Raw genomic sequence first — 144,179 nt, 5'->3', positions numbered from 1 at the left:
TCCTCCGGAGGAGGTGGTGGCAAGACCCAGACCGAGCGTCAAACATGATCCACTACTGCCAAATTATCCCCAACAAAGGATTGACCTAAACTCACCCCCTATTCATGTACATATATTAATATTGAATTCAACAAAGACAACACCACTGTACCCACCATTAAATATTTGAATGTCCACATCTTCGAATACATGTTTTTCTTGGTGTTATTCATTCACTTTTTGCTTCCAAGATCTCTGACCCACAACCCAAAATCCAAAATCTCTAAAATTGATTTTTGTTGCTACTTTTATGATTGTTTGTATAATTTTGATAAGTATCTAAAGGTGAAGGTTAGGTGGGGAACAAGAAGATGTTCTACTAACTGTCTATGATCATGGAGCATGACATGTATTCTTGCTTCATGAGGGTTTGAATCTGATTTGACAAAATAAACACTAAAATATATATATATATATATATATATTTATCCTCCAAGAAGAACAAATCATCTCTCACAGATTAGTTATTTTAACTGAGAATATTGGTCGCCTAGTTGATGAATGCTTCGTCCGGTTGACAGGAACTGTGGAAAAATACTCCATATCCTCCGATACATATCGTTCTTCTCTGTGTGTCTCTTTTGTATTTCTTCTTTCCTCTTCTCTCTCTATTTCCTCTTCTATTTTCTTTGACTTGGGAACAGGGTTGTCTCTATCAAATATTCTCTCTCCTCTCCTTCGTTGCACCAATTCTTAGACCCAATTCTTAGACCCAATTCTTACACCTGGGTCATTTCTCTTTGTTAACCTACAACAACTAGGGATGGGCGCGGATCTGTTGCGGCCACGAAACCCCCAATCCGCCATCCGTCCGCCAAATTGGCGAATTGGAGAAAATCAATCCGCATCCATCTGCCAATTTGGCGGATGCGGATGCGGATGCGGATTGGCGAATTGATGGATGGATACGAATCGGTTTGGCGGTTGAAAATTTTATGAATTTTCAACATAATTCAATTGTACACTTCCTAAAAAAAATAACATTTTCAACATAATTCAATTGAACACTTCCTAAAAAAAATAACATTTTCAACATAATTCAATTGTGCACTTCCTAAAAACACAACAAGGGCAATGCAATATTCATTCACAACAACCTAGGTAATTCAAATTACTTGTTCCATGACTCTTAGACCCTGCCATATATTCTTTCTTACAATACTTGCACATAGCCCTATCTTTCCCATCAATGCCCTTAATCTTTTCAAAATGATCCCAAGCCTTTGATGTTGTTCTCTCACTACTACTAGTTTTGGCCAGGGGTGGTCTAGGAGGGGAAGCATTAGGTTGCGTAGAGGGGTCAATAGAAGATGATTCGGGCTCAACATTAGGACTTACAAAAAATGTTGATTCGCTTGGAGGATCCATGACTAAAAGATCATCAAATATATCACCAAAAACCAATAAGAAATCATTCAAAATATGTTTTGCAAATGCACAGAAACTAGAAACATTCTCAATATCCTATACATTGATTTCATAGTTAATGTATTTACCATTTTATTTTTCTTTCTTAATGCAGATTGACTATGACTTTGTACATGATCCAGTGAGTACAAAACAATGAATGAGAAAGAAAAAAAAATGGAATGCTACAGGCAGGGCTATTCCTGTACCTGAAGTGTTAGTAAAATATAACTTAGTAACAACTTTAAGCCTCCCAGCCTTGCAGTAGAAAGCAATTTATTGGAAAATTTATTGTAGCTATTACAAAAGGTCAAATTGACCTTTCTAGCTAATATGATTAAGTTTTTTATGAATACTTGAAAAGACATTCTTTCACTTGACCACAAAACATGTTATCACAAAACATGTTTTTTATGAACTCTGTAGATTACCTAATAGATTACCCAATTTGACCTTTCTAGCTAATATGATTAAGTTTTTTATGAATACTAGAAAAAGGCATTCTTTCACTTGACCACAAAACATGTTACCAATTTCAGTAGTTTGCAACAAGCACAGGGTCAACTCAAACATAGTTCTGCAACCTAAGAAATAAGAGGAAAGAACAAAAGGATGCCCTTGAATACTAAAAACAATATAAAAATAAATGTTCCGACATTGCAATTGCAGAGAGTCAAAGACTACTAAAGGCAACAAATAAATTCCCAGAAAAGTCTAAAAACAGAGTGGTAAGCTTTCACCAAGGAAATTAAGGCTTAACTGTACATACACACATAATCCTTAAGCTTTCTAGGCCTAGCAAATTATCAATTCTAGAAGTATATAGCTATTTCAACATCAATAAGCTAGAGCAAGTTTTAGCCAGTAATTTTTTCTTTTGAAATCAATACAATAAAGAAAACAACAAAGAAACAGAGTTCCTAAATAGAGATGCATGAATAATTAGGTAATCTACAAACTAACCTGGCAAGAAAGGTCAAATGGAGACAATATAACCTCTGCAACTTTCCGAATCGGCTGTGTTGTAATCTAGAAAATCCAAATTTAAGAACCGTCATAAGAACAGTCAGAAGGGGAAAGGTGAAAAAATCAAAAACCCAGAACATGGGGAGAAGAAGAGAAAAAGAGAAGAGGAGAAGAGAAGAAGAGGAAAGAAGAAGAAGAAGAAGAAGAGAGAAAGAGAGAGAGAAAGAGAGAGAGAGAGAGAGAGAGAGACCTCAGTGTAGATCACCGTTTAGTATAGATCAATCGGCGTTTAGTATAGATCGATCGCCGTTCGGTGTAGATCGTCGGACGATGGGTAGGGTAGAGATAGAGAGAGAAGAGAGAGACGGAGTCTGTGTGTTGTGTTTTGTTTTGCAGCAATGATTCATATCACTAATTTTGGTGCTCTAATAGAGCACTAATGACATGGCAATGAACAATAAAAATAAAATAAAAACAAACCAAGACCAAAACATCACATCATTGTGAGTGGAGCCCACTACCAACTCATTAGAGCTACCTTTAGAGCTTAAAAATTAGAGCTCCAAAGCATTTTTCTTTGTTTTGTGTCTGTCTGTTGAAGAAATTAGGGCAAAATGAAGCATATCAGAAAGAAAAGGGGCTGCTGCTGAGGCGTAAAACAAAAATAAATAAAATAATGTGGCATGGTCGGGTCGGGCCAGCTGGGTAAAGTGGCGGGTGATCCGCCACCCAACCCGAACCCAAAAAAAAATACAAATACCTGGCATGCACCTGTCCGCCACTTACTACGTATCCATTATTGGTTGAATCGGGTAGGGCGGTTCTGGAGGAACGGTGGATCCGCTGCACAGCCCTAACAACAACCAAGGTCGTCTCTATCAAATATTTTCTCTCATCTTCTCTGTTGCACCAATTCGTAGATCTGGGGCATTTCTCTTATTCTTTGTTAACCTACAACAACCAGCGATGTAGCACTTACTCATTATTATAGCTATGATAATTTTTTAACCAATTATATTTGTCCACGCATTTATTTTTTTATTTAAATTCCCATAACTAAGGTATGATTTAAAAAGTTCAAAAATGTTAGAGATTTTAAAAATTCTACTAAAATTTTTATTAAATATCTTACATGAGTGTGAGACCTACATGGCGTATAGCGACCCCGGTCTTTTCCCATTTGAATATTGTATCCGGACTTACGTTCCGTAGATTCCGTCAATGTATAATTGTTGTTGTCATTCATTATTTTCTTATTTTGAGTCTTGGGTTGTGTTGGGAAGATTTGGAGCAGGTTGGTTGAGCTTAGGAACCAAGTCTAGTTGCCCAGATTTTGGCTTGTCCGCTCGAGCGGGGGTTTGGACGCTCGAGCGGGGAATACACCCATCCAGTATGTCCTGTGTAGTGTTGGCCGCTCGAGCGGGGGATTGGACGCTCGAGCGGGAAGTCGTGAGTGACGCTCGAGCGGGAAGTTGGGAGCTCGAGCGGAGACCTGTCTGCAAAAACTTCTGGGAGAGTGCATTCGCCGCTCGAGCGGGAGTCTGGCCGCTCGAGCGGGAGTCTGTGAGTGGCGCTTGAGCGGGGGTTTACACGCTCGAGCGGGGCGACTGGTATAAAAATCCGAGATCCGACTTTCAGGATCATTTTTCATCTCCTTTTTGATTTTAAAACCCTAGAACCGTCTTCTCCCTCTCCCTACACACCTTCTCTCTTAGGTTTGATCTACTTAGAGTGTATTTCTACCCTAGATCCTTCATTAAAAAGATAGAGTGAGTCGAGGGCTTCCATTTAATCTGAACATTTGGCGATTTGGAACACTTTGGTATTTGGGCACTCATCTCTGTCTTCACCATTTGGGTTGTTTTCTTTGAGGTAGGGATTTCCTACTCCATTTTATAAGTTTTGATCTAAGTTTTGGTATTTTGATATGTTGGGGATACTTTGGTAATTTTGGAAAAAAAACCCTAGTTGTATTATTAAATTAATTTGTATAATTAATTCATGGAATTGGGAAAAGATGGTTAAATTCATGGAATCGGGGAATTCATTGATTAAATGGCATAGTTGGATAATTTGGATCATTTGTCTATTGAATTGTTGACATAATTATTTTCAGTTTAGAAATAACTGTTTTGGGCTATCGGTGGAGGATAGTCGTGATTGTTGTAGACATTGCATGTGAATTAGGAATAACTGAAACTAATCACATTGGTTAAGTCATTAATTTTGACTATGACATTGATACAGAAAATACGTGTATTGATTGAGCATTGCATTTGCATACATTGTTTTGTGTGTGGGAGGAGATAGGGGATGTACTCCACGGTTTAGGGGAAGATAGGGGATGGACCTCTAAACCGGATTTTGTTTGGGAGGAGATAGGGGATGGACTCCATTAGCATCACTTTTATGTGTGCTTATTTATATAGAAGTGTTTTATTGATACAGCACTAAAATGTGTATCAATCTGGAAGTATGAAGTGTTTGATTTGAGCTTGAGTCTCATTTGTTTGTTGATATTGGAAGGATGTGAATATGATATATATATATGATTCACTGTTGTAAGTTTGGCCAGGTTCTGAGCCATGTTGATAAAATTGGAAAGTAAAACATATCTTTGGCAATAATGTCATGAGACGGTAAAATGAAGTAATTGATTATTTTGGTTAACCATCTGTTGAATGCTATTGCTTTATTCATTGCTTATATGTGGTTTAGTATATTTCTACTGGGCTGTGGCTCACCCTTTATGGGAACATCATTTTCAGATTCAGGTGATAAACTACCTCCAAGGACTTAGCTTGGGAGGGTTTGGCTTCTGGATTGAAGAAGTCTACCTTTAGTTAATAGTTTTTATTTATTAGTACATGTAAACATTCAAGCCTAGGGCTTTTCTTGTATTGAGATTAGAACTCATATTTTTGAATCCAAGTGTTGGCTTGGAAAGATGTAAGCCTGTAGGGCATTTTATTCGATGTTACATGTAATGCTTTATTTAGTAATACTCTGATGAATGAATTAATAAATTGTCTTCTTTAAATAATGCATGTCAATGATATATAATGGGTTAATTTTGAAGGCGTTACATGGCATGGGTCCTACACCCATATAAGACATTTGATAGAAATTTTGGTGGAACTTTTGAGGTCTTTAGCATTACTCTAAAAAGTTATCTATTTTAGTATGTTACTTTAATTTTTAACTATTTTAATAAATTAAAATATTTATATTTGGGAAGAGGAATGCATTTGTTTTATAATCGAATGTGATGTTTGTAAGAAAAAAAGTAAAATGATTTTAGATTTAATGTGATATTCTGTCTTATTAATTATTTTAATTTATTTTGTCTTTTTGTAAATTTTAACCAAAAAAAGATAATTTTTGACTTCCCAAACACCCCTAAGTCTGAAATTAATGAGGAAATAGGCCCGTGTATGGAGATGGTTGAGACTAATTTAGCCCATTAAAGCATAAAATAAATTAAAAAGTTAATAAGATAAAATGTCACATTTAAATTATAATTATTTTAGTTTTTCTCTCACAAAATTAGAAAAAACTAAAAATTTATTCCCAACGAAACTTTTTTAAACAAACTAAAATAGCCACAAACTAAAAAGTCAAGTTAAAAAAAGTTTATTCCAAATGAAGTTATAGTAGTCTAGCGGCAAATTCACATTGTGACTTACCTTGTTATTATTGTTATTGATTGGTTAAACTTGTAAGACTCAATATATATTTTTTTTTGTTAGAATTGTAGGAGACAACTTGACACTTGTCAAGTGATAAGTAGTGTGGAGTAATGCTTTACGACCACCAAATAATCACTCCATATCACATGGCCATATCACCATTCAATGAGCATTATTAATTTGCAGTAGAAATAATAATTTTTTTTTTTTTTTGGATTAGTGAGAGATAAGGATTGGCTACTTATGTATTTGCGGCTTTTTAATTGTGACAAGTGATTGATGATTAGAAAATAAATGAGGGAGAGAGTTTACTAAGATATTTTAATAGAGTGCCACATTATTCGATCTAGGAAGTGAGTCTAATTTTTTAGTCTGAATAGCAATGCTTATATATATATATATATATAATAGTGTAATGTCTATTTTATGCATGGCTAATACATTTATATTATTAGCATTTTTTTATATTGTCATAAAATAAAATAAAAAATTATTGTGTAGCACATGAGGACAAAAGAAATTTAAAATAGTGTGAAATATTGACTAATAATAAATTGTTGACAAATCAAAGTATTAAATTATTTCAAAATTAAATATGGATCAATCTGGATAATAATGTAATAATAGTTCATTATGATTTATTTCATTATGACTTGAAAATGTTATAATGTGCATTATAGCGATTCCAGTTTTCCCTTTCTGTATTTGTTGTATTCCGGACTTTGGTTCTGTGGAGTTGGTGGTTGTATACCTTGTTGTCATCCTTTAATTCCATATGTTTGAGTTTTAGGATGTGTTGGGCTTGTTTTGAACAGGTAGGTTGAGTTTTGGTCTCAAGTGTAGTTGCCCAGGTTTTTGGTGTTACGCTCGAGCGGGTCATTCTGCGCTCGAGCGGAGTTTGGTTTTTGGTTGTCCGCTCGAGTGGGCCTTCTTGCGCTCGAACGGGGTTTACACACTCCCAGTATTTCGTGCCCCTGCAAAACTTCTGCAGGTGTGTTTTTCACGCTCGAGCGGGTTTCCTACACTCGAGCGGGTATATTGGCGCTCAAGTGGGTAGTGCTTTGTTTGTGAAAGTTCTGGGAGGGGGAATCTACGCTCGAGCGGACTGGTTTTCGCGCTCGAGCAGATGTATTTTATTCTTGTGTCTTGGCGCTCAAGCGGGCCTTCTTGCGCTGGAGCGTGTCCAGATTTTTGTGCTTGACGCTCGAGCATTCTATTCTCCGCTCGAGCGGGTCATGCGTATATCAGTTGGCAGCTGGGCATTTTTGAATCATTGTTCACTTTTCACTCTCTCTCTTACTTTCCCAAAATCCGATTTTGAGAGCTCCTCTCTCTAGAATCTCCTTTCTCTCTAGGGTTTGATCTAGCTAGAGTGTTCCACTCCCTTGTGGTCTTTGCAAAAAGTGTGTTGATCGTCAAGGGCTACGTTTTGATCCGAAAAGTTTGGAGTTTGGAGCACTATGAGTTTGGTCTTCTTCTCCGTTCGAGCTCTAACTTCGAGGTAGGGATATCCTACTCCATCTTATGAGCTTTGTCTTTAAATTTTGGTATTTCGATATGTTGGGGGTTGTTGGGTAATTTTGAGAAAGTTTGGGGTCTTTGTGTAATTTTTCAAAAGAGGGGTTTCCAAATTTAAAAACCCATATGTATGTAATGGGTTGGAAAATGGACTTATATGTTGGATCATTGATGGAAATAGAGCCTTAGGGTTGATATTGGGAATACGGGGAAAAGCCCTAATTGTTATGATAAATTAGTTTGTATAATTAATTTTGGGAAATGAGAAATTAAATAGGAATTATTCAAATTGGAAAGGTATGGAATAAAAGGGTGTAGTCGGATTAATTCATCGCTCACCTAGACGAAATGTTGATATTTTATCCATTTGATGCATTTATTTTCTGTTTAGAAATATCTGCTTCGGGCTATCGGTGGAGGATAGTCTTGATTGTTGTAGACAATGCATGATGATTAGGCAAACTAAAACTAATCAATTGAAAGTTTCATCGAATATGACGGTGGAATAATACATTAACCTTATGTATCGATTGATTATGTATATGATCTGTGTTTATATACATTGTGTTGTGTGGGAGGAGATAGGGGATGTACTCCACGATTTAGGGGAAGATAGGGGATGGACCTCTAAACGAGAAGTTGTTTGACATTGATACAACACTACAATGTGTATCATTTGTGAAGTATGGAAGTGTTTTGTTATATTGATACAGCACTACAATATGTATCTTTGTGAGGTATGGAAGTGTTTTGTTATATTGATACAGCACCAAAATGTGTATCCATCATGAATTTCGAAAGTATTTTAGTGATGAGTTATAATCTCGTTAAATGATTTGGCCAGGTTCTGAGCCTTGTTTTCAAACTTAAAGTTGAATAAGGAATGGAAACTGAAATGTGTCATGGACATGATTGTCGTGAAACTGTAATACGACATAAGTTGGAATATAAGTGTGGACCATCTATTGAATGCTATTATTTTAGTCATTATTTATAGTTTGTTTAGTGTATTTCTACTGGACTGTGGCTCACCCTATATGGGACATCATTTTCAGGTACAGGTAGCATGCCACCTCCAATGACATAGCTTGGGAGGCTAGAGGCAGACAGACTGTTTTTGTTGTTTTGCTTTCTTTTAATGTATTACATGTATATCAAGCCAAGGGCTTTCTTTGTATAGAGTTAGCACTCTCTTTTTGTAACCAAGTGTTGACTTGGAAAGTTGTAAACTCATAGGGCATTTACTTTTGTTGTCAACATGTAACACATTTTGTAATGATTACTCTGATGGGATATGTTTGTGCTTTATTCTCTTTTGTCTAAGCATGCCATCGTTGGTTGATTTATGGGTTTATTTTGAGGGCGTTACATGCATCGAGCATATAATAGTTTTAAGTGCCAAATTTATCGATTCCCCAAAGTAAAAAAAGTAGTTGCGAGAAGTTTTTTTTAAAAAAAGCACTAAATTATTCTCAATTATCAAGAACCAAGTAAATACATTTTAGTGATAAAATTTTAAAAATGTCGTTAAAAAATATATTTTTAGGGATAAAATAATTTAGTTCTTATAATATTTAAACAAACAAAAAAATAGTAATTCATTACTAAATGTATAACAACAATAACATATTTTGCAATAAAAATGTTTGGTCCTTAAAAATTATTTTTGTCCATAAATAAACTCTTGTTATAGTGATATGTGAAAAATGAATTTTTGTCTAAAATTATTTAGTCCCTACAAGTAATTTTTCCCTTAAACTTTTGTCTGTGTGCATCGCAAAATAATCCTATAATTTAATAGATTATTTTAAAATTTCCATTAAAAAATAATATTAATCTTAAATCTATTTCAAAAAATAATTGTTTTCATTCTCTTCTAATAATAATATAAATTATAGATTGTAATCAAAATTATTAGCCATGCTAGATTTAATATTTGTGTTTTGCTTGAAAAGAAAATGAATCGGAATGGAAGTATATTACCATTTAGCCAATGTGCTATTGTTGCAACTTGTAACTACTGCCACATTAGTATCCTGTTCAATTTGGTTAGAATATAGATGCATTACATTTGTTTCGGAAATATCTTGAAGTGTGATGAAATGTTGATTACCAAAATCTAAATAAAATTAATAAAATTATTACTAAAAACTTTAATAAAATTATTTTTAATTATTTACATATTATCAAAATATATTTTTGGGAACATAATAAATTGGTGTTAAGCACCGTTAAGGTGCTAGAAAATTTTTGTTAATATTTGTTTTAATGGAAAACCAAAATATTTTTATTAATATTTATACTTAATGCATAGCACGAGTTTAAGAAGATTTTGCTTTAAAATAAAATGTATTTTTAATAATAAAGTTATTAGCCGTGCATAGAACTGTTAAGGTTTAAAGTTTGTGTTTTGCTTGAAAAGAAAATGCATGGGAATTTCTAAATAAAAATATTAATAAAAACATTTTGGTTTTCCATTGAAGCAAAATATTAATAAAAATATTACCATGTAGCGAATGTTTTATTGTTGTAACTTGCGCCACATCAGTAACTTGTTCTATTCCATCTATGAATACAGATTTGATTCATTCTTAAAAATTTCAAAATAATAATTCAGTTAAAACAAATATAATGAGGACATAATTGTGAGAAAGATGTAAAGAAAAATCAATCATAAAAAATAATGATATACCAATAATGTACTAATAAGTTATAGATCTTAAAAGTCTGACATCATAAAAAAAAATGATATAAATCTAACTTAATAAGAGAGTTCTAAATCTAACATCATAAAAAAAAGAAGTTGCATAGCCTCTCAAGATCAAAGAATAGTAGAAGACTGAAACATGGGTAGTGATTTACCTATCAAAGATTAAAGAAGAGTTTAACACTCTGTTTGGATGAAGGAGTTTGATGAGAAAAGAAAAAAATTTGTGAGAATTGAAAATCCTTCACTTGTTTGGATGGTTAAGTAATTTGAGAAATTGTGAGAGATGGATTCTCACCAAACTTGTGTTTTGTTTCTCATCAAAAGTTGTGATATTTGCTGAGAAAATAATTAGGTTTAATGAATATAGCGATCCCGGGTTTACCCTTGTTATACCGTGATCCGGACATGTGTCCGTGGATGTTGGTAGTTGTCTATCATCTTGTTTGCATCCTTTTTACTTTGTATTTGAGTTATAGGATGTGTTGGGCGGGTTGGTTTCAGGTTGGTTGAGTTTAGAAACCAAAACTAGTTGCCCAGATTTTTGGCCTGTCCGCTCGAGCGGAGGTGTTGGCGCTCGAGCGGGGAATACATCCATCCAGTATCTTGTTGTGCAGTGTTGTGAGCTCGAGCGTAGGGATTGGGAGCTCGAGCGGAGGCCTGGTTCTGCAAAAGTGCTGAGCGAGTGCATTCTGCGCTCGAGCGGGAGGTTGGCCGCTCGAGCGGGAGTCTGTGAGTGGCCGCTCGAGCGGGGTGTTTTACGCTCGAGCGGAGACCTGGGTTAAAGTCCCGAAATTGTGACTTTTCAAATCACTTTTTCACTTTCTCTTCTCTCTCTTACTTTTCCAAAAACACCATTATTGAGTCTTTCTCTCTAGATACTACCTTCTCTCTAGGTTTTGATCTAGTAGGAGTGATTGGCTCACCTTTGGCCTTTACAAAAAGGTTGTTGATCGTCGAGGGCTACATTTTAATCTGAAAATCACGGGTTTTGGAGCACGTTGGGTTTTGTTGTCTTCTCCTTTGGGACTCCGAATTTGAGGTAGGGATAACCTACTCCTCTCTATGGGTTTTGTCTTTAAATTTTGGTATTTTGAGATGTTGGGGTTGGTTTGGTAATTTTGTGAAAGTTTGGGGCTTTTGTGTAATTTTACAAAGGTTGGGGTTTTATTCATAATAAACCTAGATGCATGTTTGGCATGGAAAAATGGAATGATTGTTGAATCATTGATGAAAATGGGACCTAAGGGTTGAAATGGTAATTATGGAAAATGGCCTAATTACATTGTTTAATTAATTGGGATAATTAATTGGTGAGAAATGAGGAAATGAAATGTTGATTGAATATTCATTTGTGCATTTATTTTCTGTTTTAGAAATAACTGCTTTGGGCTATCGGTGGAGGATAGTCGGGATTGTTGTAGACAATGCATGATGATTAAGTAAACGGGAACTAATCAATGGAATGTGTCATGGAACTTGACAGTTGATAGAATACATTAATTGTTTGTATTGTGTGATTGTATATAGAACCAATGTGTTTATATACGTTATGTGTAGAGGAGGAGATAGGGGATGTACTCCGCGGTTTAGGGGAAGATAGGGGATGTACCTCTAAACCGGATAGGTATTGGGAGGAGATAGGGGATGAACTCCGTAGACAGAGCTCATATGCTTGTCTAGAGAAGTGAAGATAGAGCTCATATGCTTATCTTTGTGAAGTGTGGATATAGCTTGTATGCTTATCTGTGGATATTGTTGATATACATATCTGTTGTAGAGTGTGGATACAGCTTGTATGCTTATCTGTGGATATTGTTGTTACACATATCTGATGAGAATGTGAGATATAGTTTTTATACATATCTGTGGAAATGATGATAGAGCGAGCATGCTTATCTGTTGAAAAGGGAAAATGAAAAGTAATTGGGACTTGTAAGTCGTTGACATAAATATGCAATTTATGTGATTGTATCAGTATTGACCAACTATCAATTGCTAATGTTTTAGTCATTGTCCATGGTTGGTTTAGTGTATTTCTACTGGGCTGTGGCTCACCCTATATGGGAATATCATTTTCAGGTACAGGAAGCATGCCACCTCCAAGGACATAGCTGGGAGGCTAGTGGCGGGCATAGTTTTGTCGTTTTACTTTTGATGTATTACATGTAATTTCAAGCCAAGGGCTTAATGTGTAAACGAGTTAGAACTCTTTGTTGTAACCAAGTGTTAACTTGGAAAGCTGTAAGCCCGTAGGGCATTTTGTTATAAGGTTAACATGTAATACTTATGTCTTGGAATTCTAATGAATGAAAGGAATGTGGTTAGTTTATATGTAAATGCTTGTCTTATCTGATGGGTTTAATGTTATTATTTTGAGGGCGTTACAACTTGGTATCAGAGCGTACCGGGTTCGAATACTTTGGGTACGTGGGAAGTGATTAGGATCACAATGGGTTTGTCTCGCTTGATAGAGACGTAGATGTAGTACCATATGCTATGTGTTTATTTGATAACATGCTTATGTGACTATGTGGGTATGGGATTTAATTTCTGGGATATTGATTGGATCCTTGAGTTTCTGGGAGTCTTGTTGGAAAAGCACTTGATCAATGCTGTTTCTAACCGGAACTCTAGTAACGCCTCGGGACTATTATTATCCGGAAATGAAATTCGTAAGTGCTTATGTGTTTATGTGCTTATGTGGAGTGAATTACAGTTGTCCAGGCATTAGGACGTGAGTGTTTAGTTTCGGCACATTTATGAATGTGCTAACGTTCTGTGTTACCTTTATTAGGATGTCAGGACGAGGAAGAGGTGCTAGGCGTGGTAGACCTGCGAGGCAGGAAGTACCGTTACAGGGTGAGATTCCGGCAGTGCAGGAGGGAGTTGGGCAGGCCAATGTGGCCGAGCCAGTAGGTCAGCAGGCTATGGGTGCCTTGGCCAGAGAGATAGCAGGAGCTTTGGGTATTCTTAGAGCTGGGAATCAGGCAGCTGAGACAGGACCTTCCTTCTTGAAGAGGGAGTTCTTCCGGTGTAATCCGGACGAGTTTATCGGGGATCCTAAAGAGCCGCTTAAGGCAGATGAATGGCTCGAACAGACAACGAAGACGTTTGAGATGCTTGGCATCGAGGACGGAGCACTGAAAGTGACCTTGGCATCCTTTCAACTGAAGGGAGATGCGGGTCAATGGTGGAAGTACGAGAAAGCTCGTGTTGGTGGTACTTGGGAGGCGTTTGTGAATGCTTTTCAGGAGAGGTTTTTATCTGCAGTAGCTAGGGAGAAGCTGAGGGATCAGTTTAGCCGGCTTAATCAGCAGGGCTTGTCAGTGGCCGAGTTTGAGGCTACTTTTACCAGTCTGTCCAGGTTTGCACCTGAACTGGTGGCGTCTGAGGAACGCCGTTGCTATGAGTTTGAGCGGAAGTTGAGGCGGGGCCTCAAGTTGAGAATTGGTGGGTCTTATATTCGAAAGTATAGACACCTAGTGGACGCTGCAGCTCATATGGAGCTTATGATGCAGGAGGAGGATGAGGGTCAGAGAGGCTCCAAGAGGAGCCAGGATAGTCAGAGTGATGGCAGGAGACAGAAGGGTTATAACCCTCAGCAGTCTCAGGGTGCAGTCTCTAGATCGACCTTTCCAGTGCCGAGTGTAGGCTCGGGGAGAGGCAGTCAGGGGGAATTCACTTGTTACAAGTGTGGCCAGTTGGGTCACAAGGTTTCGGTTTGCCCGCAGAAGGGTGGGGGTCAGAAAGCTACTTCTTCTTCAGCTAGACCGCAGAGTCAGAGTTTGGGCAGGGGGCAACTCTTGACTTGTTATCAGTGTGGACAACCTGGGCACATGAAGAGGTTTTGCCCACAGTTGAGTGCCACTTCGGGAGCGTCTGGTTCTAGGCAGACGCAGGGTTTTCAGCCAGCTCAGTCTGTGCAGGCCTCGAGGGCCAATCCGGGAGTTTCGTCATCCCAGTCTGTGCAGCAGTCTTTTGCTCCGAGGGGTGAGCAGGTAGACCAGGGGCCTACGGGGCGCGTGTATGCTGTTACCGCGTAGGATTTAGTACCGGCTCCATCAGTAGTGAGAGGTACTTTTCTATTTTGCAACTCGGTTGCTAATGTGTTGATAGACACGGGTGCATCTCATTCTTTTGTATCTGCTGCATTTGCATCTGTTTTGGAATTGGAGTTAGCACAGTTAGCATCTCCTATTTGTGTGGTATCGCCTTTGGGCGGTGAGTTGATCCTGAAACAGGGTGTTAGAGGATGTGATATAGAGGTCGCCGACTATAGGCTTCCTTTTCCGTTTGTTGTCATGCCCATGAAGGGTTTTGATGTTATTTTGGGTATGGACTGGTTATCGTCATACCGGGCTGTTATTGATTGCTACCGCCAGAGGGTCACGTTATGTACCTTGAGCGGGGAGTGGTTCCATTTCTTGGGAGACCGGGTTGGTAGTGTTTTGCCACCGGGGTTTGATTCGCGAGGGCGAAGTGAGCTTAGTAGTCTACTTGCTAGCTGTGAGAGTGGTGAGAGTGGTGAGACCCAGGTTGTGTTACCGAGGGTGGTTTGTGAGTATTCGGATGTCTTTCCCGAAGATCTTGTTAGTTTGCCACCTCACCGAGAGATAGAGTTCTCTATTGATTTAGTGCCTGGTACGGCGCCGATTTCTATGGCACCTTACCGTTTTGCTCCAGCAGAGTTGGTTGAGTTGAAAGTTCAGCTCCAGGAATTGCTAGATAAGGGCTTTGTTCGCCCTAGTGTTTCACCGTGGGGAGCACCGGCACTCTTTGTTAAAAAGAAAGATGGTGCCTTGAGATTGTGTATTGACTACAGGAAGTTGAATCGGGCTATGGTTAAAAATAAGTACCCTATGCCCCGTATAGATGATTTGTTTGACCAGTTGAAGGGTTCCCGTTGTTTCTCTAAGATAGACTTGAGATCGGGTTACCATCAGTTGAGGGTCAGGGAGGAAGATTTTCCTAAGACGGCATTCCGTACGCGGTATGGCCATTATGAGTTTTTGGTGATGCCATTCGGACTTACCAATGCACCGGCAGTCTTTATGGACTTGATGAACCGGATTTTCCGGGAGTTCTTAGACCGATTTGTGGTCGTCTTCGTGGACGACATTCTTATCTATTCGCCTTCTGAGGAAGAGCACGAGGAACACTTGAGAGTGGTGCTTGAATTGCTTAGAGCCCATAGGCTGTATGCCAAGTTTGGGAAGTGTGAGTTCTGGCTGAGGGAAGTCAAATTCTTAGGCCACGTGGTATCCGGAAAAGGGGTGTCTGTTGATACATCCAAGGTTGAGGCAGTGCAAGATTGGGCACAGCCTAAGAGTGTGTTTGAGATCCGCAGTTTTCTGGGATTAGCTGGGTATTACCGTCGGTTTGTGAAAGATTTCTCCAGGTTAGCGTCACCGTTGACTAGACTGACTCGGAAGGGAGTCAAGTTTGTGTGGAGTGAGACTTGTGAAAAGTCGTTCCAAGAGTTGAAAGTTAGATTAACCACCGCTCCGGTATTGATTATTCCGGCGAGAGGGTTGGGTTATGCGGTTTATTGTGATGCCTCACGAGAGGGTTTGGGTTGTGTGTTGATGCAAGAGGGGAAAGTGGTAGCTTATGGCTCACGTCAGTTGAAAATACACGAGAAGAATTACCCCACACACGACCTAGAGTTAGCAGCTGTGATCTTTGCCTTGAAAATCTGGAGGCACTACCTTTATGGTGAGAGGTTCGAGGTATTCTCGGATCACAAGAGTTTGAAGTATCTGTTTACACAGAGAGACTTGAATCTGAGGCAGAGGAGATGGATGGAGTTCATCGAGGATTATGATTTTGAGTTGCATTATCATCCGGGAAAGGCCAATGTTGTGGCCGATGCCCTTAGTAGGAAAACCATTAGTGATGTAGCTTGTATAGCCATCCGGGAATGGGAGATGTTGGGAGCACTTGGCGAGTTTGATTTGCTACTGGGCGAATCTGTTGAGGCTGCGGCCTTGTTTTCCGTTGTTGCGCAACCTACACTTGTGATTAGAGTGTTAGAGGCACAGAGAGGTGACCTTGAGGTAGAATCCATCCGAGAGAAGATCTCCAGTGGGAAAGTTGAGAAGGGTTTGACAGTGTATCCCGACCTGAGTGTGAGATACCGAGACCGTTTGTTTGTACCGGAGTCTTGCCGAGAGGAAGTACTCCGAGAGTTTCATCATTCGCGCCTTGCGGTGCATCCGGGAGGCACTAAGATGTATCAGGATTTGAGCCGCCAGTTTTGGTGGCGGGGTATGAAAAGAGATGTGGCTGTTTTCGTATCGAAGTGCCTTACTTGCCAGCAAGTGAAGGCCGAGCATCAGAGGCCAGCGGGTTTGTTGCAACCCTTGCCTATTGCCGAGTGGAAGTGGGAGCATATCACTATGGACTTCGTTGTAGGTCTTCCGAGGACTCAGCGAGGTAGTGATGCCATTTGGGTGGTTGTAGACCGGTTGACTAAGTCGGCGCACTTTATTCCTATGCGCGTGAGAGATTCGGTAGATCACCTAGCCGATTTGTATATTCGGGACGTAGTGAGATTGCACGGGGTCCCAGTGACGATCGTCTCAGATAGAGATCCTCGTTTTACTGCTAGGTTGTGGCAGAGTTTGCAGAGTGCACTGGGCACTGAGCTGACCTTTAGTACGGCTTATCATCCTCAGACTGACGGGCAGTCCGAGCGTACTATTCAGATCCTCGAGGATATGCTTCGGGGTTGTGTCCTGGACTTTAGTGGGACGTGGGAGAGGCACTTGCCATTGGTAGAGTTTGCCTACAACAACAGTTTTCAGTCTAGCATCGGTATGGCACCGTTTGAGGCCTTGTATGGCCGACCGTGTAGGTCTCCAGTTTGTTGGGCCGAGGTGGGTGATGCACCTTTGTTGGGTCCGGAGTTGGTTAGGGAAACGACGGAGAAAGTTGAGCTTATCCGTAGGAGGCTTGTTACAGCCCAGAGTCGACAAAAGAGTTATGCCGACCGTAGGAGGAGGCCTTTGGCGTTTGAGGTAGGTGATCATGTCTTTCTGAAGATATCACCTAGACGAGGCCTGATGAGGTTTGGGAAGAGTGGGAAGTTATCCCCTCGGTTTATAGGTCCTTTTGAGATCCTTGAGAGGATAGGTGAGGTTGCTTATCGATTAGCCTTACCGCCGCAGTTGTCCGGAGTGCATGACGTGTTTCATGTGAGTATGCTTCGGAAGTATGAGCCAGATCCATCACATGTGCTGGATTGGACCGATTTAGAGGTAGATGAGGATGCCTCGTATGAGGAGAGACCGGTTCGGGTCTTGGATAGGCGGGATCAGGTCCTGCGTGGCAAGACCATTCCTTTGGTGAAAGTCTTGTGGAAACATCACGGAGTGGAGGAAGCCACTTGGGAACGTGAGTTGGAAGTCCGTGAGAAATATCCGGACTTGTTTGTTGATGTGTGATCTTGTATTTAAATTTTACGTTTTGTTGAACTTAAGAGCTTTTATATATGTCTTAAGTTGTGAAACATTGAAAATGTTTGGTTTATTGAAAGTATGTTTTGGAACTTGCCTCATATGGAAATTGAAAGTAACATTATATCTGTTGAATATATTGTTGGAATTGGAAGGATAGTGCATAATGTTGATGCATGTTGAAAGTACATATGTTGTTTACATATTGTGATATGTCTCTTGTTTAAGGGATGGGATGACCGGTAATGGGTCGAATTGTTGACTGTTCAAATGTAACACTGTTTAAAATGGAGGAAAGCTTGTTTTGCAACTTGTGCTTAATTTCGGGGGCGAAATTTTTTAAGGGGGGGAGGTTATAGCGATCCCGGGTTTACCCTTGTTATACCGTGATCCGGACATGTGTCCGTGGATGTTGGTAGTTGTCTATCATCTTGTTTGCATCCTTTTTACTTTGTATTTGAGTTATAGGATGTGTTGGGCGGGTTGGTTTCAGGTTGGTTGAGTTTAGAAACCAAAACTAGTTGCCCAGATTTTTGGCCTGTCCGCTCGAGCGGAGGTGTTGGCGCTCGAGCGGGGAATACATCCATCCAGTATCTTGTTGTGCAGTGTTGTGAGCTCGAGCGTAGGGATTGGGAGCTCGAGCGGAGGCCTGGTTCTGCAAAAGTGCTGAGCGAGTGCATTCTGCGCTCGAGCGGGAGGTTGGCCGCTCGAGCGGGAGTCTGTGAGTGGCCGCTCGAGCGGGGTGTTTTACGCTCGAGCGGAGACCTGGGTTAAAGTCCCGAAATTGTGACTTTTCAAATCACTTTTTCACTTTCTCTTCTCTCTCTTACTTTTCCAAAAACACCATTATTGAGTCTTTCTCTCTAGATACTACCTTCTCTCTAGGTTTTGATCTAGTAGGAGTGATTGGCTCAACTTTGGCCTTTACAAAAAGGTTGTTGATCGTCGAGGGCTACATTTTAATCTGAAAATCACGGGTTTTGGAGCACGTTGGGTTTTGTTGTCTTCTCCTTTGGGACTCCGAATTTGAGGTAGGGATAACCTACTCCTCTCTATGGGTTTTGTCTTTAAATTTTGGTATTTTGAGATGTTGGGGTTGGTTTGGTAATTTTGTGAAAGTTTGGGGCTTTTGTGTAATTTTACAAAGGTTGGGGTTTTATTCATAATAAACCTAGATGCATGTTTGGCATGGAAAAATGGAATGATTGTTGAATCATTGATGAAAATGGGACCTAAGGGTTGAAATGGTAATTATGGAAAATGGCCTAATTACATTGTTTAATTAATTGGGATAATTAATTGGTGAGAAATGAGGAAATGAAATGTTGATTGAATATTCATTTGTGCATTTATTTTCTGTTTTAGAAATAACTGCTTTGGGCTATCGGTGGAGGATAGTCGGGATTGTTGTAGACAATGCATGATGATTAAGTAAACGGGAACTAATCAATGGAATGTGTCATGGAACTTGACAGTTGATAGAATACATTAATTGTTTGTATTGTGTGATTGTATATAGAACCAATGTGTTTATATACGTTATTTGTAGAGGAGGAGATAGGGGATGTACTCCGCGGTTTAGGGGAAGATAGGGGATGTACCTCTAAACCGGATAGGTATTGGGAGGAGATAGGGGATGAACTCCGTAGACAGAGCTCATATGCTTGTCTAGAGAAGTGAAGATAGAGCTCATATGCTTATCTTTGTGAAGTGTGGATATAGCTTGTATGCTTATCTGTGGATATTGTTGATATACATATCTGTTGTAGAGTGTGGATACAGCTTGTATGCTTATCTGTGGATATTGTTGTTACACATATCTGATGAGAATGTGAGATATAGTTTTTATACATATCTGTGGAAATGATGATAGAGCGAGCATGCTTATCTGTTGAAAAGGGAAAATGAAAAGTAATTGGGACTTGTAAGTCGTTGACATAAATATGCAATTTATGTGATTGTATCAGTATTGACCAACTATCAATTGCTAATGTTTTAGTCATTGTCCATGGTTGGTTTAGTGTATTTCTACTGGGCTGTGGCTCACCCTATATGGGAATATCATTTTCAGGTACAGGAAGCATGCCACCTCCAAGGACATAGCTGGGAGGCTAGTGGCGGGCATAGTTTTGTCGTTTTACTTTTGATGTATTACATGTAATTTCAAGCCAAGGGCTTAATGTGTAAACGAGTTAGAACTCTTTGTTGTAACCAAGTGTTAACTTGGAAAGCTGTAAGCCCGTAGGGCATTTTGTTATAAGGTTAACATGTAATACTTATGTCTTGGAATTCTAATGAATGAAAGGAATGTGGTTAGTTTATATGTAAATGCTTGTCTTATCTGATGGGTTTAATGTTATTATTTTGAGGGCGTTACAATGAACCTTGTTTAAAATACCAAATCTACCCTTACGAAAAAACATAATTTATTAATATGAAAGGTTATTTTGGTAAGATGAATTAAAACACTTTCTTTTCCTTTTACTTATTTACTCTATTCAAATAAGATAGGTGAGAAATCACATTCACTTCTCTTTTATTTATCCAAATGGTGAGAAATATAACATTTCTTTTCTTTTCTCACTTAGGTGAGAAGTGAGAAAAGAAATCACAATAATTTTTTTTCTTACCTCCTCTCATGATCCAAACAGAGTGTAAAGGAAAAAGAATAATAAAAGACTACATTATATAATTACCATGACAAAAACCGTCAGTATTGATTTACTTCCCATAGAATTATTATTATAAGAATAGAAGACAGAGGAAAAACGTATGGGCATTGATAGTAATGGAAAATCTTTTGAATTAAGTTTTTGTCATTTGTATAATTATTGATTCTATTGTGGGGGTGATTGTAATTCCATAACTATTTCTATATTATTAGAAATCATTAAAACACTTTAAATATTATTTTAATTTAGGAAAAATTACTTATAAATCTCATTTTGATAAATGTTGCTCTATTTAGTCCTGAGTATTTTTTCTTAAACCACTTAGTCCTTTTTATTTTTGATATAATATATATTTTTGATATATTATATATGGAGTTTATATTTTTACTCATATTGTGATTTCATTTTAATTTTGTCATGGTGTGCATATATTCTCTCTCTATCTCTCATTTCTTTAATATCATCTAAACCCTTCTATCTCACACTCACACTCTCTCTCTTGTTGGCTCTTTTAACACTGTTCTCTGAATGCATCACCACACCATAACCCTCAAATCCCCAATCAAATGCAATGGATTGTCCCCAAACCCAATCACTATCCAAAACCCTAGACTAATTCATGCCATTTTCTGTAATGCCCTCAAAATAATACATAAACCCAACATCCAACAATTCTATATTCATGATAGATAGATTACTTTTCCAAACATACATCAGAGTTAATGTTACAAAAGAGAATTTCATATAAGTAACAATTGTTTACAACTATAATAAAATGCCCTACGGGCTTACATCTTCCCAAGTTGTTACTTGGTTACACAAAAGAAGAATTTTAACTCTTATACAGGTAAAGCCCTCGGCTTGCATTTACATGTTATCAATAAAACAAATAGCAAAGTAGAGTCTTCAACTCCGACAACTTCCTAAGCAAAGGTCTTGAACTTGGCACATCTCCTGTACCTGAAAATAGTGTTCTAAGTAGGGTGAGCCAAAGCCCAGCAGAAATATACTAAACCCAATATGAGAAATAACTAAAACATTATCATTCGACAAATGATTGACACGTGTTGACCAATTCACACCCTTCTCATCGCCCGACAACAATTACATCCATGCTACCCTCCACTTCCCTTATTTATCCAATTCAATTCCTCGACATGGTTCATTATCCAACCAAACAATTTAGGTGAGACTATAGCTCGACTCATTAATACTTCCGCTATCCACGATTCAAAATGGGACTACACTCATATAATTAATACCCCAATTGACAACTTTATTCATGCACTTCAATTCATAAAGTTTCGGGACTTTCACCCCGGACATTCTCGCCAGTTTAATTACCTATGGAATCCATCCCTCATCTTCCCCCAAACAAGGGTACATATATAATGTATTTAAGCATGTAATCACATATGGAGTATATTCCCCATCTCCTTCCAAACAACAATACATAAACAATGTGTTAAAGTATATGAACACATATGGAGTACATCCCCCATCTCCTCCCAAACAACAATACATAAACAATGTGTTAGAGTATATGAACACATATGGAGTACATCCCCCATCTCCTCCCAAACAACAATACATCCCAAACAATGTGTTAAAGTATATGAACACATATAGAGTACACCCCCCATCTCCTCCCAAACAACAATACATAAACAATGTGTTAAAGTATATGAACACATATGTGTGTGGAGTACATCCCCTATCTCGTCTCACACACTAGAGTACATCCCCTATCTCCTCCTAAAAAAAGAATACATATATAATGTATTTAAACATTTCATCACATACAATGTTTAATCAATACACATATTTGCTGTATTATTTCACCCATCATATTCAATGACATAACACGTTCGATTAGTTTCAGTTTTCCCTAATCCACATACAGTGTCTACAACAATCAAGACTATCCTCCACCGATAGTCCAAAGCAATTATCTCTACACAGATAATAAATTTATCAACAAATAAAATATCCCATTTTCATAGGTGAGAGATTAAATTATCCAACTACACCATTTACTCCCACAAATTCCCAATTTCATTATCCTCAACTAAATTTCACATTTTTCCAAATTAATTTTTCAAATTAATTATCCAACATAATTAGGGCATTTTTTCCTTATTCACAAGATTGCCCCAAAAGCTCATATTTCATTAATAATTCATGAACAACCCCCAAATTTCAAGTCTCAAACACATATTTGACTTAAACATGAAAAACCCCTCTTTTATAAATTGCAAAACCAACCCTAACTTTTTCCAAAATTACCCAACAATACCATCTATCCAAAATGCACAATATTTATGTCAAAACCCATGAGAAAGAGTAGGATATCCCTACCTCGAAGTGAAGAGACCAAATGGAGAAGATGATGAAAATCCAAAGTACTCTGAATCCACAACTCTTCAGATTAAAAGGGAGCCCTCAACACCCTCTATCTTTCTTACAAAGAGACTAGGCTAGAAACTTACTAGAAGTAGATCAAACCTTAGATAGAAGGTATACAGAGAGAGAGGATGTAGCCGTCCTAGGGTTTAATGAAAAGAGATCAAGAAAAAGTGAAGAGAAAGAGGCTGCTGCGAACTGATAAATACGTGGCTCGCTCGAGCGATGGAGTGGTCGCTCGAGCGACTAGACACGAAGAATCCTCACTCAAACGTAGAAAGCCTCGCTCAAGCCAACAATTCAAACCTTCAGGTCTGCAACCAGAAGCACGCTAGAGCGAAGAAGAGCTCGTTCGAACGAAGGAACCCAAAACATACACCTTGCTTGCTCGAGCGAAGGAAAGCTCGCTCGAGCCAAGAATGGAAACTCTCAGGTACAAACCTATACGTAGACGTACGCTCGAGCAAAGGAACCCTGGCACGAGCCACCAGACACAACACCCAACTCTCGCTCGAGTAAAGGACCAAAAACAAAGAGCTCGCTCGAGCGACAAAAGGCTCGCTCAAGCGAAGAACCACAATTCTGGGCAGCAACCATTTGCTCCCAATCACACCCAACCTGTAACAAACCTGCCCAAAACATCCTATAACTCAATTACAAAGTATTGAAGGACGGAAACAAGATATATACAACATCCAACACTACGGAACCTAAGTCCGGAATACAATAATGAATGGAGGGAAAATCGGGATCACTATATTTTCCATACTGTGTCATCCAAGAAGTCTTCTTAGATTTTCAACCGCAAAGGAATTGAAGTCTCGGTTCCCAACATCATCAGCGTAATTAACATTTACATCATCAACATCAACAATATCAACTACATCATCAACACCATCAACATCAGCAACATCAACCACATCAGCAACATTAGTGACATCATCAACATCAGCAACATCAGCTACATCATAAACATCAGAACCCATACGATGTTACCAGCCACTGACCCAACTACATTGCAAATTAGAACATAAAAACCACAACACATACCTCTATTTCTCATTGTCATGCTTCGACTTCTCTGAATTTAACATGACCACTCTACGGTTCTAACGTTGAGTGATGCCTTGGTTGCAATCTGGGGTAACGATTTCGCTATTCAATGTGAATGTCGACGGTACTGGCGGATTAGCGACATTAATACGCCAATCTCTTGGCCGACGATGGATCACAGTTCAAGAACCCTCAGTGTCCACACTGAAACGCCTTCGCAACTGTGCCAAAAGGGGGCTTTAAGCTTTTTTAGGGTTTTGGTGGGTGATATGCGATGTTATTTATGGGATGAATATCACACAATCAACATCGCCCCTTTCAAGATTGACGATGATCCAATCCGTAACATTTGTATGGAAATCCAAAAGTTTCTATCCTACATCGTCCATTTTGTTTGAGATAGGGAGAAAAATGAAAAAATGCAATAGTATGCTTTGGGTATTTTGGTAACTCCAACATCACGTAAAAACCACAAATACCCCTTCCCAAATACAGCCCATTTCCAAACTACACGGTGTCCAACGTAATTAACATTCACATAGGACTTTTCGAGCTATAAAAAAAAGGTTAGGACTAAATGGTGTAACATATCATAATTTGAGATTTGCTGGTGTTTTACCCTTTAATTTAACTAAATAAGATTTTAGTCTAATTGTAAAATGATACATGTATTCTAAAAATTATAAAATTCAGAAAAATTGAGAGAAATTGATTGTCACTTCAAGCCTAAACATGCCACAATATATTTGATTATATTATACTAACATTCAACTCGTGCTGTACATGGCTACATGTATATGATAATGATATATATAAATATTTTATAAATTTTTAGATTATAAGTTTATGTTTATTTTTGAATTTTGAGATATATGATAAAGATATTTATTAACATTGCATAAATTTTTAGAGCATAAAATTTAGAGCCCTGTCTATTTTAATCCAATGACTAGCCTAGGTGCAACTTGGGTTGGCCCAACTTAAGTAATTTAAATTTGTAAAATTTTAGAACCTTAAGTAATTTAAGATCGTAAAATTTTAAACCTCAAAGGCCCAACAACGTATTTGCTTATATTATACTTGTGTAATGCTTGTCCTATACACAACTAATACAAATTAGCATTTTTTTTTATAGAAAAATTAGTGAAACATCTCTATCCAACTTTTAGTAGTAGGAAAGATCCAATATTTTTTTTTTGCTTATTAGTTAAAGTCCCTCAATAATATTTAGAGACATTTTCAGTTTGTCACAAAGAAATTTCAAATTTCTCTATGCAAGCTAAAATTTCTCTGTCTGTGCCGAAATTTCTCTGTGAAAATATTAAGGGATCCCAACTACTATGAAAATATTACATATCTTTTATCTTATAAAATCATAACATTAGTGACCTTAAACTAAAAACCCATTCTTTTATATTGTCATAAAATACAATAAAAAATCATTGTGTAGCACATAAGAACAAAAAAAATTTAAGATGACAATGTAATAATGTAACGCCCTCAAAATTAACCCATTATATATCATTGACATGCATTAATTAAAGAAGACAATTTATTAATTCATTCATCAGAGTATTACCAAATAAAGTATTACATGTATCATCGAATAAAATGCCCTACAGGCTTACATCTTTCCAAGCCAACACTTGGTAACTCAATACAAGAAAAAGCCCAAGGCTTGAATGTTTACATGTACTAATAATTAAAGACAATTAACTAAAAGTAGTCTTCTTCAACCCAGAAGCCAAACCCTCCCAAACTAAGTCCTTGGAGGTAGTTTATCACCTGAACCTGAAAATGATGTTCCCATAAAGGGTGAGCCACAGCCCAGTAGAAATATACTAAACCACATATAAGCAATGAATAAAGCAATAGCATTCAACAGATGGTTAACCAAGATAATCAATTACTTCATTTTACAGTCTCATGACACTATTGTCTAAGATACGTTTTACTTTCCAATTTTATCAACATGGCTCAGAACCTGGCCAAACTTACAACAGTGAATCACATATATAATATTCACATCCTTCCAATATCAACAAACAAATGAGACTCAAGCTCAAATCAAACACTTCATACTTCCAGATTGATACACATTTTAGTGTTGTATCAATAAAACACTTCTATATAAATAAGCACACATAAAAGTGATGCTAATGGAGTCCATCCCCTATCTCCTCCCAAACAAAATCCGGTTTAGAGGTCCATCCCCTATCTTCCCCTAAACCGTGGAGTACATCCCCTATCTCCTCCCACACACAAAACAATGTATGCAAATGCAATGCTCAATCAATACACGTATTTTCTGTATCAATTCCATAGTCAAAATTAATGACTTAACCAATATGATTAGTTTCAGTTATTCCTAATCCACATGCAATGTCTACAACAATCACGACTATCCTCCACCGATAGCCCAAAACAGTTATTTCTAAACTGAAAATAACTATATCAACAATTCAATAGACAAATGATACCAATTACCCAGTTACGCCATTTAATCAATGAATTCCCCAATTCCATGAATTTAACCCTCTTTTCCCAATTCCTTGAATTACTTATACAAATTAATTCAATAATACAACTAGGGTTTTTCCCAAAATTTACCAAAGTATCCCCAACATGTTAAAATACCAAAACTTAGAACAAAACCTATAAAATGGAGTAGGAAATCCCTACCTCAAAGAAAACAACACAAATGGTGCAGAAAGAGATGAGTGCCCAAATACCAAAGTGCTCCAAATCGCCAAATGCTCAGATTAAATGGAAGCCCTTGCCTCACTCTATCTTTTTAATGAAGGATCTAGGGTAGAAACACTCCCTAAATGGATCAAATCTAAGAGAGAAGGTGAGTAGGGAGAGAGAGAAGTCGGACCTAGGGTTTGGAATAAAAAAGAAGATGAAAAGGACTGATCAAAACCCGCTGCTGTAAATAAATACTGGACAGGCTCGCTCGAGCGAAGACTTGGTCGCTCGAGCGACCAGACACAGAGAAACTACGCTCGAGCCAAGGAAGCCTTGCTCGAGCCAACAACCCAAAAGCTCGCTCGAGCGAAAGAAAGCTCGATCGAGCGAAGAACTCAAACCCTCAGGTCTGTAAATAGACACACGCTCGAGCGAAAGATGAACTAACTCGCTCGAGCGAAGAAAAGCTCGCTCGAGCCAAGAGTGCAAAGCTACAGGTCCATACAGGATGCCAACTCTCACTCGAGCGACCCAAACCCCAGCTCGAGCGAAGAACCAAAACGACATCTCGCTCGAGCGACCAACGCCTCGCTCGAGCGAAACACCAAAAACCTGGACAGCAACACTTGGTTTCTAAACCCAACCAACCTGAAACAAACCTGCCCAACACATCCTATAATTCCAAAAGAGAAAATAAAGGACAACAACACCAATTATACAATGACAGAATCTACGGAACCTAAGTCCGGATACAATAATCAAACGGGAAAAGACCGGGGTCGCTATAAATAATAAATTGTTAACAAATTAAAGTATTAAAATTATTTCAAAATTAAATGTGGATCAATCTGGATAATAAGTGTTATAATGTGTATCGAACATATAATATATATTGTAACGCCCTAGAAAAGGAACCTCCCTGATACTATTCACTCGGGCATTCCCGACATATAACACACAAGAAGGATAGAGACAACAACAGTAATAATACAACATTCTCAATATTCCTTCCATGTTGAACTATTTCCAAAACTTACAACACTGTTTCTTTTACATCCACTGGTAAAATAAAATCGTTCAAGGAGTAAGAAATAATACAACAAGATAGTTCACCGGCTTACATTTGATCAAACCTTGACCTTTACTACACCAAAAGCAAATCAACACATCACAACAATGACAACCTTAGGCTTAAATACAACATAATCCCAAAAGAAAAGCATTCATGCTCCAAAAATGAGTTCTTCATTTCAAAAACATCAATTAGTAGGTGCATTCGTCTTCATTCCCTGAAAATGGTTAGCTTTGGGATGAGCAAAAACTCAGTAGGTAATGAATTTAACAAGTTATATAATTAATTAAAAAACACATGATCATGCAATACAAACATTTGGTTAACTACAATACGTATGTATGTAAATGTATTTATGTATGGGTGTGAATTAGGTAATACATGAAGTTTGAATTAACATTTCCAGGTTGTACATGAGCGGTAAATATACTATGACATCCCAAGTAAGAGCCACAATTCAAAGTACATGCATAGATATAGATTTTTATATAGAAAATGGTCCCACATTTACCAACTCCAGAAACGGTGGGGCGATGGGCACCCAAAAACCTTTTGACCTTCCACATTTGCCAGCTCCATAAACGTTGGGGATGTGGACACTCAAAATCATATTTTTCCACATTTGCTGCCTCCAGAAATGTGTCACGCCCCACTTTTTATTCCTCGAAGCCATTACCAAATTCATTAACTTAATTCAATTTCAGAGATAACATGCGGAAATAAACTCATACATTCAATCCATCGGAATGAATATAAATACTCTCATTCGTATGCAAAGTAAATGTTACATGAACATACTCAATAAATTGCCCTTGGGCTTACAACCTTTAAATAAACAAATGAAGGGGTGTAACCCTTTTACACATATGGTGTTCCGCCAACAACAAAGAGGCCCCGTGGCCAACAAATAAGATGATCCAAATCGTGCAGCTCAACATGCTTAATACCTGAAAAGATTCAACAACGTGGGATGAACATATAGTCCAGTAGGGAACTCAACATGATCCTCAACAATAACAACTTACAGATAGCTATGATCATGAACACTCATTCTCGTACTAGAATAGTAATATGACAGTTTATACAAAATATATATATATAAACTTTCCTTGAAAACAACCGTTTCATTCAACACTATAAGCGATTCATCTCTCCTTATTCCTTTCATTAATCCCCATTCCCATTCTTTCATAGCATTAACAATTACTTAGGAAAATAATCTCACTAAGCCCGATACTCTCTTCCACTTCTTATACATACTCAGATGTACCTTTTCAAACATGTTTATCTGTAAAACATTTGTTCTCTTCCACACTTTCCAAAAGACAAAAAAAAAATGACATTTTGGTTCGTTTCCATTTCTATCATAATTATACATGCATATCTTTGTAAAAATGTAAATTTACAACCCACTAACATGTATACAATCAACCAATGGAGTAACTCGGTCCTCCGAACTGTAACCAATCAAATCTATGATATTTTCAGTTACAACGAAACAACAACAATCCCATTTCGCTCTACTAGCTATGTGCGTAGTAAGCCAACAATACACCCCATTCAACATCATTAACAACAAGCCAGTTTACCAGGCGCTAGCTGGAGGGGTATGGCACCTTCGATTATTAGCGCAGTTAGTTCTCCAGGCGCTAGCTAGAAGGTAACGGTACCTTTGATTATGAGCGCGGCATATAACGCCAACAACAACCATGCAACAAGGCATATCCAACATGTATAATGCATATACATAACCAACAAGAATCTAACAACGAGTTAAAGTAGATAAACACATAGGTGTAATGCATACACAACAATTCAACACAACCATGTCATCCTCCACCGATGACCAAGGACAAAACCTCTAGATGCATATATATAGTACATCTATTAACAGACTCAAATATCATGAGATCATCAACTTATCACTAATACTAACATAGTAGTATAAGATACAACAATCCAACATTCATACTCATTTCAAAGTACCTTTCCCATTTCACAAAACCAACTCTCTTTATTTTTCAAAACCGGTTTTATTCCTTTTGTTTTTCGCAAAATCAAATCCAAGGACAATAAAGCCAAAGCTCATTTTAATCTACTACATTCATCTCCAAGCCATTCCAATTTAATTATACAAATTAAATCATAATCACTAAAAAAGGATTTCCCTCCCCTTCTCCCAATATTGATAAAAAGGTTCAATCATCTACAATAAACAACAATGGCTTCATTCAAAACCCAAAATACCCAAGTATTTACCCAATGATCAAAACCCCTCTATTGAGTTATTAAACCGAATAAATATTAGGGTTTCCTCTCCTTACAACAACAACATGCTAATTAACACCCAATTAGCCCCAAAACACATCTAATGATAATAGATCTAAATCCAACAACTAACCCAAAGTTAAACCTCATGAATTTATATAAAAATCCAACATAAAATGGTTTTCATGCAATACAAAAATTACCACATGTCTATCTATAGACGTAGTATTGAAAAAGAACAAGGAGAATCCCTACCTCAAAGGAGAACTCAAAAGGAGATGATGACCCGAAATCAAAGTGCTCCAAATCCACAATTTCTTGGATCACAACGAAGCCCTCGACGATCAACACACTTCTTACAAAGGCCCAAGGTGAGGAAAACACTCTAGCTAGATCAATCCTAAGAGAGAAGTTAGGTTTTAGAGTGAGGTGCTTTCCAATGGAGGTTTTGAAAAAGTATGAGAGAGAAAGGAAATCAAAAAGTGATCAAAAAAGTGATTTCACGGACTGATATAAAAACAGGTCCGCTCGAGCGTACAACACCCCGCTCGAGCGTCAGACACAGGTTCACGCTCGAGCGTCCAAAGATCCGCTCGAGCGCCGGATGCACTCTCCCAGAATTTTCTGCAGACGACCAAAATGCTAAGAGAAGGAAATTCACGCTCGAGCGTCCAAACTTCCGCTCGAGCGGAAAGGCAGCAACAAAATCCCGCTCGAGCGTCAAACCGCCGCTCGAGCGGAGAGACCAAAACCTGGGCAAAATTTTAAAGCTTTAAAACACAACCAACAAATTCCCAACTTGCCCAACACAACCCAAAACTCTAAAACAAAGAGTAAGGGATAGAAATGAGGATAAGACAACAACGAATCTACGGAACTGAGTCCAGATTACAGTTAAACAACAACGGGGAATACCGGGATCGCTATAAATGGCAGGATCGTGGACACCCAAAAATATTTTCCCACATTCATTCAGCGATATGCGCAGACAAGGCAATTGGGCACCTTGACTCCCTGCGCGGGTACCAATTACATTACACAACTCAAAACCAATCTGACTCACTACCCGGACTCATAGACTATTTACCCTCTTTCAACTTTTCCATCATTCACACAAGTGTAGTATCATAGGAGAAATTTATAATGTATATGATGCATGAATTTATAAATATTTCATTTTTCCTAAAATGATTTACATTCACCACCATTCACTACTTCACATATCAATAATAAAGGATTTTTCATTAAACAATCATCATCATCTCAAGTTTATGTAGAGAAAAGTTTCAATTCCCACATTTCAACCTTAAAGTTAAGTAAATACATTCAATTTTATGTTTTTGAAACCAATTGAGCAAAACTCCTCTTTGTTGAACAAGTTTCAAAACTAGGGATTATGAAAAATTTGGGGTTTCCTCCATTTTATGAATTAAGGACTACTGGTCCTCATCAACAATGAAAATCATCAATAAAAACATAATTCCATTGAAAAATCATGAATTATTAACCATATCCTTCCAAATCATTAATCAACAAACACAATTATACACACACACACACACACACACACACACACATATATATATATAAGGATGAATATCTAATGAAATTACCATATGTGGGTCTCAAATCAAAGATATAACAAGTTAAAGACACCCCTACCTCAAGATTGAAAGTTGAAGATTGACGAAGTTGCGAAATAATCGGTAGAACTTTTGATTCAAGCTTTCCTTTCAACCTTCTTGAAGGGTCTTAGGTAAATCTAAGGTAGAAATTAGAGAAATCAAGTGTTTGGAGCTCTACGGTTTCGAGTATATGGATGGAGAGGAAGAGAAGAGGAAGTAAGAATAAATATTTTGGGCAAAAAAATGACTTTAAAGTGTCTGATACCGACCAATTCGCTCGAGCAGTTAAAGCTTGGCTCAAGCGGTGAAAAGAAGCTCCTAGAATCTTTGAAATTCGCACAGATCGCTCGAGCGATGAAAAGTTCACTTGAGCTAACCTACTTCCATTTACTCAAAATTTAAACAGGTATAACTCTCGTTCGAACTCCGTTTTAGGTCGTACTTGTGTCTAAATCGAAGCCCCGGAAACAGCTTTCCAATGGTTTTAGTCTCACATTCAAATTCAAATTTAAAGTGTGGAAAGATAAAAGGGCAAAAGAGTGAAGACTACTCAAGGGACAATTATCCGAATCAATATTTTTGGTTCAATTTTACTTTACCATTATGATACCACCTCAATCAATATTCTAAAATGAACCAAAGACGCTCCAAATACAATAATAATAGTGTCACAAGCAATCTCATAAGTTTAAGAAGTACTAACTGTTACACATATTTTTAGACCAGAAAGAAAATCTTTATTGCAAAAATCGATAAAAGATCGAATCAATCTGATACAACGGTATCACAAGATTTCAAAAAGAGACAAACAATTTCTATAGAATGAAAGATCCAAGCCCCCATAGAGGAAAAGAAAAGCCCCTCACAAGGGAGGCAAACAAACCTCCACACAAGAAAAATTATTACATCACCAAATTAAAAATTAAGAAAACTAAACAAAAAAACTAGATCCAAATTGCCACCGAACTCATCCAAAACTCCATTGCTTTGCTGCCTTCAACTTGGAATCTGAAAACCTACTTCCACTGGTTAAGATAGTACATTGAGGTTGAGATGATCGTCTAGTGTAAAACAAACGCGTTGTCTAGTGTCAGTCTTCGACTGGTAAGATCTGAAATCAAATCTTAAAGTTTTGGACTCGATGGTGGAGAAAGTAAGACAATGACGACCAGACTAGAGAAGTAAACATTAAATTTAGGTTAAGAGAATGATCGAAGAGAGGAAGAGGGAGAAAGAGAGAAGAGGGAGATCGAAGAGGTGGAGAACCACTACCGTCTCCCTCTTCCCCTTGCACAAACATATAGTAGTTTAAAGTACTAAATTTGTTGGTTTTCAAAAATAAAAAAGTAGTCACAATAAATTTTTTTTAAACATCAAATTATTCACAAAAAATAGTCTCTCACACCTCTCATTTGTTGCACCAATTCTTGAACCTGTGGAATGATATTTGTTAACCTGCATCAACCAACGACGTAGCACGTACTGTGAGAATTTTTTAACCAATTATAATTGTCCACATATCTACTATTTATTTAAATTCCCACAAACTAACTCTGAGATTGATGAGAAAAAGTAGTCTAGCAGCATATTCACATTGTGATTGACTTTGTTATTGATTGGTTAAAATTATAAAACTTAATTTTTTTTTTTAAGATTATAAGAGATAATTTAACATTTATCAAGTGATAAATGGTGTGGAATAATATTTCAAAACCATCAAATAATCATTCAATATCATGTGGCTGCATTACCATATTCAAATAACATTATTAATTTACAGTAAGAATTATAATTTTTTTTTTGAATTAATAAGAGGCAAATATTGACTATTTAATGTTTTTGCGGCTTTTTAACCAACATTAGATTGTTTAAATTCAAATACAATAACATTTATCTTATTTTTTTTAGATCGGTGAAAGTCAGTTGTTAGCAAGGGTGGATATTGGCCCGCCAGCCTGTCCGGTTCAGTCCTAATTTTTTTAGGACTCGAGAAGGTTGTTTTAGCCTATAAGGCTAGGCTGAGCCAATATTTTCAGTCCAAAATATTAATGGATTCGGTTTGGGATTTATACTTTTAGCCCATCCCGGCTCGGCCCACTACTAAATTATTTATTTATTTATAATATATTAAAATATATATTTTTTTGGAACTAGACTTTATCTTTGTTAATTTTATTGAAACCCACATTTGTAGTGATGTATGATTGAATTTATTTAAGAAATTTTTGATTGATACAAAAAATACTTCAATTTATAATGATGTTAATATATTTATTTAAGAAATATAATGTTTTAAATTTTTTTAACATATAGTCCCATGAGTGGGTTTAGAATTTATAATTATTTTTTGGACTGGACTTCGGCAAATATAGTGGCCCGATGTTAGAGCTAGATCATGCTTGAACAGACACAAAATATTATATTATGTAGTATCAACCCGACCCAAATCCGACCCCGATCTGATATTTATCTACCCCTAATTATCAGTTGTTAAATTAATATTTATGAGAGTTAATAATAATTTTATCTTTGATTGTCTTAAACTACTATATTATACATTTTTTAAAAATATAAATATGAAACATGATAAATGGACCCTCCACCTGTAGTCCCATTTATTGTTTTTGCTTGTGGAGGAGTTCTTCTTTCCCTCGTGGTTAAGGCCTGTTTGGGAACATGTTATTTTAGTAATTTTTTAGTTTTTTAGTTAAAATATAAGGTAAAAAAATTAGTATGTTTAGGATAATTTTTTGATTTTTTGCGAAAAGGTGGGCAAAAAGTAGAGAGAAAATGAAATTTTTGACTTTTTGGTATAGGTGGTTGGCTTTTTGATTTTTTTGATGACTTTTTGACTAAAATTACCACTTGCCAAATAAGGCCTAATGATCAATATATGTAATATTTTTTACAATAACAAGGAGTTGCAGCTGCTTAGGGTACAATGGCTTTTTTTTTGTTTTTTGGGACCATTTTCCCCTTGTATGTTCTTGAATTTGTTTTGCAAGGACTTTTGTTTTTGCTTTAGAGCATTAGCAGTGGACGCACTAAGGTGTGTGTTAGTGTTAGTACCTAATTTTTGGAGAGCCAAAAATATTGTTTTGTCTCACAATGGAATTGTTAAGGAATGTATTAGTGTTGTGTGTTAGTGTCATTTGTCAAACTCATTGTTAACTGTAGAGAGCATTTTAGAGAGCGAGAGAGAAAGAGATGTGCCTTGGGTAAAGCAGCAAGACGACCCTCGGGTTGACCCCTTGGTTGAGCCTCAGGTTGACCAACCGGTCGACCGGTCAAGGATAATTTTATTTATTTATTTATTTTTGGGCTTAAAATTTTTGATTAAATTAAATTATTTATTTATTTTATTTATTATATATATATATATATACATATACACACTTTACCACACTGCTTAACATATTCATTACACCATCATTCACTCTCTAAAATTAACAAACTCTTAACACACCTTAACACATATTTTTAAGCCTCATTTTTTATACTTTTTGTCATATAATACATATTTTAACATATATTTTTAAGTATTCCATTGTGATGCTCTTGTTTGGACTATTCGGTAAACATATCACAATTTTCTTCTTTTTTTTTCTCTCTCTCTCTCTCTCTCTCTCTCTCTTGTTTTGTCTGCAAGTTGCAAGTTTGTTTCGTCCAGCATTTCCGCCGTTTTCCTATGAGAAATAAGCATGAGAGTAGGACTATCGTACCTGTTGCCACACTCGCCCTTTTCAGCAACTACTAGTTTCTCTTCTCATGCCTTTTCCACTCACCCTTTTTTTTTTTCTTTTTTTTTTTGACGGGGAGAATAATATACAAGAACTACAAAAAAGAGTTATCAAGTTGTTTTACATTTTTTTTTACAAACAAACCTATATTTAATTTGGACGAAAAAACTTTCTAATGGAAGATATATTATTTATTTTTAGCAAAAGAAATTTTTTTTTGGCTAAAATTTACAACAACAAAAAAAAATATTGGCGAAAATAATCATTAAGATAAAATGTTGTATCAAAATTATAATTATTTTACTTTTTCTCTCACAAATATCACATTCAACTATAAAAAAAAATATAACTCCCTTTCCAAATACAAATATTATATCTTATTAAAATAGTTAAAAACTAAAATAACTTATTAAATATAATCAACTTCTCAAACGAAGCCATTATTTGTCCCATTTTATTTCACTTTTTATATGTAATTTAAAATAATCTAAATATCATTATTTAAGAAAAATAAAAACAAATATATTTTAAGTCACTTTCACTAAAGTTGAAAGGTTAGTTGACAAATGATTTCTACAACTTTCACAAACGATTAACAGAGCATTACAGTGAAATGGGGCCCACACTAAGGTCTGATTGGTTGTTTTACCGCAAAGGCATTCACAAAAAAGAAGAAAATAAAAAGAGTTATAAGTGATAAGATAAAAATAAAAAATAAAAAGAATTGTAAAAACATGAAAAAGCTTGTCACTTTAATTGTATGTTTGTTGGTTAATTTTTTTTGGAAACTTACCTTGTATTGCAATTTTCGCTATAAAAATAAAAATAAAAAACATTTGACTATTCTGGTTAAAAAATGTAACAACCCTCACTCTACCCTAGTCATGCTTGCATATATTACATGATCTTGTCTTGATATGTTGCATCTTTGCAAACCTTGATTCATCTTGCTTAAGTGTTTCTCGCATGTTTTGTACCTTGCTTGGTGTGAGTTTAGCCGAGGTCATCTTTAGTCTAGAACTTCCTTGGAACCACTTTGTTTGACCTCCACCTTCGCCCTGACATATTGGCCGAGATGTCATTATCTAGGCCGAGGTGTTCATCACCAAGGCCGAGATGTGTATTATCTAGGCCGAGATGTTACCTTTGCACCTAAGTGATCTTGTCCGGGAGTGGTGTGACCTAGACCAAGGTGTGGCACAGCTTAGTCAAGTGTTGCCCTTCCTAGCCGAGATCATTGTTCCCCTACTTGTCGATGCCTTGTTCTTAGCCGAGATCATTACCCGCCGGAGTGCCCATGCCATCTTGCTTGTTGAACACACTTTGTCATAGTCTTGTCTTTTCACTCAGCCACCTTTTTGAGGAGAACCAACCTGGTAGTGCCACGTGTCCCAGCTGAGTGTTAAGTCAGCCAGCAGACCTAGAAATGTATCATTTGCTATATGTCTTTGTTTGTGAGGAGAGAGAAGCTCTAGAAGAAGAAGAAGAAGTTTTAGAGTGAGAGAGTGGGCTTTTGAGCTTGATTCCTAAAGACCAAACCCTTAGATTCGCGTATTGAGGTTAGATTCTTAATTTACTTTTGATGTTCCTTATGTTTATCTAGCTGCATTGCACGATCGAACCTGTTTTGCATGTTATGCATTGGTTTAAAGTTGGTTTTAGAAAGAGAAGATGGTGTTCATGTGTTTTTTAAGAAAAAGTCTTGTTTGATCCGAAAGTTTTCCTTAAGATTCATGTTTTGTGTTTATTCTCGCAAGATCCTTGAATATGGGTACCCTGGTCCATGTTTTTGAATTCATAGCATGAAATCTCAGATTTTGTAATAGCAAATTAGGATCTTGCATTCATCTTCCTCATGTTCATGTTCTTCATGTTCGTCATGTTCTTCAAGAGAGGGAAACCCAGATTTTCCCGACTTCATTTCTTTGAATGTGGCCATCGAGGCCACACCTCGGCAAGGAGGTGTGGGACCTCGACCTAGACCTGGTAGTTGCCCAGCACGTTTTCCCGAGATAAGGAACTGTGTTTTGTTTTGATTTGACTTAGTTTTTGAAGAATGCCGAGGTCATTTGCATGCATGCAAGACTTGTTTTGAGTAGTGCATTCAATAGAATTTGCCACGTGTTTGTAGGACTTGGACTTGCCTTGACCCCGACGTTTGAAGAACTAGGTGAGTGGTATTTTTAATAAAGTTATGTTATTAAGTTTTGATAAAGTCTTGCCTTGCTTGTTTTGGAAAAGTATTTTGTGAAGCATGAATGATGATCCCTATTTTGTATATCAAGTATTAGCCTTGTTTTGAATGACAATCTTGAAAAGTCCGTACGTGCTAGGGGACTATAAGCATTTGTAGCACAATCTTGAAAAGTCCGTACGTGCTAGGGGACTATAAGCATTTGTAGCACAACCTTTGTTAATGTCACCCCTTGGAACTTGAAAGCCTTGAAAGACTTAAATTATTGAGACTTGAAAGATTGTTAGATAAACTTGATTTGCCCTTGGATTTTGTACAAGATGTGATGTGCCTTGATTTGATAAAGATTTCAAATATCATTTATGCAAACCCCTTTATTATTTATACCATTCACTGAGTATCCAAGCTCACCCCTCCCTATATATATGTAGGTGACGAGCAGGACGGCGGTGACGCCTAGATGTACTTGCTACTTGTTTTGGATTATGCACTTTTGCCGCACCTTGAAGATTATGCTTCTTAGTTGTATTTTATTGTATTTTGTATTTGATAGCTGAGAAGCCTTTTGGTCAAGATGTATTTTTTGTACTTCATTTTGTTGTATTAAAGCTATGTACGAATGTATGCCATTCCATTTAACTTATGCACAGCTCTTATGGACTAATTAAATTTGTATATATTGCTTCCGCACATGTTAGCCCCATATGTAATACTCTGATTGTGTGTGAATTTAGAAAGTTAGCCTTCGGTAAATCTCGGATTACTGGCCATCATGGCACCATTCTACTAGGGGCGGAATGGGGTCGTGACAAAAAATTAGACTCACTTTTAGATTGAATTATGTGACACTCTATTAAAATATCTAAGTCAACTCTCTCCCTTATTTATTCTCTAATCATCAACCACTTATCACAAATAAAAAGCCACAAATACATTAAGTAGTCAATCCTTGTCTCTCACTAATCCAAAAAAATTGTGATTTCTACCGTAAATTAATAATGCTCATTGAATAGTAATATGGCCACGTGATATGGAGTGATTTTTTGGTGGTCGTAAAGATTACTCCTCACCATTTATCACTTGACAAGTGTCAAATTGTCTCCTACAATTCTAATAAAAAAAATGTTGAATCTCACAATTTTGACCAATCAATAACAATAATAACAAGGTGAGTCACAATGTGAATTTGCACTAGACTACTATGACTTCATTTAGAATGAATTTTTTAGTTTGACTTTTTGGTTTTTTTTTTTTTTTTTTGGTTTTTTTTTTCTTTTAGCTATTTTAGTTTGTTTAAAAAGGTTTCATTTGGAATAAATTTTTTGTCACGCCCTCAAAATTAATCTATTATACATCATTGACATGCATTATTTAAAGAAGACATTTTATTAATTCATTCATCAGAGTATTACTAAATAATCAAATAAAATGCCCTACAGGCTTACATCTTTCCAAGCCAACACTTGGTTACAAACATTCGAGTTCTAACTCAATACAAGAAAAGCCCTAAGCTTGAGTTTTTACATGTGCTAACAAATAAAAGCAAATAACAGAAAAATAGTCTTCTTCAATCCAGAAGCCAAACCCTCCCAAGCTAATTCCTTGGAGGTAGTTTATCACCTGAACCTGAAAATGATGTTCCCATAAAGGGTGAGCCACAGCCCAGTAGAAATATACTAAACCACATATAAGCAATGAATAAAGCAATAGCATTCAACAGATGGTTAACCAAGATAATCAATTACTTTATTTTACAGTCTCATGACACTATTGTCTAAGATACATTTTACTTTCCAATTTTATCAACATGGCCCAGAACCTGGCCAAACTTACAACTGTGAATCACATATATCATATTCACATCCTTCCAATATCAACTAACAAATGAGACTCAAGCTCAAATCAAACACTTCATACTTCCAGATTGATACACATTTTAGTGCTGTATCAATAAAACACTTCTATATAAATAAGCACACATAAAAGTGATGCTAATGGAGTCCATCCCCTATCTCCTCCCAAACAAAATCCGGTTTAGAGGTCCATCCCCTATCTTCCCCTAAACCGTGGAGTACATCCCCTATCTCCTCCCACACACAAACAATGTATGCAAATGCAATGCTCAATCAATACACGTATTTTCTGTATCAATGCCACAGTCAAAATTAATGACTTAACCCATGTGATTAGTTCCAGTTATTCCTAATCCACATGCAATGTCTACAACAATCATGACTATCCTCCACCGATAGTCCAAAACAGTTATTTCTAAACTGAAAATAACTATGTCCACAATTCAATAGACAAATTATTCAAATTATCCAATTATGCCATTTAATCAATGAATTCCCCAATTCCATGAATTTAACCATCTTTTCCCAATTCCATGAATTACTTATACAAATCAATTCAACTAAGGTTTTTCCCAAAATTTACCAAAGTATTCCCAACATATTAAAATACCAAAACTTAGAACATAACCTATAAAATGGAGTAGGAAATCCCTACCTCAAAGAAAACAACCGAAAAAGGTGAAGAAAGAGATGAGTGCCCAAAATACCAAAGTGCTCCAAATCGTCAAATGCTCAGATTAAATGGTAGCCCTTGCCTCACTCTATCTTTTTAATGAAGGATCTAGGGTAGAAACACACCCTAAGTGGATCAAATCTAAGAAAGAAGGTGAGTAGGGAGAGAGAGAGGTCGAACCTGGGGTTTTGAATCAAAAGAATATGAAAAAGACTGATCAAATCCCGCTGCTGTGTATATAAACTGGACAGGCTCGCTCGAGCGAAGACTTGGTCGCTCGAGCGACCAGACACAGAGAAACTACGCTCGAGCCAAGGAAGCCTTGCTTGAGCCAACAACTCAAATGCTCGCTCGAGCGAAAGAAAGCTCGGTCGAGCGAAGAACTCAAACCCTCAGGTCTGAACCCAGACACACGCTCGAGCGAAGGAACTATAGCTCGAGCGAAGGATGAACTAACTCGCTCGAGCGAAGAAAAGCTCGCTCGAGCCAAGAATACACAGCTACAGGTCCAAATCAAACACTACCTCTCGCTCGAGCGAACAACTCCTCGCTCGAGCGAAGAACCAAAAACCCGGACAGCAACACTTGGTTTCTAAACCCAACCAACCTGAAACAAACCTGCCCAACACATCCTATAATTCCAAAAGAGAAAATAAGGAATAACAACAACAACCATTATACAATGACAGAATCTACGGAACAGCCCGGATACAATAATTAAATGGGAAAAGACCGGGGTCGCTATAACCTCCCCCCCTTCAAAGAATTTCGTCCCCGAAATTAGGCACAAACTTGAAAACAGGTTTTTTTTTTTTTTAAATACCCAAAGATAGTATATAACAATAATAAACAACTTGACCCAATACTGGTCACTTCATCTTTTATCAAGAGGTATCCCATAATGTATATAAAACAACATATATTTCAACCTGCACCACTATTATGCATTATTCCCTTCAATGTTAACAATTTCCATATCATATTCAATTGCATGATATATATAACACATCCAACAATGTAACCAACATATACAATGTTACACTAATCTTCTATAATGAAACAAGTTTCAAGATACAACCAATTACCAAAACATACTCAATGTTTTACAACTTAAGACATATGTAAAGCTCTTAAGTTCAACAATATAACAGAATCTAGTTATAAGATTACAAATCAACAAACATGTCCGGATATTTTTCGCGGACTTCCAATTCACGTTCCCAAGTGGCTTCCTCCACTCCGTGGTGTTTCCACAAAACTTTGACCAAAGGGATGGTCTTGCCTCGCAAGACTTGATCCCGCCTATCCAATACCCGAACCGGTCTCTCCTCATACGAAATATCCACATCAACCACTAAATCGGTCCAATCCAACACATGTGATGGATCCGGCTCATACTTCCGAAGCATACTCACATGAAACACGTCATGTACTCCAGACAACTGCGGCGGCAAAGCTAAACGATAAGCAGCCTCGCCAATCCTCTCAAGGATCTCAAACGGACCAATGAATCGAGGGGACAACTTCCCACTCTTCCCAAACCTCATCAAACCCCGTCTAGGTGATATCTTCAGAAAGACATGATCACCCACCTCAAACACCAAAGGTCTCCTCCTACGGTCGGCATACGATTTCTGACGACTCTGTGCTGTAACAAGCCTCTTACGGATAAGCTCAACTTTCTCCGTAGTTTCCCTCACCAACTCTGGACCCAACAGAGGTGCATCACCCACCTCGGCCCAACACACAGGAGATCTACACGGTCGGCCATACAAGGCCTCAAATGGTGCCATACCGATACTAGACTGGAAACTGTTGTTGTAGGCAAACTCCACCAACGGCAAGTGCCTCTCCCACGACCCACTAAAGTCTAGAACACAACCCCGAAGCATATCCTCAAGTATCTGAATAGTACGCTCGGACTGTCCGTCAGTCTGAGGATGATAAGCCGTGCTAAAGGTCAAATTAGTGCCTAAGGCACTCTGCAAACTCTGCCACAACCTAGCAGTAAAACGAGGATCTCTATCTGAGACGATCGTCACTGGGACCCCGTGCAATCTCACTATGTCCCGAATATACAAGTCGGCAAGATGATCTACCGAATCTCTCATGCGCATAGAAATAAAGTGCGCCGACTTAGTCAACCGGTCTACAACCACCCAAATAGCATCACTACCCCGCTGAGTCCTCGGAAGACCTACAACGAAGTCCATAGTGACATGCTCCCACTTCCACTCGGCAATAGGCAAGGGTTGCAACAAACCCGCTGGCCTCTGATGTTCGGCCTTCACTTGCTGACAAGTAAGACACTTAGATACGAAAGCTGCCACATCTCTCTTCATACCCCGCCACCAGAACTGACGACCCAAATCCCGATACATCTTAGTGCCTCCCGGATGCACCGCAAGGCGTGAATGATGAAACTCTCGGAGTACCTCCTCTCGGCAAGACTCCGGCACAAACGGACGGTCTCGGTATCTCACACTCAGGTCGGAATACACCGTCAAACCTTTCTCAACCTTTCCACTGGAAATCTTCTCACGGAGAGATTCTACCTCAAGGTCACCTCTCTGAGCCTCTAACACTCGAGTCACAAGTGTAGGTTGTGCAACAACAGAAAACAAGGCCGCAGCCTCAACGGATTCGCCCATAAGTAAATCAAACTCCCCAAGTGCACCCAACATCTCCCACTCTCGGATGGCTATGCTAGCTATGTCACCAACAGGTTTCCTGCTAAGGGCATCGGCCACCACATTGGCCTTTCCCGGATGATAATGCAACTCAAAGTCATAATCCTCTATGAACTCCATCCACCTCCTCTGCCTCAAGTTTAAGTCTTTCTGTGTAAATAAATACTTCAAACTCTTATGATCCGAGAACACCTCGAATTTCTCACCATAAAGATAATGCCTCCAAATCTTCAAGGCAAATATCACAGCTGCTAACTCTAGATCATGTGTAGGGTAATTCTGCTCGTGAATTTTCAACTGACGAGAGCCATAGGCAACTACTTTCCCTTCTTGCATTAACACACAACCCAGACCCTCTCGTGAGGCGTCACAATAGACTGCATAACCCAACCCTCTCTCTGGAATAATCAATACTGGAGCGGTAGTCAGTCTAACTTTCAACTCCTGAAACGACTTTTCACAAGTCTCACTCTATACAAATTTGACTCCCTTCCGAGTCAGTTTAGTCAACGGTGATGCTAACCTGGAGAAATCTTTCACAAACCGACGGTAATACCCAGCTAACCCCAGAAAACTGCGGATCTCAAATACACTCTTAGGCTGTGCCCAATCCTGCACTGCCTCTACCTTGGATGTATCAACAGACACTCCTTCACCGGATACCACATGGCCTAAGAATTTGACTTCTTTCAGCCAGAACTCACACTTCCCAAACTTGGCATACAGCCTATGGGCTCTAAGTAACTCAAGCACCACCCTCAAGTGTGCCTCGTGCTCCTCCTCAGAAGGCGAATAGATAAGGATGTCGTCCACAAAAACGACTACAAACCGATCCAAGAATTCCCGGAAGATCCGGTTCATCAAATCCATAAAAACTGCCGGTGCATTGGTGAGCCCGAATGGCATCACCAAAAACTCATAATGGCCATACCGCGTACGGAATGCCGTCTTCGGAATATCCTCTTCCCTGACCCTCAACTGGTGGTAACCCGATCTCAAGTCTATCTTAGAGAAACAACGGGAACCCTTCAACTGGTCAAACAAATCATCGATACGAGGCATAGGGTACTTATTCTTAACCGTAGCCCGATTCAATTTCCGATAATCTATACAAAGTCTCAAAGCACCACCTTTCTTTTTAACAAAGAGGGCCGGTGCTCCCCACGGTGAAACACTAGGACGTATAAAGCCCTTAACTAACAACTCCTGGAGTTGGATCTTCAACTCAACTAACTCGGCTGGGGCAAAACGATAAGGTGCCATGGAAATCGGCGCCGTGCCGGGCACTAGGTCAATAGAGAACTCAATCTCCCGATGCGGTGGCAAACCAACAAGATCCTCGGGAAAGACATCCGAGTACTCACAAACCACCCTTGGCAACACAATCTGAGTCTCATTATCCTCACTAATCAAAAGGTTAGCTAGTAGCCCACTAAGCTCACTCCTTCCTCGCCGAACATACCCCGGTGGCAACACATCACCAACCCGGTCCCCCAGAAAATGGAAATACTCTCCGCTCACGGTACAACAAGTGACCCTCTGGCGGTAGCAATCAATCACTGCCCGGTATGATGATAACCAGTCCATACCCAAAATAACATCAAAACCCCTCATAGGCATAACTACAAAGGAAAATGGGATTCTATGATAATCAACCTCTATATCACAACCCCTAACGCCTTGTTTCAAAATCAATTCACCCCCAAGAGGTGATACTACACATATAGGAGATGCTAACTGTGCTAATTCCAACTCCAAAACAGATGCAAATGCAGCAGACACAAAGGAATGAGATGCACCCGTATCAATCAAAACATTAGCAACCGAGTTGCAAAACAAGAAGGTACCTCTCACAACTGATGGTGCTGGCACAAGATCCTGTGCGGTAACAGCATACACGCGCCCAGACGACCTCTGATCAACCTGCTCAACCCTAGGAGCATAAGATTGCTGCACCGACTGAGACGATGAAGCCCCCTGATTGGCCTTTGAGGCCTGACCCGACTGAGCTGGCTGCTGACCCTGAATCGGCCTCAAACCAGATGCACCAGATGTGCCACCCAACTGCGGGCAATACCTCTTCATATGCCCTGGCTGACCACACTGATAACACGAGAGTGGCTGACCTCTACCCTGATTCTGGCTCTGAGATCGAGCCGAAGAAGATGCTGCTCTCTGAACTCCTCCCCTCTGAGGACAAACTGGAGACTTGTGGCCCAGCTGGCCACACTTGAAACAGGTAATGTCTCCCTGGCTGCCTTTCCCCGAACTAACACTCGGTACAGGAAAAGTCGATCGAGAAAAGCTACCCTGAGACTGCTGGGGATTAAAACCCTTCTGTCTCCTACCATCATTCTGACCATCCTGACTCCTCTTGGAGCCCTTCTGCCCTTCCTCCTCCTCCTGCATCATGATCTCCATATGGGCTGCAGCATCAACCATACGCCCATAATCTCGAATCATAGTTCCCCCAACTCTCAGCTTGAGGCCACGCCTCAACTTCTTCTCAAACTCAATACAACGGCGTTCCTCAGACGCCACCAACTCAGGTGCAAACCTGGACAAACTAGTAAATGCAGCCTCAAATTCGGCCACTGAAGAACTCGCCTGCTTAAGCTGACAAAACTGGTCTCACAGCTTCTCCCTGACTGCCGGAGATAAAAACTTCTCCTGGAATGCATTCACAAAAGCCTCCCATGTACCTCCTATACGCCCCTTAGTAAATTTCCACCACTGACCCGCATCCCCCTTCAACTGGAAAGATGCCAAGGTCACTTTCAACCCCTCGTCTTCGATGCCAAGCATCTCAAACGTCTTCGTTGTCTGTTCGAGCCATTCATCTGCCTTAAGTGGCTCTTTAGGATCACCCACAAATTCATCCGGATTGGACCGGAAGAACTCCCTCTTCAGAAAGGAAGGTCCTGCATCCGCAATACCAGCCTGAGCTTGATTCTCAGCTCTAAGAATGCCTACTGACTCCCTGAATGCCCCTGCTATCTCTCGGGCGAGAGCGCCCATAGCCTGCTGGCCTACTGGCTCGGCCACATTGACTTGGCCAATTCCCTCCTGAACTGCCGGAATCTCTTCTGGCACAGGCAACTCCTGTCTACCCGGCCTACCACGCCTACCGCGTCCTCGTCCTCGTCCTGACATCCTAATAAAGGAAACAAAGACATTAGCACATTAATAAATGTGCCGAAGCTAAACACTCGTGTCCTAATTCAATGGACAACAATAATTCATTCCACGTAAGCACATAATCACATAAGCACCTACGAATTTCATTCCCGGATAATGATAGTCCCAATGCGTTACTATAGTTCCGGTTGGAAGCAGCAGTGATCAAGTGCCTTTCCAACAAGACTACAAGAAACTCAAGGGTCCAATCAACATCCTAGAAACTACATTCCATACCCACATAATCACATAAACATGTTATCACATAAGCATATAACATTACACTAAGTCTCTATCAAACGAGACGAACCCAATGTGATACTAATCACTTCCACGTACCCAAAGTATTCAAACCCGGTACGCTCTGATACCAAGTTGTCACGCCCTCAAAATTAATCTATTATACATCATTGACATGCATTATTTAAAGAAGACATTTTATTAATTCATTCATCAGAGTATTACTAAATAATCAAATAAAATGCCCTACAGGCTTACATCTTTCCAAGCCAACACTTGGTTACAAACATTCGAGTTCTAACTCAATACAAGAAAAGCCCTAAGCTTGAGTTTTTACATGTGCTAACAAATAAAAGCAAATAACAGAAAAATAGTCTTCTTCAATCCAGAAGCCAAACCCTCCCAAGCTAATTCCTTGGAGGTAGTTTATCACCTGAACCTGAAAATGATGTTCCCATAAAGGGTGAGCCACAGCCCAGTAGAAATATACTAAACCACATATAAGCAATGAATAAAGCAATAGCATTCAACAGATGGTTAACCAAGATAATCAATTACTTTATTTTACAGTCTCATGACACTATTGTCTAAGATACATTTTACTTTCCAATTTTATCAACATGGCCCAGAACCTGGCCAAACTTACAACTGTGAATCACATATATCATATTCACATCCTTCCAATATCAACTAACAAATGAGACTCAAGCTCAAATCAAACACTTCATACTTCCAGATTGATACACATTTTAGTGCTGTATCAATAAAACACTTCTATATAAATAAGCACACATAAAAGTGATGCTAATGGAGTCCATCCCCTATCTCCTCCCAAACAAAATCCGGTTTAGAGGTCCATCCCCTATCTTCCCCTAAACCGTGGAGTACATCCCCTATCTCCTCCCACACACAAACAATGTATGCAAATGCAATGCTCAATCAATACACGTATTTTCTGTATCAATGCCACAGTCAAAATTAATGACTTAACCCATGTGATTAGTTCCAGTTATTCCTAATCCACATGCAATGTCTACAACAATCATGACTATCCTCCACCGATAGTCCAAAACAGTTATTTCTAAACTGAAAATAACTATGTCCACAATTCAATAGACAAATTATTCAAATTATCCAATTATGCCATTTAATCAATGAATTCCCCAATTCCATGAATTTAACCATCTTTTCCCAATTCCATGAATTACTTATACAAATCAATTCAACTAAGGTTTTTCCCAAAATTTACCAAAGTATTCCCAACATATTAAAATACCAAAACTTAGAACATAACCTATAAAATGGAGTAGGAAATCCCTACCTCAAAGAAAACAACCCAAAAAGGTGAAGAAAGAGATGAGTGCCCAAAATACCAAAGTGCTCCAAATCGTCAAATGCTCAGATTAAATGGTAGCCCTTGCCTCACTCTATCTTTTTAATGAAGGATCTAGGGTAGAAACACACCCTAAGTGGATCAAATCTAAGAAAGAAGGTGAGTAGGGAGAGAGAGAGGTCGAACCTGGGGTTTTGAATCAAAAGAATATGAAAAAGACTGATCAAATCCCGCTGCTGTGTATATAAACTGGACAGGCTCGCTCGAGCGAAGACTTGGTCGCTCGAGCGACCAGACACAGAGAAACTACGCTCGAGCCAAGGAAGCCTTGCTCGAGCCAACAACTCAAATGCTCGCTCGAGCGAAAGAAAGCTCGGTCGAGCGAAGAACTCAAACCCTCAGGTCTGAACCCAGACACACGCTCGAGCGAAGGATGAACTAACTCGCTCGAGCGAAGAAAAGCTCGCTCGAGCCAAGAATACACAGCTACAGGTCCAAATCAAACACTACCTCTCGCTCGAGCGAACAACTCCTCGCTCGAGCGAAGAACCAAAAACCCGGACAGCAACACTTGGTTTCTAAACCCAACCAACCTGAAACAAACCTGCCCAACACATCCTATAATTCCAAAAGAGAAAATAAGGAATAACAACAACAACCATTATACAATGACAGAATCTACGGAACAGCCCGGATACAATAATTAAATGGGAAAAGACCGGGGTCGCTATATTTTTAGTTTTTTAAAATTTTGTAAGAGAAAAACTGAAATAATTATGATTTGAATGTGATATTTTATTTTTTAAACTTTTTAATTTATTTTGTATTTTAATAAGTTAAATTAGTTCCAACAATTTTTCCAAACGGGCCTATTTGTTCATCAATCTCAGACTTAGCACTCGTTTGGTATAAGGTTACGGAGCTAAAATAGTTATAAAAAGATAAAATAAATTAAAAAATTAATAAGATAAAATGTCATATTCAAATTATAATTATTTTATTTTTTCTCTAATAAAAGTTTAAAAAGTTAAAATATCCATCTTAAACGAGACTTTTTACCCTCAACTAAAATAACTAAAAATCAAAAAAATAAAAAACGAACTCACATCCGGATGGAACTCTTAACCGTGGGAATTTAAATAAAAAGTGAAGGCTAGACAAATATCATTGGTTAAAAAATTATCATGAGTATGTGCTACGTCTGATTGTTGCAGGTTAACAAAGAGAAATGCCCCAGGTCTAAAAATTGGTGCAAAAAAGGAGATGAGAGAGAATTTGATAAAAACGGTCTTGACCCCAATTTGAAGAAAACAGAAGAGAAAATACAAAAAGAGAAAAGGAGAGAAGAAAGACAAAAGAGACACACAGAGGAGAACAATATGTATAGATGGATATGAAGGATTCTTCCACAAGTCCTGTCAACTGAAAGAAGCATTCATCAATTTGCTGAGGGATATTCTTAGGTAAATGTGATAGACGATTTGTTCTTCTTGGAGGATGAATATTTTTAAATATATATATATATATATATATATATATTAGTGTTTATTTTGTCAAATCAGATTCAAGCACTCATGAAGCTTGAATACATGTCTTGCTCCATGATCATAGACACCTAGTAGAACATCTTCTTCTTGTTCCTCACCTAACCTGCACCTTTGAATACATATCAAAATTAAAGAAACAACCATAAAAGCAGCAACAAAAATCAATTTCAGAGATTTTGAATTTTGGGTTATGGGTCAGAGATCTTTGAAGCAGAAAACAAATAAAAAACATAAAAAAAACATGCAAATGAAAAAAATCAAAAAACATGTATTCAAAGATGTAAACATTCAAATATTCAATGGTGGGTACAATGGTGTTGCCTTTGTTGAATTCAATATTAAAATCAAACCCACTTTCTCTCTCTCTCCAATAAGTTGACAGATCAAACCCATTCCTCTCTCTATCTCTCCATTTCTCTCTCTCTCTCTCTCTCTCTAAGCTTTATCTGATCTCTCACATTTTCTCTGGGCAATAATCGAATCCACCACCGCCTCCTCTAGCATGGCATTGTTGACCGACTTCTGTTCTCGGTGATGTACAGCACGTCGGCGTTGTCGCAGATGGTGTCGCGACTTAGATGACGTCGACCATTAGTTTAGAGAGAGGAGAGAGAAGAAGCAACCCAGGCTTCACTTCTTATTTTCTCTCTCTAACCCGATGGCTATAGAAGACACTCTCTCATTTTTCTTCCAATCAATGATGGTCTCACTCTCTGGAGCTCTCCATTTTGGACAGCATGAAGAAGCTATTTTCATGGTGATGAGGTCCCTCATCTACCTCGGATCTTTCTTCTTTTACTTCTTTTTCTTCTTTTTTTTTTTGTAAGATTTGAGCTCAGATCTGTTCCACCACTGGTTCAAACTGTCAGTTCCACTATGGCCTTGTCTTTGATTCTGAAATCGTTGAGTTTGATTTGTTTGTGTTTGATTTAAACAGATTAAAAAAAAAAGAAAAAAAAAGAGTTGTTTTGTTTATGTTTGTGTTTGATGTGTTTATGTTTGATTTAAACTGATAAAAAAAAAGTGTTGATCTGTTTGTGTTTGATAATACTCTTTTTCAATTTGTCTTCTTCTGATTTTTCATTCAAAGAGATTGCAACAGATAATAATAATTTTGAAGAGTTTGTTGTTGTTGTTATTAATTTATTTTTTTTATTTTTGTTGATGATGATGAACGAGATTGCAACAGATAGGTTTTGATTTTTTGTGATGGTTGTCGTTGTTGAGTTTTTGTTGTTCTTGTTTGTTGATGATGAAAGAAATTGCAGCAGATAGGGAGAGAGAAGAAAGTTTTAACAAGATAGAAGAAAAAAAAATAACAAATAATCAAATTTGGTCACTATAATGTATAATTATAAAATCCCTATAAAATTGTTTGTATTTAGAATCAAAGTCTGTTTTATCGACCTTGCCAATATAAATATATGAGCATTAGATATACTAAAGAAGTCGAATAAGATAATTTAAATAATAATACTTCACTATAAATAGTAATTGAATAAAATAATACTATAATCAGATTATTAAAACACGAAATTCAACATCTACTATTAGGTAAATGTAAACTGTAACGCCCTCAAAATAATACATATAAAACCACATTCTTGACAAGCATAGACAAAAGAGAATAAAGCATATTTCCATTCATCAGAGTATCCATTACAAAAGTATTATATGTTGACAACAAAAGTAAATGCCCTACGGGTTACAACTTTCCAAGCCAACACTTGATTACAAGAAAAAAGAGTACTAACTCAAATACACTTTTAAGCCCTTGGCTTGAATTTACATGTAATACCAAAAGAGAACAACAAAAAGTTCTATCAGCCTCAAAGCCTCCCAAGCTACGTCCTTGGAGGTGGCATATCACCTGAACCTGAAAATGATGTCCCATATAGGGTGAGCCAATGCCCAGTAGAGATATACTAAACCAATTATGAGAAATAACTAAAACATTAGCATTCGATAGATGGTTAACACTCATAAACCTACTTACAACACTTTTCAATTCGACAATAGATACATTCATTTTTCAGTCCACTTTCTTTCACTTAAACAACTTTGATTCATAAACATGGCTTAGAACCTGGCCAAACAATTAAATGAGACTATAACTCATATTAAAACACTTCCATACTTCAATTACCAATGGAGTCCATCCCCTATCTCCTCCCACACAACATACATATACAATGTATTTAACCATTTATCATATACAATGATCAATCAATACACATATTCGATGTATTATTCCAACCGTCATATTCAATGACATATTCCAGATGATTAGTTTCAATTTTCCCTAATCAACATGCAGTGTCTACAACAATCAAGACTATCCTCCACCGATAGCCCAAAGCAGTTATATCTAAACAGATAATAAATTTATCGAACAGATAAATAATCAACAGTTTCATAAGTGGGTAATAAATTAATCCAACCACACCATTCTACCACAAGTCCATCCAATTGCATGATTCTCAACCCAATTTCATATTTCCATATTTCCCTAATTAATTATACAAATTAATTGCTTAATTTCAATTAGGGCTTTAATCTCCCTATTCTCAAATGTTGCCCCCAAGGCCAAACTTCACTCATAATTCATAAACAACCCCAATTTCAAGTCTCTAACACATATTTGACTCAAAACATTGAAAGCCCCTATTTTATAAATTACACAACAAACCCTAACTTTTCCCAAAATTACCCAACAACACCAACTAATCAAAATGACTAGAATTTATGTCAAAACCCATAAGAAGGAGTAGGATATCCCTACGTCAAATTTCGGAGCTCAAAGGAGAAGAAGGACAAAGCTCAAGATGCTCCAAACTCAAAGATTCTCGGATCAAAACGAAGCCCACACCGAGCTCTAACTTTTATACAAAGGAAATAGTGTAGGAGGACCCTAGATCAAGAGTTCTAGTAGAGAGAAGTGGTGGTTTAGAGAGAGAGGCATCCGTTCTAGGGTTTGAGAGAAATAAAAGAGATGAAAAAGTGAAGGAGAAACAAGCTGCTGCAACTGATATATTCAAGCCTCGCTGGAGCGAAGGAATGGTAGCTCGAGCGACCAGACACAAAGAAACCACGCTCGAACGTAAAAAGCCTCGCTCGAGCTAATAATTCGAAGCTTCAGGTCTGCAACCCAGAAGCACACTCAAGCGCAAGAATTCTCGCTCGAGCGAAGAAGTCCAAAACATACAGCTCGCTTGCTCGAGCAAAGGAATGCTCGCTCGAGCCAAGAAATTCAACCCTCAGGTCCAGAACCAGACGCAGACGCAAGCTCGAGCGCAAGACTTCTCGCTCGAACCACCAGAAACAACACTCAACTCTCACTCGAGCGAAGGATCTAAAACACAGAGCTCGCTCGAGCGACAAAAGTCTCGCTCGAGCGAAGACACAAAAATCTGGGCAACAACCATTTGTTCCCAATCACAACCAACCTGTTACAAACCTGCCCAACACACCCTAAAACTCAAATATATAGAATTGAAGGATGGAAACAAGATACATACAACAACCAACACCACAGAACCTAAGTCCAGAATACAACAACCAAAGTAGAGTAAACCGGGATCGCTATAGTTATTGTAGAAATAAGTAAGAAAACAGCCAAAATAATTATTTTTATCCTTATAAGGGGAACTCTCTAAAGGAAGCTTTTGAATTAATATCACGCCAAAAAAAAAAGTGTGATAAAATAAAAAATAAAATAAAAAGGTTTTTTTTTTATTTAATAATGTAACAAAACTTAAGAGGTAAGAATATAATGACTAAAATATTATAGTCAATATTGTAAAGCAAAAAAGACCAAAGTCAAACAAAATAAAAAAAAGGGTAAATTATGACGGTAGTCCCTATACTTAACTCTTTGTGTCATTTTAGTTTCTATATTTTCAATTGGTTTCATTTTGACCATAAATTTATGATTTTGTCTCAATTCGGTCTAATTAATTACAATTCTTAGCATTTTTTTATGAAAAATATGCACATAAGTGTCATGTGTCATATTTTTAAGGGTAAAAGTATAAGTTTAGTTAACTCAGTTAGTTAACCTCAACCAATTTAATGATAATTTTTCTTAAAAAACACTAACAATATTATTAATTGGACCAAAATTAAAACAAAATCTAAAATTAAGAGTTAAAATTGAGCCAATTGAAAGTGTAGAGACCAAAACGGCACAAGGGGTAAAATATAAGGACCATCAGTGCAATTTACCCAAATAAAAAATATAAGGATCAAATTGTCGAAATTCAAATTATAAGGACCAAATTGAAATTTGAGGAAACTAAGGGAGTGCTGGATTCAAGGGATTTGGGGGAACTATTCACTGTGCGGACATGGAGTCCATTCTACATGTTAGTTTGGCATTTGTTTTTTTTTAGTCCGCCGGACATGGAGTCTAGCTGGACTCTTTATCCCTCATATGGGGGACTATTGTATCCTAGGGGGGTTGAGACAATTTTCAGGGGACTATCACTGTTGGGATTAGGTGATGAAATGACCATTTTGACCTTTCTACTATTTAATTATGTATTATATTTAGTAAAATTCAATAAAATTTAAATGTCACAATTTAAAAATAAAATAATTTATTTAACTTTTTATTGATGTTTTATTTATTTAATTTTTAAAATATTTTTTTAATAGATATTTTATTGATGTTTTATTTTAAAATTTTGTTTATATATTATTTAATTTTATTATTAAATTATTATTATTTTTAAAAATAAATTTATTTAAAATTTTAATTAAAAAAATAAAATATATTTTTATTGATATTTTATTTATTTTATGTATTTAATTTTTAAAAAATAAATTTATTTAATTGTGTAAAAAATAAAATAAAATAAAATTTTATTTAATCTAGCTAAAAATAATTAAAATATTAAAGATATGTTTAATATTTCTATTACTTAGTAAACAATTGAAAAAGGATAAAATAGTCTTTTGTTCATTTATCCTATCCAGTCCGTCCAACCAAACATTGAATTTATTAAAAATAGTTTAATCCAAACGTCTAATCTCATAAGAAAACAAACACGGGCTACACATCCAATCCGACCAAATAGTCCGGGGAATTCACAATCCCAGGATTCCAATCCGATGGATTCTAATCCCTTCTTATCTAGTTTGTCCAATCAAACACATGATAATTGATGTAATTAGCCCTTATAATTATGTTAGGAAGGGATGCACCATGCAAGTTTTACTTACAAACTATTATAGTTATATAATGGACTATTATGATTATGATTGTATGAATATTAAAATATTACATCTTGTTACGGAGGAAAAAGTTATTTAACTATTTTGATTTTATTATCAATCATTATATTATAGTTTTGAAAGGACATATTGTCAAGACCCAAACTCGTTTCTGTAGGTTTAGCATCGTGATCGGCCAGAAATCTATAAATTATCGAAGGCCTCTTAAATAGAAATCAAATTATTAGGGGGCTAGCAGGAGCAAATAACAAATATATAACGTCCATTGAGCTGTGCAAACATATATGGGACAAAAAAAATTTAAACTTTATATACATATATTGTACATCACTCTTACGTTATCACATTTATAAAGATAAGACAAAAAGGGAACTTAACCCTATTTCTAAAATAAACAAAAACTTAAACTTTAATCACATAGCTATGACGACTTAACGTATCTGGAACCTCCACGGGAGGCACATAGGTTGGCTGACAAGACAGAGTCCAGGCAGAAGCCCTAGGCCTGGTCACGCGCCTGATCACCTATATATATAAATAATACAGTGAGCTGGAACCCAATGAATAACAACAAAGTAAAGGTTTTAATGAATGATGTCCCATAACAGATTCAGAAATCAAAATTCAGATCATTTCAGAAACAAATTCATATACATAATCATATTTGTAAACAGTCATATGTGGTACATCTATTAGCTAACAGATCAGATTGGTCATAAAGACCCATGTGCAGATGATATAAGCGGTTATGCATAACCAGCTCCATGAATGGAGCCCACGTGAAATCCTAGTACCAGATAATAGATATCACATAAACACATGATGCTAAAGATACCACGAATACATTCCAGAAAACTGGACAATCATTCATGATTCACAAAATAGCATTTCAGAAAACAGATCATATCATATTGTTCAAAAAAATACTTAAATTCAATCATAGCTTTAAAGAGTTGTTACTAACAGATAGTTCCAGACACAGATCAGACAAATTAGATAGATTAGACAAATCAGGCAGACGATAGCTTGTGACCTACACAAACACGTGACAGATACACATTGAAACACAATATCACTTCTTTGATCAAACTTAACTTCTCTTGTCCTTTTCTGTCTAAGTAATCTGAAGTTCTACTATGCTCATTCTTTCTTACTCCAATAAATCGGATTCTCATTTCACATATTCTTTCATTACTAAATCCCTCTTTTCCAAATAGACCGATTTCTTGGCGTCTTAATCAATTACTACTAAATCAATGATTTATTCTTTAACCAACTAATTTATGTTGATTGTTAGTTTATTAATCTTCATTAAGTCATAATTCTTGTTTAGAAATGTTTGTGAGGAGACAAGATGAAAATATAAACAAAATGTGATTTTTCAAAACATGCTGAAAATAGCCTAATCGCTCGAGCCACCAACGTGGTCAAATAACTAACATGGAAATGCTAATATTCATGAAAGGTTAGATAGAGCAGTTGCAACTGTGGAGTGGCGAGCTCTATTTCCTTGTGCCTAGGTATTCCATGAACACTTTGTTGGATCAGATCATTGCCCTGTGGTGTTAAATTGATGTGTACCTCTCAAGAGGGTGCCTCGACTCTTTAAATTCGAAACCATGTGGTCAACGAGTCCTGATTGTGTGGAGGTTATCAGCTCCAAATGGGCTGTCATTCAAGGTGGATCTCCTATGTTCCAATTAGTTAAGAAACTTCAGTGTTGTAGAGATGGGCTTAAAAGTAAAGAACATTTCGGAAACAATAGCTTAAACATTGCTCTTATAAAATCTAAGCTTTTGTCTCTTTAGTCCCAACCCTGGACAGAGGCTAATATGCAGGCACAAGACCAAATGAAATCTGATCTCGAGACAGCTCTTTCTAGGGAGGAAATGTTCATTCATCAAAGATCCCGTATCCGATGGCTAAATTATGGAGATAGGAATTCTCATTTTTTTTATGCCTCGATGATCCAACGTCGCCAACGAAACTAGATTCTTCGCTTACAAATAGAGGATGGGACTTGACTAAACTCGGAATTGGATATTAATCACCATCTTTTGGGTTTCTTCTCTTCTTTATTCACAAGTGTTGGAAATAGAAACTTCATGGAGGCCTTATCTGTTGTGGATCCTATGGTCTCTGATGTTATGAATAGGATCTTAATTCAACTGGTCGGTGATGAAAAGATCAAGGCAGCAGTATTCTAATTAGGGGCAGTGAAGGCTCCAGGGCCGGATGGCTTTCCAGGGTTTTTCTATCAAACTTATTGGGAAGAAGTGGAAGCAAAGGTTTGTGAAGCTGTGAAGAGTTTTTTTCTGGGAGGGTATCTGCTCAAAGAACTCAATCAAACCAATCTGATTTTGATTCCCAAGGTTTACGATCCTGTGTTGTTATCCCAATTTCGCCTAATCAGCTTATGTAATTTTAACCTGAAAATCATCACAGAGATCCTTGTCAATTGTCTGAAACCAATCCTGAAGAACTTTATCTCTCCAAACCAATCAGCTTTTGTTTCGGGGCGAATGATTCAAGACAATATTATTGTGGCCCATGAAGCCTTCCATGCTCTCAAATTAAAAAAATCAGGGGTTGTTGGTAATATGGCTATCAAACTTGACTTCAACAAGGCCTATGATCGGATAGAATGGGACTTTTTAGCTGCTATTCTGCAAAAGTTGGGGTATCACCCTAAATGGATTAATTGGGTTATGGAATGTGTTTCTACAGTGAGCTTCTCTATTTTTGCTAATGGTGAAAAAAAGAGCCTCTTTTATTCCTTCTCGAGGGCTTCGACAGGGTGATCTCCTCTCCCCATATCTTTTCATTTTAGTGGCGGATGTTCTATCAAAACTCTCAATCGGAGTCTCACTCAAAATCAAATCTCGGGGATGAAAATAACAAGGCACTGCCCAACTCTTTCGCATTTATTTTTTGCGGACGATGTGCTACTCTTTCTTAAGGCTGACACTCAGGAATGTAAAAATGTGTTGGAGATTCTGGACATTTATTGCAAGGCATCTGGTCAACAAGTAAATTTTGAAAAATCAAGTGTAATTCCCCACAAATGTTCAGCCACAAGTGAGCAGCTTAATCAGTGCCCTCTCGAGTCTCAAGAATACCCCTGCTAATGCAAAATATTTGGGTTTACCCTCAGTCTGGGGTCGGTCAAAAGCGGAAGCTTTTCAATTCATAATTGAAAAAGTTCTCTCCAAGTTACAAGGGTGGAAATCAAAATTGTTATCACAAGCGGGGAAAGAGACTTTCGCTTTTCCAAAATGCTTTTGTACACGGTTGAATGCCCATATTAGCAAATTTTGGTGGGGTGGGGATCCAGAAGGAAGAGGGATTCATTGGTTCAATTGGGGCTTTTTGGTGCTATCAAAATTTAAAGGAGGGTTAGGCTTCCGAGATTTCAAAGCTTTTAATTTGGCCCTTTTAGCTTGCCAAGGTTGGAGATTAGTGAAGTATCCGAACTCTTTTCGTGCTCGCATCTTGCAAGGCAACTACTTTCCTCATTCCTCCTTTTTGGAAGTGGTGAAAGGGCGTAGGGCTTCTTGGGCTTAGGCTAGTATTTTGCAGGGAAGGGATGTGCTTATGGAAGGGTTAAGATGGCAAATTCATAGCGGTGCAAATGTTAAGTTCTGGCAAGATAAATGGGTGCCAACTCTCCCTAAATTCAAGCTATCCACTCCACTACCTGGAGGATCTTTGATCTCGAAGGTAGAAGATGTAATTGACTCTACCAGTAAGAGATGGAAGGTTGATGTTCTTCGAACCCTGGTATCTGAATCTGAAATGGAAGCAATCAGGACAACTCCTCTACCGTTGGCACCTAAAGAAGATGCACTGATTTGGCATTTTGAATCAACAGGGGTATACTCAGTTAAATCTGGATATCATGTGGCTCTGTCAGAGACGCAAAACCAGTGGATTCAGAGACCCTCTACCTCTTTTAGCCCTCCGGATACTTTTTGGAAGTTGATTTGGTCTCTCAAAGTTCCTCCAAAAATCTGCCATTTCTGGTGGAGAGCCTGTAAAAATGTGTTGGCTTCCAGAGAAAACTTGTTTCGAAGACAGTGTGCCCCTTCTAATGTATGCCCGATATGTCAATGCAAAATTGAATAGGTGGAACATTTGCTTTTTGATTGTGAATGGGTTAGAGCCGTTTGGTTCGGGAGTGATTTGAACTTCAAAGTTGATTGTGGAGCTATTCAATCGATTGTGGTGGCAAACTTCAAGAATGAGGAGGATCGAGCTTCCTGCCTTGGTAAAGTAGTTTGGATTGGCTGGTTCATTTGGAAGGATCGAAACAATTATGTTTTCAACCATCACCCTGTGGAGCCCTCCTCGACTTTACATCGAGCTGGAGTGGCAATGGCAGAATTTGAGTATGCTATGATAAGCCCAGTTGTTTCATTTTCTCACGGGCCTTCTTTGATCCCAAATGAAGTGGGCACCTGGATGCCCCCTGATCAAGGCAAATTCAAAATCAATTGGGATGTGGATACTAAAAAAGGTTCCTCCCAAGCCTCTATTGTAGTGGTATTGAGGAATTCTTCGGGACGGATTCTGAATGGTTTAACCAAGAAAGAATATATCTCCTCTTCATTCCAAGGTGAAGTTCTAGCTTGCAGATGGGCCTGTCTCTGCGCTCAAGCTTGCGGTTTACCAGGGGCGATTATTGAAGGAGATAACAAATCAGTCATCCTCCTCAGTGTATCAGAGATTGTTTCTCCTTGAGAGTGTGGACTAATTATTGATGATATTAAGAGATTGGCTTCTCAAGAAGTGTTGCCTCTTCAATGGAGACCTCGATCTACAAATCGTGTAGCCCATTGGGTGGCACAAGCCTCACTGTATGGTTATCTCCCACAGGATTGGGTCCCAAACCCACCATCTGCCCTTGTTGCTTTGTTAGGTGCTGGTTAGTTTTTTCTTTGCTTTCAGGTGTTGTTTTGTTCTTTTCCTTGGCTGTTAATTCCCCTGTTCAAAAAAAAAAAAAAAAAAAACTTTCTCTAACTTCTCCCAATCTTGCTCTATTATTTTATTTGTGAGTAGGATTAATTAATAATTAATCACCCATCAATTTAATTAATCAATTCTTAATCTTAATCCATTATGATTACCGCATAACTTAATTAACTCAATTAACCCCAATTAAGTATTAATTTATCTTTCTAAATTTTATTAATTTAAATCAGATTTTTGATTAAACTCTTATAAGGCTTGTAACGCCCTCAAAATAATAACAATAAACCCACCAGATAAGACATGCATTTACATTTAAACTAACCACATTCCTTTCATTCATTAGAATTCCGTTACATAAGTATTACATGTTAACCTCATAACAAAATGCCCTACGGGCTTACAGCTTTCCAAGTTAACACTTGGTTACAACAAAGAGTTCTAACTCGTTTACACATTAAGCCCTTGGCTTGAAATTACATGTAATAAATCAAAGTAAAACGACAAAACTATGCCCGCCACAAGCCTCCCAGCTATGTCCTTGGAGGTGGCATGCTTCCTGCACCTGAAAATGATATTCCCATATAGGGTGAGCCACAGCCCAGTAGAAATACACTAAACCAACCATGAACAATGACTAAAACATTAGCAATTGATAGTTGGTCAACACTGATTCAATCACATAAATTACATATTTATGTCAACGACTTACAAGTCCCAATTACTTTTCATTTTCCCTTTTTCAACAGATAAGCATGCTAGCTCTATCATCATTTCCACAGATATGTATAAAAACTATATCTCACATCCAGATAAGCATAAAAGCTATATCCACATTCTCAACAGATATGTATATCAACAATATCCACAGATAAGCATACAAGCTGTATCCACACTCTACAACAGATATGTATATCAACAATATCCACAGATAAGCATACAAGCTGTATCCACACTTCACTTCACAAAGATAAGCATATGAGCTCTATCTTCACTTCTCTAGACAAGCATATGAGCTCTGTCTACGGAGTACATCCCCTATCTCCTCCAAATACCTATCCGGTTTAGAGGTCCATCCCCTATCTTCCCCTAAACCGCGGAGTACATCCCCTATCTCCTCCTCTACACATAACGTATATAAACACATTGGTTCTATATACAATCACACAATACAAACAATTAATGTATTCTAGCAACTGTCAAGTTCCATAACACATTCCATTGATTAGTTTCAGTTTGCCTAATCAACATACATTGTCTACAACAATCACGACTATCCTCCACCGATAGCCCCAAGCAGTTATTTCTAAAACAGAAAATAAATGCGCAAATGGATATTCAATCAACATTTCATTTCCTCATTTCTCACCAATTAATTATCCCAATTAATTAATCAATGTAATTAGGCCATTTTCCATAATTACCATTTCAACCCTTAGGTCCCATTTTCATCAATGATTCAACAATCATTCCATTTTCTATGCCAAACATGCATCTAGGTTTATTATGAATAAAACCCCAACTTTTGTAAAATTACACAAAAGCCCCAAACTTTCACAAATTTACCAAACCAAGCCCAACATCTCAAAATACCAAAATTTAAAGACAAAACCCATAGAGAGGAGTAGGTTATCCCTACCTCAAATTCGGAGTTCCAAAGGAGAAGACGACAAAACCCAACGTGCTCCAAAACCCGAGATTTTCAGATTAAAATGAAGCCCTCGACGATCAACAACCTTTTTGTAAAGGCCAAAGGTGAGTAAATCACTCCTACTAGATCAAAACCTAGAGAGAAGGTAGAGTCTAGAGTGAGAGGCTCAACAATGGTGGTTTTGGAAAAGTAAGAGAGAGAAGAGAAAGTGAAAAAGTGATTTGAAAAGTCACAATTTCGGAACTTTAACCCAGGTCTCCGCTCGAGCGTAAAACACCCCGCTCGAGCGGCCACTCACAGACTTCCGCTCGAGCGGCCAACCTCCCGCTCGAGCGCAGAATGCACTCGCCCAGCACTTTTGCAGAACCAGGCCTCCGCTCGAGCTCCCAACCCTACGCTCGAGCTCACAACACTGCACAACAAGATACTGGATGGATGTAATCTACGCTCGAGCGCCAACACCTCCGCTCGAGCGTACAGGCCAAAAATCTGGGCAACTAGTTTTGGTTTCTAAACTCAACCAACCTGTAACAAACCCGCTCAACACATCCTATAACTCAAATACAAAGTAAAAAGGATGCAAACAAGATAATAAACAACTACCAACATCCACGGACACATGTCCAGATCACGGTAAAACAAGGGTAAACCCGGGATCGCTATAAGGCTCTTCATATTAAATTGATTCAAAATAAAAATCCTTTATTAAACGAATTACTACGTGAATTCTAATTAATAATCAAGTCTAGCTCCATTCTTTTAGAATTAATCATAACTAATTACAAATTCCTCATAACTTAATTAGTCAAATTAACTTCAATTAAGGCCCAATCAATCATTTTTAAACTTATCAATCTAAATCAGAGTTTTAATCAAATTTCAAAAGGGGCTCCAAATATTAAATTAAACTCATTTACATCATCAATCTTGGTTTCGCAAATCACTAAAGTCTTCAATTTCAGATCAAACTCAAAATCTCCGTCAATAAATTACATCTCCAAATTGGACACCTCATATGTAAATTTAATTCAAAATAATCAGAATTGCTAATCCTCATAATTAAATTAACTTAATTAGTTCCAATTCGGACCCAATTAATCAAATCTTAATTTTACTACACTGAATCGAATATTTAATTGAATTCCCTTATGGTTCAATCCTTAAAATTAAACTGATTCAACTCACCAATTATACTTTCTTAAGCTATTTAGGCCTTCAATTTCTAATTCAAAAATAACTCTTTTATAAAATCATATACGAATCAAACACAATGATGTTCATCAATTCCACAATTAAATCAGAATAATAACTAATTAAAATCCAAGTCACCTTGATTAATTAAATGTGAAATATTATACATAGCGGAGTCATTACACATATTGTATGCATTTTTAAGAGTGTAGCACAGTTTTGCTTGTTTTATTTCTTATTAAAAAACACCCAAGTATTTTCATCTTTCATTTATTAGTATATGACAATTTAAAAATTTTGTGTACGCAATGCGATCTATAATTCATTACTATTCATGTACGGGATGAACTATGTAATATTACTTCTTATTTCCATTTTTTAGTGGTAAATCACTAAAATTTAAGTTCATGGAATACATTTTTTAGCTTAGTTTTAATAGTGATTTGTTAATTTTAGTCATCTAAATTGGACTTGATCCAACCACTTGGACTTATTTAATATCTTACTTTTGGCCCCCCAATGTTGTAATCATAGCTCCGCCCCTGGTCATTCATCCGCTATTCTCAATCCAAATCTGAAATAAACCAAATAAGACATGCAGAGACATGTATCAATAAAATAAAATAAAATAAAATCCCACAAAACAACGTTGTTTTGATGAGCACAAATTTCAACCCTTCATTTCCCGCGCTCTCTCAGAGAAAGTACTACAGATTGCATTACAATTTTTACACTACGGAGGATATGGATTCTGGACTCGTGATGAGATGAGTCGAACTAGCCAATTTACTTCTATTTTAGGTTAGGTTCATATGTAGTGTGACTCAATGAGATCGGTTTAGTTTTTGAGTTTGCTAATAATTCAACCAAGCCGAGCCATATATGTACCCTTTCGTGCACCACTGGCCAAAGCACTATAAAATTCGTTAAGAAGAGAACATATGCAATTTTGGATTTATATAATAGTATAGATGGATAGATAGTGTGGATAGATTGTGATTGAATGGAACTAACCGACTTGCTTCTATTTTGGGTTCACATTTAGTGTGAGTCAATGGGATCGGTTCGATTCTTTGAGTTTGTTTTTTAATTCAAACCAAGCTGAACCATATATGTACCCTTTCATCCACCACTGGCCCATGGACTTTAAATTTTCTATGTTCATCTGTTAGTAAAAATTATGCTAAGGTTGTGATCGACAAAGACTTTACAATAATTCAAACAAACAATCAACAAAAAGGATCAAGCAATTATGTAATTTATTCAAATGCCTCAAAAAAAATGGGAACTTTTCTAGAACAATTGATAGTTACAAAGTAAACAAAAGATAATTTCAAAATGAAACTATCCAAGTTTACAAGAGTCATAAGTTACAAATTACTGAAACTACTCCTAGATTGAGAGAACTATTCCTAACCAATTAAGTCCCTCATGATTCAATTCCAAATCAATTTAGTCCTTGAAAAAAATATAGAAATAAACTATAAATCCAGAAGTTCTATTAATTATTATGAAGCCCTATGCCCTATTAATATAATTATAAAATCCTTGTACAATTGCTTATAAGAGTTTATTTTCTGAGCCTTGTCAATATAAGTATATGATTACTAGTATTGAAATTTTTGTAGTTGTTTTTATAATGTTTGGTTTTTATAGCTCTTATTCTTGTCTTACTAGTAATTAAGTTTTCACATTAACTGAGGAATCTCATGTTTCATGTCCGATGGGTCCACGTACCTTATGTTTACTTCATTCTTAGATTTGGATTTTGGGATTGTTGAGCAATTGAACCAATTTTTCCATATAGCTAGTGTATTTGGCACCAAATATTTTTTGCTATGGCTCTTCCTTTCTGGACTATAAAGTTTTTGGAGATTGTTGGGTAGGGGAATGTTGTCTAAGTTAAGTGCTGTCTTTGAATTATACAGGATAGAAAGCCATCTCTTTTTCAAGATAGTTTTATTTTTTGCAAACCATTATGTATAAGATTTGACATGGTTCTCCCTCCCTTTATTTCAGTATCTATCTTTTATTCAAATGCCATGAGGAAATTATAAAAAAGGCTATTCAAAAGCAAAGCAATCCAGTTAAAAAAAAATTGTCCAAGGCTGACATGGCTCGGTGGTTGACTGTATCTCCATTTGTGGACATTGATCGCATTCTTGAAATTATACAACAAAAGAGCCTAATTATAAGTGACTCTTTGGAATTCACAACGAAGGATCCCCTCGTCGATTTGTTTCGAGAAGACCACCCAAAGGTTTTTTCAAACTAAACGTGGATGCCAATATTCGAAAGGGAGAAGAAGCCTATTGTGGTATTGTTGTAAGGGACGAAAATTTGGAGCTTATTAGTTACACTCACTACAACTACCGTTGTGAAAATATAAAAGAGGCAGAACTGGATACTCTTATTAAGGCGATGGAGATGGTTCGGATGAAATTTAAAGGAATTGATCAATTAATTGTTGAGATGGATCGGCGGGATCTTGTCCTTGACATCAATTCCCTCAAAATTCCAAAAAATTCTGTCAACTTCGAGAAAATTTTGCAAGTGCAATACCATAAAATATGTGGGTGTTTTGCATAATAATTATAGATTTAATGGATCTAATGTGTTTCAACAGTTTCGCCAAGAATTTGTTGCATTCTTTTAAGGATGCATCATTGATTTGGGTTCCCCGAGAGATGAAGAAGGCTGCCAATGTGATTTCGTTACTTGATCTATATAAAGATAAAAAATATAAAATCATAGACTCTTTTCACTGATACATTGTGCAGGGCAAATATATGCTAGTGGATTACGTGCTTCCTCCTCATGGTAAGTTAATACTTCTCATTTTAGTATCCAAAATAAATAAATGGAAAAGTTGTTTCGTTTTTTAAAGTTTGTATTTTTGCTCTCTATTTGCAGATAAGGCCGGCGTGAATGAAAAGGGATCAGAGCAGACGCAGACGTGGACTTCCTAGTACTTATGACTCATTACAACCCATGTTTTTATAGCATCACCATATATATGGGATACTTTTGTTTTTTGTTTTTTTTCTCTTCATGTTCTTTGTGTTGACATATATAGTCAACTTTTGAGGCCAATCACGGTAGGCCAGTAGTAATTGTCAAGGGAATTCTGTGTGATTTGCTCTAATTTTTGTTTCCTCTTTGTCATAATATTGGTCTTAATTTAATGTATATGGTAAAGCCATAGTAATGAGTTTGAATTCTTCATTTCAATGCTTTTGGAGTGAATGGCTTGATAATTGTTAACTATTCATTGTTTTAAGAATTTGTGTGTAATTTGATGTTTACATCACTATCAATTTCAGGTTTCGAAGCTGAATATTTTTGTACCTTGCGTGCAAACAGTTTGTATTACAGGAGCTTTTTACAACAAGATGTAACAGATGTCGATTGGAATTGTGATATGGATGGTGTTGTGGATGGATTTATTTGGCAATGTTATGGATTTGTCTTGAACAAATGCATGTTTTATTTTTGGGATATACTCTGGATGGATTTGCACAAATTAGTCAGCATGGTGGGACTGAGACATATCTTACTTCTTCTTTTTTTCCTGTGGGTATGAAATCCAAATGTGTAACTTGCACAATATTTCAAACCGTTAAAGTGAATTTTATAGTTGTGACATCTCCAAACTTAAATTTCATTTCGGGGATAACAATATGCGTTTGTTTAAATTTAATATTGTATACTTGCTATTTCATCTATTTCCTTTACGTGGGTTTTTTTTTTTGGCCGCGGGGGGGGGGGGGCGTAGTTTGATGAAACAATGGAGATCATTTTGTTGAGTTTGTTTATGTACTGAAAAGGCACAATGACTTCTTTGGATTTGAAAGATGTTGGCATGTCATTTGTTGGGCGTGATGAGTGTCTTGTATATGCTTTTTAAATAAATAAAGTAAAAATTTGTACAAATCAGATGATGCATCAGATTATCTGAAACATTGTAGCCAACTGACTTGACTTGAGTTGATCTCGATGTAGAGGTAGAGCATAGCCTAGCACAGGGCCAAAGAAAAGCAAAACTCGTCAAAGGGTGGATAGAGATCATCCAGAGAAGAGTAAAACTCATGAAGCATAAAAGAACTCATCCATGAAGAAAGACTTTGAGGTTATCCTTTGAGGATGACTCCCAGGTCATCCATAAGAAAGGAGGACCCAGAGGTCAAACCTGAGAAGGAAGACCCCCCATAGTAGAGCAAATTTCACCCCTAAGGATCTCAGCATCAATTTGATAACTTCCACTTCAGAAAGTTCTGTTTGGAGTTAGGAATCTCAGGGATATTATGACATGTTCAAAGTTTATTTTTATTTTTATTTTAATAGATGATCAAACCTTTTTATATACAATTTTGAATTCACTATAATAAACACAATAAAAAGTATTAATTTTTTGAGTATCCACCAAGAAAATTTATGGGATCACAAGAATAATTATGCTTCATTTGAGAGATTTATTAGTAAATGCCCCATCCCGAATTTAGTTTGAATTTGAATATGATTTAGTAGTAAATGCCCCAAATATATTCAAATTCAAACTAAATTCGGGATGGGATAAGCTCTCCTTCATATCTCATCTTTCTATACCTCTCTTGTGAGTCTCAACCTAAACTCACACTAATAATCTAAATCGTCTACTTCGTAAGTCTCGTAATAAAAATTATCCATACAAAAAATCAATAATCTGAATGTTTGATCTCATATGTCTCGCAATAAAGGAGGTGGTTGTATGTGTGAGAGAAATGGCACTCCAAATCCCTACTTGGTTCAACTTGTAAGTCAACTGAGAGATGCCACATCAATTAACACCACCTTATATACCGGTGCCACAACATCAAGAAAAGATAAGAGTTTTAATTCAAACATGCCACAACTTCTTCCCCATGGATTTCTCTTTTCTTGCCCCTTATCTTCTCCCTCATTTCCTTTTCAGTAAACCACCGATAAGTCTTAATAGTTGGACTTCATTCTTATCAAGTTCTATTGAAAATAAGTCTTAGTAAAATTGTCGCTAAAAATAGTTTTTTGTGACATTTTTTACATATGTTGCTAAAAATTGATAATTAGTGACTATTTTTATCATGATTTTTATAAATTGTCACTAAAATATACAATTAGTAGCGTTTTTCTATGACAATTTTTAAACTATCACTAAAAGATGTAAATTAGTGACTTTTTTTGTTCAACTGTAATTTAAACTTATAATTAATAACGTTTTTTGTGATAATTTTCAAGCTGTCGCTAAAAATTAATAATTAGTGACATTTTTTAATAGTGTTTAATGAAAAATGTCATTAATTATCATAAGACCTTGTGGACAATAAGTCCACTTTATTAAGACCTACACGTAAGTCTCCATTTTCTTTTTTCAATCAACATTCCATGAACTTTAATCAGTAATGTAGACTTCTAATAATTTTTATTCAACCTAATTTCTACCTGTATACATTATGCAGACACGCATTTGATTAAAAAGTAAATTTTAAAAAAAAATCCAAAAACAAATGCGTGTTGGGTCCAAAAACAAATGCATTTGATCACTCTCAACCCTTTATCGCCACTGACCCCAAAATCCGAATTTTGATTCCAATAATACTCTCATCTTCAATTTTAAAATTCTAATTTTTCTCCCATTCACCCACCCATCGTTTGTCGCCATTGTCTCCACTCTCAACCCTCTAGCGCGACTACCATGGCCACTAACACCAAAATCAAGAATGATTGCAAGGGACTTTGACCCTCCTCGTGAGGATAGTCCCAAGTAGAACAAAGGTCCCAAATGGGGTCAGTTATACACTAAGCTGACACCAAAATCAAGAAAGAATAATAAACGAATTTGAGCCTCCTTGTGAGGATAGTCCCAAATAGAACGTGGACCCTCACCAAGAGGATAGTTTAAATAAGACTTGGTCACAAATGAGCTCAGATCGGCTCAAAGCTAACCCTAAAATCAACAATAATTGCAAGGGTGTATTGATTCCAAATAGAGTGAATCTTACTCCAACAAAGGCCCAAACAATCACAAGAACTTACATAAACTTGGCCAACCCCGGGGTGGTCTTTTGAACTTAGCTGACCCCGTGGGATGACCATTATGAACTTGGCAGACCCCGGGGTGACCATTTTGAACTTGGCCGACCCTATGGGTGGTCTTCTAAACTTGGCCTACTCTATTTATGGCCTTTGACTATCCTACACATGGAGAAGGGCTCGTTCAACATTCATCGATCGGCATTAAATTGCCAACTCTGTTGATGGCCTTCGGCAATCTTGAACATTGGCGAGTCGGCTCTCTCAACCTTCATTTGCTAGTGGGCTTTGTAGAGAAAATGATCAAGCGATGAAAAACAAAAGGCTTGGTTATTGTTTCTTCATTTCCATTCCTTCACTTGGTTCTTGCTTTTTCTAATGACTGTATTTTATAGGGTGAGCAAATAACACCTTAGACTGTAAGGTCAGTAAGTCTATTCCAATTGGAGCAAGAACATATGAACTATTTGCTAGTTCTTTTCTGTGTTTCAAATGCATGATCTCGTTGTCTTGGACGTGTGTTGGTCTATATAGATGCGAGTTACACAAAAGTAAAGCGTACTCATATTGTACTAAAAATATATTTTCCAGTTAATGTCTTGCAAGTTGACCCAGACACTCAATTATAAAAGAACAAGGTTTAGTTTTGATAATTTAACTTTTCATTTTGTTAGTTTGTAAGTTTACATTATATGTAGTTTACATCAATTCGATATGTAGTTTACATCAATTCGATAATCAAAATCATATGATTTCATCAGTTTTCAAAATTAGATATAACCGTGTTATCATTTTGTGCAACCTATCTTATATGAGAGAATTGTGTCCATTTTCATAATTAATTTATATCTCCATACCTTTTTGTTTTTGTTTTTATAGAATCTACAAATCGAAATTTATATCTCATGACCTCATCAAATTGTTGGGTTGGCCCAGCCGGCAATATCTTGTGGTGCGGGTTTGCTGTAGTCATATACTCTTGGGTTGGGTCACTCAACTTGGGTTCCAAATGGTGTTAGTTTTTCCCTAAGCTGTAGTCATACTGTTATTCCAAAAACGTGATTGGTGATTCAGTCCTTAAATATAAAATCAAGAAAGAATAATAAAGGACTAGAGTCACAAATGGTGTTAGTTTTTCCCTAAGCTGACAACAAAATCAAGAAAGAATAAAAAGGACGTGCAACCTCACCGAGAGGGTAGTTCCAAATAAGACTAAGGTCCCAAATGAGCGCAGATCAGCTCAAAGCTGACCCTAAAATCAACAAAAATTGCAAAGGTATCTCTACTCCAAACAGAGTCAACCATACCCTAACAAAATAAGGCCCAGAACAATCACAAGATCTTATAACAAGATTTCAAGATACAAAGCTTAAGATCTTAGAACAAACACTTGAAGATACAAAAGTTAAAAAGCAAAACAACCACAAATATTGAGGGTGCAAAGGTTATAACCCGCCAAAGAAATAAAATGGCTGATGTGAATTCTTTACAAAATATCTAAAGGAGGATGCAGAGTTAAGAATAGGGGTTCATTTTTCAGCCAATAGCAGCATTAGTTGTGACGGCTTGCATCACTTCATCCCCATCACCTACTTCAGCAGCAGTGGTTGAGCCAACCACCTCATCCCAGAGAGGAAGTGCAGTAGTGCAGATGCTGAAACATGTAGCAGAGATCAAAAAACCATGGGGCAGAAATAACTTTAAGATTACAAAAGTAAAATAAAAAGAAAATGTCAGAGCAACACTCATACCTCAAATAGAGTACATAATCAAATCATAAACGCCTTATCCCCATCTTAATAGCAATCGCAACGGAGGCGCATTGCTGGCATGACAAAATATTTTCCAGATATAGCTTTCTTGGTTTGATCATTCTCTTTGCCTGAACATCCCTAGAGGAGGTAGTAGACTGAGAACATGAGGCTGCTCGTATTGTATGGAATGATCGGGCCTTAAAGGTCCAACTCGACCAGCCAGTGGGAAAAATGTTAATCTAGACCAAGGAAAAGAAAACATCACAAATTAGAAAACAAAGAACAAGGTAATACATCAGCACAACTACCAATTTGGTAGTCTAAAAAACAAAACTAAAAAAATATTTAAAAAAAAAAAAAAAACTTAAACAAGGATTCCTTTTCTTTTCCTTGTACATAAACAGGGCTTCCTCCTCTTTTTTTTTTAATTTTTATTTCCTTTTCTTTTCTTTCTTTTCTTTCTTTTTTTGTTTTTCACATTTGGATTAATTATGGTAGAACATAGGACTGGCGACATCACCAAATCATCTTGGGATGACAGACACCACCGCAAGAGGCACCTAGGTCATGCCTCAACCAGGGCAGGCATGGAATACACCATAAAGAAGGGGGCCAAAGGCAATGAAAGATAGAGGATGTTGCACTCAAGGGGAGAACATGTTCATCTAAGAAAATGGTCCAAATGACTAGAGAGTACAACCAGTTTAATAAAATACAAAAGAACTGTATATACTGGCATACCTCAGTAGGATGGTTGTTGAGTATATGGCATAACGGAGCTTAAAATTGCACAAAGAAACTCTTTATTATATTACTAATAAACTCATACAGATGAGGGGAACCAAGCAAGGGTGAGAGAGAGGAGACTAGGAGGTGAGACATACAGATTTGAGAGGGGGGAATCAAGAAAGAGAACCAAAAGGTGAGAAAGAGAGTTCAGTCCAGTCGATATCCCAATGAGAAAGATGATGATAACCCCTACAGGATAAGGGTGGTCTCTCAAGAACCATTACATGTATCCCTTGTAGATTAAAAAAAATATATCTGATTGAAGTTAAAGTACAATAATCTCACATATTAATAAGGTTACACTATATAAACAGTCATGTAGGGCAAGACAACCAAGAAAGGCAAGCAAAACATCCCAATCGGTATTTTTCTCACTTTCAAGTGCAAACAGGAAGCACTTTGATACATAAGCACAATGTGTCATCATGCAAACACATTCAAAGATGGATGTAATGAAGTAAATACGTACTTAAAGAGACAAATGTAGGTTTTTGTTGTCGTGCTTGTCTGAAACTCGACCTATGTCTTACATCCAAATATGATACACATCTAAACAAGTTAACTAAGACATTCAAAAAACAGCCCAACCTCTTTGTTTGAAGCTTTGTCACGATCATTTTTAGGGACTATGTTGCTCTTACAAATTTTTGAATAAATGGCTTCCATCTTGCTAGAACTAAAACAGATAGCTGCCTTTGGCTCTTCTGTAACTGATTCCTCAGGTCCCTCGATACCAACCTACTCAAGAAATACTTGAGAAATCAACAGTCCCGAGTCTTTTACTTTACCCCAACATCAAGGGCAAAAATAAACGAATAAAGAGGACTCAACATGTAGTGATCTTATTACCTTTGCGTTGCGATTCATTTCCCCATCCTTCAACTTCCTCTTCACCAATTCCTTTGCTCGAATTGCATACCTCGTTGGTTGGATAAATCCTTACAAAACAATATAAATATAGTAATAAACAAATACATAAAATAAAACAAGTGAAACAAAATCCTTTTCTTTTGGGGAGCTACTTCCTCTTCCTTTTCTTTGATGTATGGAACACTTAAAACTGTTAAAAGCCCTGAGTCAACCTCACCTAAACACCTCTCAGGTCTTGACCTTTCCCAATAACATAGATAGCCTCAAGTCAACAAAACAAAACAAACATTCATCAATACAGAAAATGATAAGCACGTAGAGATATTGAGTTCAATTTAATATAATAACATTAAAAGTCGACTCAATTAATGAATGAAAGACAATACGAAATAAATATCCTCAAAAGGTTGTATGAACATTAACAGAAAAGTAAAAGTCACGGACCAGATCTTGTTCAAATTAATGCCTCGGTACTTTGGCAGTATCTTCGCTCCCTGGAGTAGCCATGCAATATCTAAGGCCACCTGTTCTTTTGACAACTGTCACAGAGCCAAACAAATTGAAAAGAATTGAGTGTGCCACAAAGTGGGGAATGAAAAAGGACATATCAAGAGGGGAGAGATGCAAGGATTACATATATATATCAACTGAGAATAATCCATCAATGAAAAAAAGAAAAGAAAAAGAATCCATGGCCAGAAATGAAAACAAATATGTTTTTCCCTTTTGTAGATCAGGAAAAAGAAAGTATATAAATAAAAAATCAACACGAAAGAAAAATAATTGATGTTGGGAGGGGGTGCTAAGAACTGAATTAGTCTTGGATTTTCATGAAATGCAACCAACAACGATTAACTAGCATTTGATACTTCTTTTATGTTTTAAATGGACCATCCGAAGTATCATTAATTCTTCTTTGATGCTAGAAACGCAACCACTACAAGGAGTACATACATTAGCTCGTTCTTGCCGAATATATGCTTCGATAGTGTCACCCTCCATCTCAAAAAATTCAAGCAGCACTAATACAGATGTAAATGCGGCCTTCTTCTCCTTGCCCCCCAGAAGCAACTTCTTTTGTTCATTGTAGGATGTGGGTTTGTACTCCTCACAAATTAGTGCTTCCAACTTACTTAAGATATATTGGTGGATAGATATGCGTCCATTTGAAGTAGAACCATCTCTGATCTGAGACTTGAGTAGAGCCACCTCTTCCCTAGCAGTCATCAGAAGAACAGCCAGTTCTACAACATTTCCTTCCTTTGCATAGTGACAAATTTCTAGCTCAGCTTCTTTCGTGTTCAATACAAGCACCCTGATAGAATCCATCTGCTTTTTCTGCAGGAATGTTAATGTTCAAGATCAGCAAGCTTCGCAAAATTTCTCATCAACGCCATCACACAATTTTTTGAACTATTAAAAGGGTAAAACATTAATTCTTTGGCAACCAATTTAAGTGAAAATGCAGTCAATTGATTAGAGAGAGAGAGAACGTCTATGACTATAGCGACCCCGGTCTTTTCCCATTTGATTATTGTATCCGGACTTAGGTTCCGTAGATTCTGTCATTGTATAATTGTTGTTGTTGTCCTTTATTTTCTCATTTGGAATTATAGGATGTGTTGGGCAGGTTTGTTTCAGGTTGGTTGGGTTTAGAAACCAAGTGTTGCTGTCCAGGTTTTTGGTTTTTCGCTCGAGCGAGGAGTTGGTCGCTCGAGCGAGATGTCGTTTTGGTTATTCGCTCGAGCTGGGGTTTGGTCGCTCGAGCGAGAGATGGCGTCCAGTATGGACCTGTAGCTTTGCATTCTTAGCTCGAGCGAGCTTTTCTTCGCTCGAGCGAGTTAGTTCATCCTTCGCTCGAGCTATAGTTCCTTCGCTCGTCGCTCGAGCGTGTGTTTGGTTTCAGACCTGAGGGTTTGAGTTCTTCGCTCGATCGAGTTTTCTTTCGCTCGAGCGAGCTTTTGGGTTACTGGCTCGAGCAAGGCTTCCTTGGCTCGAGCGTAGCTTCTTGTGTCTGGTCGCTCGAGCGACCAAGTCTTCGCTCGAGCGAGCCTGTCCAGTTTATATACACAGCAGCGGGTTTTGATCAGTTTTTTTCATCTTCTTTTGATTCCAAACCCTAGGTCCGACTTCTCTCTCTCCCTACTCACCTTCTTTCTTAGATTTGATCTATTTAGAGGGTGTTTCTACCCTAGTTGCTTTATTAAAAATATAGAGGGAGTCGAGGGCTTTCATTTAATCTGAACATTTGGCGATTTGGAGCACATTGGTATTTGGGCACTCATCTCTGTCTTCACCATTTGGGTTGTTTTCTTTGAGGTAGGGATTTCCTACTCCATTTTATAGGTTTTGTTCTAAGTTTTGGTATTTTGATATGTTGGGGATACTTTGGTAATTTTTGGAAAAACCCTAGTTGTATTATTAAATTAATTTGTATAATTAATTCATGGAATTGGGGAATCATTGATTAAATGGCGTAGTTGGATAATTCGAATCATTTGTCTATTGAATTGTTGACATGGTTATTTTCAATTTAGAAATAACTGTTTTGGGCTATCGGTGGAGGATAGTCGTGATTGTTGTAGACATTGCATGTGGATTAGGAATAACTGAAACTAATCACATTGATTAAGTCATTAATTTTGACTATTGCATTGATACAGAAAATACGTGTATTGATTGAGCATTGCATTTGCATACATTGTTTTTGTGTGTGGGAGGAGATAGGGGATGTACTCCATGGTTTAGGGGAAGATAGGGGATGGACCTCTAAACCGGATTTTGTTTGGGAGGAGATAGGGGATGGACTCCATTAGCATCACTTTTATGTGTGCTTATTTATATAGAAGTGTTTTATTGATACAGCACTAAAATGTGTATCAATCTGGAAGTATGAAGTGTTTTGAATTGAGCTTGAGTCTCATTTGTTTGTTGATATTGGGAGAATGTGAAGATGATATATATAATTCACTGTTGTAAGTTTGGCCAGGTTCTGAGCCATGTTGATAAAATTGGAAAGTAAAACGTGTCTTAGACAATAGTGTCATGAGACTGTAAAATGAAGTAATTAATTATCTTGGTTAACCATCTGTTGAATGCTATTGCTTTATTTATTGCTTATATGTGGTTTAGTATATTTCTACTGGGCTGTGGCTCACCCTATATGGGAACATCATTTTCAGGTTCAGGTGATAAGCTACCTCCAAGGACTTAGCTTGGAAGGGATTTGGATTTCAAAGACTATCTTTAGTTAATTGTCTTTATTTATTAGTACATGTAAACATCCAAGCCTAGGGCTTCTCTTGTATTGAGTTAGAACTCATCTTTTTGTATCCAAGTGTTGGCTTGGAAAGATGTAAGCCTGTAGGGCATTTTATTCGATGTTACATGTAATGCTTTTATTTAGTAATACTCTGATGAATGAATTAATGAATTGTTTTCTTTAAATGGTGCATGTCAATGACATATATATATTGGGTTTATTTTGAGGGCGTTACAATGACCATGCTCAGCCCTACAAGCAACTCAAAGAAAGGTTTTCTAGGATTCCACATCTCAAAAAATATTGATGACCTGGAAAACAGAGCTCTGGCCACACACACACACACACAAAAATAAATAAATAAATAAAATCTACGGTAAATGTCCTCCTCCACTTCGAAAAGGTAACAAAAAGCTTTGAATGGAGATAAGTAGATAATAAATAGTCGTAGTTCCATACAATATTGATTCAACAGCTGTATTTAGTGGCAGCTTCCCTTCTAGGTACCCCAAAGATTGTCCGACACCATAACACCTGTGATCAAATGAAGCTCCATGGCAAATAAATAACTCAATAAGGTCATAGTTATAAGTACGAGCCAGTGTATGCGTCATGGGCAATCTGAATGTGTCACTGCTGTAGAAATCAACTGTCTGACTGGTCTCTCCTTGAAACAATGCGGCAGCACATTTAAGGGCTCCATATTCAAAAATCCATTCCCAGTGCACCAGCGGGATTACATCAGCTTTATATTTATGGCGATTAATTCCGGACACAAATTTATCCTTATCATCATCGATGATTGTACTCCTAAGTTCGTAGTCCTCTTTGGGAGAGACGTCAAGCCCTAAATCAAAATTATCGCTGCATCTCTGGTAATGTGGACATAATTGAAAGACCAGATCACATTTCAATTTCACCGATATAAAACAAAACTTCGTAACTGTAAAGAGAAATAGGAGGACTTTGAATGATAGAGCACTTAGCATACCTCATCATTCGAACCCATCAACACTTGCTAAAATTCAAAGATGCCTATCCTTCATACCAACAAAAGATTTCATCATTATGTAAGAAGAAAAGAAGAACATGAATATTTACCTACGTCACTCCACGGCAGTTCGAATTATTAATTTGTAAGTAACCATTGTAACACAGTTATTATACTAAAGAATTAAGGATGAGAGAAAGGAACCACAAAATGTGATGTTTAGAAGAGCAATAATTTAAAGCAAGAGGACAACATCAACATTCAACACATTCAATCGATTTGCCAAATCCTATCTTTGAACAAACCACAAGGGCTGAACTTCCTACATATGTACATATATATTACACAGAGCTAAACAGAACGCCTGAGGTCAAGAAATGTGTCCAACACTTCTTAGGTGTCTACGACTAAGAAATTAATACATGATCAACACTGTTACACTTACAAAACATGATTATCAAAATTTTGGAATTTGAAAATTCACTATCTTATACAAGTTGAAAATATATATCTAGTAAGACTAATCATATTTAAATTTCACTTAAATTTGTAGAAAAATGCAAAAGGCCTGATTAAATGGGGACAAAGACACGAACACAGATGCGGACACAGGACACAATGATTTTAAAAAAATGGGGACACGGACACGGACACAGACACGGTGGGGACACAGCAATAAAATATATTTTTATATATTTTTATTTGCTATCTAGATTAATATTACATCCACAAACAATCCATATTAACAAAAACTAACTCTATTCTATATATATTTTTAAAAAGTACTTTTAAATTAACACATATAGTTTATATCTTTTTTAATGGATGATCTATTAAGTATGTAAATCTAAGAAAAAAATAATAAATATTCAACATTCATCAAATGCACTAAATAAAATGGGAGAGAAGACAATTTGGCGTGTCCTTAATGTGTCATCAAAGTGTTCCCGGCGTGTTCCTGAAAATAAATTAATTAAATAAGGGGACACACCATGTGGTGTGTTCCATATGTGTCCCTGCTGCGTCCCCAAAGTGTTCGTGTGTCCGGCACGAATACGGCACTTGCTTTGAAGTGTCGATGCTTCATAGAATATATGTATATCTTACATGAATGTAAGATACCATTGTGACACTAGACCTAGGAAGCACGGATACGGCAATGTGACGAAACCTTAAAAAATAGGATATAGGTGCAGAGAGGATATGTTTGTAAAAAATATATATATTTATAATTTCTAAAAATATATTATGCATAAAAATAAAACCAAAAGCAAGAGTTCATTCGTTTAGTCAAAATCAAACATTGATTCGGTACTTGCCAAAACCAAAAGCAAGCTAATAAAAAAAATCTACTAAGCTAGGAATCTTCATTCCCAACTCCTACTTGTTCCTTTTCATCTCTATGTGTGTGTGTGTGTGTGTGTGTGTGTGAGAGAGAGAGAGAGAGAGAGAGGTTGCCTACCTAGTCAGTGATCATCTGATTGTTTGTTATGTTTTGTTGAGATTGTTTATGTAATTGAGAAAGGTTAAGATTTGAGAGGTGTTTAGGTGAGGCTAATTCTTACCTTTTAACAATTTTAAGTGTTCCATATATCAAGGAAGAGGAAGTAAACCCCCAAAAAAATGTTGTTTTACTTGTTTTATGTGTTTGTTTTTTTTATATTATTATTATTATTATTATTATTATTATTATTATTATTATTATTATTATTATTATTATTATTATTATTATTATTATGTAAGGATCTATGCAACCTACGAGGTATGCAATTTGAGAAAAAGAATCAGTGAAAAAGAAGCTAAAGGATGTAGAAGAGAATGAAAACACAAAGGTAAGAAGATTACTATATGTTGAGTGCTCTTTAATCAATAGATTAATATAAAATGCTAGCACAACTTCATTGTATATCTTTCTTTTTTTTGGTTATAATATGACTGACTTATTGGGAAAAAAAAAACGCTAGCACAAAAGAGTTCCAATAGGATTTTGGGATACAATAGCACATAGCAAATAGATTTCCTAACCAATCTTAGCATAAACAGATACCAAGATAGAGTTGAGAACAAATTTCCAAGAGAGGAAACCCACCCGTTACCTACTACTCTGGTGTACAGTCCCTATATATTAATATATTGAATAAAGAGCACTCAACAAATAGTAATCTTCTTAAGTTTGTGTTATCAATCACTGCTCCATCCCTCAGCTTCCTCTTCACCAATTCCTTCTCTTGAATTGCATACCTCATAGGTTGCATAAATCCTTACCAAATAAATAAATAAATAAAGTACTAAACAAACATATAAAACAAGTAAAACTGTGTTACTTCTGAGATTTACTTCCTCTTCTATATATAACACTTCAAACTGTTAAAAGACACGAATCATCGCCTCTCATGTCTTGACCTTTCCCAATTACATAGACAACATCATGCCAACAAAGCATACCAAACATTCAGATAATCACTGAGTTGGGTTTGCTCAAATAGGCAGAATGATATGGAAGGATATAAAACATAACAAACAGGGTGTAGAATGATAAATAGTGGTACTGCTCATAACTTGAATAGCTAACATTTGGAACGCACATGCCCTTGTTCGACACTGATGCATATAACTTTGAGCGACAAAATAGGGCTCAGTGAGACGGTTTAACAAATCTGTGCAATATAAAACAAAGGGAAAAGAAAATATGTAAACTTCAAAATCTAGCAAGAAGAAAGAACCCTGATAACAGAGTTACTATTATACTGCAGATTTTAAGGAAGAGAAAAATAAAACCTCAAAATGTGATGTTCAGAAGAGAAATAATCTAAGCAAAACAAAAACACCAACCTTCAACATAGTCGATCAATTTTCCAAACAAACTTTAAAGAGACTGCAAGGGCGGAACTTTATTTAAATGTATATATATGCACACACAAAGCTAAGAATAACAAAAGGGGTTGACAACAGTGAGGCCATGTGGCGCCAGGCCATGAAAAAACGGTGGGATATAGACCATCAACAAAACCAATGGTTCGACCAATCCAAATTTGAATTTGATCCACTACTCTGCATATTAGGAATGGGAAACGGGGCAAGTTTGTATCTAATCCGTTGCACATATGTACTGGTTCACCAATTGGCACCCACACACACGTTACGCAAGGTATGCACATCTTTGTGAAGTAAAACAATTCTTGCCGAGTTTTGAACCAGTGACTTGAGAAAAAAAGCCTAACTAGCACTAAATGCCAAGCTCTATCATTGCCGACGTATCATGTATTGTTTTGCAAATTTTGTTATTACAAAAAAGAAAAAGAAAAAGAAATATATCACATAATAAAAAGCAGGCATCGTTGAGGACGTAATAGATAGAGAATAACTAGAGGGTGTGGGCACAAAAAAAATTAACAAAAACAAAAAATTAACGTATTATATAGAGTTATTGGCTTTCTCATTTTTTCTAGAGACTCAAAAAAGGTTTACACATAATTTTTTGCTTAACTTCACACACATTTGTCGGTAAGAATTGGATGAACTTAGTTTAGCTTCAGACATGAAAACGATGAACTCAAAATGAAAGTTGAGAGCTAGCCTAACTATTAACATAAATAAAAAATGTAAAGCGCAAACAAACAAATTTGAGCGAGCAGAGTCAACCACACAAAACAAAAACTAAAAACACACTTGTATAAAGTGTATAAATTAAAACCCAGGCATGTAGGAATAGACATTGAATTGAAAGAAAAGGTCCTACCTTTACTCTTTTTTATTTATTTATTATTTTATTGTTATTAATAAAGTGAAAATCATTAGGGCATCCATGGAATAAAGTGCTGAACTTTTTGAAACATCAAACCACTATTGGGTAACTTGAAGATGATAACTGTGCCAAAAAAAAAATTCTTATATTGGGCACAAAAAATAAAACATATGTTGCCAAATTTTTTTGCACATTAACCAATTTTATTTATTTAATATAATTTTTTAACCACTTCAAAGAAAGAAAACCCAGTAAAAGCCAATTTTATTCACATACTAATTAGATCTCCAATAATGGCAGCTATATAAACACAAATCAAACCAAGAATGACCCAATTTTTTTTGGTAAATATTTTAAGAAAATTTAAAAAGTTTTGAGAAATTGAAAAATGGGGTAAAAAAGATATAAGATAGGTAGAAACAAAACAATGAGGAGAGAGAGAGAGAGAGAGAGAGAGAGAGAGAGAGAGAAAGAATACCCGTCCGGTTCGGCAGAGGCGAATATTATGCGTTCGGCGATGAACTGGTGTGGACTGTAGAAAAAGCCTGTGGTGTGGTGTACACCAAAAACAAAGCTGGCCAAACAGTACTTTGCTTTTGCAGAAGCATTAATCAATATTTGTAGTCTCTTCTTTCTTTTTTGTCTGTTTCATAGATTTGGCCGTACATCCCATTTTTTGCTTGTCGAACCCTAATTTGGTTTAGAGGGTGTGCATATTTGCCCCGGCTAGGGCTGCAAGCTCCTATTAATGTCAAGTTTGGGATATTGAGAAAAAGTTAAACGGTCAAAAAGTTATTTAAAAAGTCAAAAAGTTAATACTATTCACTAAAAGTCAACAATTATAGCTGCACAACTTCCAATCTTAATTTTTCTCTACAAATCATTTTTTATAATTTTTTACTACACATTTTTCTATAAAAAGTCAAAAAGTTAACTCAAACATCCATATTTTTCTCCTCAATTTTTTAGTCCAAAAAAATAAAAAGTGCACTTATTTAGGACACCCCAAATAACTCCTAAAATTCAGGACAAGTCGGGTCACGGGTCATGAAATTTGGGCTACACCTAGGCTCGGGATATTTGAGCTTTGGATGGGCCGATGGATCAAGCCGCGAGCAGGTTTCAAGTCGCAAGTTATTTTTATACCCCTAAGCGGTATTTGATTTTGAGATAAATTATTTTAATAAAAAAAAGGGGAATTGACCAGTAAATCCCATTTTGTGGACTTATAATCCATGAGATCCTAAATGTTTTCTTGGTGACTGAATGGTCCCTTAATTTATTTGTTGACTATTTTGCCACTACTAGTATTATTGGTTGATTGGCATGGGTTGTATAGCGAAGGTGAATGAGTGTTTGTGTGTCACGTTGATCGGAAAAGTGCACTAATACTTTTTTTAATTTAGTAAATTTGTAACACGCGTAGAAATGAAACGTGGTAACGTCATAGTATTGTTTTGTACATGACGTGAACACACAAAATAATCTCACACACACAAGGTAACAAACAACCTAACCCAGACGACATTCACACACCATACACACATACGCTTGGCAGACAATGGGACAATCTGACTCACAAACTATTGTCTACAACATGTATACACATTGACACCTCACCATTATACTTCACCAACATAAGGATTCAAGAAGGAAAACTTACAATTGTGAGTCAGTATCACAGGGTTAGAAATTCGTTACGTCAACCCACTGTCGGCACACCATCAGCCCCAATCGTCGCACACCGTAAACCCTAAAATGTCGTCTCTAGCCACCAAACCCCAAACTCCAATGCCCACCTACCAACAACACAATCGTAATCGTCACCTACGTCACCCAAATAAAAAACACCAAATCTCACAGATTCACACAATCCGCCATTGTTGCTTCTAGCGTGAACATCGTCAAGTCGGTGTACCACGTCGACAAAGTTGATCTGCCGGATTCCTTCCAAACATTGTTCACGTCGATTTTATTTGTTCGTCGGTTTCCCCCCTAACATTGTTCACGTTGATCTACCATTTTTATTTCGTTTGCTTCGTCAGTCCATCTTCTGTGACATTGTTCACATTTGCTTGGTCAATCTAAACATTGATCTGTACATTCCAAAACCACAGAACTTCCTGCAAATAAACTAAAGAGGGCATAATCGTCCCATCCATACGAAGCTACATTTGAAACGAGACTTCTTGGTTACAATTTACCATTACAAAGGACTTGCCAATCAAACATTTGAACCGTGGGGCCAACTGGTGCAACATTTTTCAAATCATGACTTTTCAATAATTTTCCCTAAAAAAAAATTATATATTCAGTAGCTAGTATTTAAATATAATAATTATATATTCATTAGCTAGTATTTAAATATAATTTTTTATTATTATTATAATTATAAATATATATTATTTTTTATTAAATATTGTTATTATTATTATTATTTTATTAATATGTAAATAAAAAATAATATGTAAAAATTATATATTCATTTTATCAATATGTAAATGTAATTAATTATTATTATTATTATAAATATATATTATTTTTTATTATTATTATTATTATTATTATTATTATTATTATTATTATTATTATTATTATTATTATTATGTAAATATAATTTTTTTTCATTATTATGTAAATATTAAATATATAATAGTTATCATATCACTCTCTCTATTTTATTTTATTTTTGTAATTTACACATAATCTCATGAATAGATGATTACTGCGGAGGAGGGATTTGTTCGCTAAGAGCCAAACAGATAATATCTTCTTGCAAAGATTGTTCTGTTTGAATTATTAATTGATTTAATTCAGCAATCTAATTTTGTACAGTTGGAATAAGTTGTAGAGGTAATAAAGTAGCTAATCTTTTTCTATGCCAATCTAATATTTCATGTAATTTAGATAAAATATTTACAGACATAAAACGTTATAAATACTTACAATGCAGCTAATCTTTCGGATTATACTGTTTAAGAATTCCTTCATAACCCTTGTTGGAGGCATCTGTTTCAACAAATTTTTCCCAATTAGGATTAGGAATAGCTAAACAAGGTAATTGTTTAACTCGTAATTTAATCTTCTGAACAGTTTTAGTATGCATAGATGACCATGGTTTGGGATTCTTTTTTAACCTTGCATGAAGGATAGCAACATCAGTAGCTAAATTCTGATAATAGTTGGCAATATAATTTAAAACAACCAAGGAAACGTTGTAATTGAGTTTTATCCTTGTTTTCATTTGGATATTTATCTACAAACTCAATATTGCGGTCAATAGGAATAATCGTGGTAACACCCCGAAAATAACCAATATAAATTAACTACGTCAACCAACATTCACTAAATAATAATAACAATTCTCTCATCTTTACATCATTAATCAACAAGTTTATACAAAAGTCCCACATGCAAATTATACATTCAAGGATAAAGGAATACATGAATCTATTGCATATAGAACATCAGGTTCCAAAATAATAAAATGCCCTCATAGGTTACAACTTCCAAGGCTTAAGCCCGGTTACACACAAATGGCCTCTCGGACTCATACATGAATAGCCCTTGGCTAGCAATTAATTCATAACAAAATAGAATGTTACTCTTCACAACATATCCATGCCCTCAACTTGGCGGGATCACCACGTTTTTTCCTGCACCAAAATCCCATAAGGGTAAGCATCAAGCCCAGTAGATGTAACGCCCCCAAAAAAATATACCACAGATGTGATCCACAACAGCATAAATAGCAGTTACATAAATCAGAGTGTAAGTAATCCTTTCATTACATGAAGTAGAAATACAAAAGAGTTCAACATAAGCGAATGCCCTTTGGGCATACATCTTTCCAAGACATTACTTGGTTACAACAAAAGAGAGTCATAAGCTCAATACATGTAAAGCTCTTGGCTTGAATAAACATTTAAACAATCAAACATCAAATAACATAATAGAGTCTCCAGCTCCTAAGCCTTCTCAAGCTACGTCCTTGGAAGGAGCATGACACTGGTACCTGAAAATGGTTTCCCAAGTAGGGTGAGCCAAAACCCAGTAGAGATAGACTAACACCATATATGAGGCTTAACTAAGATACATGTGCTAAGTAAATGTTCCACACTCATAACCAACTCGCATTCTTTCCATAATCATTCAATACTGATACATTTATCTCAATTCCATTTCCATCTATTCAATTCATATTAATTTAGTTAATTCCGAGTCAATTCATGAAACAAGCTTATTGTTATCTAAACAATCCAAAATGAGACTGCAACTCAATAATTCATAACTCAATACTACTATTATTCAAACACTTCAATTTTTTCATTTAGCGAAATTTTCATCCGAGGGAACCGGCACCCATATATGCACAAGATATGAAGTTTTGCCATTTTACGAAATTTTCATCCGAGGAAACCAGCACCCATATATCCACAAGATATCATGATTTGCCATTTTACGAAATTTTCATCCGAGGGAACCAGCACCCATATATGCAAGGTTTCAGGACTTTCACCCTGGACACTCCGACCAACTTAATTTTAAATGGAGTCCAACCCCTATCTCCTCCCAAACAATGATACATATGCAATGTATTAAAAGCATCGTCATAGACGATGACTATCTATGACACAAATTCAACATCTCAATCATACCATCATATTCAATGAGGTAAATTTAAAGGTTTCAATTCACCTAATTCACATGCAGTTTCTACAATAATCATAGCTATCCTCCACCGATAGCCCAGAATAGATATTTCTAAACCGATAAACAAATCTATCAAACAAATAACTTGCCAAAATTTCCATAGGTGTATGATTAACCAAATCTAACTACACCATTCATTCACACGTCTTCCCAGTTTCACATTTCTCATACCAATTCCATTATTTATACCAAATAATTATTTAGCTCATATTAGGGCAAATTTCTCCCTTTCTCCAATACTAACCCAAAGGTCAAATTCACCTATTCAAACACAAAACCACTTCATATCCCAACCCATGGTCAAATATACAACAATACATAAAAACCCCTCTTTCAAAAATTAAACCTGATCCCTAGGTTTTCTCCAAACACCCCAAATCTCACCATATATTCGTAACAACAAATACCTAGGTTAAAAATCATAAACAAATGTAGTAGATCCCTACTTCAAATGGAGAAGCTCAAAGGAGATGAAGAGTGAAACTTGAAGATGCTCCAGACTTGAATTTCTGCGGATCAAAATGAACCCTACACAATACTCTACCTTTTTAACAAAGGGACTAGGGTAGAAAGATCCGAGATCAAGGTGTATTTGTAGAGAGAGAGAGAGAGACAGCTAGATTTAGGGTTTGGAGTGAAAGGAGATGAAAAGTGATAAAAATCACGCTGCTGCGAACTGAGATATACGGATCTTGCTCGAGCGAAGGAGTTGTCGCTCGAGTGACCAGACACAAAAGAACCTCGCTCGAGCGCAAGAAGTGTCGCTCGAGCAAAGAAACACATAACACAGGGCTCGCTCGAGCGCAAGAAAGCTCGCTCGAGCAAAGAATACCAACCTTCAGGTCTTACAGAGACGCAGACGCACGCTCGAGCGTAAGAGCGCTCGCTTGAGCGAAGAGACACACCACACAAAGCTCACTCGAGTGCAAGAACCATGGCTCGAGCGAATAAGCCAAATCCTGGGCAGCAACCTTTTGTACCAACTCACAACCAACCTAATCCAAACTCACCCAACAAGTCCCAAACTCAAATACAAAGAGAAAAAGGAAGGAAGCAAGGCCTAGGCAAAAACAAACAATCACAGAACCTGAGTCCGGAACACAATAATGGTCGGGGTGAAACCGGGATTGCTATAACATTCCCCCCTTAAAGAATTTCGTCCTCAAAATTTCAAAACAAGTGCCCAAACAATCACATTGTTCTCACTATGATAATCTTATCAATTTTAATCAACATGACTCATTCTCCGGTCACCTCTTCTCATTAACTCGATACACAAGTTTCAACGGTGAATCACAATTCATATATTTCCAAAATATTTACAATATTTATACTCAACTCATGTTCCCAAAATTCATGCAACACTTGCGATGTTATCAAAATAATACAACATACGTAATATTCCATATTTTCAAGACAAATGCAATGTTTATCTGAGGCCAAGTCCCTGAGACATCCATTTCACATACAATGCTCATATTAGTCCGTGTTTCCAAAACATATTTAACATATACAATGTTTCCATACTTTAAAACATATACAATGTTTCTACATTTCATTAACAAAATTAAAAAAATCAAGACATATGTTCAAACATCAACAACTACAGCGTTCTAAGACGTCCACCACGTCTTGACTACCGACAGTACCCAAACCAGTGTTGAGTGCTTAACACTCCAACATAGGACACACGAAACCACTCGTACACATGGCCTTCGGTCAACTCTCATAGACAAAAATGCAAAATAAAGCACTAACAATCAATAACGTTATGGCGCATTAATGCCCGATAGTTTCAAGTCTTTGCCAAAAGACACACAACCTATAACCAGCAACTTAGGCTAAATCAAGATGTGACTTCTCATAAGATATTCCTTTCAGGTTAAAGAGAATGTTTTATTTACCTTATTTGTTTCGAAACACTTGGTTTTCCCCCAAAAAGGTGTTCAGACTTACACTGTCGCAATTCAAACACCACATTAACAACTGGCCGCAGCAGAACTCAAAGATTTTCAAATTATCCTCACGAAAACAAAAATCGCAAATTCACGCTTTGACCCAAAACCGTTTTAGTTTATGAAAGATGCCCAAGGTTACCCAAAAAAAAAAAATTGTTTTCCTCAAAATCATCCATCAACATTCCTCCAGTGAATCACAACACAGTCATCCAACAAAACTCATCACACTCACGGTAATGTTACAATACCCAAAACAAACTTTCCACAATGAGACCCCCTTTTAAATTTTAGAGATGCTAACAACGCAACAACACAAGGGAAGAAATTGTACACCCACTAGTCACATAATGGTGCAAAACGTCTACAAGACCAAGGTTCTCAACCGAAATCCCAAATCGGTACTACTACTCAAGACAACCTCCCAACTGTCCATATGGGACTTACATTACACAACCCTCCATTTTGACCCATTTCCGAGGTGACTATATGTCAACCATCCCAACACTATTCGCCCATACTAGCCTTCAAACATTGATATACCACTTAACTTCACCCAATTTAGTATCACTACCAACATCTTACCCAACCTCACTAACTCCTAAATAGAGTTCCATACAAGACCTCTCGGGTCCAATGAATCACTCTGGATTCTTCTAAGCTAACCCACGGTACTCCAATTTTTTTTTATTCACCCCTCACACGTATGCCTAAGTGGCATACACATCATCGCTTCACATTTGAGTCCTAACTGAACTTTTCAAGTTAAACACAATACACTGATACCTTACATCACGCACACAAGGGACGAGTAAGCCAAAAACAACTCTGACAAAGTGCATCGCTCACTCTATACAATCTTACTGCTTCACTCAGAGTTCCACTACCCAAACTGGACGACAAACACCCACACCAAAGTGACCCAGCACAGTCAAACATTAAACTACTCGATCCAATCATTAACCGCACACCATACTAGCAACCTCCTCACTTAATGTACGATATCTCACTCCCATATTGAATCCCTCATTCTGAGAATGTACTCACAACCTCGACCAAATGCACAATATTGAAATTCACATACTTGTTCTCTCGCACCGAATTAACCAACAAGGGCTTACTATGTTACAACACCATCGTTACTACGTAACCACTCGAACCAAACACAAGAAAACATAACATCTCCATCCCTCAGTGACCAGTAAGGTCAACTCTTTAATCCACAATCACCCCATCACTCAATACACTAGTGCAACCAAAACGCTAAGTCTCACAGTCCACCCGTCATCTGTTAATACTTATAGAACAATTACCCTAAACCGAGCCTCGAGCACACACATGAGACGTACGAGATTTTGAAAGTCTTACCATCCCAACTCTATAGAAGAATGAATGAAGTTCTCAACACACTCACTGATATTCTAAACCCCAACTCAAAACACCAACTCATTGGAACCCTACACACAGGTCACCCATTAACTATGGGCATTACACCCGACCAATCCTTCCAATAACATCTCTTAGCTTATTCTGAATTAAGGTTCACACCTCTCACACCAAAATACAATAGGGAATCCTAGAATTTAGGGAATGCCCGCTATACCACTGTTCAAAATATAATACCAGCTACTTTGAGCACACCGCCCATCGACGTTAACAACCACTACCATGATAAAGGACTAACATCTCTATACAAGAAATAACCAACCAGATAATTACAGATATTTGCTATTATGACCTGCCTTTAGAGTACAAATCTATACTTAACAAAACTACACACAATTCACTCTTTGAAGACAACACGTTGTACGTATAAAACCTAGTGTCAATCACACACTTCACATCCTCTCGGGGAGTTCTCACGACAGTAGACCAAAATCTCTACCACGCACATAAGGCCACGTAAAAAAAGCTCATGAAGTATAATTGTTCTCACCTGTAGCTCGACTTTTTCGCCGCCCCCTTTTCGGAGGGCTTCGAATTGGTCCTACAGTTCGGACTCTTGTTACGGTTCTAAATCTAATCTCACAAAGTGCAATATAAGATTGATAAATCACCAAAGATTCCAACCCAGCAAATCGATTTGAAAAATCGATTTCCAATTAAATAATGCCAAAATTGGACTGTTTTGCCAGATTACAGAGTCGCCACCTAAATATTTTATTTTGAAAAATTTAGGAAACCCTAACTCATGCCAAAGGCCACACATCTGTCATCACCAAAGTTGCCTTGGCTCGGGAACTTGGGTATGAGAAGGAAAGGTCCTGAAATAGGCACCCCCGCTCGCCCGATCACAAGATCGGCCTCTACTAAGAATTGATATGTTGTTTTATAAACACATGTGTTTTTATTCTAATTATTAAGCTAACTTATTATGTGATGCGCATAGCATACAAGTATAGACTAAATCGCAAGAAGTGGAACCAAACAATTCATGTTTGTTTGTCGAAATGGTTTGGAATTGTTACCCTCAAGTAGGCTAAAGCGCGGATTTGCCATCAAACATGATGAGCTTAAAACATGATTTGCCACTTCGCAAAGTGGGCTTAAAACTCGCATTTATTGAATTGTTCCAATTCAAGTAATGAAGCCTTAATCCACAGACATTCATGCAATTAATCATTTAAGCACATAGCCTCATGGCAAGCATGCTAACATGGCAACACTCACACTTATGCAAGTATGCTAAAGCTTAAAGACTTACCGAGTACTCCAAGCCAAAACACAAACTAGTTAGAAACAATACATGATCCTAACTATACAAAATGCCTAATGCAACACATACAATAATGCAATCTCGGCTATCTAAGATGGCATATGAATGCAATAATTTGATAACATGCTTTGAAACACGTATTCAAATATGTATTCAAACGACAATGCAGTTTGAATGATGCGCAGAACCCGGTGCATGCAAGACAAATGAATGGATGTAAACATATAAGCATAAGGTATGCTAATTTGAAATATGCCCTAAACTAACCATCGAAAGCGGTTAAGTAAAAGGAAGAAAGACGTGGGGTTGGAAGACATGCACACACACACGCGCGCGCTTATTACAACATTTTGCCCTCTCGACGGAGGGTCCGAATGAAAGAGAGTTAACTAGCTATGCTAATTAAGCTAACTATTAGAAACCACAACTAATTAACTACTCTAGCTAATTAATTATTACAAACCGAATTAATTAATTTAAACACTTAATTAATTAATTACAAAAATACTAAGCTAATGAACTAATTAGCTAAGCAATTTAAATGAACGGCCTCGGGAAGCGAGGGATGCATGCATGCTCGATTGGCTTCGTCCCGAAAATCCACCACCTTGCCTCAAGATGCCTCTGGTTGCACATCTTTGGACCTCTGAAAATTATGCCAACTTCCAGATTGCTTCTATTTGCTCTAAAAAACACACTGGGGGTTGATCGGCTAGAAATGGTGGCCATCAGCCACTACTAATGGCCAGTCGGCTACTTTGGTGGCCGGGCGGCTGGCTTTGATGGCCGGTCAGCCACTACTTCCCTGAAATTCCTGCTTTTGCTGCAACAAAGAGCAAACAGAGGCATGGCAGTGTATTTGCAAGGAAATGTATGTACTGTCGCCCTCCTTATCATATCTCAAGCTCAAAGGAGTGCGGCACTCGGCTCTCAAGCCACCAATCAAGCACGTCAATGCATGACGGCCAAAGAACCAAGCTTGTACAATGTTAATGAATGCACACATACGACTTGAAGAGCCTCTACCCTATCATGCATGATCAAAGGTATCGACAACCAAGAAACGTAACACGTTTCAACACTTCAAGAACGAAACGTCCCACATTTTCTTGTGTTTAGATTAACGTCTGATCCAAACACATGCAATGCAACACACATGCTTATATTGCACAAGTTTTACTTGATTCATTTTTGTTTACACATTTTAGATTACCGATTAGTCATTTAACCGGTTAAGTCCAATGTGAAAGTCCTCTAATTGGAGAGTAGTCAACCGAAGGATGGCTTAAGACATGAGAGAGCTCATGCCTTTGGCTCGTAGAAACCCCCAAGAGAGAGTTAAAGCCATTAAGCACAAGCTCTTTATCAAGCTTAAACACAATCATAAGGCGAACCAACCCTCAAAGAAAATTAAAAAATGAAGAAATGAGGGAGGTGGCAGATATTCAATGCTGAAATGGCATGAGAAATAGTGCTACAACATGCAAGCAACACATGCACAACATGTTCCCAAGTTAAGAGCATGAAACTAGTGAAGAACACTACACTAGAGGCATGCAATACCAAGCTCAAATGATCAAACCAGCTATTGACAGACCTAAAACATGCCAAATTAGTGGCTAAAACATGTTGAAATTGAAGCATAGGAAGCAAGAAAAACATGCTCATTTGTTGGCCCACAAACAAGGTACAAGGCACAACTTTCAAAAGCAATGAAAGAGTAAGATATGTGAGAGTGGCAAAGATGCCTCTGTTTGCACATCTTTGGACCTCTGAAAATTATGCCAACTTCCAGATTGCTCTGAAATCTAGAATCACATGCTAAATGATGTCATATCATACAAACATCACAAGTAAAGCATGCTAGAGGTCCTAAAATTCAAAGCTAGTAAAGGCCATTTACACTATAGCTATACAAAGCAAAGCACATATGACCAAGACCACCCAAAACAGAGCTAAACCATGCTAAAATATGAGCAAAAGTGTGCTGGAGTCGAGCTAACATAAGCTAGAATGATAGGCTAACTCCTTAGGCATGCTAGGCTAGTGAGCAAAATTACACTACAAGTGTAAGAAGAAAACAAAAGGCGCTCCAACCAGCCAAAAACAGAGTTATAACATGTTAAAATAAGGCCAAAAAAATGCTCAAACTAGGCTACAAAAAGGTAGAAAAGCATGCTCAAATACTAGGCCATCTACATATGCAAACAAGATATGAGGAGGAGGGACTACCCCCTCCTATTTTGGTTCTCAAAACCAACTTTCTACCACTGAAATTCCTCTGGAATTCAGTGGTTAAAGGGCCAAAAAGAGGTTATTTGAAAAGCTCTAAAAGATGACTCAAAAGCATCACAAGCGAAAAAGCAAAGGGAGGGAACCACCCCCTAACCAAACAAGACTCAAACCACTATTTTAGAACCTTAAAATCAGAGGTTTTTTACAGGTTAAAACAAGCCTCAAAGTAGTGTAAAAAGATAGCCAAGCACTTAACCAAAACAAAACTTAAAAGGGACAAATTCTTACCCTTGAAGCAAAGTAGCAAAACAGCAAGAATTATGAGCTAAGACCAAGCTTTAGACCTCAAATAGAACCTCCAAGGACCTCAGCTCCAAGATGAAGGTATTTGGTCAAGAGGTTGTATGCAAAAATGTAGAGAAAGCTCACTTTCAAGGACAATATAGAGAGAGAGAGAGAGAGAGAGAGAGAGAGAATTCTACAGAGAGTGAAATTTTACTCACAAAATTTTTGAACCTCAAAAAAAGGAGAGAGGCCTCCCCTTATATAGACAAACAAGCTTAAAGCTTGTTTGAATCCCTCCATACACGTGTATGGAGGATACACTCCGTGATCAACAGCTGGCACAGCTGGCAAATAAAATATCTGAAAAAGCAAAAAAAAAGGCCATCGGCCATCAATGTGGTCGACTGGCCATCAGTGTAGTCAACCGGCCAACACTAATGGCCGATGGGTTGTAGGGCTGGCCGACAGGCCACCCTCTTCCCCAAGCTAGAAGAGACAAGGTCTTGGTCCACAACCAAGCATAAAACAGACAAGTTTCAAAGGCTCAAAGGCAAGGCACTCCACCAAGAACATCAAGCATTCAAAACGAACACAAACATGGATAACCATCGAGTGTTCAAACGATGACGTCCAAGTCTTGAGGACAGACAAAAATGGGGTGTCTACATCGCCCCATGGTAATCCCGACCAAAACACGTATTCCTCAACAACTCTTTCTATTTTCAAAATATGGCTCGTCGACCATCACATTTCCAAACCAAGTCACAAGGGTATATATACATCAATACGAAAGTTTTCCGACCCCACAACTTGCCATATTAATAAAACTGTAGAATCATTACACATTCCAATCCACCCAATTCATGGGAATAAACAAGCAAAGGAACATATATATATAAGTAGTTTTGATGTCTCGACATCCCCAAAACACATTGGTTACAAAACAGAACTTAATGATTACAACAATAACCCACCGGTTACAAAACGGAATAGTCAAAACAACACCATTTCAATAGCACTACCACCACCACCGTCCTTCACTGGACTGCTAAAGTCGGCTACTCTCGAGCCCAAAATACCCTAAAAGCTCACAAGCTACGGACAGGAACAACTGATGTGTCCAAACTGGCCACACCTAGAACAAATGCATAAATTTCCCACTAGTGGTCTGGGAACTCGACTCTCCCGCGGCCCTCGAAATCTGGCCTGCTTATTTCTCATAACAGTATTGCCCTTGCCCGGGCGAAAAAGATCGAACCCGACTAGGTTGCGAAACTCCTAAGGAATCCCCCGGCTAGGTGCAGAAACGTTTAAGTTGACTTGACTGATTACACCCCTAGCATGTAAGTGGTTTTCAAATACGTGACTGGTCCAAAGTCTGAACTAGTGAGGATCCTAATGACTGTTTCCCCATCGAGCACTCGATTGTTCCAACCCTTGGCTGACTAGATGATCCTGGTGGTGTAACCATTGGTTAAACTACCAATCCTGCCATCTTCCTCTGCGGAAAAATCGGAGACTTATGGCCCAGCTGGTCACATTTGAAACAAGTGAGATCCCTCTACTTGATCATTTCCCGAGCCCAAACTCCATACTGGAAATGTAAAGCTAGACTGTGCTCTCTAAAACTGTTGTGGGTTAAAACCCCTCTGCCTCTTAAAAGGCCTACCAATACCCCGAGTTACCGAAGTCGCCAAAATGGCCTCCTCCCTACTCTGACCCATGACTAATACCGTTGCCTCTACATGAGCCGCAGCTTCTACAAGGGCACTATAACTTCTATGCCAAGACCCGGCAATCCTTTCGCGGATATCGTCACACAGCCTCCTCTCGAACTCCAAACAACACAGTTTCTCAGTCTCCACGACCTCCGGAGCAAATCTCGACAGGTTAGCAAACCATGCTTCAAATTGTACCAAAGGTGTAGTACCTTGGCACAACTCCACAAACTATTTCTGCAACTCTTCCCGTGTGGAATGACGGAAATTGTTATATCCTTGTCTAGACATCCGAATAAGGGTAACCCAAAGATATTAGTACATTCACAAATACGTCGAAGCTAACTCATTCGCGTTCTCACATATTGGATAATAATAAATCACTCCACATAAGCACATAATCACATAAACACATACGAATTTCATTTTCGGAGAATGACCGTCCCGTGGCATTGCTAGAGTTCCAATTAGAAACGGCAGTGATCAAGTGCCTTTCTAACAAGACTCCCAGGAACCCATGGACCCGATCAACATCCTAGAAACTAAATTACATACTCATATAGTCACAAAAACATGTTATAATATAAGCACATAATCTCATACTTAAGTCTCTAACAAGCGAGACAAACCAATTGTGGTACTAACCACTTCCCACGTACCCAAAGTATTTAAACCCGGTACACTCTGATACCAAGTTGTAAGGCCCCCAAAAAAATATACCACAGATGTGATCCACAACAGCATAAATAACAGTTACATAAATCAGAGTGTAAGTAATCCTTTCATTACATGAAGTAGAAATACAAAAGAGTTCAACATAAGCGAATGCCCTTTGGGCATACATCTTTCCAAGACATTACTTGGTTACAACAAAAGAGAGTCATAAGCTCAATACATGTAAAGCCCTTGGCTTGAATAAACATTTAAACAATCAAACAACAAATAACATAATAGAGTCTCTAGCTCCTAAGCCTTCTCAAGCTACGTCCTTGGAAGGAGCATGACACTGGTACCTGAAAATGGTTTCCCACGTAGGGTGAGCCAAAACCCAGTAAAGAGACTAACACCATATATGAGGTTTAGCTAAGATACATGTGCTAGATAAATGTTCCACACTCATAACCAACTCCCATTCTTTCCATAATCATTCAATACTGATACCCTTATCTCAATTCCATTTCCATCTATTCAATTCTTATTAATTCAGTTAATTTCGAGTCAATTCATGAGACAAGCTTATTGTTATCTAAACAATCCAAAATGAGACAGCAACTCAGTACTTCATAACTCAATGCTACTATTATTCAAACACTTCAATTTTTTCATTTAACGGAATTTTCAACCGAGGGAACCGGCACCCATATATGCACAAGATATGAAGTTTTGCCATTTTACGAAATTTTAATCCGAGGGAACCGGCACCCATATATGCACAAGATATCATGATTTGCCATTTTACGAAATTTTCATCCGAGGGAACCGGCACCCATATATGCAAGGTTTCGGGACTTTCACCCTAGACACTCCGACCAACTTAATTTTAAATGGAGTCCACCCCCTATCTCCTCCCAAACAATGATACATATGCAATGTATTAAAAGCATCGTCATATACAATGACTATCTATGACACAAATTTAACATCTCAATCATACCATCATATTCAATGAGGTAAATTTAAACGACAGGTTTCAATTCACCTAATTCACATGCAGTTTCTACAATAATCATTGCTGTCCTCCACCGATAGCCCAGAACAGATATTTCTAAACCGATAAACAAATCTATCAAACAGATAACTTGCCAAAATTTCCATAGGTGTATGATTAACCAAATCTAACTACACCATTCATTCACACATCTTCCCAGTTTCATATTTCTCATACCAATTCCATTTTTTATACCAAATAATTATTTAGCTCATATTAGGGCAAATTTCTCCCTTTCTCCAATACTAACCCAAAGGTCAAATTCACCTATTTAAACAAAAAAACCACGTCATATCCCAACCCCATGGTCAAATATACAACAATACATAAAAACCCCTCTTTCAAAAATTGAACCTAAACCTTAGGTTTTCTCTAAACACCACAAATCTCACCATATATTCGTAACAACAAATACCTAGGTTAAAAATCATAAACAAGTGCAGTGGATCCCTACCTCAAACGGAGAAGCTCAAAGGAGATGAAGAGTGAAACTTGAAGATGCTTCAGACTTGAATTTCTTCGAATCAAAATGAAGCCCACACAATACTCTACCTTTTTAACAAAGGGACTAGGGTAGAGAGACCCAAGATCAAGGTGTATTTGTAGAGAGAGTTTAGAGAGGGAGACAGCCGGATTTAGGTTTTGGAGTGAAAATGAGATGAAAAAGTGATAAAAATCACGCTGCTGCGAACTGATATATACAGATCTCGCTCGAGCGAAGGAGTTGTCGCTTAAGCGACCAGACACAAAAGAACCTCGCTTGAGCACAGGAAGCGTCGCTCGAGCGAACAATGCAAAGCTTCAGGTCTACAACGCCGAAGCACGCTCGAGCGCAAGAACCACATAACATAGGGCTCGCTCGAGTGCAAGAAAGCTCGCTCGAGCGCAAGAAAGCTCGCTCGAGCGAAGAATACCAACCTTCAGGTCTTACAGAGACGCAGACGCACACTCGAACGTAAGAGTGCTCGCTCGACCGAAGAGACACCACAAAAAGCTCGCTCGAGCGCAAGAACCATAACTCGAGCGAAGAAGGAAATACCCAAAGCTCGCTCGAGCGAAGAAGCCAAATCCTGGGCAACAACCTTTTGTACCAACTCACAACCAACCTGATCCAAACTCACCCAATAAGTCCCAAACTCAAATACAAAGAGAAAAAGGAAGGAAACAAGACCTAGGCAACAACAAACAATCACAGAACCCGAGTTCGAAATACAATAATGGTCGGGGTGAAACCAGGATCGCTATAGTAGAAAATCCTTACAAAGTATATACAGTTATGCAAAATTTTCCAATATTGAATGCAAATGCCATGCAATGCCAGTTTAATGAAAATCTCTTTTACATGCTCTTCTTGAAAATCACCATTTTCATCTATAATTGAAATCTCAGCAATTCCGAAACTTGCAATTTTATTCAATAGGGGCGGTAAATACGACTCAGGTAATCCCTAGGTTAGTGTCTGCAAGTAGGCTCAACAAGTACTACCAATAACCCCACTTTACCAGTTGCTAACTGGAAGGGAAGTAGTACCTCCTCCGCACATGTTTTTGATCTACACCTCCTATCAGGCTTACCAACGTATTTACCCCATAAACATTTCAGTAATATCATTTCATATCATTTCTTTATCAAAGTAAATGGTTTCAAATCTCAACTCAACACTTGCAACAATAGATGTTAGGAATGTCTATACAACATGCCAAAGCTAAATAAAAATCTTATAATAACCAATTGAATAAGTATGTAATGCCATAGTTGTCCACTTCCAACATAATATCAACATTATACAATAATGATCAAATTTCCTTTTCTCCTTGCAATGCTATTTCACAAGTAGCGTGACGATCGGATCTTCCTTCTTTCTTCTCTTTCTTTTTCTTTTTCCTTCTTTCTTTCTTCGCTCCGTCCTTCTTTTATTTTCGTTGGGCTTGAAACGTCTAGAAATAGTTCTCTAAATAAAGTTCTCGCTCTTGTTTGGTCCGGTGTTGGGTTTCACTTGGTTCGGAGGGTGTGAAGTCGGTCCGGTGTGTCGGGAGTCAAAACAAAGAAAAATTTCTAGACTGGTTGGCTAGCCGCATGTGCGGGGGCCGTGGGCCACACGTGCGACATGGGCCACACGTGCGGGAAGGGCCACACGTGCGGGAGGCTAGGCCGCACGTGCAGAATTCAGGGGAGTTGCGGCTCAGCACACTGCAATATCTGCAGGTGCATGACTAGGTGCGGGAGTGGATGGCTGCACGTGCGAGAAGGAGGCTCTGCACGTGCAGGACGGGGGCAGTCCGAATCTTTGTTTTTTGTATATCTTTTGGCCAAATTTATATCACTTTTAGGGCTTTTCTATCTCACTCTAAACCTTATTTTTCTTCCCCTTCTCTCTAGAAAACCTCCTCTAACCCTAAAACTCTTTGATTTAGCCATCCTTTGGATCAAGATTCATCATCACCATCATCTCTCCCTCTCAAGCTTTGGAGATCAAAAGCTACGGCTCTTCATGGTGTAGTGAGAGTTGAAGGATCTTTCATCAAAGTTAGGGTTCATCTCTATTTCTTTATCAAACATTGAGGTAGGGTTTCCTTTGAGTTATATACATGTTTATGTAAGTTTTGAATTGATTTTGTGAGCTTCTCTTACTATTTCCAAAAAGGGTTTTGGGGGCTCAAGAAAATTGATGATTTTGTAGGGCAAACTCTATCTTGTGTTCTTTTAAAGACTTTTCTTGAAATTTTGCACAACATGGGTTGAGATTGAAGTATATGATGAGATTTTATAAAAGAGATGAACATTGTTAGGGTTTTTGTGGAAAAACCTAGAAAATTGGGGATTTTGGAAAAATGTGAACATGTCTAAGGGTTTCTTTATGGTTTTGTGTCAAGAGAATGAATGAGAGTGAATTTTCACCACATGTTTAGCAAAATAGCAAATTACTTGATGTATGAGAAATGAGATGTTATTTTAACATTATTGCTAAACACTTGAAAATGTATTGTTGTGAAGTGGCGAATTGTTATGCACCATGGCTAGTGAGAATTGTAAACATTGGAAACTAATATTTGAAAACATCACATGTAGTCTTGAATATATCACATTGTTGAGAATTATACATGATGAGAAATTGTAGTTATGTGTTGATGACATGTGGTTATCTTGTGAGAGAACATTGAATGAAGGGAATGAGAAATGTGATTGTTGATATTATTGTAGAAATATTGAAAATGAAGAAATGCCATGAGGTATGGGGAATCATTGCATTGCATACTCATTCAATTCATCATTATGCATTGTGGATTTAAATTGAAGATATTTACTTCATGAAAGAAAAAGGTACTGTAATAAGAACAACGAAATTGTGCATGGGGTAAATATGTTGGTAAGTCCGGTTAGGAGGTGTAGATGGAATGGATAAGTTAGCCTGAGTGTCCGGGGTGAAAGACCGAAAACACGAGCGGAGGAGGTACCACTTCCCTTCCGGTTAGCAACCGATAAAGTGGGGTTATTGGTATTGCTTGTTAAGCCTACTTGCAGACATCAACCTAGAGATTACCTGAGTCGTATTTACTGCCCCTTATGATTAAAATTGGATGTTTGAAAAATTGATAAGATTACAAAATGTTAATGAAAATCATGGTGTTTGTCAAGAAAAGCATAGCATGTGATTATTTTTGAAATGGCATCGCATGGCACTCGCATATGCATTCAATATTAGATACCTCACATAAATCTATATACTTGTTAAGGATTCTCTACTGGACTTATTGCTCACCCCTATGGGATTTGGTGCAGGTAAAGATGTGGTGATCCCACCTAACTGAGGGCGTGGATATGTTTTGGTGAAGAGTAGATTGCTCTTTATTTTGTTGTAAATTTTTTGTAAAGCCAAGGGCTAATATGTATGGGTCCGATGGATCATTTTGGTGCAACCAGGCTCATGCCTTGGAATTTGTAAGCCCTTGAGGGCCCTTACTCATTCTGGTTTAATGATTTCACATGCTATAGATTCATGTACTAGCCTTCAATGAAGGTGTATTCGCATGTGAGATTACTTTTGTATAAACATTTGAAGTTTGTAATAGAATATGGTGATTACGACCTTCTGGTATCTCTTGTGTATCGGGGTCATTATTTAATGATCTTGGGTTGATGTATTATATTTATATTGGATTATTTCGGGGCGTTACAAGTAGCCCAAGGTTTGCTACCAATTATCACTAATACAACAACATATCCACAATCTATGCACTTCTGTTATTTTCATCATTTCAAACTATTTGTGAAATCTAAACAAACACTCTCCAATCTCAACAATTTTCATGAGTAGAGAAGCCCAACATCACTATCTATATATATGCATTTGTAATTAAACAAGGAAAACCTCCGCTTTCTTTACTTATCATGGCACACCAACATGAGTATATATATATACATATATTATCACCCATAAAACTCTCATCTTCTTTTATTCAAGAAACCCCCACAAAATTCTAGGTTTTCCTCTTTCGAAACAGCACACACACAAACACTTGAAAGAGGCCCTCAAGAACATATCTTTTTCTTTCCTAAAACAATTTCAACCCTCCAGATGCTATCTTAAAAGAATTTAAAATTTTTGAAGCTTACTTTTGAAAATCTCTACATTTTTTAGCCATAAAATCAAAACCAACATAATAACTTCAAGAGAGCCCTTAGATCAACATCAATAATGCAAAACATGTATATATAACTCAAGAAGTCCCTACCTCTAGTTTTGATGAAGAGGAGAAGATGAAACCCTAGAAATCAAAATGCCCCAAACTCAATCTCCACCGTATAAAGTGAGGTTCTTGTGTTGCTCTCCAACGTTTGTGAAAGAAGATAGATCAAAGCCTCATGGATTATAAAAAATCAAAGTTTTTGAGTGTTTAGTGAAGGTTTTTAGAGAGGAGGAGAAAAATGAATTTTAGAGTGAGAGAAATGTTAAAATGTGATATACATTCAGCCCAAAAGAGAAAAAAAAACAGGGTTTCTCATACTGGACCCGTCACACATGTACGGCACGTGCCCCCGCACATGTGGAGCTTGCTTCCTGCACGTGCGGCACGTATCCCCGCACATGCGACACTCCTCCGCCGTACTAGCCTCCGCACCTGCATATTAGACAGTGTGCAACCCAAACATTCCCCTGAATCCCGCACGTGCAGCCTCACTTCCAGCATGTGTTGCCCCCCTCTCTCGCACGTGCGGCCTTGGTTCTCCAACCCAGAATTTCTCTCCTCTCAATTTGAGGCACTTTGGACCTGACCTCGCACTCTCCGGAACAAGTGAAAATCAATCACTGAAGAAACAAGAATAGGTATTTGTTTGAGAACAAAACTTCCGGACACTTCAAACCCAATGAAAACAAAAGGATAAGGAGCAAATCATACACCCGATCGTCACAATCGTGCCATTATAAATATTGTAACCTAGAAATCTGACTTTTGTTTGAAAAAGTTTCATTTTTGATGAGAAAGCAACAAATCCATTTTTAATAATAACATTCTTAAAAATATTGAGATTTTAATATGTTGTTCAATAAATGAAGAATATACAATAACATCATCTATATAACATATAGTAAATTCGGAATAAGGAATAAAAATATCATTCATAATATTATGAAATTCAGATGGAGCATTTTTTAAACCAAATGGCATAACATTCCATTCATAATGGTCAAAGGGTGTGTCTGTTTATCTTCTGACTATTTGGTTGGACTGCATTTGTATCTCATGTTTGTTTGGTCATGGGATTAGAGACTATTTGGTTGGACATGATATGAATTTTATGTTTGTTTGGGATATTATAGAGAAGGATAAATGTTCAAATGACTATTTTACCCTTTTTAATTATTTTTAACTAGATTAAATAAAAATTTGTTTTATTTTATTTTTTACACAATTAAACAAATTTATTTTAAAAAAATTAAACAAATTAAATAAATAAAATATCAATAAAAATATATGTTTTTTTTAATTAAAATTTTAAATAATTTTATTTTTAAAAATAATAATAATTAAATAATGAAATTAAATAAAACTTCTATTAAAATTTAAATAATGAAATTAAATAAAATATAAACAAAATTTTAAAATAAAACGTCAATAAAATATCTATAAAAAATTATTTTAAAAAATTAAATAAATAAAAAAATCAATAAAAATTAAATAAAAATATTTTATTTTTAAATTGAGACATTTAAATTTTATTAAATTTTACTAAATATAACACATAATTAAATAGTAAAAGGTCAAAATGATTATTTCACCACCTAATCTCATATCCCTTTATCCCTCCATTAGTGTCCCAACCCCCCCATGGGACACAATAGTCCAATGAATTTGGGAGTAACAGTTGTTGTGGAGTAATCTTGCTTCATCACCACCTATCATGACTTTTTTCCACCGGCCTAAGAGTAGAAGTATGGAGGCTAAAATCAAGTTTTTCAACAAGTTGTTGAAACCATTTGAAATTCACAGCCTTAGCTGCATTTGCATTTAATGGTTTCACATTATCTAATTTATCTATAAATAGCCTATGTATTGTAGAGATCAATGTGTGTGTAATAACCCGACTTTTTAAAATGCTCCATATGCTTTAATTCCCTCATTATATGAGCGATTGTACGTGTGATTGTGTGCTTGATGTGAAATTCCATATTTTAATGAGTAAATTACATGTTTCTCAATTAATGTATGTCGGTTAAAAAGAAATCTGTTAAAATTGTGACCTTTGGACTGCAAATTGAGGACTTTAAAGGTGCGATAAACCAAAATTGACTTTACTATTATGATTAGCATGATTTTTAGGACATTATGTGGAGTTTTGTAAAAATTTGATTCGTAACGAATTAATTACCTTCATTAGGCTAGAAAACTGAAATTAACGACTTTAATGAGTACAGAGACCGAATTTGAGTACATGAGTGTGCTAATGGGAATTTTAGAACCCTTTTAAGAGGTTTAATTGAAAATCGATTCAGTCTGATTCGCGAAGGTGTGTTTGGCAAGCATGTTTAGCCATATACATATATATGTACTAAAAGCCCCTTTTGAGCTCATCTTCTCTCATTTTGGGGGAATGGAAAAATCTGGAGAGTCACCCAAGAGAGAGAAAGAAGAGAAGAGAAAAGAGAGAAGAAGAGAGCACAAATTAAAGCTTGTAGCCTTGAGAAATTATAAGGGAGAATCAAGAATATAGTTCAAAGTAAGTGAAAATCCATTACATTTCTCTTAATCTTTCTTAAATTGGTTAGAATCAGGTCTTAAGATGAAGCTTTGCACTCATTGAAGTTAGGGTTTATGTATTATAGTCTTGGTTGGATATATTCATGAAATTGAGCATGTGATCTTTGGATTCAATTCATTAAAGAGTTGATTCTTATGTTTTGAGTTGTATTGACTTAGATTATGAGCAATTGCCTTTTGTTAATTTTAGTCTTGCATCTTTGCATGCTTTGAGCTCATGCATATATATATATATGAAGAATGTTTGTATAAACTATGAAAAGATCAAGAAATGAAATGAATGAGTTATGATCTAATTGAACTTGAGATTTATGTTTACCACGATCATATATTATGTTTTTGAAATGAATTTGCTTGAATTGAACCTTGGAATTGAGTTTAGGAAGCTTGAATTTATTGGATTTTCGGAGTGCTCAAACAGAGCTCAAGACTGCACGTGCGGAGCCCACAGCCGCACGTGCGGGAGCCACAGCCGCACGTGCGGAAAACAGAGGAAACAACTCTGGCATTCTGAAATAAAGGCACATGCGGGCGGCATGTGCGACACACCTCTCCGCATGTGCGGGAATTGGGAACAATTCTGTCCACTTTTGTTACCTCTTTTTGACCCTTTGAAACCGTTAATGTGTTTATCTGATCCCTCTAAAATACTTGGAAGTAAATAAGAGGTAAAAAAACTCGAACAAAAGATTAAAGACATAAACTAAGGAAAGAAGGCATTATTTATCCGTTTGTGTATGTGTGCTACGTAGGGGTGGGCGCGGGTCGGTTGCGGCCACGAAACCTCCAATCCGCCATCCGTCCGCCAGATTGGCGGATTGAAGAAAATCAATCCGCATTCGTCCGCCAATCCGGCGGATGTGGATTGAGCGGATTGGCGGTTTGGCGGATGGATGCGAATCGGTTTGGCGGTTTAAAATTTTATAAATTTTCAACATAATTCAACTTGTGCACTTCCTTAAAAAAAAAGAAAAAAAAAGTATTACAGTCAATGACTTAAAAAAGTATTACAATCACTGTATGCCTTATCCAAAGAAAGAAAGTTTGAAACTTTAGAATATCACGATCACTGTATGCTTCATCCACATATTACAATTACAGCATGATTCATCCCTATAAAGTATTACAATCTGTGATTCTTAAAATATAATAACAATTCAAACCACCAAAACCATAAACAGAGCAGTAGTAGAGATTGAATGTCTCTATATTGTTACATCTACATATGTTTTTGAAAACAAAAACCAACCAGCATATATCATATTTTTTATTTATTATTTTTAGAGTTAGATTTAAAAACTAAAAAATATAGATGAATAATATGTTTATTTTTTTCAATTCAAAAATATATTCAAGTTGAAAACTTTTTTTCAATAGAATATTTAAACTCTTTTTCAATTGAAAACACAAACATAATATTTAAACAAATTGAAAATACAAAGTCTTATAAATTACTACAGGTGCTCGCGATTTGGCGGTTCGGCGGTTCGGTTGCGGCCAAAAAATATCAAATCCGCCATCCGTCCGCCAAATTGGCGGATTGGAGAAAATCAATCCGCAACCGTCCGCTCATCATCACGCATCCGTCCAAAATGCGACGGATCGGTTCGGTTCGGTCGGTTTTGGCGGATCGGTATATCCGCTGCTCACCCCTAGTGCTACGTATAGGTCACTTGCAGAAAGAGACCGCTGCTTGCCTAAACCACTGTGAGTAATAGTAGTGTAACGATTTATGTATTTATTTCTATATTCCTGTTTATGAATTACGTACCTTAGTTGTATTTAGCCCATTCGGGATAAATTGTACTATGGTTATTACATTGTGATTGCAAATAGCATATTTGGGATAAATGGTGCAATGATTTATCTACTTTTGCTCGTGAGTGGCACACGTTAAATAAATTTAAGTGAATGGAAATGACTGAGCAATGATATAAACATGAGTAATGGCATAATAAAAGGACCTAAAGTTGTTATGTTTCGTTATATATGAGTACTTTATTGGGCCTAAGGCCGTTTTGTACTCTATTGGGCCCGAGGCCGTTTGGTATATTGTTGGGCCCGAGGCCGTTTGATATTATGTTGGACCCGAGGCCGTTATGTATTATGTTGGGCCCAAGGTCGTTGTGCATTACATTGGCCATTTTGGAATATGATGAACGGGACATGTAAACGTTAGATAAATATTCTCCAAGACATATGCTTATTCACCTGAACCTCTATACATTATTATTATTCACGGAGTCTTACTCATTTCGTTTTTACATATGTTCATGTAGGTGATTAGCTTGAAGGACAGCCCTAGATCAGCTTCAGGAGCCCTTTTTGGTGGGTCTGTTGTGTTAAGCTCCACAATTGAAGCTTTTTTGTCTGTTTCTTTAGATGCCACATGTTTTGTCTAGTTTTTGGTGGTATTTGTTAAACTCATGAGTAATATGTAAATTTTTGATTGCGAACTCCTTGCATATACCTACATGACATGGACTTATATATGTATATATGTATAAATTGTGTGTGTTTAAATCTTGGCATATAAGCACTGCTCAATGGACGTTCTGTAATTTATTTACTTCCGCTTCAGGCCCCGTTGTCAGACGCATATTATTGAAATTTTGGTTTGAGGCCTAAGTACGGGCCGGTCATGGACCAAACTGTTAGGGGCGGGTTTGAGTTGTGACAGTGTGGGAGAAAGAAGAGAGTTAGAGAGTAAGAGTGTGTTTTTTCTCCTCCTCAATGTATGAAATAAATCTGTTTTAGATTATAAATCTTCTCTTTGGTATTTGTTTTTGTAAACCATCATAAGTGGTTCGCACCCCACTCTCACCAAGAGTGGTATCAGAGCACTAGGAGGGCCTGTTTTTTCAAAAAAAACTGTAGAACAGAGCATCGTTTCAAATTTTGCCCAGAAATCAAAGTTGTTGAAATCATGTTTTGATCACACCAGTGTGTAGTTCTCATTGAGACGATCACACTGAAAAAAACCACTTTGAAAACCGAGTCCAACAGAGACCGCACGCGCTACACACGCCATCAATACCGTCACCACGCGCTGCCACATGTCTTCTTCGCCCTGATTTGCACAGTTCGACCCGCCTGACGTATGATCCAATCCATTAGCCCGGATCCAGATCTGTATCCAGAAGCTAACGTCATTGACAACATCATCGCTGACGTCAATCTGAGCCATTAAGTTGAGCCAAGCCACAAGCCAAGCCAAGCCAAGCCACAAGCTGAGCCAAGCCATGCCGCCATGCCGCAGACCGAGCCGAGCCACGCCGCCAAGCATTGACGTCACGCTGACGTCAGCTGATCCGGAGAAATTATCCGGTGCTTCTCAGGAGTTCCAAATTCAGTCGATCTAAACCGTTCAATTATTTTTGCTAGATCTAAGTTGTTTGAAGTCCGCTTTTGGTGATCCAATAGTGCTTTCCAGCTATTTGGAATATTCCGTACACATTTGTATGGTCAGAATTTGCAAATTACATCCTGAAAATTTGCAGATTTCTTAAAATCAACCAATGGCCAACACAAACAATTTCTTTCAACCCTAGTTTCCAAAACTCAACAAGGAGAACTATGAAAATTGGATTATTCAAATACCAGTCCTACTAGCCTCACAAGATTTGTGGGAGTCAGTGGATTGAGGATATGACAAGCCAGCTACTCTCGAAGATGAAGGAAATTTAAATGAAGCTCAGAAGATGGCGTTAAAAGATTCAAGGAAGAGAGATAAAAAGGCCTTGTATCTACTCTATCAAGGCATTGATGAGTCAAGCTTTGAGAAGATTTCAGCAGCAGCAACCTCTAAAGAGGCATGGAGTATTCTTCGCAATTCACATCGTGGAATTGAAAAGACGGTCAGAGTTCGACTCCAGGTGTTACGTGGCGAATTCGAGATGCTGCACGTGAATGAAAATGAGTAAATTTCTGAGTCTTCAACAAAAAATTGACCATTGTTAGTCAGATAAGAAGATATGGAGAGAAAATGGAATCTCTTCAAGTGATAGAGAAGATTCTACGATCACTCAGTCCCAAGTTCGAGCATGTAGTTGTAGTAGCAATAGAAGAATCTAAGGATCTCAGTGCCATGACCACTGATGAGATGATGGGCACACTTGAGATTCATGAACAAAGGATCAACAAGAAGACTCCCTCAAGTTCTCTAGAGCAAGCTCTTCAATCAAAGCTGTCTTTCAGAGATGACGAAAACGAGCAAGGGGGGACATCACAAATATAGCGATCCCGGTTTTTCCTCTCTTTATTTATTGCGGACTCGGTTCCGTGGATGTGTTGTTGCCTCATTCTTATTTCCATCCTTTACTCTTTGTATTTGAGTCTTGGGTTGTGTTGGGCAGGTTTGAAACAGGTTGGTTGTGCTTTGAAACCAAAAGTTGATGCCCAGAATTTGGCCTTCACGCTCGAGCGAGGCTTCTGACGCTCGAGCAGGGCCTTTGTTGTTGCTTCTCCGCTCAAGCGGGTGTTTTGACGCTCGAGCGTGAATTTCCATCTCCCAGTATTTTTTCTCTGCAGGTCTTCGGACGCTCGAGCGAGAGTTTTGACGCTCGAGCGTGACCTTTGATTTTGTTCATTCGCTCGAGCGGGAAGTTCGACGTTCGAGCGGGGACCATCGCCTGCAAAACTTCTGCAGGTGTGCAATCGACGCTCGAGCGACGCTTTTCATGCTCGAGCGTAAGTCTGTGTCTGACGCTCGAGCGGGGAGACCTTTATATCAGTCCGAGTTTCACCTTTTTGGATCACTTTTCGATTTCCTTTCTCTCTCTTACTTTTCGAAAACCACCATTGGAGACCACCTCACTCTAAAACTCTACCTTCTCTCTAGGGTTTGATCTAGTAGAAGTAACTTTCTACCCTTTGGCCTTTGTAAAAAGTGTTGAGTTTGTCGAGGGCTACATTTTGATCCGAAAATTTCTTGCTTTGGAGCACTTCGAGATTTCTACATCTTCTTCCTTTGAGCTCCGAATTTGAGGTAGGGATTCCTACTCATCTTTATGATCTTTAACCTAAATGTAGGGCTTTTTGTATAAATGGTTTGGTTTGGGAAGTTAGGGTTTGTAATGTGTCATGTTGGAAAGTAGGGTTTTGTTCTTTTGATTCAAACTTATGTGTTTTGGGTCTAAAAAGGAGGTTATTGATGTTGCTGATAATATTTGAACCTTTGGGTCAATATTGGGAAAAATGGAAAAAATGCCATGTTTGGGCATATTTGGGTCATTAGTGTAATTAATGACATTTATCATGGAATCATGAAATTGAGTTGGAAATAATAAAATTGGTATAATATGAGATAGAATGGTGGAGTTGGATTTATTAATCGCTCGTTTTGAAAATGTTGGAATTATATATATCTATTGAGGCATTTATTATCTATTTAAAAATAACTGCTTTGGGCTATCGGTGGAGGATAGTCTTGATTGTTGTAGACAATAAATGATGATTAGGGGAACTAAAACTAATCAATTGAATATGTCATCGAATATGACGATTGGAATAATACATTAAATTTATGTATTGATTGATTATGTATATGATATGTGTTTATTCGACGCTCTGTGACAAATGTCAAAAGAACAGGTGGCCTTAGATATTGCATGGCTGCTCTAGGGAGCGAAGATACTGCCAAAGTACCGAGGCATTAATTTGAACAAGATCTAGTTTGTGACTTTTGCTTTTCTGTTAATGTTCATACAACTTTTCTTTTTTCCTCATAAAAAAAAATTATTGAATAAAATAAACATACAATACAGATGAGTATACATCAATAAAAAAGAAGGCAAGAGCAAAAAGCATCAAAATGGAATTTCAAATCCCAACTAGGTTGATACTAAGAATATCACCCAATCATTTGCTCGCTCCTGCCCAAAGTTGGTGAGAGACCAACAAACAAAGGAGACAACCAAAAATAGAGGCTAAAACAAACAACAACAACAGAAGCAACCAATAAGCAAGAGCAGCCATCAAGCAAACCAACAAACTAGTAATAGCCACTAAGCAATTCCCTCTCCTCTAAATCCTCCATCAATGCACTACCTAACCTGACTGAGATTAGAGATCAGATCCTGAGCTGAATAAGGCAGCCCCTTTAAATAGGATTTTGTACGAAGAGCAATTCTAGTCTTCACAACTTCACTCAACTCCTCACTACTAAACTGAGCACACACACAATCGTTCCTGAGTTTCTGAACTAACCATAACAAAATAGCAGCTAAAGCTCTCCAAATTTTCAATTCCATTTTGCCAAGCTTAACTCCAAACCACCACTAGAGCACACCTTCAACTATCCCAGGTGGAACCCACTAAAGATTCCACCAATTTAACAAGTCAGACCATGCCTGTCATACTCCATAACACAAAAGCAGAACATGATTACTAGATCTTTTGCAATACGGGCAAACATTTGTTGCATTATCACTCACAAGATATACTCTTGCCGGCTAAGCCGGCTCAACAATTTGATGAGGTCATCAAATATAAATTTTGATTTGAAGATAAATTGGCAAAAGAAACATCAAATATGTTGTTTTTTTTATTGGCAAAAGAAATTTTATTGATGTAAATAGAGTACAAGAAGTACTTGGAGCTTATAGTGCCGAAGTATCTTTTATTGGTTTGTTTGCTATTAAGATGATATTGTGCATCATAATTTTTTCATGTAGCTTTGGGTTGTTTAATTTATTTATTTTTTTTGTGCAATACTTGGAGATTTTAAAAAGTACATACTTCCAATATGAAAAAGAGATCAACAAATCTATTGAAGCACAAACCAATGAACCAAAAAAATTACTGTCCAAGACTGACATCTCACGGTGGCTGATTTCTTGTCCTAGTGGAGATATTCCGATTATCCTCAATATCATAAAAGAGAGGATAATTATAGAAGATACTTGGGAGTTTATACGGAACAAACCACCACAAAGATTTGTTTCAAGATTCCCTCCAACAAACCATCATAAACTCAATATTGGAGTTATTGAACAAGATAGAGAAATTTTGACTTGTGCTTTACTACGGGATGAAAACTTGGGGGTAGTTAGCTATCAGTATAGTAACAAGGGCAAGATAGATATCAAGAAAGCCCAATTGGAGGTATTCATCGAGGGCATGTTAATGGTGCTCTCTCACAAGGAAAGTGAGATTAGTTTGTTGATTGTAGAGATGACGGATAAAGAAGTGGTCAAGCAAATAAATTCGGATATGCTAGTTGATTCTCCCTTGTTTGATAAGTTTCAGTAAGTATTTTATATTGAATATTATTTTATAACTATTATTTTCATTAATATCATGTTATTTATTGAGTCTTATTTATTTTACAGTTTGGCAAACTGTTTAAAACGTTGTTTCAAGGATGTGGAACTGGTATGGGTTCCTCGATAGATAAACAAGGCTGCTGAAAAAGCTTCCACACATGTTAAAGCAACTTTTTGGTCTTCTAAGATCTTGGATGCAGAGATCGTAGCCATAAATGACATTCTTGACAATGACAAAGGAATGCTGGTAGCATATGATGTTGATGAATAGAGCAAGCTGCAGTTATATCTCCCTTGGTCACCTCTGAAATTGGAGCTGGAAATAGAAGTTACCTTCTAAATGAAACTCAAGCAACCTTAACTGTTCATTTTGTTAGTTTATATGTTTGCATTATATATAGTAAAAAATTTACATCAATTCGATAATCAAAATCATATGATTTCAACCGTTTCAAAATCGGATTTGTTTAGCCGTTTCAAGCAACCTTAACTGTTCTTTTTTTTTTTTATATCCGATTTTGAAACGGCTGAAATCATATGATATTGATTATCGAATCGATGGAAATTTTTTACTATATATAATGCAAACATATAAACTAACAAAATGAACAGTTAAGGTTGCTTGAGCTTCATTTAGAAGGTATTTTCTACTTTCAGCTCCAATTTCAGAGGAGACCAACAGAGATATAACTGCAGCTTGCTCTATTCATCAACATCATATGCTACCAACATTCCTTTGTCATTGTCAAGAATGTCATTTATGGCTACGATCTCTACATCCAAGACCTTAGAAGACCAAAAAGTTGCTTTAACATTTGTGGAAGCTTTTTCAGCAACCTTGTTTATCTATCGAGGAACCCATACCAGTTCCACATCCTTGAAACAACGTTTTAAACAGTTTCCCAAACTGTAAAACAAATAAAACTCAATAAATAACATGATATTAATGAAAATAATAGTAATAAAATAATATTCAATATAAAATACATCCTGAAGCTTATCAAACAAGCTAAAATCAAGCAGCATATTTGAATTTATTTGCTTGATCACTTCTTTGTCCGTCATCTCTACAATCAACAAACTAATCTCACTCTCCTTGTGAGAGAGCACCATTAACATGCCCTCGATGAATACCTTCAATTGGGCTTTCTTGATATCTATCTTGCCCTTGTTACTATACTGATATCTAACTACCCCAAGTTTTCATTCCGTAGTAAAGCACAAGTCAAAATTTCTACATCTTGTTCAATAACTCCAATATTGAATTTATGATAGTTTGTTGGAGGGAATCTTGAAACAAATCTTTGTGGTGGTTTGTTCCGTATAAACTCCCAAGTATCTTCTATAATTATCCTCTCTTTTATGATGTTGAGGATAATCGGAACATCTCCACTAGGACAAGAAATCAACCACCATGAGACGTCAACTTTGGACGGTAATTTCTTTGGTTCATTGGTTTATCCTTTAATAGATTTGTTGATCTCTTTTTCATATTGAAAGTATGTACTTTTTAAAACCTCCAAGTACTGCAACAACTAGCGATGTAGCACGTACTCATTATTATAGCTATGATAATTTTTTAACAAATTATATTTGTCCATGCATTTATTTTTTTATTTAAATTCCCACAACTCAGGTCTGATTTAAAAAGTTCAAAAATGTTAGAGATTTTAAAAATTCTACTAAAATTTTTATTAAATGTCTTACATGAATGCTGGACCCACATGGTATGAGTCCTACACCTATATAAGACATTTGATAGAAATTTTGATAGAACTTTTGAAGTTTCTAACATTACTCTAAAAAATTATCTATTTTAGTATGTTACTTTAATTTTTGACTATTTTAGTAGATTAAAATATTTATATTTGGGAAGAGGAATGTATTTTTTTTATAATCGAATGTGATGTTTGTAACATTACAACAAAATTGAATTTTTACGGCTTGCAATGGATGCCGTAAAAACTCTTTCACGGCATGCACACAAATAACGTTATATGACATGCCGTAGAAAGTTGAGCATCATTTACGAGATGCAGGTTAAGTTGTAAAGAGTAATTAATTAAATATTAATGACATACTTTGTATGTCGTATATAATTTTTTACGATATTTTTGTCATGCCATAAATCATCATACTTTCCATGACATAATTTTGCATGCCGTAAAAATTTATTTTTAATATATTTATTGCATACTTTGTATACTGTATATAATATTTTACAGTATTTTATTGCATGTTATAAATCATCACTTTTCACGACATAATTTTGTATGCCGTAGAAGGTCATTTTAATATATTTATGACATACTTTATATGACGTATATAATCTTTTACGGCATTTTCTTGCATGTCATAAATTATTACACTTTTCATGACATAATTTTATATGCCGTAAAAAGTTACAACTGAGAATAAAGAAAACAAAACCAGATTGGACCGACTCTTAAACCCCATCTGTATTTGTTTTGATCCATCACAGTCCTTCCTAAACAAAGAAAATTAATATTAAAGACAATGACAAACAATTTGTGAAATGAATAATGGAGAAATTCAGGACCAAATAGTATTTGATATATACATTTACAACATTATAGTATAACGTTTTCTTGAGATTGACCTGTGTTTTACATCAACAAACTAACAAGCAGCCAACCAACCATTCCACAAAAATGATTATAAAAGAAAGGACAATATTTCAGCTATACTTTATATCCTAATCCATGCAAATTCTATTTACAATTAAGCTAACGTGAATGAGATACAATAAATAAAAATAAATAAATAAAAAATGAAGTTGAGTGAAGAAAGATTAGTTTAACTTTTCGATATTGGTGCCTATAAATAGAAAAAACCTCAACATCCCTGTGACACAAGCAATATGGGCTTTGAGTTATGCAATTGTCACGAATAAGGGCAAGATTGCATTCAGACAATTCCTAGATAGACAATCCATTAAGCTGCAAGGAGAAAAGATATGCCACTGATTGAAGGCTTAAAGGAAGTTTGGTAGAGCACGACACATCAAGTAGTTAATTTAAAATATTGGGGGAAGAAATGGCTTGTAAAAGATCGATGGTGCTTCCAAAGATAATGTAGGAACAGGTTGAAAAGAAAGTAGAATGGAAAATGTTATCCTGTTCTAGCTAGCTCTAATACTTTCATTGAACCATCAATGAGAAATTTCAATCACCGCCATGAATTATAGGTTAATTCACTTCAAATGTCATTGACAAACTGGCTTGGAACATTAAGCCAGACAATATCACCTAGACACCTGCTCAAGTCATTTTGTGCAAACAAGAAGAAATATGCCTCTCCAATAAGTGGGTACCCAAACAGAGGAGAAACCCTCATCTTCAATACATAAATGTACTAGTGGTTAATTCCCATCTAATAGTGACAGAGAACACAGCGGTGTTTTGTGCATTGCAGTATATTTCTCAAATCCTGTTCTCTCTTTCGTTGCACAATCCTTCCCTTATCTTCATCAAGTTTCACAAAAACTTAAGCAAATCTCTAAAAAAATCTACTCTAAAATGAAACATCATACAAGACAGCAAAAAGTAATAGGACCTGAAAGATATCACAGAACAATGTCAAAAAGCAAGATTGTCTTCTGTATTGAACATGAGAAATGTTGGAAGAACTGTAATTAACAAAACCCAATTGTGCTAGCTGACAAGGCTCTGTATACATTCTCCGAAAAATGTTGGAAGAACTATAATTAACAAAACAAATGACTAAGCACTCCATCAAATGAAGTTTGTCCTGTACGCAAGAGGTTATATTTCCTTACCTTAATGAGCTTATTGGTAGAAGCAAACTTTACGGTTAGGGTCTCTAAACCAGGAAAAATCCAAACCAAGCCATCCACAATTGTTGAACAAGTGGTTGATGATGCACTTATTATCTCTAACTTCAAATGCTTCAAAGCATGTAGTGGAGGGAGCACGTTTTAACTCAATTCTCCAGGAAAAATTATTTATAAATTTGGGTAAAAAATTAAAAAATAGAAGAAAATAAGTAAGCATAATGTGAATGAAATATAAGTTTAAATTTTTTTCTCCATTTTTTTCCTTCTTTTTGTAAATTCTTACACAAATCTATGTTCCAAATACAATTATGATCTAAACACAACGTAAAAATCACATAATTCTATATGTGAATTCTTTATATCATTGCTCTTATGGAAATTAAGGACCTAAGGAATGCTGTGTTCCAAATTTATTTGGATATGATCCCTACCACACACAATTTTCTGTACACTTTACTTCCCAAATTATTGTAAGAGTTGATTTATTTTGAAATGAATGGCCCTAATTAAACCATATCATTAATTCTCTATAATTTGTGTTTGTATAGTCTTACCAAAAAATATAGAATGGACGAAAAAGTCTACATGAACTATCAGTAGCGGAGTCAGAAATTCAAGGCAGAAGGGGCACATATTACACATCATTGAAAAGAAAAGAAAAAATCCACAATATAAGGGAAATGGTGTAAATATGAAAAACTCAGGGGGCATGCGACCTCCCTGGCCTCAAGGACTTGAGGTTTGGAATTGAAACCTCAATGTGTTGCAAGATTTTACAGAACTCAACACACAAGTACTCAATCAATGGGCAGCTTTTGAATTATTTTCTTGAAAACATTGTCTCTGATCTTGGATTCACTCAGAGTCAGTTTTTTTAAACAAGGTAGGTTTATAGAACAACTGGGTTGGATGTTACAGTACTCCAAATACAATACAGTGGTTGATTGAGCAACAATCACTGTATTGTCAACACAAGCGTTAAATTCAGTTAAAGCATTAAAGTCTATCACAACAGTTAAGTTCAGATCATCAGATCGACAACACAAGCGTAATCATAATGTCAATCTTCAGCAAGGAATATCAAATTCAACATCAATTCATTCTACTAAACCACCGCAAAATCATAGAAATCTCGAAATGCAAGCGAAAATCAGCATGTAAAAACCAGAAAGCAAGAGCTAGAGAGAGAGAGAAGGTACCGTGAAAACGTTCTTCCAAGTAGACTTTGACTGAAGCGATCGCAAAGAGGTCCTTTTTGTTCAATCCCAAAACGAGCAATCACAGAAGTGAAAACACATTCAATAAGGGCATGAAAACCCTAGAAATCAAAATCAAAGAGAGATGAGAGAGGAGAATCGAACACATAAATTCAAGGCTTCGAATCGAATTAATCGAATAGATATGCAAACACCAAATTAATCGAATCCGTGGAAGGGGCTTAGAGTCAGAATTGAACTCCAAGCTCGGAATCGAACTCCAAGCTCGGAGTGGCAGCGGCTGATGGTGGTCGATGGTGGTGCTCGTCTGCTTGTGTGAATCCAAGATCTATGTTACTTTCATCTCAAATGCAAAGAATGTATGAAGATCTATAGGGGATTTGAAGGTTTGGTTCTTTTTCTAGGGTTTTGGAGGAGGAGGACGACGAGGAGAGAGAGAGAGAGAGAGAGAGAGAGAGAGAGTCTCTCGCTCAAGTAACAAAGAATCCCCAATAATATTCCCTCATATACTTTTTTATTCTTATTTTTATTTAATAAAATTAATTAAAAAAATAAAAATTAACTGCTATAATAATAAAATTATTTGAATTATTATTTAAAATAAATTTTTAATATCATTAAAAATTGTTAATTAACTTTATAATTTATTAATAAAATGGATCATTTGTTATAAAATTTTAAACTTCAGGGGTGAGATGTAAATTCTAGAACTATATGGACAATTCATACTTTAATTTAATTTTTTTTGTCTAAATTTTTTTTAATTCTATCTATATATATCTTAGAAAATTGACAAGTGTTCCAAAATAATCAAGTTAAATCTTTAATTTGGACATAATGACAAAATTGATATTAAACTCAAATTATATGGATCAAATTATTCACTTTAAAACTATAGGAATTAAATTAAAATTTAGATCAAATGATAGAGGTGAAAAGTGTAATTAACCCAAATAAATATAAATGTATATAAAACGTTTCTCCCATTATTTTAAGAGATGCAGTTTTTATTCAATTGAAGGGTTGGATTACAAATTCAATAATAGAAAATGTGACCACTTAAAGATTAATGTTAAGTTAATCAAATTTTTTATTTAATATTTAATATTTTACTCACTACTCAAATAGTGTGTGGAACTTACAAGATATGACACCATGTGAATAGAGAGTAAAATATTAAGTAAAACAAAAATTACGCTATAAATTATTTTTTACATTGTCATCAATTAGGAAACTTTAAAGTGAAAAACTTGGTTGGAAATTGTTAACTTTTTTTTTTTTTTTAATTTTAAAAAAATATCAGATTGAAACTTTGTTTAATTGAAGTTTTCACGACATACTAATGTATGCCGTGTAAATGTATAATATTTTACAACATAAAATGTATGTCGTCTTAAATGGAAATATTTGTATGACGTGAAAATATATTTTTTTATGGCATACTTTTGTATGCCATAAAAAAATCAGATTAAAATTTTTTTAGTAGAAGTTTTCACGGCGTGCTAATGCATGCCGTGTAAAGTTAAAATAGTTTTTGACATGAAATGTATGTCGTCTTAAGTGCAAATATTTTATAATATATTTTTGTTAGCCGTGAAAATATACATTTTTTATGGCATACTTTTGCATGCCACACAAATATATGAATTAATGACTTGCAAAAAAAAAAATGTCATAGTGTAGCACCTATATCCTTCAAAACTTATGGGAAAGTGTATTCGAATCCTTTATTTTTATTTTGAAAACCTTTGGTGTTGTTATGGGTTGGTTTTGGAGAAGTATAATCCGATTTAAATTTGTTGGGTTTGGTTGTTCGCACTTGTTCTTGTCAAAAGTCCCTTGGAGACTTAGAAATTCTATTCTAGAGTCGACACCAGCCTTCCTAATAGTCGACCCTTACCTGTTGGTGAAATTCCTGGAAGTGTTGCTGGAAAATAGGGTAAACACCAGACTGGGGAAGGTCGACCCTCTTATGTCTATGTGTTAGTTGCTGGAAAATATGGTAGACACCAGACTGGGGAGGGTCGACCCTCTTTATGTCTATGTGTTAATTGCTGGAAAATAGAGTCGATCCCCTCCTGTCTAAGGGTCGACCCCCCTTGCTTGTGCAGATTGTGTTTTCTACCTAAGGGTCGACCCCCATGCCCGAATGGTCGACCCCTGCGTGTTTTTTTTTTCAGATTGTTGAGGTCCGAATGGGCCCTATCTAAGAGGGTTTTTGGACCTATTATTTTATTTGACCTTAGGGCTATTTCTTACTACTATAAATAGGCCCAAACCATTTTTCTTTCATGATTTTCCACCCATTTTCCTCTTAAACTGTGATTTCTCTCTTCTCTCTCTAAAACTCAAATTTTTTTACTTAAATCTCTAGATCTACTCACCTAGAGTGATCTTTTCACCTTACTCCTTTGAGATTAAGTGTAGAGCTTGTCAAGGGCTTCGTTTTGATCGGAGCAAAACGTGGTTTCGTCACCACCGACTTTTGAGCTTTCTCTCTTCTCTCTCATCTAAGCTTGAGATAGAGATATTCTACCCTTTAATATGGATTTTAACCTAGATATTTGTCATTTTGTATAAATGGTGGGATTTGCGAAGATTTGGGTGAAGTTAGGGTTTGGGTTTGAATTTTTGAAAGAGGGGTTTTCTATTTGGGGATCCATATGTGTATGTGAGGTCTTGAAAATGGAGTTATTTTTATATAGATGATGAAATTGAGTCTTGGGGGTTGATGTTTGAAAATTGAGAGATCTACCCTAGTATGAGTTAAATAAATTATTGGTATAAATAATGAAATTGTTATGAGAAATATGAAATTGGAAGAATGCACGAGTGAGTTGTGTAGTTGGATTTGATAAATCACTCATGTATGGAAAATATGATAAATTATCTGTTTGTTAGATTTATTTATCTGTTTAGAAATGTCTGCTTTGGGCTATCGGTGGAGGATAGCTATGATTGTTGTAGAAACTGCATGCGGATTAGGTGAATTGAAACTAATCAATTGGATTATGTCATTGAATATGACGGTTAGATTAAACCATTGAATATGTGATTTGATTGGTCATTGTATATGACAACGTGTTTAAATACATTGTATATGTATCTTTGTTTGGGAGGAGATAGGGGATGTACTCCATTGTTTGAGAGGAGATAGGGATAAACTCCATTGATAATTAAGTTGGCCGAAGTGTCCAGAGTGAAAGTCCTGAAATCTTATATATTTATGGGTGTCGGTTCCCTCAGACGTGGTTCCGTAAAATGGCAAGAAATAGAAGTGTTGAATTTGATGAACGTATTGAATTGTGAACCATTGAGTTGTAGTCTCATATTGGTTGCTTGATAATAATGAATTTGGCTAATTGATTTACCCGAGATGGTAGAATGGAAATGAATTGAGATATTGGTTATCTATATTGAATGACCTTGAAAAGATTATGTGTTGGTTAAGAATGTTGCACATTTATTTGATGCTCATATTTTAGTTAATTCTCATATATGGTTTAGCATATCTCTACTAGGCTTTGGCTCACCCTACTTGGGAAACCATTTTCAGGTACAGGTGACATGCCAAGGACATAGCTTTAGAGGCTTAGGGGCTGAGGGCTCCACTTTTGTGATTTCGTTTTGAGTTGAATGTTTATTCAAGCCGAGGGTTTTACTTGTATAGGGACTACTAGACTTTTCTTTCGTTGGAACCAAGCGAAGTCTTGGAAAGATGTAAGCCCTTAGGGTATTTATTTTGTTGTTCTAAACTAGAGTTACATGCTATAGTTTCGAGTTGAACATTTATGAAAGTGTAATGCATGTGATATCTTTTGTAATATTAACTCTGATGAATGAAAATATAATATTTCTATTATGTCTCTAAATCTTATGAATGGTTGATTTGTAAAATATTTTGAGGGTGTTACAACTTGGTATCAGAGCGTTCCGGGTTTGAAAACTTTGGGTACGTGGGAAGTGGTTAGTACAATGAATTTGTTTCGCTTGTTAGAGACTTATGTATGATGTTATGTGCTTATATGATAACATGTTTATGTGACTATATGGGTATGAGATTTAGTTTCTAGGATGTTGATCGGGTCTATGGATTTCTAAGAGTCCTGTTGAAAAGGCACTTGATCACTACCGTTTCTAACTGGAACTCTAGCAACGCCACGGGACAGTCATTATCCGGAAACGAAATTCGTATGTGTTTATGTAATTATATGTTTACGTGGAGTGAATTACAATTGTCCATTGTATTAGGACGCGAGTAAGATAACTTCGGCACATTTGTAAATGTGCTAATCTCTTTGTTACCTTCATTAGGATGTCAGGACGAGGTCGTGGCGGTAGGCGTGGTAGGCATAGGAGGCACAAGATGCCTATACCGGATGAAATTCCGGCGCAGGAGGAGAGAGTTGGTCAGGCCAACGTAGCCGAGCCAGTAGGTCAACAGGCCATAGGCATCTTAGCCCGTGAAATGGCAGGAGCATTGAGGGAATCTATGGACATTCTCAAAGCTGAGAACCAAGTCTAGGTCCATGTCGCTGAAGCTGGGCCATCTTTTTCGAAGAGAGGGTTTTTCCGGTCGAATCCAGATAAGTTTTTGGGTGACGCTAAGGAGCCACTGAAGGCTGATGAGTGGTTGGAATAGATGACGAAGACGTTTGAGATGCTCAGCATCAAAGACGAAAGTCTTAGAAAGATGTAAGCCCTTAGGGCATTTATTTTGTTGTTCTAAGCTAGAGTCACATGCTATAGTTTCAAGTTGAACATTTATGAAAGTGTAATGCATGTGATATCTTTTGTAATATTAACTCTGATGAATGAAAATATAACATTTCTATTATGTCTCTAGATCTTATGAATGGTTGATTTGTACAATATTTTGAGGGCGTTACACGTAAAATGTACTAACTGCGACATACATTCGACGCATTCGACAAAAGGATTTAAGGATAAATTTATAAATTATTTGTGTATTAAAAAAAATCTAGATTATAACTAGAATTTCTAGTTTATTGGAAATAAAAACAAAAATTTCTCACATCTACTAAAAATTTATAAATATTTAAAAATGTCTAGAATTTTGTTTTTATTATTTATAATTAAAATATAATTTCTCTAGAGAATGAGAGGGTTTGAGACCAAAACAGGTATGGAACTAAAATGAGAGGGAGTGTGGCGTAAGTTTTTAAATAATTTTTTTTACTTTTTAAATTCAAATAATTTTCATATACTTAGAAGGAAAATATTTTTTAATTTTCTAAAAAAATCACTAAATTCAAAAAAATATATAATTTAATTTTTTACGACATGAAATGTATATTGTCTTAAGTACAAATATTTTATAACATATTTTTGTATACCGTGAAAATATATATTTTTTATGGAATACTTTTGCATGTCATAAAAAAATCAGATTGAATTTTTTTTTTTTAAAGAAGTTTTCACGACATTCATTAGCATGTCGTATAAAGTTACCTTATTGTACAACATGAAATGTATGTCGTTTTAAGTGCAAATATTTTACAACATATTTTTATAAGTCGTGAAAATATATATTTTTTACGGCATACTTTTATATGTTATAAATATATGAATTAACGACTTACATTGTATATATGTTGTTATTGACAAAACATTAACGACTTGAACAAAAAAAAATGTCGTTGAATTGACTAACTACGTAATGCATGCCGTAAACATAATGCCGTAAATAGTTAGTTTTGTTGTAGTATAAGAAAAAAAGTAAAATGATTATAGATTTAATGTGATATTATGTCTTATTAATTATTTCAATTTATTTTGTCTTTTTGTAAATTTTAATCAAAAAAATATAATTTTTGACTTCCCAAACACCCCTAAGTCTGAGAGATTGATGAGTAAATAGGCTCGGTGTGGGGAGATGGTTGAGACTAATTTAGCCCGTTAAAACATAAAATAAATTAAAAAGTTAAAATGTTACTTTTAAATCATAATTATTTCAGTTTTTCTCTCACAAAATTAGAAAAAACTAAAAATTTATTCCAAACGAAACTTTTTTAAACAAACGAAGAAACGAAGTTATAGTAGTCTGGCGGCAAATTCACATTGTGACTTACCTTGTTATTATTGTTATTGATTGGTTAAAGTTTTGAGGCTCATTGCAGAAGGATATATAGGAATGGGATGCACCGATATCAATTAACACATTAGCAACCAAGTTGCAAAACAAAAAGGTACCTCTCACAACAGACGGAGCTGGTACAAGATTTGGCGCTGTAACAGTATACACGCGCCCTGAAGGTCTCTAATCTACCTACTCACCTCTCGGAGCATAAGACTGCTGCACTGACTGAGCCAAGGAGGCTCCATAATTGGCCTTTGAGGCCTGTACCGACTAAACTGGCTGGTAACTCTGTGTCTGTCTAGAACCAGACGCACCAGGCGTGCCATCCAACTGCGAGCAAAACCTCTTCAAGTGCCCCGCCTGCCCACACTGATAACAAGTAAGCGGCTAGCCTCTACCCTGATTCTGGCCCTGAGAACGGGCCGATGATGAAGCTGCTCTGCCCTATTCCTCTCTCTGGGCAAGCTAAAGACTTATGGCTCAGCAGACCACATTTGTAACAGGTGATATCTCCCTAACCACCTCTCATAGAACCCGAACTCGACACTAGAAAAGTAGATCTCGAATGTACTCCTTGGGACTGCTGAGGGTTAGAACCCCTCTGTCTCTTACTGTCCCCCCGACCATCCTAACTCTTTCTGGAGCCCTTCATCCTCTACATGCATAATAGTCTCAAGATGGGCTACAACCTCCACAAGCGCCCATACTCCCTAATCATGGACCCGGCCACTCAAAACTTGAGTCCGGTCCTCAATTTCTTCTTGAACTCCAAACAGCGACGCTCCTTGGTCGCCACTAACTTTGGTGCAAACCTCAATAACCTAGTGAAAGTGGCTTCAAACTCAGCCACTAGTGTATTCAGCTGCTTGAGCTGACAAAACTGGTCCCTCAACTCCTCCCTAACAGTGGGAGGCAAAAACTTCTTTTGGAAGGCGTCAACAAAAGCCTCCTAAGTCCTTCCAATGCGCCCCGCGCATACTTCCACCACTAACCCGCGTCTCCCTTCAGCTGAAAGGACGAACGTTGTCGTCATCTATTCCAACCACTCATCAGCCTTCAGTGGCTCTTTAGAGTCACCCAAAAACTCGTCCAGATACGACCGAAAGAACTCCCTCTTCAGAAAAAAAGGTCTCACTTCAGCTACATGGGCTTGGACTTGATTCTCAGCCTTGAGAATATCCATAAATTCCCTCAATGCTCCGACCATTTCACAGGCTAAGGCGTCCATGGCCTGTTGATCTACTGGTTCAGCCACGTTGGCCAGACTAACTCCCTCCTCCTGCGCTGAAATTTCATTCGGTATAGGCATCTCATGCCTCCTAGGCCTACCACGCCTACCACCACGACCACGTCCTGACATCCTAATAAAGGTAATAAAAGAAATTTGCACATTTGCAAATGTACCGAAGCTATCTCACTCACGTCCTAATACGATGGACAATTATAATTCACTCCACGTAAGCATGTAATCATGTAAGCACATATGAATTTCATTTCCGGATAATGACCGTCCCGTGGCATTGCTAGAGTTCTAGTCAGAAATGGCAGTGATCAAGTGCCTTTCCAACGGGACTCCCAGAAACCCATAGACCTGATCAATATCCTAGAAACTAAATCTCATACCCATATAGTCACATAAACATGTCATTATATAAACACATAACGTCATACTTAAGTCTCTAACAAGTGAGACAAATCCATTGTGGTACTAACCACTTCCCATGTACCCAAAGTATTCAAACCCGGTACGCTCTGATACCAAGTTGTCGCACCCTCAAAATATTATACAAATTAACCATTCATCAGATCTAGAGACATAATAGAAATATTACATTTTCATTCATCAGAGTTTAAATTACAAAAGATATCACATGTATTACACTTTCATAAACGTTCATCTTGAAACTATAGCATGTAACTTTAGTCTAGAACAATAAAATAAATGCCCTATGAGCTTACAGCTCTCCAAGTTAACACTTGATTACAACAAAAGAAGAGTTCTAACTCTTTACATATAAAGCCCTCGGCTTGGATTTACACTTAACACAAAGCAAAAATAACAAAATGGAGCCTTCAACCCTTAAACCACCCAAGCTATGTCCTTGGAGGCGGCATGTCACCTGTACCTGAAAAATGGTGTCCCAAGTAGGGTGGGCCAAAGCCCAGTAGAGATATGCTAAACAATATATGAGAATTAACTAAAATATCAGCATTCGATAAATGTGCAATGTTCTTAGTCAACACATGTTCTTCCCAAAAGTTTTCAATATAGATAGCCAATACTTCAATTCATTTCCGTTTCTATTCATTTATCCAAGTCAGTCCATTGACATAATTCATTATTATCTAAACAATTCAAAACGAGACTACAACTTATTTATCGACACTTGAATAACAAACATTATTCAAGACTTCTAATTTATTGCCATTTTACGGAATCACATCTGAAGGAACCGGCACCCAAATATATATAAGATTTCGGGACTTTCACCCTGGACACTCCGGCCAACTTAATTATCAATGGAGTTCATCCCCTATCTCCTCCCAAACAACAATACATATACAATGTATTTAAACACTTTGTTGTATACAATAGCTAATCAAAACACATATTCAATGGTTTAATTACACCGTCATATTCAATGACATAATTCAATTGATTAGTTTCAATCCTCCTAATTCTCATGTAGTTTCTACAACAATCATAACTATCCTCCACTGATAGCCCAAAACAGATATTTCTAAATAGATAATTAAATCTTTGAACAGATAAATTATCAACTTTTCATAGGTGTGTGATTTATCAAATCTAACTACATCATTCAATCACATATTCCCCCAATTCCATAATTCCCAAACCAATTTCATTATTTACATAAATAGTTATTTTAACTCAACTTAGGGCAATATTTCCCCTATTCCAAGACATCAACCCATAGGTATACATCTCACCATTTCAACAATAAGGAACCTCATACATAAACCCCCAAGGTTATTTTACAAGCCAACAAGAAACCCCTCTTTAGTTTAAAGCTCAAATCTTCACTTTACCCAAATCACTCCCAAGTTCTACCATTTATACAAAATGACAAATATCTAGGTTAAAACTCATATTAAAGAGTAGAATGCCCTTACCTCAAATGGAGAAGCTCAAAGAGGAAAAAGGAGAAACTTGAAGATGCTCCAAACTTGAACTTTTTTGGATCAAAGGGGAGCCCACGCGATACTTTATCTCTTTGACAAGGGAAGTAGAGTAAAAGCCCTTAGATTCAAAGAGGTATGTAGAGAGAAGTTGGGTTTGTAGAGAGAGAGAGACAGTCGATCTAGGGTTTTGAGTGAAAAGGAGATCAAAAAGTGATATAAAATCATGCTGCTGCGAACTGATATACACAGTGCTCGCTCGAACGAAAGAGTCATCGCTCGAGCGACCAGACACAACAGTAGACTCGCTCAAGCGCAAGAAGCGTCGCTCGAGCGTAGAATGCAAAGCTTCAGGTCTGCTACCAACGCAGATGCACGCTCGAGCGCAAGAGTTCTCGCTCGAGTGAAGGAACAAATACACAAGTCTCGCTCGAGCGCAAGAAGGCTTACTCGAGTGAAAGCTGCGTCTGAAAAAGAAACCTAAAGACCCTAGATTCTCGCTCGAGCGCAAGAACCCTCGCTCGAGCGAAGAAACAAATACCCAAGGCTCGCTCGAGCGCAAAAAGCCTTGCTCGAGCGAAGAAGCCAAAACCTGTGCAGCAACCATTTGTACCAACTCACCACCAACCTGTTCCAAACTTACCCAACATGACCCAAAACTCAATTTCAAAGAATTAAATGAGGGAAACAAGACATGGACAACAATATACAATCACGGAACCCGAGTCCGGAACACAATAAAGATCGGGGTAAAAACCTGGATCGTTATAACCTCCCCCCTTAAAGAATTTCGTCCCCGAAATTTTCGTACAAGTTCTCAGAATCAAGATTATTCAATTTTCAACATGATTACAATTTAACACTCACCATTACGACCCACTCACCGGTCATTTCATCTCTTCACGAGAGAACAAATTCACAGTATATACATAACCCAATATATTTTACCAATATGCATATTCCGAAGATTTAGCAAATTTCAATACATATCTCTCATGTTTTCAAAACATATTCAATGTTTATAACAAGTTTACATTTCCAAAACTTAAATAACATATGCAATGTTCAAATTTAACTTGTATTTCCGAAACATACTCAACATTTACAATACTTTCATAATCTCAAAACACATACAATGCCCTTATAGTTCTTAAACAAAAACTAAAATCCAACATATTCTTAAACATCAACAAATAAGTCTAGATATTTTTCTTGGACTTCCAATTCATGCTCCCATGTTGCTTCCTCAACCCCGTGATGTTTCCACAATACCTTGACTAAGGGAATCGTCTTGCCTCGTAAGACTTGGTCACGTCTATCCAAGACTCTCACCGATCTCTCTTCATACGTGGCATCCTTATCTATTTCTAGGTCGGTTCAATCCAACACGTGTGATGGATTCGGCTCATACTTCTGGCTAATTCAAATGATTAGTTTCAATTTACCTAATCCTCATGCAGTTTCTACAACAATCATAACTATCCTCCACCGATAGCCCAAAATAGATATTTCTAAACAGATACATAATTTATCAAACAAATAATTTATCAAATTTCCATAGATGAGTGATTTAACAAATCCAACTACACCATTCATTTATACACCCTTCCAATTTCATAATTCTCATGTCAATTTCATTATTTACACAAAAATAATTATTTAACACCAATTAGGGCAATCTTTCCCCTTTTTCCAAATATCAAACCCCAGGCCAAATTTCATCATTTTAACCCATGTAACCTCCTATTCAATACTCCAAATATGTATTCATGGAACCCAAAATGGAAACCCTTCTTTTAAGTTTTGGACCCAAACACTAGCTTCCCCCAAATCTTCCCAAATTCCACCATTTATACAAAATGATAAATACCTAGGTTAAAACCCATATTAAAGAGTAGAATATCCCTACCTTAAGTGGAGAAGCTCAAAGGAGATGATGAAGAACTTCAAAAATGTCCAAATTCAGTTTTGTTCGGATCAAGAGGAAGCCCACAAGATGCTCCACCTTTTTCTCAAAGGAGATGGAGTAGAAACTCTTAGATTCTAAGGGATTTATAGAGAGAAGTTGGATTTTTAGAGAGAGGGGGAGCCAGATTAGGGTTGTGGGAAGAAATGAAATCAAAAAGTGATGTAAAATGGCCCAGCTGCAAACTGTTATACGCGAGGCTCGCTTGAGCGAATGAGTTGTCGCTCGAGTGACCAGACACAACAAGTGACCTCGCTTGAGCACAAGAAACATCGCTCGAGCGCAAAATGCAAAGCTTCAGAGGTTTTACAGACACACAAGCTCGCTCGAGCGCACGAAGCCTTGCTTGAGCGAAGACCTCAACCTTCTGAGAAATTTTGCGCCTGGAAAAGAAACCTGAGGACTCTCAATCCTCGCTTGAGCGCAAGAAAGCTTGCTCGAGCGAAGAAGCAAATTTCACAAGCCTCGCTCAAGCAAAGTACACAAAATCTGGGCAACAACAATCAAAACCAACTAACAACCAACCTGTTCCAAACACGCCCAACAAGTTTCAAAACTCAAATTCAAAGAGGTAAAGGAGGAAAACAAGACATGGATGCAATACTAAGCCACAAAACTCGAGTCCGGAATACAACAAAGGTTGGGTCAAAACCGGAATCGCTATAAAAACAAGTATGGATCTAAAATGAGAGGGAGTGTGGCGTAAGTTTTTAAATAAATTTTTTTTTTACTTTTTAAATTCAAATAATTTTCATATACTTAGAAGGAAAATATTTTTTAATTTTCTAAAAAAATCACTAAATTCAAAAAAATATAAATTTAATATTTTACGACATGAAATGTATATTGTCATGAGTGCAAATATTTTATAACATATTTTTGTACACCGTGAAAATATACATTTTTTACGGCATACTTTTCCATGTCATAAAAAAATCGGATTGAATTTTTTTTTAATTATTTTAAAGAAGCTTTCACGACATTCATTAGCATGTCGTGTAAAGTTTTCATATCTTACAACGTGAAATGTATGTCGTCTTAAGTGTAAATATTTGACGACATATTTTTATAAGTCATGAAAACATATATTTTTTACGGCATACTTTTGTATGTTATAAATAGATGAATTAACGACTTACATTGTATATATGTTGTTATTGACAAAACGTTAACGACTTGAACAAAAAAAATGTCGTAGAATTGACTAACTACGACATGCATTTAATGCATGCCGTAAACATAATACCGTTAATAGTTAGTTTTGTTGTAGTGTAAGAAAAAAAGTAAAATGATTATAGATTTAATGTGATATTATATCTTATTAATTATTTTAATTTATTTTGTTTTTTTGTAAATTTTTATCAAAAAAATATAATTTTTGACTTCCCAAACACCCCTAAGTCTGAGATTGATGACCAAATAGGCCTGGTGTGGGGAGATGGTTGAGACTAATTTAGCCCATTAAAACATAAAATAAATTAAAAAGTTAATAAGATAAAATGTTACATTTAATTCATAATTATTTCAGTTTTTCTCTCACAAAATTAGAAAAAACTAAAAATTTATTCCAAAAGAAACTTTTTTAAACAAACTAAAATAGCCACAATAATAATAATAATAATAATAATAATAATAATAATAATAATAATAAAAAAAAACTAAAAAGTCACGTTAAAAAAGTTTATTCCAAACGAAGTTATAGTAGTCTGGCGGCAAATTCACATTGTGACTTACCCTGTTATTATTGTTATTGATTGGTTAAAGTTTTGAGACTCAATATATATATATATATTTTTGTTAGGATTGTAGGAGAACTTGACACTTGTCAAGTGATAAGTAGTGTGGAGTAATGCTTTACGACCACCAAATAATCACTTCATATCACGTGGCCATATCAGCATTCAATAAGCATTATTAATTTGCGGTAGAAATTAGAAATTTTTTTTTTGGATTAGTGAGAGATAAGGATTGGCTACTTATGTATTTGCAACTTTTTAATTGCGACAAGTGATTGATGATTAGAAAATAAATGAGGGAGAGAGTTTACTTAGATATTTTAATAGAGTACCACATTATTCGATCGAGGAAATGAGTCTAATTTTTTAGCCTGAAGAGCAATGCTTATATATATATATATATATATAAGTGTAATGTCTATGTTATGCTCGACTAATACATTTATGGAAAATTTACCCATAAGTCCTATTTTCTGAAAAGTTGAACCATTTAGTCCTAAAAGTTTTCTTATGCTCCATTTAGTCCCATTTGCACATCAATCTAATGTTTGAAACATTAATCTGATGTTCGAAATCTAATGTTCGAAACATTAATCTGATGTTTGAAACATTGTAATGGGACCTTTTAGTCTATAAGAAAACTTTTAGGACTAAACAGTGTATAAGTTATTAATTTGGGATTTATTGGTGCATCCCCCTACATTTATATTATTAGTGTTTTTTAATATTGTCATAAAATAAAATAAAAAATTATTGTGTAGCACATGAGGACAAAAGAAATTTAAAATAGTGTGAAATATTGACTAATAATAAATTGTTGACAAATTAAAGTATTAAATTATTTCAAAATTAAATATGGATCAATCTAGATAATAATGTAATAATGGTTCATTATGATTTATTTCATTATGACTTGAAAATGTTATAATGTGCATCGAGCATATAATAGTTTTAAGTGCCAAATTTATCGATTGCCAAAAATAAAAAAAATAGTTGCGCGAAGTTTTTTTTTAAAAAAACACTAAATTATTCTCAATTATCAAGAACCAAGTAAATATATTTTAGTGATAAAATTTTAAAAATCTCATTAAAAAATATATTTTTAGGGATAAAATAATTTAGTTCTTATAATATTTAAACAAACAAAAAAAATAGTAATTCATTACTAAATGTATAACAACAATAACATTTTTTCCAATAAAAATGTTTGGTCCTTGAAAATTATTTTTGTCCATAAATAAACTCTTGTCATAGTGATATGTGAAAAAAGAATTTTTGTCTAAAATTATTTAGTCCCTACAAGTAATTTTTCCCTTAAACTTTTGTTTGTGTGCATCGCAAAATAATTCTATAATATAATGGATTCTTTTAAAATTTCCATTAAAAAATAATATTAATCTTAAATCTATTTCAAAAAATAATTGTTTTCATTCTCTTCTAATAATAATATAAATTATAGATTGTAATCAAAATTATTAGCCATGCTAGATTTAATATTTGTGTTTTGCTTGAAAAGAAATTGAATCGGAATGGAACTATAGAAAAGTAATGTTGATTTTCCAAGCAAAATATTAATAAAATATTACCATTTAGCCAATGTGCTATTGTTTTTTTTTTTTTTTTTTTTTTGTGCTCATCATCAAAGAAAAAGGAACTTTATTGATGAATTATAAGATAATTACATACATCAATAAAAAAGAAGGTAAGGATGAGTGCAAAAAGCATCCTAGCGAACCAAATCAATCTCAACTAGGTTGGCATCATAGCCAATGTGCTATTGTTGTAACTTGTAACTTCTGCCACATTAGTATCCTGTTCAATTTGGTTAGACTACAGATGCATTACATTTGTTTCGGAAATATCTTGATGTGTGATGAAATGTTGATTACCAAAATCTAAATAAAAAATTAATAAAATTATTACTAAAAACTTTAATAAAATTATTTTTAATTATTTACATATTATCAAAATATATTTTTGGGAAGATAATAAATTGGTGTTAAGCACGGTTAAGGTTCTAGAAAAAATTTGTTAATATTTGTTTTAATGGAAAACCAAAATATTTTTACTAATATTTACATTAAATTCATAGCAATCAAAATATTTTTATTAATATTTATACTTAATGCATAGCACGGGTTTAAGAAAATTTTGTTTTAAAATAAAATGTATTTTTAATAATAAAGTTATTAGCCGTGCATAGAAGTGTTTAGGTTTAAAGTTTGTGTTTTGCTTGAAAACAAAATGCATGGGAATGTCTAAATAAAAATATTAATAAAAACATTTTGGTCTTCCATTGAAGCAAAATATTAATAAAAATATTACCATGTAGCGAATGTTTTATTGTTGTAACTTGCACCGCATCAGTAACTTGTTCCATTCCATCCATGAATACAGATTTGATTCATTCTTAAAAATTTCAAAATAATAATTCAGTTAAAACAAATATAATGAAGACATAATTGTGAGAAAAATGTAAAGAAAAATCAATCATAAAAAATAATGATATACCAATAATGTACTAATAAGTTATAAATCTTAAAAATCTGACAGCATAAAAGAAAATGATATAAATCTAACATAATAAAAGAGTTCTAAATCTAACATCATAAAAAAAAGAAGTTGCATAGCCTCTCAAGATCAAAGAATAGTAGAAGACTGAAACATGGGTAGTGATTTACCTATCAAAGATTAAAGAAGAGTTTAACACTCTGTTTGGATGAAGGAGTTCGATGAGAAAAGAAAAAAATTTCTGAGAATTGAAAATCCTTCACTTGTTTGGATGGTTAAGTAATTTGAAAAATTGTGAGAGATGGTGAGATGGATTCTCACCAAACTTGTGTTTTGTTTCTCATCAAAAGTTGTGATATTTGCTGAGAAAAGAATTAGGTTTAATGAAACTTGTTTAAAATACCAAAACTACCCTTACGAAAAAACACAATTTATTAATACGAAAGGTTATTTTGGTAAAATGAATTAAAACACTTTCTTTTCCTTTTACTTATTTACTCTATTCAAATAAGATAGGTGAGAAATCACATTCACTTCTCTTTTATTTATCCAAATGGTGAGAAATATAACATTTCTTTTCTTTTCTCACTTAGGTGAGAAATTACAATATTTTTTTTTCTTACCTCCTCTCACGATCGAAACAAAGTGTAAAGGAAAAAGAATAATAAAAGACTACATTATAGAATTACCATGACAAAAACCATCAGTATTGATTTACTTCCCATAGAATTATTATTATAAGAATAGAAGACCGAGGGAAAACGTATGGGCATTGAAGGTAATGGAAAATCTTTTGAATTAAGTTTTTGTCATTTATATAATTATTGATTCTGTTGTGGTAGTGATTATAATTCCATAACTATTGTTATATTATTAGAAATCATTAAAACAATGTAAATATTATTTTAATTTAGAAAAATTACTCATAAATCTCATTTTGGTAAATGTTACTCTAGTTAGTCCTGAGTGTTTTTTCGTAAACCATTTAATCTTTTTTATTTTTGATATAATACATATTTTTGATATATTATATATGGAGTTTACATTTTTACCCATATTGTGATTTCATTTTGATTTTGTCATGGTGTGCATATATTCTCGCCCTCACTCTCTCTCATTTCTTTAAAATCATCTAAAGCCTTCTCTCTCTCTCTCTCTCTCTCTCTCTCTCTCTCTCTCTCTCTCTCTCTCTCTCTCTCTCTCTTGTTGGCTCTCTTAACACTACACCATAACCCTCAAATCCCCAATCACATGCAATGGATTGTCCTCAAACCCAATCACTCTTGAAAACCCTAGACTAATTCAGGCCATTTTTCCTACTATGTCATCCAAGAAGTCTTCTTAGATTTTCAACCGCAAAGGAATTGAAGTCTCGATTCCCAACATCGTCAGCATAATTAACATTAACATCAGCAACATCAGCAACACCATCAACATCAGCAACATCAACCACATCAGCGACATCATCAACATCAACTACATCATCAACATCAGCAATCAACATCAACTAGATCATCAACATCAGAACCCTTACGATTTTACCAGCCACTGACCCAACAATATTGCAAATCAGAACATAAAAGCCACAAAACATACCTCCATTTCTCATTGTCATGCTTCGACTTCATCGAATTTAACATGACCACTCTATGGTTCTAACGTTGAGTGAAGCCTTGGTTGCAATCTAGGGTCACGATTTCGCTATCCGATGTGAATGTCAACGATATCGGCAGATTAGCGACGCTAACATGCCAATGTCACGGCCAACGGTGGATCACAATTCAAGAACCCTCAATGTCCACGCTGAAATGCCTTCGCAACTGTGCTAAAAGGGGGTTTTAAGCTTTTTTAGGGTTTTGGTGGGTGATATGCGATGTTATTTATGGGATGAATATCACATAATCAACATCGCCCCTTTCTACGCCTCAATCAAGATTGACGATGATCCAATCCCTAACATTTGTATGGAAATCCAAAAGTTTCTATCCTACATCGTCCATTTTATTCGGGATGGAGGGAAAAACGGAAAAATGCAATAGTATGCTTTGGATATTTTGGTAACTCCAACATCATGAAAAAACCACAAATACCCCTTCCCAAATACAACCCATTTCCAAACTACACAGGATCCAACGTAATTAACATTCACATAAGACTTTTCAAGCTATAAAAAAAAAGTTAGGACTAAATGGTGTAACATATCATAATTTGAGATTTACTAGTGTTTTACCCTTTAACTTAACTAAATAAGATTTTATCTAATTGTAAAATGGTACATGTATTCTAAAAATTATAAAATTCAGAAAAATTGAGAGAAATTCATTGTCACTAACATTGATTGTCTAAAAATTATAAACATGCCACAATATATTTGATTATATTATACTAACATTCAACTTGTACTATACATGGCTAAATGTATATGATAATGATATATATAAATATTTTATAAATTTTTTGATTATAAGTTTATATTTATTTTTGAATTTTGAGATATATAATAACGTTGCATGAATTTTTAGAGCATAAAATTTAGAGCCCTATCTATTTTAATCCAACGACTAGCCTATGTGCAACTTGGGTTGGCCCAACTTAAGTAATTTAAATTCGAAAAATTTTGAAACCTTAAAGTAATTTAAGATCATAAAATTTTAAACCTTAAAGACCCAACAACGTATTTGCTTATATTATACTTGTGTAATGCCTATCCAATACACAATTAATACATATTAGCATTTTTTTATGGAAAAATTAGTAAAACATCTCTATCCAATTTTTTAGTAGTAAGAAAGATCCAATATATTTTTTTTCTTATTAGTTAAAGTCCCTCAATAATATTTAGAGACATTTTCAGTTTGTCACAAAGAAATTTCAAATTTCTCTGTGAAAATATTGAGAGATCCCAACAACTATGAAGATTTTTTGGTTTTGGGGCTCAAATTTACATATAAAAAAATATATATATATATATATTGGTTTTCAAGCTAAAAGATATTTTTTTTGGTTTTTGGACTAAAATTTACAAAAAAAATAAATTAAAATATATATATATATATATATATATTAACTAAAATAATCAATAAGATAAAATGTCTTATCAAAACTATAATTCTTTTACTTTTTCTCTCACAAACATCACATTCAATTATAAAAAAATATAACTCTTTCCAAATGCAAATATTATATCTTATTAAAATAGTTAAAAACTAAAATAACTTATTAAATATAGCCAACTTATTTGTCCCATTTTATTTCACTTTTTATATGTAATTTAAAATAACCTAAATATCATTATTTAAGAAAAATAAAAATAAATATATTTTAAATCACCGTTGCTTCCACTAAAGTTGAAAGTTTAGTTGACAAATGATTTCTACAACTTTCACAAATGACCGGTTGGACACCCACACGCTCCGCACGTGGGGATCGTGACATAGTGTATCAAGATTAAATTAGTAGCCGTTACTCCATTTTTTAAAATTTTTCAGATAGATAAAAGCCATCCACATCACTAAGAGCTATGCTCATGGACTATGTACAGACAAAAATGCAAATATAATTAATTGTTAATAAAATACAAGAAAAATACGTTAGCGTAATGGGGTCAAGGATTTGCTTACTAAGAACTATACATTCACTTATTGCATTAATGTGAAAGTGGATATTGGAGGAGCAAAATCATCGTCAAGAAATCTAAATTGTCACCAACTTACATCTACAAGAAAAAGAAGAAAAAAAAAAAGTTTCACACAGTTGCTTTTTCTTAATCCCTTGAAGAGTCAAAGCCTGTAGTATTCAGAGCACAAATAATAAATAATAATGGAGAAGTTTGAAATTATAATCTTTAATTTCTCATCTGCACATGGACGCAATGCATGCTATCATACTTTTTATTAGCATGCTAATGCTTAGGAGTTGCTTAGCCGACATGACTGAAAGAAGCCCAAATCTAAACAAGCATACCACCAGGCTCTAGGTCAACTTAGAAGATGCTCAAAAAATCAGGGTCAACTCAAGGAAACACACAGACAATAATTGTTTGGTACTTTCAATATATTTACTTCCAATTGTTTGTTAAACTCCAACAAAATACATCAATCCATGCAGCCCAATTGTCTAACCCAAAATACTTCAAATATACTTTCAACATATTTTTTTTTCTTTTTGACAAGTGTCTAACGCAAATGACTTTCTAGCAAATCAATTGTTAGTATTAACATAAAAATTATGCTAAATTCTTAAATTCACTACTTCATTGTGGTAAGATCACTTCTTAATCAGTTAGCTCGTTCAAAGGAAACAGAACATAAACCCAAAGTACATACGGTGCAAGAAAATTTAACATGAAAATATAAAGAAATTGGAAAAATGCCATTATTTAAAATTGCTAAAAGTATGTAAGGAATGCCTGAGAAGTGAGAGGACAAACTAACTGTCATAACAATTTCTGAAAATTTTAGAAGTACAATCTCCATGGCACAAACTAATATGCATATGCATAATCAAAACAACAATAAAAACCACATAATACTGTCAAAAGCAAACAGACTGCTTCAACCCATAAACCAATAGAATGATCGCTATTTGGGTAAATTCCACTAATTGAACTGTCAGCCAATGAACCAACAAGTTAAGACATTCTAATGTGTATTTGATTCAAATACTCGGACTTGAATGGGGTTCTCCTTTTCCTCATTCCTAATTGGTTACAACAATAAACTGCCCCATCATCCTGCCCCACTTATTTCTCATGATCGATCATAGCCAGCAATCGAAATCTGAAGCTTTCTTGTTTCAGATATCTAGCAAGAAAAGCTGACAAAACAATCTCATGTGTTAGTTTTGTTCTTTTGATAAGAGACGATAACATTACGACAGCCAAAAGGGGGGTAACTCATCGACACACATTGTTCATATGATGGCATCTCCGCATATGTTGGGTAGTAATTAATGTCAATAACAACATACCTATCCCAATTCTAGCACCACAAACGACATCAAAGTTGAAAGATGTAGCTTCAATTGGCCACTACAATGTCTTCCAAATTCATTATTTTGAAATAATTATCATCACTCTTTTATACAGTTAGCCAAATGTTAAACCAGAAAAAGAGAAAATAATAATAAATGGACCTCCAAACTACCCAATTTGTCCTCCACTTACTCTGGCAACAATATCCTCTACACAGGTCACATATTCTTTAACTATACATTTTAAGATCACCCATGGCTGAACAACTAAGCAGTACCGTCACCACCAATAGCTTCCCAATCACCAGAGATGAAAAAAAAAAAAACCCTCTGATCTTCTTCTTACTTCTCCAATCTACCTAATTTCTCCTAATTTTTTTAAAAGGCTTCAATGAATATATTAAAAAAGCTGCAGTTATAAAAAATGAGTAAATTTTTTTCAAAATGTACTTTATATAGAAACTATATGTGGAATTAAAAAAAAAAGGAAAAAGAAAAAGAAAAAGGAATAACTTCAAAACTAAGCCCGAGCCTCCAACAGGTCTAACAGTGTCCAAGCTTCCTCTTTGAATCAGTGACCAAATGTATTGACCCTGTGCCTGGGAATAACATACTTAAATGAACACAAATTCTTCAAGAAAACATTAATAATAATACCATCATCTTTGTGTCCACACACATGCCTTGCTATGCTTGGCTTATGGAAATTTGACAATAAATTTTTTACATTGGCTAAGAATAAGATACATCACAATGTACAATATTAGTATCATAATTCTCTTCTTAATTTACTCTATATTCCCCCTTAAAGTTCGTAATTTATCCATAATAACCAACTCTCTTATCTTTTTATAAAGTTGGAGCTCAATACATTTCAAATCCATCTGTCCAAACACAATCTTAATCTTCTATTGCAATTGTATGTTGTGTTTTGGGGTTATTCTTCTTCTTCACTCTCTGTTTAGTTTTAAGTCAAATGTTGATTCTGTTAAAGATCTGAATTTCACGTATCCAGTAGATCTTTGTTCATTTGGTCACATTAATATCCTTTAATGGCTAAATGGGATTTGTAATCTCAGTTGCTCTGCCACACTGCTACTGCTCCCCCATTGTGCTTCTAGTTTCCAGTATAAATTTTAGATTTCTATTTCTTCTCAATTTGTAATTAGTTATAATGAAATTTTGTTCCGTGAATCTTACTCTGTTTGGATGGAGTGATATGGTAAAAAATGAAGAGGAAGTGATGTTTGGTTTATGAATTAGGTGAGGAATGCTGAGAATTGTTTCATTTAATTTTGGTGAGGATGAACTGAGTAGTTATACAATTTTTATGGGTAAATTACATTGATTTTATTAGATGAAAGGGGATGTGACTTTTGCTATTACCTGTTTGGTTTTTTGCATCAAAGAAAAGAAAAGAAGAAGAACAAAGGGGCAGCCCAATGGCCAATTCACAATCCTCTTTCTTGGATGAAATCAGAAGAATTTTGTTCACCTCATCACAAGAGTCCCTAACACCACTTTGCACAGATCCCACCATGATCACGATTCATGATTATCTATCCATCCATCCATCCCAGAAGAGGGTCCACATTAGAAGTATGAAAAAATTCCTAGAGAAGCCAAATCACTCCAACCTCAACCATCTCAAATTTTATTGTACTTTCTAATTACACAAAATTACATGAAGATATCAATCCCAACGTTTAAGAAAAACAAATTATTTAATTATAAGATTACTGTGTGTTTAATGAATATTTACTTTTGGAGGTTGCTCCTACGCCCAGTTTATGGCTGTTTAGTATGAACAACTATAAATTTAAAAATCATAAAAAGAGCATAATTATCATCAAAAGCTAAGAAGCCAAAGGAAAGAACTAAAGAGCATTTATCAAACTCACAAGTGTATGAAATTCAAATGAAAAAGATAAAATAGATTGCCATCTGGGATAAAGTGTAATCATCCCCGAAAAGAAACCTGAAATTATGGGCAAAAATGCAAAAGCTAAAGCTCACGAAACCTTTAACAAAAACTCTCTCGTTTGCTTGAATTAGATATGTATGTTATTATACTTGGAATTTTAGCTTTCATCACTATGAAGTCAGTAAGTTTGATTGTTTAGAAGCACATTATTTTATTTTAATTTGTGTTTTTAGTGCAATCGAGGCCAAAGGCCAAGTAGACAAACAAAAGAAAAAAAAACAGAGCTGTCTATGTACACCAAGAGTTTTCCCCAACATTTGGTGAATCATACGTTGTTATTATTTTTTATTTTTTATTTTTAATTTGGGAAAATAATTTCACATTATGATTGTCAATTTCGGTGTGTTTATTCGTTTAAGCATATGGTCAAGTACATGGTAGATAAAAAGTTTCACATTCTAATTGTCAATTTATGTGTGTGTTTCATTGTGGCATATGGTCTAGAACATGGTGGGCACTCCATTAAACAGTTGTGAGGAACAAGAGCAGAGCTCGAAATAAACAAGTTAGAAATAATTGCAAAAAGACAAGAGGAAGAGAATGAAAAACAACAACAGTTACAAGCATAGACCAAAGAAACAGCAACAAATACACTACCAACAACAACAATAGTGACAATGGAAGAATGAATATATGTTTTACATTTAACAACAACTGAAAAATGGCAATGGAAGAAGAGCATACCTTTTCTGTATCTTTGATAAAACTGATAGTGATTTTGCAGCAATGAAATTGAACAATTTACACCTCTTAATAGCTTAGGACTTCAGGAACAAGCCTGGGTGAGAAGCCACCGCCTTGACAACAGCGGTACAAGTGGCACAAATTGATAAAGAGGTCAGCACAAAGGTCCAACACAACAACGATATGAAGCACCGATGTTGGAAATTTCTAGGAGGATGCACAGCTACTTTGATGAGGAAGGAGTAGAATTCTTCTGGTAGACAACCAAGCGGTCCCATTTGTCTATTGGAAAACGTTAGAAAGCAAGCAGGCAAGAGCGTTATACCGCGTTATACACTTTTTATATAGGTTATAGATTAACAAAGCACTATAGTGAAATCAAGGTTGTTAAAATCGGGATCCTACGTTGGATCCTTGGAGGTGTTTATAGGATCGGATCGTAGAATCGGATCGAGAATCGTAAGATCCTACCAAAAAAGACAAATTACATAATAATTTAATATAAATAAATATTTCTTACAAAGTATACACAAAATGAGCCTATATTCTATTAAAAAGAAGTAAAGATATTGTGAAAAATACAATACTCTATGTAAAATGTACATATAATATTATACAATAGAAAACTCGATGGTAAAAGTTTTGTATTTCATCAAAAAAGAAAGTGAAGAAGAAGAAGAAGAAGAATTCTACAACAAAATACATTACAATCTACAATAATGCATAAAAAGTAAAGAAAAAATATTTAACAAAGTTGGATATGAAAATAAATTAAAAACTCAAAAGAGTAGCTTAATCGAATGATAAGGTTTGTCGTTAGCATCCTTGGTGGAGCGGATTCGAGTCACAAAAATAATCTCTCCAAAAATTGGGATAAAGTTGCAATCATCTTACCCTCCTTAGACTCCGCTAAAGCTAAGTTTGTTTTTCTAACTATTTAATTTTCTTAAATTACCGCAATATTTGAATGTTTGTTTCCTAGTTTGTTTTTCTTAGTCTATTTGATTCAATACTACTAAATTTTTATTATTTATTTTGACCACATAAATTGGTGTTTAGACAACAAACATAAAATTTACAACAAAATATGTCATACAATACAAAACAAGGTTTGTAAATTGGATCGGATAGGATCGGATTCGGATCGGGATTCCACGATCCTATAAGATCCCACTACCAGGATCGAAAGATCCTACCTATAAGGATTTTTTTACACGATCCGGATCGATTGTACTCAAATGGATCGTAAGATCCGGATCGAGATTCTGATAACCATGAGTGAAATGGGGCCTACACAAAGGTCTGATTGATTGTTCTACCGCAAAGGCATTCACAAAAAAGAAGAAATTAAAAAGAGTTATAAGTGATAAGATAAAAATAAAAATAAAAAATAAAAAAAATTGTAAAAACATGAAAAAGTTTGTCACTTTAAATGTATGTTTGTTGGTTAATTTTTTTGAAAACTTACCTCGCATTGCAATTTTCGCTATAAAAATAAATAAAAAAAAACGTTTGACTATTCTAGTTAAAAAATTAGGCTCACTTTTAGATCGAATTATGTGACACTCTATTAAAATATTCAAGTCAACTCTCTCCCTAATTTATTCTCTAATCATCAACCACTTATCACAAATAAAAAGTCACAAATACATTAAGTAGTCAATCCTTGTCTCTCACTAATCCATAAAAATTTGTGATTTCTACCGTAAATTAATAATGCTCATTGAATAGTAATATGACCACGTGATATGGAGTGATTATTTGGTGGTCGTAGAGATTACTCCACACCACTTATCACTTGATAAGTGTCAAATTGTCTCCTACAATTCTAATAAAAAAAAATGTTGAATCTCACAATTTTGACCAATCAATAACAATAATAACAGGGTGAGTCACAATGTGAATTTGCGCTAGACTACTATGACTTCATTTAGAATGAATTTTTTAGTTTGACTTTTTGGTTTTTTTTTTCTTTTTTTTCTTTTAGCTATTTTAGTTTGTTTAAAAAGGTTTCATTTGGAATAAATTTTTAGTTTTTTTGTAATTTTGTAAGAGAAAAACTAAAATAATTATGATTTGAATGTGATATTTTATTTTATTAACTTTTTAATTTATTTTGTATTTTAATAAGTTAAATTAGTTCCAACAATCTTTCCAAACATGTCTATTTGTTCATCAATCTTAGACTTAGCACTCGTCTGGTATAAGGTTAAGGAGCTAAAATAGATATAAAAAGATAAAATAAATTAAAAAATTAATAAGATAAAATGTCATATTTAAATTAATTTTTTTTTTCCTCATAAAAGTTAAAATATCCATCCTAGACGAGACTTTTTACCCTCAACTAAAATAACTAAAAAATCAAAAAGCGAACTCACATCCGGATGGAACTCTTAATCGTGAGAATTTAAATAAAAAGTGAAGGCTAGACAAATATCATTGGTTAAAAAATTATCATGAGTCCGTGCTACGTCTGGTTGCTGCAGGTTAACAAAGAGAAATGCCCTAGGTCAAAGAACTGGTGCAACAAAGGAGATGAGAGAGAATTTGATAGAAACGGTCTTGACCCCAAGTTGAAGAAAACAGAAGAGAAAATACAGAAAGAGAAGAGGAGAGAAGAAAGACAAAAGAGACACACAGAGGAGAACAATATGTATAGAAGGATATGGAGGATTCTTCCACAAGTCCTGTCAACCGAAAGAAGCATTCATCAATTTGCTAAGGGATATTATCAGGTAAATGTGAGAAATGATTTGTTCTTCTTGGAGGATAAATATTTTTAAATATATATATATATATATATTAGTGTTTATTTTGTCAAATCAGATTCAAGCACTCATGAAACTTGAATATATGTCCTGCTCCAAGATCATAAACACCTACTAGAACATCTTCTTCTTGTTCCTCACCTAACCTTCACCTTTGAATACATATCAAAATTAAACAAACAACCATAAAAGCAGCAACGAAAATCAATTTCAAAGATTTTGAATTTTGGGTTATGGGTCAGAGATCTTTGAAGCAGAAAACAAATAAAAAACATCAAAAAGAAAAACATGCAACTGAAAAACATTAAAAAACATGTATTCGAAGATGTAAACATTCAAATATTCAATGGTGGGTACACTGGTGTTGCCTTTGTTGAATTCAATATTAATATATGTATATGAACCAATCCTTTGTTGGGAATAATTTGGCACTAGTTGATCATGTTGGACGCTCGGACTAGGTCATGCCACGTCTCCGCGGGGTGCGTTCCGGAGGAAGTTTAACATTACATTTGTGGGTCGGATAGGGTTCAGGTAAAAATTGCTCTCCCCTACCCCTGACCCAAACCTAATGGGATTTTTCAAAAAATTTCCCAAATCTAATCCTACCCTATTTAACTACTCCCAAACCCATCTCATTAGGGTCAAGAAAGTCAAAGACCCAATGGATCAGGGTATTTTACCATCCCTAATTACAGACATATCTTAGCAATTCCACCAATTGAGCACGGGCAAGACCCCCCTCCCCTCCCCAACGAACGACGCAGGCACCATTATAGCATTGAACTTCCCTCGGTACACACCCGGAGGAGGTGGTGGCAGGACCCAGACTGAGCGTTAAACATGATCCACTACTGCCAAATTATCCCTAACAAAGGATTGACCTGAACTCACCCCCTATTCATGTACATATATTAATATTGAATTCAACAAAAACAACACCACTGTACCTACCATTAAATATTTGAATGTCCACATCTTCGAATACATGTTTTTCTTGATGTTATTCATTTACTTTTTGCTTCAAAGATCTCTGACCCACAACCCAAAATCCAAAATCTCTGAAATTGATTTTTGTTGCTACTTTTATGATTGTTTGTATAATTTTGATGAGTATCTAAAGGTGAACGTTAGGTGAGGAACAAAAAGATGTTCTACTAACTGTCTATGATCATGGAGCATGACATGTATTCTTGCTTCATGAGGGTTTGAATCTGATTTGACAAAATAAACATTATATATATATATATATATATATTTATCCTCCAAGAACAAATCATCTCTCACAGATTTAGTTATTTTACCTGAGAATATTGGTCACCCAGTTGATGAATGCTTCGTCCGGTTGACAGGAACTGTGGAAAAATACTCCATATCCTCTGATACATATCGTTCTTCTCTGTGTGTCTCTTTTGTATTTCTTCTTTCCTTTTCTCTCTCTATTTCCTCTTCTTTTTTCTTCGACTTGGGAACAAGGTTCTCTATCAAATATTCTCTCTCCTCTCCTCCGTTGCACCAATTCTTAAACCCAATTCTTACACCTGGGTCATTTCTCTTTGTTAACCTACAACAACTAGGGATGGGCGCGGATCTGTTGCAGCCACGAAACTCTCAATCCGCCATCCGTTTGCCAAATTGGCGAATTGGAGAAAATCAATCCGCATCCATCCGCCAATTCGGCAGATGCGGATTGGCGGATTGATGGATGGATAAGAATCAGTTTGGCGGTTGAAAATTTTACGAATTTTCAACATAATTCAATTGTACACTTCCTAAAAAAAATAACATTTTCAACATAATTCAATTGTGCACTTGCTAAAAAACACAACTAGGGCAATGCAATATTCATTCACAACAACCTAGGCAATTCAAATTACTTGTTCCATGACTCTTAGACTCTGCCATATATTCTTTCTTACAATACTTGCACATAGCCCTATCTTTCCCATCAACACCCTTAATCTTTTCAAAATGATCCCAAGCCTTTGATGTTGCTCTCCCACTACTACTAGTTTTGGCCAGGGGTGGTCTAGGAGGGGGAGTATTAGGTTGCGTAGAGGGGTCAATAGAAGATGATTCGGGCTCAACATTAGGACTTACAAAAAATGTTGATTCGCTTGGTGGACCCATGACTAAAAGATCATCAAATATACAGCCAAAAACCAATAAGAAATCATTCAAAATATGTTTTGCAAATGCATAGATACTAGAAGCATTCTCAATATCCTATAAATTGATTTCATAGTTAATGTATTTACCATTTTATTTTTCTTTCTTAATGTAGATTGACTATGACTTTGTACATGATCCAGTGAGTACAAAATAATGAATGAGAAAGAAAAAAAAAATGGAATGCTACAGGCACGGCTATTCCTGTACCTGAAGTGTTAGTAAAATATAACTTAGTAACAACTTTAAGCCTCCCAGCCTTGCAGTAGAAAGCAATTTATTGGAAAATTTATTGTAGCTCTTACAAAAGGTCAAATTGACCTTTCTAGCCAACATGATTAAGTTTTTAATGAATACTTGAAAAGACATTCTTTGACTTGACCACAAAACATGTTACCACAAAACAGGTTTTTTATGAACTCTGTAGATTACCTAATAGATTACCCAATTTGACCTTTCTAGCTAATATGATTAAGTTTTTTATGAATACTAGAAAAGGCATTCTTTCACTTGACCACAAAACATGTTACCAATTTCAGTAGTTTGCAACAAGCACAGGATCAGCTCAAACATAGTTCTGCAACCTAAGAAATAAGAGGAAAGAACAAAAGGATGCCCTTGAATACTAAAAACAATATAAAAATAAATGTTCCAACATTGCAATTGCAGAGTGTCAAAGACTACTAAAGGCAACAAATAAATTCCCAGAAAAGTCTAAAAACAGAGTGGTAAGCTTTCACCAAGGAAATTAAGGCTTAACTGTACATACACACATAATCCTTAAGCTTTCTAGGCCTAGTAAATTATCAATTCCAGAAGTATATAGATATTTCAACATCAATAAGCTAGAGCAAGTTTCAGCCAGCAATTTTTTCTTTTGAAATCAATACAATAAAGAAAACAACAAAGAAACAGAGTTCCTAAATAGAGAAGCATGAATAATTAGGTAATCTACAAAACTAACCTGGCAAGAAAGGTCAAATGGAGACAATATAACCTCTGCAGCTTTCCGAATCGGCTGTGTTGTAATCTAGAAAACCCAAATTTAAGAACCGTCATAAGAACAGTCAGAAGGGGAAAGGTGAAAAAATCAAAAACCCAGAAAATAGGGAGAAGAAGAGAAAAAGAGAAGAGGAGAAGAGAAGAAGAGGAAAGAAGAAGAAGAAGAGAGAGAGAGAGACCTCAGTGTAGATCGCCGTTTAGTGTAGATCAATCGGCGTTTAGTATAGATCGATCGCCGTTCGGTGTAGATCGTCGGACGATGGGTAGGGTAGAGATAGAGAGAGAAGAGAGAGAAGAGAGAGTTGTGTTTTGTTTTGTGTCTGTCCGCTGAAGAAATTAGGGCAAAATGAAGCATATCAGAAAGAAAAGGGGCTGCTGCTGAGGCGTAAAACAAAAATAAACAAATAAATAAAATAATGTGGCATGATCGGGTCGGGCCAGCTGGGTAAAGTGGCGGATGATCCGCACCCAACCCGAACCCAAAAAAATACAAATACCTGGCCTGCACCTGTCCGCCACTTACTACCCATCCGTTATTGGTCGAATCGGATCGGGCGATTCTGGCAGAACGGTGGATCCGCTGCACAACCCTAAACAGCTAAGGTCGTCTCTAGAGATAGAGATAGAGAGAGAAGAGAGAGACGGTGTCTGTGTGTTGTGTTTTGTTTTGTGTCTGTCCGCCGAAGAAATTAGGGCAAAATGTAGCATATCAGAAAGAAAAGGGGCTGCTGCTGAGGCGTA

At 36.2% G+C, this 144,179-nt stretch overlaps 1 protein-coding gene across 15 annotated transcripts; it reads right to left on the bottom strand.

The window, feature by feature from the left end:
• Positions 1-69,424: 69,424 nt before the first annotated feature.
• LOC114276366 (uncharacterized) lies at positions 69,425-143,825 on the bottom strand. Of its 15 annotated transcripts, none has more exons than XR_014346650.1 (10): positions 114,389-114,905; positions 82,465-83,174; positions 79,997-80,260; positions 75,774-75,817; positions 75,242-75,654; positions 72,475-72,858; positions 71,500-72,059; positions 71,239-71,388; positions 69,859-70,100; positions 69,425-69,761 (listed from the first exon to the last, which is right to left on the bottom strand). XR_014346650.1 is itself a non-coding variant. In XM_082899042.1 (7 exons), the coding sequence occupies exons 4-7, from the start codon at positions 75,789-75,791 to the stop codon at positions 71,749-71,751; spliced, it is 531 nt and encodes a 176-aa protein (XP_082755168.1). In that variant the 5' UTR covers positions 75,792-75,817; positions 79,997-80,260; positions 82,465-83,174; positions 114,389-114,905; the 3' UTR covers positions 71,654-71,748. The 15 variants fall into 15 exon arrangements, 1 of the variants encoding a protein (XP_082755168.1); XR_014346651.1 differs by having other exon boundaries at positions 82,465-82,527; positions 114,389-114,885; XR_014346648.1 differs by lacking the exons at positions 79,997-80,260; positions 82,465-83,174; positions 114,389-114,905 and having other exon boundaries at positions 71,500-71,760; positions 71,965-72,059; positions 75,774-75,881.
• Between the last annotated feature and the right edge of the window lie 354 nt (positions 143,826-144,179).

Source organism: Camellia sinensis, chromosome 12, assembly GCF_055761805.1.
Source record: "Camellia sinensis isolate YWXY chromosome 12, ASM5576180v1, whole genome shotgun sequence".
Classification (NCBI taxonomy): domain Eukaryota; kingdom Viridiplantae; phylum Streptophyta; class Magnoliopsida; order Ericales; family Theaceae; genus Camellia; species Camellia sinensis.
This window is presented reverse-complemented; position numbering and strand designations above follow the sequence as displayed.

Excerpts from the sequence above, each read along its gene's own strand:
- LOC114276366 (XM_082899042.1), bottom strand. Across the intron at positions 72,060-72,474 it reads TTCGGCAAGAACGAGCTAAT|TTGTCAAAAGAACAGGTGGC; the intron begins GTATGTACTCCT and ends GCTCTGTGACAG. Across the intron at positions 71,783-71,964 it reads ATTAATTTGAACAAGATCTG|GCTATCTATGTTATTGGGAA; the intron begins GTCCGTGACTTT and ends TGTTGACTTGAG.